Source organism: Lonchura striata, chromosome 8 (genome assembly GCF_046129695.1).
Source record: "Lonchura striata isolate bLonStr1 chromosome 8, bLonStr1.mat, whole genome shotgun sequence".
NCBI classification, from domain to species: Eukaryota; Metazoa; Chordata; class Aves; order Passeriformes; family Estrildidae; genus Lonchura; species Lonchura striata.
In genome coordinates, this window is record NC_134610.1 from 36,128,015 (window position 1) to 36,238,424 (window position 110,410).

The 110,410-nt window shown below is 49.0% G+C and overlaps 1 protein-coding gene, 2 long non-coding RNA genes and 1 pseudogene across 3 annotated transcripts; all 4 read left to right on the plus strand.

The window, feature by feature from the left end:
- Positions 1 to 14,755: 14,755 nt before the first annotated feature.
- LOC144246656 (transient receptor potential cation channel subfamily M member 8-like) lies at positions 14,756 to 44,083 on the plus strand (annotated as a pseudogene).
- Positions 44,084 to 54,667: 10,584 nt separating this feature from the next.
- On the plus strand, positions 54,668 to 55,314 carry LOC144246657 (uncharacterized). The gene is made up of 2 exons (XR_013340324.1): positions 54,668 to 54,720; positions 54,993 to 55,314. It is a non-coding gene; the product is annotated as an uncharacterized LOC144246657 (long non-coding RNA).
- Positions 55,315 to 58,839: 3,525 nt separating this feature from the next.
- LOC144246718 (transient receptor potential cation channel subfamily M member 8-like) lies at positions 58,840 to 85,359 on the plus strand. Its single transcript, XM_077785221.1, has 25 exons — positions 58,840 to 58,916; positions 59,725 to 59,906; positions 60,245 to 60,417; positions 61,048 to 61,222; positions 62,145 to 62,174; positions 62,875 to 62,927; positions 65,178 to 65,375; positions 66,162 to 66,264; positions 66,801 to 66,919; positions 67,553 to 67,843; positions 68,189 to 68,284; positions 68,859 to 68,909; positions 69,620 to 69,698; positions 70,705 to 70,850; positions 71,341 to 71,453; positions 72,048 to 72,264; positions 74,695 to 74,786; positions 75,504 to 75,642; positions 76,386 to 76,557; positions 76,730 to 76,907; positions 79,360 to 79,550; positions 81,263 to 81,362; positions 82,563 to 82,596; positions 83,853 to 83,939; positions 85,278 to 85,359. The coding sequence occupies exons 1-24, from the start codon at positions 58,840 to 58,842 to the stop codon at positions 83,901 to 83,903; spliced, it is 3,060 nt and encodes a 1,019-aa protein (XP_077641347.1). The 3' UTR covers positions 83,904 to 83,939; positions 85,278 to 85,359.
- Positions 85,360 to 94,552: 9,193 nt separating this feature from the next.
- On the plus strand, positions 94,553 to 95,199 carry LOC144246658 (uncharacterized). Its single transcript, XR_013340325.1, has 2 exons — positions 94,553 to 94,605; positions 94,878 to 95,199. It is a non-coding gene; the product is annotated as an uncharacterized LOC144246658 (long non-coding RNA).
- Positions 95,200 to 110,410: the final 15,211 nt, after the last annotated feature.

Genomic DNA, 110,410 nt, shown 5'->3' on the forward strand with positions numbered 1-110,410 from the left:
TGCTGGGGAAAGACCAGACCTCTGTGAGTCACTCCTGGGAGGGGTTTGTCCTTCCCACCTCACGGCCTTTTTCCCCCCTGCCAGGGAGTTGTGCCATGTCTTTGTCCCCTTCTGTTCCTGCATTGCATTCCGCCTGTTCCGGCCACACACCAGGGCAGAGCCGTGCTGGGATCTGCCCTTCCTGGCATTCCTGGTGGAGGTGAGCCTGTTGGCCAGCGCTGCCTGGCTCTGCTGCCTCCCAGCTCTCTGCCCTCTCGCAGCCGCAGCTGCCTGGGACGGTGCCCACGCCCTGTGCTGCTGCCTGGGCCCCGCCCTGTGCGGTTCTGGGCTCCTGCCAGCCGGGTCCCCTGTCACTGCCCTGTGCCTTTCAGGTCCTCGGGTGCCTGGACTTGAGTGAATGTGGTGACAGCCTTCTGGAGATGATGTCAAGGTACCTGCGGAGCGAGTGCAGGGAGCGGTGTCGCCTGGCGCTCCGAGGCCTCGTGGTGCTCACCAAGGATCCCTCGATGGTGAGAAGGAGGCAGCGGCTGAAGCTGCGCTGGGCAAAGCAGCCCCTTGGGCTGGCAGGGCTTCAGGAGCTGAGGCAGCTGCTCCCAGCTCTCCTGCCTCACCTGCCCCAGTGCTTTGGGACAGGCCTTTGGCCTGTGGGCCCTGCAGCAGCGGGGTGGGCTTGCAGTGCCAGGGCGGTGTTAGCCGTGCAGCCGGCCACGGCTTCCCAGCCCCGCCTTGTATTCCGCACAGGCCAGAAGAATGCACCCTCTGTCTCCAAGGCTTCTGGAGCTGCTGGGGGATGCAGATGCAGAGGTGGTCAGCATGAGCCTCTGTGTGTTCACAAATGTCCTCCAGCACAAAGACATCCTGGTATCCAGCACCACTGCCCCGAAGCTCGCTGAGGCACTCCTCCTGCTCTTTGACCATGTAAGGCTCTGTGTCCACAGCCATGGGCACAGACTGCCCGCATACCCTTTTCCCTTATGGATTTTCAGACTTTTTCTCTGGTGAGCCTGGAATGATTGGTCTTAATGGTCTTATCCTCTTCTTTTCTAAAGGACAGCAGCAATGTGCACTTGCTCTCTATTCAACTCTTTGACAAGATGATGGACTTGGTAGTGGATGAGGGAAAAAAGCCCTTGAAGAAGATTTTGTGTCAGAGCTTGCTCCCACTTTTCTTGTATTGCTATGAGGAGAACTGGCGTGTGGCGAAGGTGAGGTTTTGTGTGACGCTGCTGGATCTCTGGGAGGGGCCTGGGCTGCCTCCTGCCCTGGCGCCTGGCGGGCTGCAGCCTCCTCCAGGCCCTTGGCACAGGGACGCGGGTCCTGTGCCCTGGGCTGTGGAGCCATCTCTGGGTCACTGCTGTTCTCCAGGCTTCTCGGGAAACGCTGCTTGGTGTGGCTGTGTTTCTGAAGAAGAGGAATCTCGAGAAGCTGCTGAAGAAGGAGCAGCTGTCACAGTTTGCCGAATTCCTGGTAAGAAGGGCCGGGAGGCCGCAGCCCCAGCCTGGAGAAGCCCCCTGAGCGCGGTGCTCGGTGTGCGGGCTGGCAGCTGTGCCCCTGCCCGCTGCTGCAGCCCGAGGCCGCGCGGGCTCTGCTCCAGGCTCCTGCGGGCCCAGCCGGGTGCCGATGGATTCGCGGCCCGGCGGGGCTGCGGGGCGGCACCGCGGCTCCCCGGGCAGCAGCCGGCCCTCTGCCCCCTCCAGAGCCCGGCGCCAGCGGCTGCTGGCCGGGCCTCAGGGCAGTGCGGGCAGGGGAGGCCGGGGCTGGCGCGGGGAGCGCCCGGCCCAGGGGCTGAGCCCGCGCCAACCCTTCTCTGCTGCCGCTCTCTCCAGCTGGCAGAGGACAGCAGCAGCGCGGCCGAGCACCTGCGCCGGGCCCTGCCCTACCTGCAGAGCCCACAGGAGCCCCTGCGAGAGGCGGCCCTCAGGTTCCTGGGTGAGCCGCGAGCCCGGGCTCCCTCCCCGCCCCGCCGCAGCTCGGCCCCAGCCCCGCCTGCTGCCCCGGCAGCGCCACCCGGGCCCGGCGCCTCTGGCAGCCGTGCCCTGGGTTCGGCAGCGAGCGGCCAGGGCCCGGGCTGAGCCCTGCCGGACCGGGAGGCCGTGTGCGCACAGGGCTGGCAGCGCCGCTGGCAGGAGCTGTGCCGCTGGGCTGACAGGCTCTGTGTTCCCAGGGACGGCCGGGCGCTACCTGAAGGGACAGCCAGCCGAGCTTCATGTTCTCACTCAGGGTGAGTCAGGGCAGCGGGCTGTCAGCAGGGGCTGACCGGGAGAGCTGCAGTGACGGCCAGGGAGCTGCAATGCCTGTCCCGGCTGCAGCCAGCTTCGCTCCTTGTGTGGACGAGGCCTGCTGTGGGCAGGGCACAGAGAGATTTCAGGGACACCAGTGGGGGGATTCGTGACCAGCGCCTTGCGGCTGTTCCCCTTGGTTCCTCATCTCTGTTAGGCATGGCAAGAGCTGGGAGAGATGGCCTTAGCAGAAGAATCACCGGGTGGCCCTCTGGGCTCTGACTGTGCCAGTTTATCTGTCTTCCAGCCCTTGAAGCCATGAGCGAAGATGACAGCCCATCACCCACTAACCTGGAAATTCAGGCAATTTTTGGACAAAGATGTGCAGAATTAAGGTCAGCTGCTGGATTCAGAGAACCAGGGTCCCAAGCAGAGTACCAGGAGACAGTGAAGAGAGCACCAGGACTCAATGTCACTGGACGTCCAGGAACACCTGATGCTGGCTACAGCTGAGCCTGCTTCCAGATCATGAGCTGCTGCCTTCCCCCTCCCTGTTGACAGCTCCCTCCCTCCAGCCCTCAGACCCTACCCATCCCCTTTCTTTTGCCCCCATCTCATCCCTTCCCTTTCCCTTCCATTAATAAAGTTTGGTTTCTCCCCCTTACCTGCATCTCTGTGGAGCTGAATTGGAACAAATCCCGCGCGGTGGTGTGTTTTTCTTTCATTTGATATTTGTTCAATATCTGTTCACCCCCCCCCATCCCTAATCTCCTCCTCTCCCCAGTTGTCAATCTTCCCTAGCTCTCCCCTAACCCCCTCATCTCCAAGTTGTCAATCCTCCCTTTCCCTGCCCCTTTCCCTGGAACCTTCCCTGTCATTCATCCTAGCCCCCTCCTCTGCTTCCAGAGCATTCCCTGTCTATTTAGTGAGGCTCAACACCCTATTGATTACTTTGTGCTATTCCACTCCCTTGCTTCCCCTGATAGGTTTGTCATATGTTAGTCCTGCCCTAAACTCCTCCCCTGCTATTCCCTTATTGGTTGCTGTTCCTATACCCCTCCTCCTGAATTCTTGTATAAAACCTCTGCTCCCGCTCCCGAAGAGGTCTTGGGGCTCACTGAATAAAAGCATCCTGTTCATCCCCAAGTCCCGTGTCACCTTCGTCTGTTCCCGCGCCACCAACTGGGACAGCAGAGCTTCGCAGGGGGAGCGGCCGCCCATTCTCTTCCCTCTCGCAGCCCAGCACGGCACCGCTCGGGGCACCGCGGCGAGGGGCGTGCTTGTCGCGCCACGACAATCCCGGGCCCTGGGACACGCAGGCCCCTGCTGCTGTTCTCTTCCACGCCGTGTTCTGTGCACCCACACACAGAGGAACGAGGGCAGATCAGGCTGGAAAGGTGCCTGTGCTGAAGGTGCACTTCCACAACTCTGTGGAATTGCAGATCCTGCTGAGCAGTCTGGAGCCCCTGGAATTTGGAAGAGCCAACCTGAGTATGCTCGGAAGCCAGCTGTGAGGGATTCCATGGCAAGCTTCCAGGGAGGGCAAAGGAGCTTGGAATGCTGGAAGTTTTCAGGAATAGCTTCCTGAAAGCTCAGCAGTGCTCCATCCCTGCACAGGATCAGGGAGAGGGCAGAACCAGCGACCATCCGGGCTTAGCAGGGAGCTTTGGGTGTGCCTGAGGGCAAACGAAGCAGCAGAGCGGTGCCCGAGACTGGGACGCACAACCCTGCCAGTGCCCGGAGCGCTGTTAGGCAGTGCCGGGATCCCGGCTGTGGTTCTGGTCCCCACAAGTGAGGAATGGCCGCCCCAGGCTCGGAGCCAGTCAGCAAGCCAACCAAGTGAGAGCAGAGGGAGGGCACCCTTGCAGTCTCTCTTGGGCATGGCCGCAAAACAGCCCCTGCTGCTTCTTCCTCCGCCTGTGTTTGGGGCGTGCTGGTGGCAGAGGCAGCCAGGCTGTGCTCTGCCTTCCACAGCCTGTTGGGAGCGGGCATGAAAAGCGCTGCGTGCACAGCGGAGAGGTCTGGAAGGTGCAGGCAAGAACGTCCTGCGGGAGCAGGGCTCTGGGCTCTGGCTGGGAGCAGCCTGGTCTTGGTGCCGGGAGCGCAGGCAGGAGTTGAGGCAGGTGAAGAGGCAGTGAGCAGCTGGTGTTTGTAGAGGGCCTGGGGCTGCACGTCTGAGCCTCCACCTGGAAAGGCACTTGGGAGAATACCAGCTAGAGCTGGAGTGCCTGTCCTGAAAAGACATGAAGTCCTTCAGCCTTGCCAGCGTTTCTTGAGGGTGTGTTGGTGTTGAGCAGAAAAGCTGCACATTTGGGGTAATGCATTTGGACAGGGGCTTGCTTCTCAAGGAAAGTGCTTCCCAGGGAGCTCCCAGTGAGGCAGGTGCAAGTGTCCCCCTTTGGCTCTCTGTGCTCCTTTCGGTCCTTGAGGCCCGCTGGACTTGGCAGAGGGGCAGGGGAAGGGAGAAGCCTGTGAAGAGCAGGTTTGGCATCCACCTGGACCTGCAGAGACCAACCCAAGCACCTGCAGCAGCGTGTGTCATCCCCCTTTGGACAGAGGGGTGAGCAGAACCATGTCTATCCATCTGTGAGCCCCAAAGCTCTCTGTGGGAGCTGTGAATTAAAAGGCCTTTACACGCTCACTTTTCACATCTTCCCTGTCTGCTGTGTTGCATCTCTTGGCAAGATGCATTTGCCTCCTGCTTGCTGGGAGCTGCTGTGGCCCAGGGCCAGCACAGAGCTGGGCTGGGTGGGCCAGGCAGTGTGGTGGAGAGTCTTGGCTGATCTTGGTGTGTGCCTGGCCTCAGAAAAGGCTTGGAAGGTTTGCCTGCCAAGGTGTCCTGCTCCTTGGCTCTCCCTGTGCATCTTGGAGAGCACAAGGTAGGCATTTCTGGCAGCTGGGCATCAGCAGGCCTTCCAAGGGGGGCGTGTGGTGGAGCGAGCCCAGCTGAGATAGCCCGAGAGGAGCCCAGGGCTCCTTGCTCCTCTCTGCTGGCCCGTGAGCGTCTGTCTGCTCTCGGGATGGCCCTGGCTGTGTCAGGGCTGCTGCGTGGACACGAGACAGCCGGTCCTGTCCCGCTGGGTCCCAGCAGTGCCTGGCAGCCGTCCTGCATCCACGTCAGGATGCTGGCCAAGAGAGGCCCTGGAAGCTGAGGCAGCTGATTTGAAGCTTTTGCAGGTGCCCACAGGTCAAGGCCAACAGTGTTCCCTCAGGAAGCAGCATTCCTGAGGGGCTTCCCCTGAGCTGCCTGATGCCACCCACTCCTTGTGGCACCAGTTGCTTTCCCGTGGAATGTTCTACCTTCCCCAAGAGCACAGAGGGAGCTGGAGAAAGAGCTTGCCAGGCCGCTCTCCATCCTTTCCCAGCAGCCCTGGGTGAGCGGAGTAGTCCCAGCTGAGCGCAGGTGTGCCAATGGAAGAGCCGTGCCAATGGAAGGCTCGGTGGGAAGGATGACCCAGGATCCATAGGCCTGGCAGCCTGAGCTTGCTGCCTGGGAAGGCCTTGGAGCAGATCCTCCTGAGTGCCATCCCACGGCACGTGCAGGGAACCAGGGGGTCTGCTGGAGGGAGGGAAAGCTCAGTGGAGGGGACAGCTGGGGGTCCTGGCGGGCTGTTGAGGGCTTTGGTGCGGTGTTTGCAGGGTGTTGGTGTTGGAGATGGGTTGGGGATGGAGTTGCCTGGGAGGTGAGAGGTCTTTGCTGGAATTTGAGTCCATTTGAAGGCAGCATCTGTAGTTTGGCACAGCCTTGGTTATGGGGTGCAGAAAGAATATCTGTGACTGTGTTCATGGTCCTGATTGTGCTGCAGGGAACAAGAGGGGAGAGCTGTACTTTATTGGCCACTTAGATCTCTATACCGGGGCAGGGTTAACCATTTTGTCATCTGCTCATTGTTGCCCGCAGTTGCTCCAGGTTCTCTTGCCAACAGCCCCTGCAGGCAGGAGCACAGCCCCCAGTGCACGTGGGTGTGGCCCCCTCTGGCACAGAAGCCCCAGGGGCACAGGTCTCTGGGGCAGGAGACGGGCACCAGCCCTGCCAGGGCTCGGGGGCTGGCAGGTCTGCTTGGGTGGGGACTCCTCTGTAAGGAGGGCCGGGAGGCCGCAACCTCAGCCTGGAGAAGCCCCCTAAGCGCGGTGCTCGGTGTGCGGGCTGGCAGCTGTGCCCCTGCCCGCTGCCGCAGCCCGAGGCTGCGCGGGCTCTGCTCCAGGCTCCTGCGGGCCCAGCCGGGTGCCGATGGATTCGCGGCCTGGCGGGGCTGCGGGGCGGCACCGCGGCTCCCCGGGCAGCAGCCGGCCCTCTGCCCCCTCCAGAGCCCGGCGCCAGCGGCTGCTGGCCGGGCCTCAGGGCAGTGCGGGCAGGGGAGGCCGGGGCTGGCGCGGGGAGCGCCTGGCCCAGGGGCTGAGCCCGCGCCAACCCTTCTCTGCTGCCGCTCTCTCCAGCTGGCAGAGGACAGCAGCAGCGTGGCCGAGCTCCTGCGCCGGGCCCTGCCCTACCTGGAGAACCCACAGGAGCCCCTGCGAGAGGCGGCCCTCAGGTTCATGGGTGAGCCGCGAGCCCGGGCTCCCTCCCCGCCCCGCCGCAGCTCGGCCCCAGCCCCGCCTGCTGCCCCGGCAGCGCCACCCGGGCCCGGCGCCTCTGGCAGCCGTGCCCTGGGTTCGGCAGCGAGCGGCCAGGGCCCGGGCTGAGCCCTGCCGGACCGGGAGGCCGTGTGCGCACAGGGCTGGCAGCGCCGCTGGCAGGAGCTGTGCCGCTGGGCCTGACAGGCTCTGTGTTCCCAGGGACGGCCGGGCGCTACCTGAAGGGACAGCCAGCCGAGCTTCATGTTCTCACTCAGGGTGAGTCAGGGCAGCGGGCAGTCAGCAGGGGCTGACCGGGAGAGCTGCAGTGACGGCCAGGGAGGTGCAATGCCTGTCCCGGCTGCAGCCAGCTTCGCTCCTTGCGTGGACGAGGCCTGCTGTGGGCAGGGCACAGAGAGATTTCAGGGACACCAGTGGGGGGATTCGTGACCAGCGCCTTGCGGCTGTTCCCCTTGGTTCCTCATCTCTGTTAGGCATGGCAAGAGCTGGGAGAGATGGCCTTAGCAGAAGAATCACCGGGTGGCCCTCTGGGCTCTGACTGTGCCAGTTTATCTGTCTTCCAGCCCTTGAAGCCATGAGCGAAGATGACAGCCCATCACCCACTAACCTGGAAATTCAGGCAATTTTTGGACAAAGATGTGCAGAACTAAGGTCATCTGCTGGATTCAGAGAACCAGGGTCCCAAGCAGAGTACCAGGAGACAGTGAAGAGAGCACGAGGACTCAATGTCACTGGACGTCCAGGCACACCTGATGCTGGCTACAGCTGGGCCTGCTTCCAGATCATGAGCTGCTGCCTTCCCCCTCCCTGTTGACAGCTCCCTCCCTCCAGCCCTCAAACCCTGCCCATCCCCTTTCTTTTGCCCCCATCTCATCCCTTCCCTTTCCCTTCCATTAATAAAGTTTGGTTTCTCCCCCTTACCTGCATCTCTGTGGAGCTGAATTGGCACAAATCCCGGGCCCTGGGACATGCAGCCCCCTGCTGCTCTTCCACGCCGTGTTCTGTGCACCCACACACAGAGGAACGAGGGCAGATCAGGCTGGAAAGGTGCCTGTGCTGAAGGTGCACTTCCACAACTCTGTGGAATTGCAGATCCTGCTGAGCAGTCTGGAGCCCCTGGAATTTGGAAGAGCCAACCTGAGTATGCTCGGAAGCCAGCTGTGAGGGATTCCATGGCAAGCTTCCAGGGAGGGCAAAGGAGCTTGGAATGCTGGAAGTTTTCAGGAATAGCTTCCTGAAAGCTCAGCAGTGCTCCATCCCTGCACAGGATCAGGGAGAGGGCAGAACCAGCGACCATCCGGGCTTAGCAGGGAGCTTTGGGTGTGCCTGAGGGCAAACGAAGCAGCAGAGCGGTGCCCGAGACTGGGACGCACAACCCTGCCAGTGCCCGGAGTGCTGTTAGGCAGTGCCGGGATCCCAGCTGTGGTTCTGGTCCGCACAAGTGAGGAATGGCCGCCCCAGGCTCGGAGCCAGTCAGCAAGCCAACCAAGTGAGAGCAGAGGGAGGGCACCCTTGCAGTCTCTCTTGGGCATGGCCGCAAAACAGCCCCTGCTGCTTCTTCCTCCGCCTGTGTCTTGGTTTGACAAGACAGGAGTCTGTGATGGAGGGCAAAAGCCTCCTGTGCAATGGAGAAGGTAAACCCCCTCCCTCCGAATTACCAGCATTTTTAAATTAAAAAGCTCTCAGGCAAAGATATGGGAATGGGAATAACAATTCTTTACTAGGAGAAAACTAGATAACAATTTAAAAAGGCAAATGCAATTGGTACAAACAAAACTAGTGATAAAGTCCAGAACCTGAGGAGTCGGGGTGTTGGTAGCAGTCCGGTTGAAATGATAGCTGCTCCTCTTGCAGTGGCTGATGAATTGCAGCTGAAGTGGTGATCTTTAGAAGGGTATAGTTTTCTCTGAAGATCTGGTGGCACTTGGGCCGGTCTTCCTCTGCGCCGGGGCCGCCTCCGAGCTCTGCCGCCGCCACCTCACCGCGCTCCGGCTGCTTCTCTCGGGAGTCCTGCCGAAGGAGCTGCTTCTCTGGGAAATCCCGCAAAGAGAGATCTGCTCTGTCCCCCAAAAGGTACCACTTTATACAATAAAAAGAGTGCTTGGTTTCCCCCTCTGGGTGGAGCATCTCACAATGGGATGGTGTTATGCTACCAGCCCTGCAGTGAGTCAGTCAATGGCCCATTAACAAATCATTACCTCTTCGGAGCAAATCATTGTTCTTGGAAGAGATAACAAACCTGCCCAACCTCCAACAGATGGCAAATAGAATACAAACTTATCTTACAACCCAGGATATTATCCACTCCTTATTCTATTTCCATCTGCACACCATGAAATCTTACACCCAGTTCTAACTTAAGACCAAGTTTCCCTGTGGTACACAGCGGGTCTCCCCATCTTTCTGCATTACCCACCAAGTGTAACCAGGTCCTTGAGCAAAGACAATCCCACAAATGGGTTGGTCTTTGCCTGAGGTGGGATTAATCCAAACAGTTTTCCCTAAAATACCTTTCATATGTACTACAGGGACCTTATCTCCATCTACTGTGTGTAAGGGTTCTGACTGGGCAGGGCCAGCTCGATTGACAGACCCTCGGGTGTTGACCATCCAGGTTGCTTTTGCCAGGTTAATTTCCCAGTTTCTAAATGTTCCCCCACCAAGTGCCTTTAGGGTAGTCCTAAGGAGTCCGTTGCACCGTTCAATTTTGCCGGCAGCTGGAGCATGATAGGGAATATGATATATCCATTCGATACCATGTTCTCTGGCCCAGGTGTTGATAAGGCTGTTCTTGAAATGGGTGCCTTTGTCAGACTCAATTCTCTCAGGTGTACCGTGTCTCCACAGGACTTGCTTTTCCAAGCCTATGATGGTGTTCTGGGCAGTGGCATGAGGTACAGGGAAAGTCTCCAGCCATCCAGTGGTGGCTTCCACCATGGTCAGCACGTAGCGCTTGCCTTGGCGTGTCTGGGGCAGTGTGATGTAGTCAATCTGCCAGGCCTCCCCATACTTGTACTTGGACCACCGCCCACTATACCAGAGGGGCTTCACGCGCTTGCCTGTTTGATGGCAGCACACATCTCACAGTCATTGATAACCTGAGAAACACTGTCCATGGTTAGATCCACCCCTCGGTCTCGTGCCCACTTGTAGGTGGCATCTCTGCCCTGATGACCTGAGGCATCATGAGCCCATCGAGCCAGGAACAACTCCCCCTTATGGTGCCAGTCTAAGTCTATCTTTGACACCTCTATTTTTGCTGCCTGATCTCGTTGTTTCGGTGCTCCTCATTAGCCCGACTTTTGGGGACATGGGCATCTACATGACGGATTTTCACCGTTAGCTTTTCCACACGAGAGGCAATGTCTTTCCATATATCAGCAGCCCAGATTGGCTTTCCTCTACGTTGCCAGTTGGCCTTCCTCCACCTTCCCAGCCAGCCCCACAGAGCATTGGCTACCATCCATGAGTCAGTATAAAGGTAGAGCTTTGGCCACTTCTCCCTTTCAGCAATGTCCAGAGCCAGCTGAACGGCCTTGAGTTCAGCGAGTTGGCTTGATCCACCTTCTCCTTCGGTAGCTTGTGCAACTTGGCGTGTGGGGCTCCATACGGCTGCTTTCCACTTCCAGTTCATCCCTACAATGCGACAGGAACCGTCAGTGAAAAGAGCGTAGCAGGTCTCCTCTGCTGGTAGTTGGTTGTATGGTGGAGCTTCTTCAGCCCTTGCCACTTGTACCTGCTCCTCATCATCAGTGAGACCAAAGTTTTCACCTTCTGGCCAGTTCGTAATTATCTCCAAAATCCCAGGGCGATTCAGGTTTCCAATACGGGCGCGCTGAGTGATGAGGGCAATCCATTTGCTCCATGTGGCATCAGTGGCATGGTGAGTAGTAGGAACCTTTCCTTTAAACATCCACCCCAGCACCGGTAGTCGGGGTGCCAGGAGGAGTTGTGCTTCTGTGCCAATTAGCTCCGAAGCGGCTTGAACTCCTTCAAAGGCAGCCAAGATTTCCTTCTCTGTGGGAGTGTAGTTGGCTTCAGACCCTCTGTAACTTCGGCTCCAGAATCCCAGTGGTCGGCCTCGAGTCTCCCCAGGCACTTTCTGCCAAAGGCTCCAGGACAACCCATGGTTCCCGGCTGCAGAGTAGAGCACATTCTTGATCTCTGGTCCCGTCCTGACCGGGCCAAGGGCTACAACATGAGCGATTTCCTGCTTGATCTGGGTGAAGGCTTGTTGCTGCTCAGGGCCCCAGTGGAAATCATTCTTCTTTCGGGTAACCAGATAAAGAGGGCTCACAATCTAGCTATACTCAGGAATGTGCATTCTCCAGAAACCTATGGCACCTAGGAGAGCTTGTGTTTCCTTTTTGCTGGTTGGTGGGGACATAGCTGTTATCTTGTTGATGACCTCAGTGGGAATCTGGTGCCGTCCGTCTTGCCATTTCACTCCCAGGAACTGGATCTCTCGGGCAGGTCCCTTGACTTTGCTCTTCTTGATGGTGAAGCCAGCTTCTAGTAGTATCTGGATGATCCTCTCACCTTTCTCAAACACTTCTGCCGCTGTGCTCCCCCACACAATGATGTCATCAATGTATTGCAGGTGTTCTGGAGCCTCACCCTTTTCTAGTGCAGTCTGGATCAGTCCATGGCAGATGGTGGGGCTGTGTTTCCACCCCTGAGGCAGTCAGTTCCATGTGTACTGCACACCCCTCCAGGTGAAAGTGAACTGAGGCCTGCATTCTGCTGCCAGAGGAATGGAGAAAAACGCATTAGCAATATCAATGGTGGCATACCACCTTTGCTGCCTTGTACTCCAGCTCGTACTGGAGTTCCAGCATATCCGGTACAGCGGCACTCAGCGGTGGAGTCACTTCATTTAAGCCACGATAGTCCACAGTCAATCTCCATTCTTTGTCAGATTTGCGCACAGGCCAGATGGGGCTGTTGAAGGGTGAGTGGGTTTTGCTGACCACTCCTTGGCTCTCCAGCTCCCAAATAATTTTGTGGATGGGGATCACGGCATCTCGATCTGTCCGATACTGCCGGTGGTGCACTGTCGAGGTCGCAATTGGCACGCATTGTTCTTCCACCCTTAGGAGTCCTACTGCAGAGGGGTTTTCTGACAGTCCAGGCAAGGTGTTCAATTGCTTAATGTCTTCTGCCTCTACAGTGGCTATTCCAAAAGCCCACCTGAGTCCCTTTGGGTCTTTGTAATATCCGTTTCGGAGGAAGTCTATGCCTAGGATACACGGAGCATCTGGGCCAGTCACTATAGGATGTTTCTTCCACTCCTTCCCAGTCAGGCTCACCTCAGCTTCCACCAGAGTCAATTGTTGTGATCCCTCTGTCACACCAGCAATGGAAACAGGCTCTGCCTCCACATGTCCCGATGGTATCAGAGTACACTGTGCACCAGTATCAACTAAAGCATCATATTTTTGTGGCTCTGATGTGCCAGGCCATCGGATCCACACTGTCCAGAAGATCCGGTTTTCCCGTGCCTCTCCCTGGCTAGAGACAGGGCCCCTCTAACACTGGTTATCATTCCTTTCCTGGGCATACATACTAGAGGTCCCTTCAAGGGGGTCTGACAGATCGTACCCACAAGCTTGGTCACGGGAGGTTGAGGCTACCTTCACTTTGGTGGAACTCCCCCACTTAGAGTTTCCCTCCTTGAGTTGACGGACCCGTGCTTCCAGGACAGAAGTGGGTTTCCCATCCCACCTCCCCATGTCTTCCCCATGGTCACGCAGGAAGAACCACAGATTAGCCCTTGGGGTGTACCCCCTCTCTCTAGCTGGGGATTGTTGGGCGCTGATTCTGGGGCCTGTGACTCTCATGGGTGCTGCATTAACCTTCCTCATCTCCTCTCTCATCTCCTCTTTAAACTCCTTAATCACAGCTGAGATATGAGCCTGCATTGGGCCATTAATCATACTCTCATAATTCCTAAGTTTGTTGGCAACAGAGCCCACTGTCTCCCGGTGAGCGTCAGCATTGATTGTTGCAATGAAAGTGGTGTATTGAGATGGCCCAAGATTTGCTAGGCTCCACAGCATTTGTCCTGTACACCTGACCTTGTCGGGGTCATTATTGTGTCGTCCATCCCTCCCAAAGAGTACCTCCAATACTGCCACTTCCCTCAGCTGTTGGATCCCTTCCTCGAGGGTCTTCCAGCGCATTCTATGATGGTGCTCCTGCATTCTCTCCCTGTGGACAAACCTCTCCCTGACACTCATTAAGAGCTGGACGGGTGACAGCGGCGAGGAACCCCTGAGAGCAGCAAGTGGCGGTCGAAAGAGAAGCAACAGGCTTGCTCACATCACATTCCATCATTCTGTTTACAGAAGCTGCAGCTTCCCACTGCCTGTGCCATTCCTACTGTGTTGAATGCCCCAAGGAAATTTTCACACTTGCTGGTTCTTGGCTCTCAGGAGTTCTGTATTTACCGGATAATGCTTCAGTGTTGCTGTGCCTGGGAGGGGTGCTTTGTGTGCCATGCAGTGACAGTGGTACCAAGAGGCAAACCCAGAGCACACAGGCAGGGAAAAAGCAGGGGAGAAAATAGTGGTGGAATGCTGCCTCTCTTTTGACCGCCACTTGCTGCTTTTGGGGGTCACTCGCCGCTGTCCCCCATCCCTCCCCAGCCCCCCGGGACCCCGGCTAGCTGTCCCCTCCGGGGCCGGGGTTTTCCGCGGTCCTGCTGCCCTGGGCTTACCAGGCAGCGTCTGGGTTAGCACGGTCCGAGCTCCGGTGCTGCCTCAGTCGCCGCAAGGGATCGAGATAAAGAGACCCAGAGAGACCAATGGTATGCTTGTCCAGAGAGGTTCTATTGCCTGAACCGTAGCAGGGACCAAAGGCGCCGGGCTATTGCCCAGGTACAGTTTTACACAGCAAAATTAAGAGATAAGGTCTAAACAATAGAGACAGTGTCCAGCTAAGGCACATCAGAACCACCCCAGGGGCCAGGTCCAATGGGAACTGCTCAGGGGTGGGGAGAAGGGGGTTTACAGAGGAATGCTGAAGCGGGACTTTCCCGAAACAATGGAGCATACATAAATGTATCTTTTCCCTCAGTTTCTCATTCCCAAAGCCTTTCTAAAACAATGGGGCATACATGAATGTATCCTTTTCCCCAGTTTACCATTCCCAAGGCCTTTCTAAAACCTTCCTCCACACTACCATACCAGCATGATAGCAACAGTGGAAGTACAAGTAGGCTCTGACCTCTCCATGTTCACTGGCTGACAGCTTTTCTTTCAGGAAAAGGCCTTTTCCAATATTATTCACGGAGTAGGTGAAGGTAATTGAAATATTTGTATTAGCATAAGTATGACTTTGTTCTGTGCTTTGCTGCAAGTGTAGTGATGCTCCTTCAAAGATGGTGACTTAAACACAGGGATCTGCTTTGGAGGGCAATTAAAATGTGTTTGCTTCTACAGGTCGCTTCCTAAATTTTGGATCCAATATCCCTTAAAGCCACTTGCTCTTCTGTTTGCACATGTTGACTGTTCTTGTTCCAAGAGTGGGATCAATGGTGGGTGGTGCTGCTCCTCTAAGCTCCTGGGGTCCTGCTGCTTTAGCACTTTAGTTTTTCCTCAGTGCATGAAGTGTTTCTTCTTAATATCCTCTTTAATTTGCAAATACACTGGATTAAGGACTGTTCATATATGTAAGCCTGAGCTTGCTTATCAGAGACAAAAGAGTTAAAATATGGGAATGAACTGAATGGGATGGCACTTAAGGTATGTGCCTTTCTCAAAAGATGTTGGAGCTCTTTTGGAGAGAGGAAAGATAAATATGAAATAATAGAAAATATTTTTTCTGAATGTTTGTTTCACGCTTTAGGAATAATCTCCATCCTAATTCTTTATGCTGGATTCAAAGAACCTCTTCCTTGCCTTGCTAGGGTGCAAAGTGCCCTTGCTGTTGTCTAGTGTGCCTCCATCTCCCCCTGTACCATGCTTTTCCAGGTTTCCATGGGCAGCATGAGACACCGAAGAAATGGCAATTTTGAGAGTTCCAGACTCCTCTATTCCAGCATGTCTCGCAGCATAGATGTGGCTTGCAGAGATGCTGTGAGTACCTGGTACATGCTGGTGTCTCGGGAGGCAGCTACAGTGGTGGTGAATTCGGTCAGGTCAGGAGCAGGATGCTGATGGATTTGTCACTTTCCCCTTTATGGAGAAATTTTCCTGACCAGTGACCTTCAAGCAGCAGCTGACACAGTGAAACCCTAAGGGTGTATTGCCTTCCTTTTGAGCCCTGTAGCTCTTTATTGTGCTTTCTTCATCACTTCTGGTTTTAAACCTTTTCCTGCGTTGCAGCAAGAAACAAATTTGTCTGTGTAAAGAACCACCCCAAGCTCTTCTTGCAGCTTGATGGCCAAGGCAGACAACATATGGTTATGTTAAACATCCCTTCCTGCCTGAAAGATCTGCTGATTCCAGCAATTGTCTGGCAGATTCCCTGCTCCTGGTGGGTTTACAGAAGGCCTGAATGACCAATTCTTAGGACTTCAGCAAGTGCTTCCTCCTCCTTCTGTGTTTTTGGTCATGCACGTTTGTGACTTTTACCGGTTGAATGCGTTCCTTTCCATTTTCCTTGTTTTGGATATAATGCTTGTGATGTTTTATCTGCTTGGAATAACTTCTCCTACCTGCTGTTTAACCACAAGTGTTGTGTCAAACGGGCAAACTGAACTGTGGCCGCCCGTGTTCCCTTTGTGTCCCAGTGAAATCTCGCCCTGCAAATCTAAGCTGTACTTAAAAGCAAACCAAAAACCCCCAACTCTTCATCAGCAAGTGAGAATTTGTCTTTGCTTTCTTAGCTCGAAGAGGCAGATTAGGGATGAATTTGCATTCCCCGAGTGTCAAAGCTTCTCCAGGGAGTTTCAAGGTTAATAGCGGAATTAATGGTTAAACAACCTGGAGAGACTTCGCATTCCACTGAGCTCCCAGAAAGGAGGACTTGAAGTTGTTCTTGTCTCCTACTGGGGTCTTTGTGTGTTGAATTAAAACAGTCTCTACCTTAAAGAATGTTACAGTCTTCCCTATTTTATCTTTATTTTTTTTACCATTGGGAAGAATGTTAGCCATAGAGTTTTAAGCAGTATCTTTGTGTTCACACTGTCTGTGCTGTTACTGAGGTATCTTCTGTTCATAAGTTATCAGAAATAAGTTTCTAAAAATTATTTTCCTGGATCTGGCCAACTTCATCCAAGAAAACTTTAAGAAGAGAGAATGTGTCTTTTTTACAAAAGACACCAAGTCAATGTAAGGAGACACTTTTCTCTTTCAAGAACAGGGGGCTGGTACGTGAGGGTATTTCTGTCTGCAAAGGCAGGGAGAAAAGTTTTGGGGTTTTTTGTTCAGAGTCTGGATCAAGCAGTACAATCTCACCTCAGTCCCCTTGTTTGAGTTACTCCACAAGTAATTTGATGCAGAACTAGGGATCTCATCTTCTAGCAGCTCTGTCACAGGGTTTAATATCAAATTCCCTATTTGAAGCATAACTGGGACAATAAGATGCTTGAAGGATGCAGCACTGATATTGGTGTATGACAAGGTATGCATCAGAGGTTTGCATAATTTGAATTTTCCTTTTAAACCCAAATCATAAATTTAATGCACAAACCTTACACAGGCACTAGGTTTTGCTCAGGCTGATGTTCTCTTGAAACAGAATATTAAACTGGCCCCATTTTTAGGCACAGGTACCAGTGCAGTGCTAGTTTGAGGACCATAACATTGTTTTGTGGTTTGGGGGTGGTTTTTTTTGTCTCAGAAGAAAAATGATCAAACTAATATAGCTGCAGAAATCCTAGTATTGAGCTCTGAGGGCTGTGTGACACCACTCTGCTCTGAAGCTGGAAGGAAATTAGTCTCATTTCAGAAAGTCTTGCTCGGGGTTTTCCTCTGCCACCAAAAATGGGATGTCTGGCAAGGCACCAGTGGATTGAGGAGCTGGTTCTCATCAGCTTTTCTTCCTGCAAGCCCTCTGGGAGAGGATTGCAAAACTTGCTTGGGTTATTTTTGTCTAGATATTTTTAAGGTAAGCTGGTTTCATTTGCAAGGTACAGAAGAGTAAAATAAACTTTTCTAAAGGAGACAAGCAATTCCCCCTTCTCTGTGTCCTCTGAGGAAGCAGGAGTGTGGGCTATGGGAGAGGACCTTTAAAATCAAGTCAGCCCAGCACCACCACTAAACCACATCCTCAACTGCCACATCCACGTGATTTTGGAATACTTCTAGGGATGATGGCTCCACCACGACCCTGGACAGCCTGACCAATGCCTGACAGCCCATTCCATGCAATTGTTTCCCCCCGATACCCAATCTGAACCTCCCCTGGCACAACTTGAGGCCTTCTCCTCTTGTCCTGTCACTTATTGCCTGGGAGAGGAGATGCACAGCCTGGTTCCTGAGGTGTGTTCCACTTCCCAGTGCCGGGCAGAAGCAGGCTTTTGGGGAGGAAGCAGGATCAGCTTCTGCTCTGCTTTGTCAGGTGGTAAATCCCAGTAGAGTGCCACACACGACTGGTTCTGTAGCTCCACCTGCTGCTTTCCTTGCTGGCAGAGCTCCCTTTTCTGTGCTCAGCATCCCTCAGGGGTCTCGTGTCTATTCCCTCTTCTTTCAGGGGTAACTTATGTAAATGTGGATACCCTGAAAATCAGCACATAGAGGGCACCCAGGTTAACACCACCGAAAAATGGAACTACAAGAAGCACACCAAGGAGCTTCCTACTGATGCCTTTGGGGACATTCAGTTTGAAAACTTGGGGAAAATAGGAAAGGTAAGTGGAAATATTAAGGATATTCATGAGCTCCCCTGTTGGGAGCTCCTGAAAAGCAAGGAAGGTGAAATGGATTTTATTCTAATGGCAGGAGATAGGCTACAAGCGACAGAAGCAGGTTTTTCAAGCCCTGAAAATAGGTAACAAAGGATAATTCCTTCTGTGTTACTTGTTGGTTAGGCTGGTCATGGGAGTGAAAAGATACACTCTCTTTCCAGACATGGCAGGTGAATGAGGGTGATATTCAAGGATTATTTTATATACACAGACCAGCTTGCTCAGGCCTATAAGCAATTGACCATTTCCCAGGATGGAGAGTTCTGGAGGGGGATGTAAGATATCTGTGGAACTTCAGAAGTTTTATTCCATTTGTTTTTTTTTTTCCTTGTGTCTTTGCTCTGAGTGTGCATATAGGTCTCCTAGTCCATCCCATTGGAATGTTGGCTGGAATCACATCTTAATTCCCTTCTTATTCCCTACACAGCAAGGCACCTGCTGCTTCTGAAGATTGCCAAGTATTTTCTGTTGATGCACGGCAGGGAGGACTTCAAACTCGGGGTGACCTGAGAATTGCTGTCAATTATCAATGAGGGATGGAAAGTTTTATACCCTGCATTGTGACACATGAGTCCTAAAAAGTTCTGAGCAGAAATGAGATGTGAACAGACCCATAAAGAGGTTTGAGGACAGGCTGGGAGAGCTGGGGGTGCTTAAGCCTGGAGAAGAGAAGGCTTAGTGATTAGATTATGTCTAATCAAACAGATCCAGAGAGACCTCAGTGCCCCTCCCAGTGCCTAAAGGGCCTCCAGAGAAGCTGTAGAGGGGCTTGGGATAAGGGATGGAGGGACAGGACAAGGGAAAATGGCTTCCCACTGCCAGAGGGCAGGGTTAGATGGGATATTGGGAGGAAATTCCTCACTTTGATAATGATGAGGCCCTGGCACAGTTTGTCTTAGAGAGGCTGTGGCTGCCCCTGGATTCCTGGAAGTGTCCCGGGCCAGGTTGGATGGGGCTTGGAGCAGCCTGGGATAGTGGAAATTGCTCATGGCAGGGATGGGACTAAATGATCTTTAACTCCCTTCCAGGCCAAACCACTCTGGGATTCTGTAAAATATCACCCTCTGTAAGTCGTGCTTTTGAGCTCTTCGTTTCTGCTGTGCTGCTCAGACCCTGTAACATCCATGAGCATCTCAGTCGCTGCATTTAATGTTCTGGGAGCCCGAACCCCAGAAAGACTTCCTGAATCACAGCCCTGGTGTGGGAGCAGCATCCAGCAGTACCACGAGATGGCATCCTTGTACTTCAGAGGAGGGAGATGCTGAGCTGAGGAGTTCACCTGCTGCAGTGGAGCTGTCAGCTTTGCTGTGGGCAGGGCTGACCACGTTCTTTTCCTGGCAGCTCCCCCCTCTCCTATAGGGAAGCCTCTCCACAAAAACACCCAAAGCTTCATGTGACTGAAGCTTCTTGGGGCAGAAGCTGTGAGAGTCCCTTAGCTCTCCTGGGCATCCTCTGTGATGGCCTAAATGCTTTAACTCCTTCTGGGAACCTGTCTTGGAGCACATGAATATTTTTATTCAAGTTCATTGTCTCTTAGGTGGGGACATTTCTTTCTCAAAGCAATATTTCATTTTGCTCTCCTGCAAGTACTGGGCAATCAATATGAAATCCTCTATGATTCAGGTCCAAGCTGCTCTTTTTCATCTCCTAATTTGGCTTGTGCAGCCATAAATGTCTTCCAAAAGTGATGAAACTGTGAAGGGGCTTTTGAATAGCAAAGTAAGACAGGGTCAGAGGAGCTTTTACATAAATGGAGACATGTTTAGTCCACCTGAAGCCAGATAATCTTTCTTACTTTTTGGCATCTTTGTAGAGCATTCAAGCTTTACTACAGACTTGGGATATTTGTTTTGTCTTACACTTGAAGCACTGGAGTGGGTACGTGTTGTGATAGGGACACCACTCACATGGAGCCTCAAATTTATTTGGCTAGTGAATCAAAATACAACTGTCATTATTATTAGTTCACTTGCAATAATGCTGCCTCTCATTCATAATCTAAGCTTTAAATAGCACCCTTGGAGTTAGTGGCTGTAGTGGTGGTGTGTTCATCCTTGTAGAGTTCCTCTGAAGCCCAAGGTCACTGCTCTTGCCTTATCTAGAGCAAGCTGAGTTGGGTGCCTGGTTGTAGGGGAAGGATAAAAGTGCTTCAGAGGAAGAAATAAGGATTTCATCATCACCTGGCCTTTCATCTCCTGGCTGTTGAAGCTAAGCTGTGCAGCAGAGAATAAAATGCAATCTCTGGGTTGTTGCCAGCCACCTCGGTTTCTCTCCTGCTATATTTGTTCTCCTATTTTCTCTCCCCCAAGTACATACGCCTGTCATGTGACACAGACTCAGAGACACTCTATGATCTCATGACCCAGCACTGGCACCTAAAAACCCCAAACCTCGTCATCTCCGTCACCGGCGGCGCCAAGAACTTCGCGCTCAAGCCCCGCATGCGCAAGATATTCAGCAGGCTGATCTACATCGCCCAGTCCAAGGGTGAGCACCTCCTTCTGTGCCTCTGTTAACCTCACTGCTGCACAACAGGCGTGCAGAGGTAGCAGCTCAACGGGTCTGTGGGGGAGCAGAGCGTTCATTTTGCTTCTGCTTAGCTGCTGCACTTGGAACACATGTGACATGAATGGTTTTGAAGTAACACGAGTGGGATTTAGTCAGGGGTGCCTGTGATAGCATAAGGTGAGTTGTGTAGCATCTCTTCTGTGCTTAATTAAAGAGCCAACCCCCAAGGTAACGAAAGGGGTTTGGGTTAAGTCTTTAATGCCGTGGGAGGGTGGATGTTTGGCTGTGTTCCCCCAGGTGACTGAGTGTTGTTCCAGGAGCCTGGATTTTCACCGGGGGAATGCACTACGGGCTGATGAAGTACATTGGGGAGGTGGTCAGAGACAACACCATCAGCCGCAGCTCTGAGGAGAACGTGGTGGCCATTGGCATCGCGGCCTGGGGCATGATCTCCAACCGGGAAACCCTCATCCGCACGGCTGACAGTGATGTAAGGAGCACGGGCTCAAGGAGTCATTGATGAGCTTAGAGTTAAGGTTGGACAAACTGAGACTTCTTCTGAGATCATAGAGTCCAGCTGTCAGCCCAGTGCCACCACCACATTCACAATGTGAATTAAACCACGTCCTCAAGTGCTGCATGGATGGGTTGGTGGGAAAAGAAAGAGGAGGCTCGGCCTCAAAACGTTGGGTGCTCTTCTCAGAGCAGGAGCAAAGTAAAATGTTCTCATGCCTGAGTTAGTCCAAGGTCACATCAGGCCTGGTGAGGAGGATTTCAGCTGTGCCAGATTTTGGCATGTCTGTGTGGGAGTTCAGCTGCTGTAACTCCATGTCTGGCACTGCTTTAGGGAATAACTACTCCCATGGTTATTCTAGCTCTGAATTCCCTGTGCACTCTTCCACAGTAGGGGTTCCCATGAGCTAAGGCACACGGTACCTGCTGCTGCTGTTTAGGATTTTCATTGACACTGTCATCCTACCTGTCAGATGCACTGGGGTAGCCCCCTTTGTCTCTTGTCCACCAAACACGATAGAGCACATCTAAAAAATTGTCCCACCCCATAAATAGGGTGGGCGTGTCCTTGTCCTTGAATTCCTGGCTCAAATGCTGTGCATGCCCCTAGGGGAGCTACCTGGCCCACTACATCATGGATGACCTGAAGAGAGACCCCCTGTACTGCCTGGATAACAACCACACCCATCTCCTGCTGGTTGATAACGGCACCCACGGGCACCCCACCATAGAGGCCAAAGTGCGGACCCAGCTGGAGAAATACATTTCAGAGCGGGTTATCCCAGGTATCCTCCTCCTCCTCCTCCTGGCTCTGCATGCTTTGGGGCTGATCCACAATTATTTTCTTGGAATAAGAAAGTAGTGGCAGCATCCTGTGGCTGCTGAGCTGCAAGGCATCTGTGTGTGAACTGCAATGCATCTGGAGCTCTTTCAGGAGCAACACCTTCCCTCATCTTCCTTTCTGTGTGTCTTTTGTGCCACAGCAAATGCTTCACTTCAGCCACACAGCCCTTCCTTCCCTTCCTCTTTGAAGCTCTATATCTCTCCTACCTGTCACTGAATTCCAGGTAGCTGGAGCACAATTACACAGGCTTTTCCCAAAATACTTATTTATGAGGACGATTGAGCTGCCTGCAACCTGCTGCTAAATAATTTCTCTTTCGCCCCCTTCTTTACCAAAAAAAAAAAAAAAAAAAAAATCAAAGGCTTTAGCAGGCAGTTCTTTAAAAACTTTTTGGCATGTTGTTGTTTGGGTTTGATTGTTTTGGGGTTTTTTTTGGAATGTCTCTCAAGCACTAGCTCCTAGATTTACAGAATTCCTACCTTTCTTCTACGATTGGAAATGTGAACTCAGGTTCTTTGTCTTGAGCTTGTGATAAGAACCTTTCACTGAGACTCAAATAGTCAAAGGAGCAGATAAATGCAATAAAATTCCATTTTAAGGGCTTCAGAGATAGCAAAAATTTGGATTTCTAGAAGGAAAAGCTGTTGGAGAAGGGTGTCTGAAGTTAGCTATGCAGAATGTTATGCAAAACTGAGTTTCCATTAAAAATACCTGTTAGTAACTGGGAAAATCAGCAGCAAACTAGTATTTACATGAATTGCTTGGAAATTCTTTCATTGTACTCGAGAAAAGTAAGTTATTCAAACTGCATTAATTGATTTAATATTTTCTCTGCTTTTTTCTTTTGATGTATTTCACAGAATCTAATTACAATGGGAAGATCCCAATCTGTGAGAACCCCGGCCTTGCTCTGGGGTCTCATATGGTGGTGAAATTCCTCCTCCAACCCGTGCTTCCAAAGAAAAACTCTGCAAGCTTTAGCTGTTCGGTCTCAAGGCAGTTTATTGCTAGTTATCTAACAGATTATGTTCTTGGACTGCGGCTGTTTGATCAGCGGCCTGGGTAGAGGCACACACACACCCTGACATCCTCTCTATCTGCTGTCTTCTTCTTCGTCTCTCCCTCTGCCCAGGGCTGCTGCTATCTTTTATAAGATATATTACGTATAACATGTTTACAATTATTCCCCAATACCTACTACCTACGTTGCCAAGTGTTTTTCTACTCTAAACCAATCTGTGAGTGCCAACATCACCAAGAACATGGAGGTAAGGAAAAAGAAGGAGGAAGAACAGGATCAGCCCACTTTCCTCCATCTTAGAACTTCTGACCCCCATGTACAAAGTGAAAACCCCCCTGTACATGTGTTAAAACCCCCCTGTACAATACAAAAAAAATTTCCCCTCTACTTTGTAACTACTTATACTATACTATCTAACCTTTTGTGACTGCTTGTTCCACCTCCAAAGTTGGTAATTCATTCCATGGCTCAAACTCAAAATCACAGCTGTTTTTCAGCTGTCTGCCAGGGTCTAGAATGCCTCTGACCAAGGCCTGGAACCTCCAAAAATGTCTGAGAGACATTTTAAGTTCCCACACCAATCGTGTGTTTTGCCCTAGGTGGTGGGAAGGAGACTTTGAACGTAAGTTAATTTCTTTTATTTCTTTCCAGGAATCACAACAGGTCATTGCTCTAATATTGGAGACAAATTGCTCCAAAAGAAATTTGACTAAGTAGACAGTGCTGTTATTTACAGAAGCTTGCCTTACTTCCTGTTCTCACCAGAGCTGTGCTGTTACTGTTGAGGTTGATCAAACTACTTGGCTTGTCAGGAGGATAAACAATGTGATTTCAGAGCATGATCTCTGCTTCCTCTTCATTGCTGGTGTTAATCAATTGGTCTGAATCAGTGTGAAATTCCAGATTGTTATCCCAGCCTCCCTGTATGTTTCATGGAAGCTTGGTTCCATTCACATGATGAATTTTATCTTTGCCCAATTGTGATGAATGCAGATGCAGTGTTAATTGGAGGTCCTGAGATGAAATGAAGCATCCAGTCAGGATTTAGAGGAAGGCTGTGCTCAAAGGGTTGTGTTGGATATGTCCATTTCCTTTTAGCTCGAAATTGCTGATGTTTGAGAAAGGATCTGGCTACCACTGAAGGAGCTGACTGACTGCCAGGTGCTGTAGCTGTGCAGACTTATGATTTTGTATTCCAAAAAAAAAGATTTTTTTGAGACCTCAGACCCACTGTTAAGCAGTGATACACAACACAGACTTAGTAGCTGCCTAACCAGAATGAGTAAAAGCCTTGTTAAATCAAATGCATAATTCCTGGCAGGAGTTTCCTCTGGGAAGTACCTGGATGATTATTCAGTTCAGGGTCCATGCTGCTCTCTTGGCTATTTCATAGAATCAAGATAACATTGAAGTTGGAGAAGACTTCTAAGATCCTGAGGTCAATCTAGCACCATTACCATGTTCACCACCAAACTGTGTCCTCACGTGCTACATCCACACATTCTTTGGACACTGCAGGGATGGTGACTTCTTAACCAGCCTGTCCCAGTCCTTGACAACCCTTTCAGTGAAGAATATTTTGTGATATCCAACCTAAACCTCTCCTGGTGCAACTTGAGGCTGGTTTATGTCATGCTGAATTTTTATTTCTTGGTGTTGGAAGTGCACTGAGATATTCTGAGGTGAAGCCTTTTTTAAAGGAGTAAATTGAGTCTCTGACCAGCCCCAATGACTCGGCAGAGTCCATGCTCTGGATGTCTGTCCTTGCCATGCCTTGGTCCTAGCAGTGCTGGCCAGGAAAGGCTCCCTCTTTCTCAGCTTCTGTGACTGGTGCATGATGACTAGAATCAGCATTAGTGAGGGAGAAGTAAAACTGTTCCAAGCTTCTGTTTTAAATTTCCCTGTGATGTAAAACATGCACTTTAGCTGAACCTTTTTTTAGAAAACCACTTTCATCTAGCTGATAAGAAAAGCCTCCTTGCCTTTGTCAGAGACCTGCTCTGCAGTTGACAGGAGGAATGCACGCACGGTTTTGATGACTGAGTTGTTTTTTTTTTTGTTCTCAAAAAACTCTCTTAACTAATAGATATTCTGTCTTTCCAGTGTTTGATGATAACTTGCATCGAGTCCCTTTGTACAATTTGCTGGCAGCCAGCTTATGCTGTGACTGTTCTCAGTATAGTGATGCGAATGAAACCAGCATCTCCTATGGTCTTTGCACCAGGAAGGTTAATGGTCCTTCCAGCATTATTTCAGCAGGTTTTTGTCTTGCTATTAATCCATGTACTATATTGCTGTGTGTGAAATCATGTAAGTGGCTACTTGGAGACTTTCAGTAACATTAGATTGTGATGCTACAGAAATGATCTCTTTGTAAAACACTGCTGCTTCTGCCTCCAGCAAATAAATCCAGAGCCCTGGGTCCCAGCTGAGCAATGCTGTGCCATAAACCAGCAGTGATTGTAGCTGGGCAGCACTGTTGTGTGACCTGAATGCCATTTCCACTTGGCAGTTGTCCTGATCTGCTGATCCACTCTCAAGCTGAGCAGCCTGGCCTACTGGAAGTTGTCTCTGCCCATGGCTGGGGGTGGAGCAAGATGTGCTTTGAGGTCCCTCCCAACACAAATTGTTCTGTGATTCTATGAAAATTTGGCGGATGGCAATTTCTGACTCTCAGTCTCTCTGGGGCTCTTTACAGCCCTCTCTCATTAGATGGATGATGCTTTAAAGAGTTGTCACTGGTAATGCATCAGTGGCTAATAATAAAAATACTCCTGTGGACTGTGGGTTTCTGTTGTTCCCTAGGCTTCCTTACTCAATAGCAGGCTCTAGTAACAGTCATGCTTCAAGTGCTCTCCCTGTGTCTCCTTAGTCCATCAACGTGGCCATCAAGAGCAAGATTCCCTGTGTGGTGGTGGAAGGCTCTGGGCGTATTGCTGATGTCATTGCGAGCCTGGTGGAGGCTGAAGGCACTCTTGCTTCCTCCTGTGTCAAGGAGAGCTTGCTCAGGTTCCTGCCTCGCACCATTTCCAGGCTCTCAGAAGAGGAGACTGAGAGCTGGATCAAGTGGGTGAGTGTGGGATGCTGTGGGAGGAGAGTAGAGGGAGCAGCTGGTGGCTTCCAAGTCAGGGGTGTTGCTGTCTGGTGACATATGGGGTGTGCAGGGCTCCTTGCCATGTTACATCTGTGCAGATTTAAAAAAGGAAAATTCTGAATCTCCAGGGGTTGGAACGAAAGCCTTGGCAGGGGCTGCAATCAAGTCAGAAGATGTCTGCTCACAGGAAAGTTAAGAAGGTTCCAGAAGGATCTCTTCCCTGTGGAGTGTGGAGCTGCTGAAGGCAGTGTTCCCTGTCTGGCCACACTCCTCACAGCTTCTGCTGAGCTGCTTTAGAGTGTACTTCCTCCTGCATCAGAAATGGCCAAGATTATTTGTCTTTCATGTGCTAAAATGAAATTAACTCTACAAAGCTTCATTATGAGAAAAATTATCTGGTTTTGACAAAGCACAAGGAGGTAGAGACTGTTCGCTAACAAACTGCATGACATAAGTTGAAACTTGTGCTGTCACAATCTTTTCTACTTTCAAGAATCACTTCTAATTACTGAGATTATATCATCTTGTTCAAAATGATTTGCATAGGGGAATCACAGTTATTTGCTGTATGTTCAGGGGATAATTAACGTTGTCCTTTGGTGACTTTAAAATCAAGCTCATTATCTACTTCTGTTTGGATTTGTTAAAACCCAGGACTGATGAGAAGCAGCTTTTCTGTGATGTGGTGGCAAATTTCTTTTTAATAGGAGATCTGTTACTAAACAGCCTTGATAGCTTTGAAACACTTTTTTTTTCCTGTAGATCAAAGAAGTCCTTGAGAGCCCTCATTTACTGACTGTGATCAAAATAGAAGAAGCTGGAGATGAAATTGTGAGCAATGCCATTTCCTTTGCCCTGTACAAAGGCAACTAATTGTTTTTCTGAGTTTGTTTGGGGATTTAAAAATTGAAAAAGAAATGGCTATTTATTCTCTAGAACAGGTTTCCTTAGAGCAGTGCTATCTCTCTAGAGCTAAGCTACTGCCACAGTGTGGAGCCTGTCTTCTTCTGAAGGGGTGTGGGCAGGCTACAGCAGCAGTATGGGATCTCTCAGTGTGGGAAAGATCCAAACCAGGTAATGGGGAAGGCAGCTTGGAGAACCCTAGGGATGCTGGTAGGAATCCTGCAGAATCTCTGCTGTGTAGAGGCTGCAGGACTCTGAGGAGCCTGAAGGAAGCCTTGTGCTGACCTTGGTTATGAGGTGCTCCTGGCAGCTCCTTTGTGGCCTGTCTTGGACCATAAACACATCCCTGAGCCTCCAGCATCCTCCAGCCCCCCAGTCGGGAAGATGTGCATGGGTGTGGGGAAAGAGCCACTTGGAAGGAGTCTTGTCCTGGCAGTGTGAGAAGCAGAGATGATAAATATGCCTGGTCTTGACCCAGAGGTTGTTCCTGCTCTGCAGCGTTCAGCACCAACGAGCACGACAGGGATAACTGGAACGGGCAGCTGAAGCTGCTGCTGGAGTGGAACCAGCTGGAGCTGGCCAGCGATGAGATCTTCACCCAGGACTGAAACTGGGAGGTACAGCCCCCTTCTGAGTGAGTGCAGGGGGGACACATCCCAGCAGGAGCCACTGTCTCAGCACCTCAGCCTCTTGGTGTTTATTGCTCCTGCACTGACACATTCCGTTCAGCCTGGAGAAGAGGTCAGACCTCCTTGGGAGCTGCTGCTTCCTCACAAGGGGCAGCTCCCATCTCTGCTGTGACAGGGATAGGACCCTAGGGAGCAGCTGGAGCTGTGTCAGAGGAGGATCAGGCTAGATATTCTTCCTCTGGACGATGCTGGGCACTGCCCAGGCTCCCCAGGGAATGCCCAAGAAGCATTTGAACAATGCTCTCAAGGATGCACAGGATGGGATTGTTGAGGTGTCTGTGCAGGGCCAGGGGTGTCAGACTTGATCCTTGCAGGTCCTTTCCAACTTGGGATACTCCATGAAGCCATGATCCATCATTCCATGATGATCTATTGTATGATCAGTGGTTGCAAAGGTGATCTGCCCATGCCAGAAATGCTCTGGGCCATCCAGCCAGGGCAATCGTGTACAGAAAAAAAACTGATTCTGATGAAAACGTGACAGTGACCACATGTCAGGCCTTAGATAAGGTGTACACGTCTCATATGTTCCCTAATATTTACTTTTCCACTTCTTCCTAGTCTGCTGACCTGCAGGATGTGATGTTCACAGCCCTGGTGAAAGACAGGCCCAAATTTGTCCGGCTCTTCCTGGAGAACGGCTTGAATCTGCGGAAGTTCCTCACCACTGAGGTCCTGAGGGAGCTGTACACCAACAACTTCAGCAGCTTGGTGTTCAAGAACCTGCAGATTGCCAAGAACTCCTATAATGATGCCCTCCTCACCTTCGTGTGGAAGATGGTGGAAGATTTCCGGAGAGGTTTCAAAAGATACTACAAAAACAGCAAGGATGAGATGGAGATCCAGCTCTCAGTGAGTGATGGGCAGTTTGATCCTGCTGCAAGTGAGGTTTTATCTGGACTGCAGTGGTTAGAGCAGAAAGTGCCTTTTACACAAATATTCTTATTGCCAGCTTCAGGAAAAACAGGGAGGCTGATTCTTTCTTGTCAAATACTTTAAAGTCAAAGGTTTTACTAGAAATAGCAAATGTAACCTAGCTCACAGTAGTGTGTGACAACTGGCAGAGAACTGAGAGAAGGGATTGGTGAGGTGGCTGTGAAACAAAGAAAATACAAAAACAGGAGAGTCCAGACATGGATTTGTTCCTGCTGAAAACATTTGGTGAGCCTAGGTCTGAATTCTTGCTCTCTCTTTCAGGAGGAGTGTCCTGTCACAAGGCACCCAATGCAAGCTCTGTTTATTTGGTCAGTTCTTCAGAACAAGAAGGAGTTGTCCAAAGTCATTTGGGAGCAAGTAAGTCAAGTTCTCCTTTATTTCTCTTTGCAGGCAGCACAGTCGGGTTCTGTGCCTTTGGTTTATTGGCCTTTGAAGGCTCCACGTCCAGCTTCAAACACAACACCACAAGAGATAATTGCTAGATGACTCTCAGTAGGTTTTATATTGCCCATTTTGTCTGGATGTGGACTTTATCCTTTCATTTCCTAAGGTTGTGTGTGAGTCAGCAGTCTATATCCATTGTATGTTGTCATCTGTGCCTAAGCTGGGATGCCGAGTTCCCACACATTTCACAGCATGGATGGATTCTGATTCCAGCTGTTTGGTGGAAATCCAATTTCTAATTTGGATTAGACAGAAATTTAATGATTGTAAAATCCAATAGATCATTCTGGACTGGGAACTGAGCAAAATGGAGGATAATGTTTAAAGGATTCCACCTGGTATAGTGGAAGCTATCCCTGCCTGTGGCAAGGGGTTGGGATGAGATGCTCTTCAAGGTCCTTTCCAACCCAGATCACTGTGGTTTCAGGATTCTGTGATCATGTTCCATTCTCAGGGGGATTTGCATGACTTTAGTCTTTCTCCACAGACCAGAGGCTGCACTTTGGCAGCCCTGGGGACCAGTAAGCTCCTGAAAAGCATGGTGTCTTGGTTTGACAAGACAGGAGTCTGTGAACAAAAGCCTCCTGTGCAATGGAGAAGGTAAACCCCCTCCCTCCAAATTACCAGGATTTTTAAACTAAAAGGCTCTCAGGCAAAGATATGGGAATGGGAGTAACAATTGTTTACTAGGAGAAAACTAGATAACAATTTAAAAACGCAAATGCAATTGCTACAAACAAAACTAGTGATAAAGTCCAGAACCTGAGGATTCGGGGTGTTGGTAGCAGTCCGGTTGAATTGATAGCTGCTCCTCTTGCAGTGGCTGATGAATTGCAGCTGAAGTGGTGATCTTTAGAAGGGTATAGTTTTCTCTGAAAATCTGGTGGCAGTGCAGCCGGACTTCCTCTGCACCGGGGCCGCCTCCGAGCTCCACCGCCGCCGCCTCACCGCGCTCCGGCCGCTTCTCTGGGAATCCCACCGAAGGAGCTGCTTCTCTGGGAAATCCCGCAAAGAGAGAGCTGCTCTGTCCCCCAAAAGGTACCACTTTATACAATAAAAGAGTGCTTGGCTTCCCCCTCTGGGTGGAGCATCTCACAATGGGATGGTGTTACGCTACCAGCCCTGCAGTGAATCAGTCAATGGCCCATTAACAAACCATTGTTCTTGGAGTAGATAACAAACCTGCCCAACCTCCAACAGATGGCAAATAGAATACAAGCTTATCTTACAAACCAGGACACATGTCCAAGGTGAAGAATGGTATAAATGCTGCTGGTGAGTCCAAGGAGCTCACTAATGAGTATGAGACAAGAGCAGTAGGTAAGTGGCTGCTCTGTGACTCCTTTAGAAATTTAGTGGGAAGGGTCAGAGACCAGGGAATTAAAAACTAGATGTCCAACATTAAATATATTTTTCTTTTATGTCAACATGTGATTTTACTGCTTAGAAATTCCTTCCATACCATTTGTTCCCAGTAGAAATTTTGTGTCCTGTCTTAAGAATTTGGCTTCAAAGGGTGCATGTTGTGGAAGTTTTTTTTGGGCTGGAGAATTTCTTTCATGGGGAGGAAAAGCTCCTTAGCTCTACTGGCAGGGCTGAAGAAAGGTGCCCACAAACAGGAAGGAGAATATGGAAAAGGAGAAACTTTCCTAAGGAGTACTGGTAGTATTCAGGTTGGGAAAAAACACCCTTCAGGGAGTACTTCTGGGGAGTGAGAACAAGTAGCAGGTAAAAAGTAGATTGATGATTCTGTGACTTTATAAGGACCAGCTCAAGGCCATGCTGGAAATATCTTGCTTGTTTCCAGAGAGTATCTCTTATTCTACAAAGCAAAAACTGCTGAAATAGACTTTTTTTAAAGGTATCTACATCCCTGAGGCCAAATGATTTAGCAATACACTAAGGACTGAACAGTGCATTTCCCAGTGAAAAAGGATCAGATTCTTTTTCAACCCTGCTCTTAATTTTGGACTGCCTATAATTCATTAGAGCAATGCCAAACAGAATTTGAGAGGATGAAGCAAGTAGATTTACTGAGTCATTTAATGAGGAATTCACATTTTTACTCAATTTTTTAGTTCAGAACTAAGTGCTCTGTGTGATTTAATGTTACAGTTTTCCATCCAGACACAAATTCTGTATCAAAAGTTGAAGATGTGCAAGTGGGGTTGTAAAGGGATGCACAGTCATTCTGCTGTGCTGAAAATGTGGAAAGGGTTATTGTCTACATGCTTTGATATTACAAATATTACACTAAATATACTTGCACACAAATTGGTGGGAAATTGAAGTTAGAGCTCAATGTGGAGTTGCTTCTTTCTACCAGAGCTGTTCACTGAGTGCTACAGCAACGACGAAGAACTGGCTGAGCAGCTGCTGACCTATTCCTGTGAAGCCTGGGGAGGGAGCAACTGTCTGGAGCTATCAGTGGAAGCCAGAGACCAGCAGTTTATTGCCCAGCCAGGTGTGCAGGTAATGGCAGTGAAGGAAAGGTGTACAGGTCACTGTAGCTCTTGTGCTCTAACAGGGGGTCTTGGTTCCTCTACCCACAAATGTAAATCGGGAGGAAAAAATCTTGACTTGGGGCTATAAATCATCATGAACTGGATAATAAAGACTGCCTGAAGTGGTTTCTGCTTTGGGCTTGCACAGTGTGGATGTAATGACCAGCATGGATGAGCATTGCATATAATCCAATGGTTTGTAAGTGTTTTATCAATCGGGTCAAGTCCTGCTCGGCCTCACTTTTAACTCCTCATGACATAAATGGAGCATGGCTGCCCTAAGGAGCTGTTACTGATGCAGAAACCTTTCTGTTTTGTTGCAAAAGAAATCCCTAGTATTTTGATTGAAATCTCAAAGTTTGGGGTTTACTTTTACTAAATCAAATGTTCTAAAATAGCATTCCTAGGTTATTTTGTTGCTGTTGCAACAAATAATGGTGTTTCCTTCTTCCCTGCAGAATTTCCTTTCCAAGCAGTGGTATGGAGAGATTTCAAGAGACACTAAGAACTGGAAGATTATAATGTGCCTGTTCTTTTTCCCTTTAATAGGCTGTGGTTTCATCTCATTCAGGTAATCAATTGACTTTTCATTAGTGGGAAATTTTTTCAGAGGGAAAGCAAGTTAATTAATTGTAGAATCTTAGGGCAAGGCTGGCTGGAGATCATCCAGTCCAACCCTGTGCTCAAACAGGTTCAGCTGGAGCAGGTTGCCCCAGGACTGTGTCCAGTTTTGGATATCTCTAAGGGTGGAGACACCACAGCTATTCTGGGGAAGCTGTTCTAGTGTTCAGCCAGTCTTAGATAAAGGTATTAAAAAGCCAAATGAGCTTTTGACAGTTTGGGTTTCACTCTGATCTTGGATTGAAGACCGCAGAATCATAGGATGGTTTGGGTTGGAAGGGACTTTAAAACTTAACTTGTTCCAGCCTCTGCCATGAGCAGGGACACCTTCCACTATCCCAAGGTGTTTCCAAGCCCCATCCAAGCTGGAAGATTTACCAGTTTACTGGAGCGCCTCCAGGCAGGGGTTGCAGGATGTCTTTACCTCTGAAGTAACATCCTGAGCTGGACTTTGCGCCCTTTGCGCTTTCACTTTTAAGAACACAGATGTTTCTAGGCATTAAAAGCTATGCTTTGAGACCTTTTCCCTCTTTTAATTCCTCAGGAAAAAGCCCGTGGAGAAGAATAAGAAACTCTTCTTATATTATGTGTCTTTCTTCACTTCCCCCTTTGTGGTCTTCTCCTGGAACGTCATCTTCTACATTGCTTTCCTGTTGCTCTTCGCCTACGTGTTGCTTATGGATTTCCAGAAGGAACCCACGGCCCTGGAGATCATCCTTTACGTGCTGGTCTTCATTCTGCTTTGTGATGGAGTGAGACAAGTAGGCAGCGCTTGCAACCCCAGAAAGTTTAGTGTTAGACCCACAGCCTTGAGCTTTTCCCCCTCCAAGGCAGTGCAGGTGCTCAGAGCCACTTCCTAGCAGAGCTGCTCAGGCAGCTCAGGGCCCAGTGAGGGATTTTTTCCTCTGGTGTTTAATTCCTGCTTGTGCCCCTGCAGTGCAGTGTCTGTGCACCAAGAGGATAAGCCTGGTGCAGGCATTTCCCAGGAATGCTTGGCTTGCCAAGGTAGTTGGTAGTAAATGGCTAGATTTAGCACACTTGTCTTGGTGCAAAGCTTTAGATGAAGTCATTACTGCCTCTCTTCTCTACATTCCATCCCCTTTATTTTTTATGTTACTAGTAATCTACATACCTTTATGCATTTTTATTTTGCTTTTAATCATCTATACACTTTTTGCTGGTTCAATGTAGACTCAGGGACCAGCTCTGATGGGGGAACAGCATGTGGGACTGCCTTTATAGCCAGCCACTTAGCTGGTATCTTCTCACTTCACATGGAATCTGGTGGCTTTTGGGCAAGCTGGTCTCTGCCAGTCTGTGGTCAGAGCTGGGAGATGTGGGAGGATGCTGGGGGAGTCAAAAAGCAGCGGGTGTGTGGGTTTGGTGCTGCGTTCTGATTCTGCTGTAAGGCCTGAGTCGTGTCATGAGTGTTTGTGGGTGATCTGCTGGATCATCCCACCCTGCAATATCGTTTTCTACTTGAGCTCAGATGACATTTCTGATGCTGCTGTTACTGTGGTCTTTTCCCTTTTTAATAGTCAAGGTGGAACACTGTTTATGGCAACTTTACTTGCTAAGAAAATGGGGGAAAAGACTCTTTTGCCATGAAAACTCTAATGGAGTGTTTGTTTCTGATGATTAAGGTTCTGGTGTCTCTGGACCTGTCCTTGCACATCCTGTGTGTACCCAGCAAAAGTCCTGGGGAAAACCTTAGGGATAGAAACCTTATTTTCCTAACAATGTCCCTTTTTCTTACTACCCTGAGCAGGTAGAACTGCTGCAATTACTGTTAGTAACTGGTAGCCAGACTGTACCAATTTGGCAGTGGAGGCAGCTAGATTTGAAGACTTAAAGTTATCTGCAGCCAGTGTTCTGGCTGCAAAGCCATTTTCCTGAGGAGGAGAAATGGAGCAGAAAGCAGAGCAGTGTCCCAATCCTCTAAACTTCTTGGGGAAATTCCTCCCTGGCTTCCCCTGAGATAGACCATGGGTGCATTAGTCTAACTCTGCATCAGAGTTGTGTGTGTCCTTTATATTTAAAGGAAAACAGAGGGGTCTCTCAGATTTTGTTTTCACATCCCAGACAAAGTAAGAGCAGTTTGCCTGGGGTCCCTGTAGCTGCTGCAGTTGGATAACCAGTTCTGGGGAGAAATCAGCCCTTGGTCTGGAACAGTCTCTGACCTGTAAGCCACTGGCTCAGCCCTGCTTTCACTTCTGGTGGTCCCAGGGATTTGTAAGTAGCTGGAGCTGCTCCTAATCCTGTTTTGAGCCATGGGGAAATTGGAGAGGCCTTTTCCCTGCTGTTTCCTTAGCCACATGGAGGTAGCCTCCAGCCAGGTGAGTGGGTGGACTGGGGGGTGTGAAGGAAAGCCCTGTTTTCTCCAGTGGAGAAGGAATCTGGACAGAACCTCTGTGCATTTCACCTCTCAGCAGAAGAAACTGCTTGGAATTTGGAGAGCTGCACCTCAGTCCCAGATGTTTTATTTGATTTAAGGAGCTACTGGGCAGAGACAGCACTTGAGAGAAAACTCCCTTGGATTTCTGTTTGTTTCCCATAGAATTACTAAGGACAGAATTGCCTTCCTTGGATATGTCAGTTAGAGATTCATTGAGCAGTACTCTGCAAAACTTTGATTTCAATGGAAATTGAAATTGAAAAGAGTTATGATTTGGGATGCAGTTTATTTCTCCAGACCTGGCAGAGGTTTGTCCTGATGAAGCTTCTTGTCCTTATGAGTCACCTCTGAATTGATTCCAGAAGTTAGTTCTTGCACAGACTTGGGATCCAGGCTGCTGTACCACTCAGTCTGGGAATGAGCAGGGATTCTCACTAGACTTGCAATTCAGAAATAGAGAGCTCTGTAATTAAAAAAAAAAAAAAAAAATCTGGGTCTTGCATCCAAAGCATGTGTATATAGCTGGGGGCAGATTAGTGAATGAGCTCTGTGAAGGGAGAGAAGCCAGGATGCATCAGCTACCCTTAAACTGTTACCCCCTTCCCCCCTGCAGTGCTTCGTGGGTCACACCAAGACCCAAAAAAACAGGTTGCCAGTAACTTGTGGCATTGCTGGATACATGAAACCCCTCTTTCTGGGAAAACTGAAAGCCATCTGAACTCTGATGTTATTTACTGTGTGACAAAATGTTAATTGGACAAAGAAACTATGCTGTGTGGGGGTTATTTTCTGTTCTTTTTCCTTCCCAGTGGTACATGAATGGCAGCAAGTATTTCTCAGACCTGTGGAATGTTATGGATACCCTTGCAATCTTCTACTTCATAGCAGGAATTGTGTTCAGGTGATTAGTAGTGAGTAGTAGTGCCTTGTCCACGTTACAGCTTTGCTTCCCTTCCTTGGTGGGTTTTGCCTACAACCTGTAATTAAATTTTGGGGAGCAATGTGTTCATGGAATTCGCATTGTGAAGGTCCCAAATACTGACAAGTGTTGACTTAAAAAAAAAAAGACAGGGGATCTTTAGAATTTTTTGTGGCTTCTGTTACTGGCTGTTTAATATGACCACCTGGGCCTTGCGTTATTTTTAAGAGGACTGTGCAGCAGCCTAACAATGTCATTATCTCCTAGAAGCTGTTCTACACAATGGGGTGAGTTAAAAACCATGGCAAAGAAATGATGGAAACACATTTTCCAAAGTAATTGTTCAGTCAGCTGTAACTTAGTCCTTGTTGCCTCAGGGCAGTGCAGCAGATCTTGCACTGTGGTGGTTTCAGAGGGCTGTGGGAGTAGCTCCAGGTACAAATTTCCTTGCTGTTAATAGCTTTAAGGGTAAGAGAAAAAATGAGCAGGATGATGATGCATGTCAGGAAGAAAGGGTATAAACCGAGTGTGCATTAACCATCTCTGTCACCTGTCATTAGATGGGGTCCTGGATAGCTGTGCTCTGCTTTCTAATTTCTCACCTACCACTCTCCATTTCAATGTTTCAGTGTGTTTTTACCTGATTTCTGCATGATTCAACCAAGGCTTCTCTTTGTTTTCTTCTGCTATCTCCATCAGGCTTCACTCTGATGAAAGCTCTTGGTATTCCGGGACAGTAATTTTCTGTTTGGACTACATAGTTTTTACCCTGAGGCTCATCCATATTTCCACAGTTAGCAGGAATCTAGGACCCAAAATTATTATGCTGCAGAGGATGGTAAGATTCTGGCAGCTATTCAAAAGTCTAAATACATGATGTGACTTTTTTTTTTTCCCCCTTCCCTCTTAAGAGTGAAATTGCCATGTTCTGATAATGGCAGCAAGTTAAATCAGCTAAACAGGATTAATTAAGATTTAAGTGGGACCTAATTAAGAGTAGGGCATTTTTCTCTGTCCAGGGAAAGAGTAAGGATTAGACTGAAGACCAGAAGAGGAAACTTGCTTCCTGGTAGCTTTTGTTTTCCATACCTCAAACATTCCAGTGGTATTTCTGTTGCTCCCATCGTATTCCCCAAACAAGAGAGTGATGGTAGAGGGTACAGGAGGAGGACTTTGGTCCTCCACTGCATCCATCACACAAGTACCTGAGGAAGAGGGTGGTGAGGATCCTCTCATACAGTGCTAGAATATCATGCAACCATTGGCCAGAGTGTCTGGGCTGTAAATGCTGGTTGGAAGCCATCCAGAATGGCATTTTCAGAAGCTTTCATCTCACAGGGGTAAGGTGAGCCACAGTCCTTTTTACCTGGTTCTGGCTTTTGTGGAGCCTGTTCGATGCCAGGGGGATATCCTGTATTCCAAAACATGCCTTGCTTTTGTGGTTGCATAAATATTTTTGAAGTTCTCTGAATGGGAGTGGTCAGTTATTACCATGTGTGTTGTGAAATTAGGAGCCATCCCTGTGTGGCTTGCAACAGACCTGCAGGGGTGCACTGATTGATGCCTGTTGTCCCTTTTCAGATGATAGATGTCTTCTTCTTCCTCTTCCTCTTTGCTGTGTGGATGGTGGCCTTTGGTGTAGCCAGGCAAGGCATCCTGAGGAAGAACGAGCACTGCTGGGAGTGGATCTTCCGCTCGGTCATTTACGAGCCCTACCTGGCCATGTTTGGCCAGTACCCTGATGATATTGATGGTATTTATCTTCTGGGGGGTCCCTCCTCGGTGGGTCAAAGGTTCTGTCCTTCTAAAGGTTGGCCAGCCCTGTGCTGGCCCCCTGCCTCCAAGTCTAATGGGGAGCAGGAATGGAGGGATGAGGGCAGGACCAGCAGAACGAGGAGCTCACTGTTTGCTCTCCCCTCTCTGAGGTACCACCTACAACTTCGACCACTGCACTTTTTCTGGGAACGAGTCCAAGCCCTTGTGCGTGGAGCTGGATGCCAACAACCAGCCCCGCTTCCCAGAGTGGATCACCATTCCCCTTGTGTGCATTTACATGCTCTCCACCAACATCCTCCTGGTCAACCTGCTCGTGGCCATGTTCGGGTACGTAACGAAGGAGCCGTGGCTTCCTGGTCATCCCTGCACTGACATAGCTCTGGGGAAGAGACTGGAGTGCTGGAAAACAGCAGGAAGCCAAGCCTCGCCTCTGCATCTGTCACAGCAGCCTGGGGGAAACTGGTGCAGTGTCCTGGGGAGGGATTGCTGCCTGTCCTTTGCCTCCATCTCTAAGCATCCTCTGCACTGTGGGTGTGGTGCAAACCCCAGCAAACCCATCACAGGGGGTGATGCTGGGTCAGAGCCTTACCGAAATGTGAGTTGGTGCCCAAGTGACCTTGCTTGAGCAGCAGAGTGAGTAGATGAGTTATCATCACTCTTCAGGACACTGTGGTTTTATTAACCTGAGCTGCTGTGTGGTGAGGATAAGTCTGGTACTGATTTGATGGACCTGCCATTTATTGTTCTGACTTAGACCACAGGCAATGTGCCACATCCCCCTGGGACATGCAAAAGGACTTTGTCTTGAGAAGTGCCATCACCTCTAGACCAGCAAGGTCAGGGAATGTCTTCCTCAGCTTCTCCCAGAAATCTTTGTTGCATCCTCTGCAAGCTGTGGCACAGAGTTGATTTAATCATGGGAAGTTCCTCATATCAGATTTTGGGGGTGTGTTGCCTTCATGTCTCACTTGGGAATGCAGCTGGATTGGTGTTGTGCCTCTGTTCCCATTCCCAGCCCTTGTCCTTTTCTGCTTTACACTCATGACAAGAGTACTCAAAACCTCTGACCAGCCTTCTTGAGGACCACAAGTTTATTTTTGTGATTTGATGGTACCTTGGCAGGAAGTTGCTTTGGCAACAGGAGTATTGACAGGACTCCTGGTGCTGCTCAAGAGCATCTCTCAGCTGAATGACTCTGCCAGTGTTTCCTGGCCTGAGATGAGATGCTAGAGAGTGATAAGTTGAGAATGCCTCAGATTTAGGTTCTGCTCTGACCCCTCTTCCCCAGGCTGACCTAGAATCTAAAGAAAATCAGAAATACTATTTTTGGCAAGGCATCCAAATAGGTAAAGCATATCTGTGCCTGGGGAGAGACAAGCTTGCTCATACTCCCTAGGAAGGGTGCAAGTACCTCTCAACAATGAAGGAAAGTATACAGCAGTAAGCCAGCCCTACCCTAAAACCTTTAATATTTGCTAGAACACTTACTTTAACAGTACCTGATGGTAAATGCTCTGGTTTATGCTGTTATGCCAGTAAAAAAACCCTCTAGTTTTCACCAGTTGCATCTATCTTTTACACAAAAAGAGAATCTCCACCAGGTGAAGGTTTGCATTTATCTCACATAAAGGTGCATTAGGCTCTGAGCAGAGGCATTTTGGGAGCATCCATCTGCCACTTAATGTCACACTGAAAGGTCAGGCAGCCTGGGAGCTGCTTGCACCTGTGGTTGTTGCTTTGCAGGGTCCATACAGTGCCTTGTGCTGTGGGTTTGATCTGTGCCTGCAGTGTCCTTAATACGTCTACTATAAATCTCAGGAGCTTTTAAATTTCTTGTAAGTATTCTAGTTTTAGGTTTGGGCTTTTTCCTAAGAAAGCAGTTATCTGCTCAGTTAATAAGACACAATATCTTGTGAAGAAGCATCCTGTTCTCATGTGTCTAGGCTAGAAGAAGACTGGTTAGAGCTGAGGTAGTAGAAGTACATGGAGTATTTTCTTCCTAATCATATATTTTCCTGTTTATTTGTAACTTCAAAGTTTTTTGGTTTTTTTTGTTTTCTACTGTTTTAATTCCACCCATTTGCAAATTACTCTCTAAGGAGGAGAACAAACTAAATAACCTCCTAGTCAATAAAAATGACTACCTTCAGAATGACTAGGGCCCCTAACATCAGAAGGACATGGAGCTGCCGGAATGAGTCCAGAGGAGATTCTCAAAGGGAATGGAGCCAGGCTAGGAGAGCTGAGGGTGCTCACCTGGGGAGAAAAAGGCTCCAGGGAGAGCTCAGAGCCCCTTGCAGGGACTAAAGCGGCTCCAGGAGAGCTGGAGAGGAACTGGGGATAAGGCATGGAGGGACAGGACACAGGGAATGGCTTCCACTGCCAGAGAGCATGGATGGATGGGATACTGGGAAGGAATTGTCCCCTGTGAGGGTGGGCAGGCCCTGGCACAGGGTGCCCAGAGCAGCTGTGGCTGCCCCTGGATCCCTGGCAGTGTCCAAGGCCAGGTTAGATGGGGCTTGGAACAACCTGGGATGATAGAAGGTGTCCCTGCCCATGGCAGGGGATGGAATGGGGTGAGCTTTAAGGTCCTTCCCAAGCCAAACTACTCTGGGATTCTGTGACTATAAAACCATGCCCTGGTACAGTAGAGGAATGCTCTGTTGCTGGCTCTGATGCAGCTCTTTGGTGACCAACTCATCCTGGTTGTGTTCTCTCTTTCCCATCAGTTACACTGTTGGATCAGTGCAAGAGAACAATGACCAGGTGTGGAAGTTCCAACGCTTTTTCCTGGTGCAGGAATACTGCAGTCGCCTGACCATCCCCTTCCCCTTTGTCATCTTTGCCTACATATTCATGGTGCTGAGGAAATGCTTCAAGTGCTGCTGTAACAAAGAAAGCAAAGAGCCATCCATTTGTTGTGAGTTGGATTTTTCCTTGTTGCCCAAAAGTCATCTCTGCAGCAGGTGCATTGCAGTTCCTACGTGGCATCCTGTGCTTATTCCAGGCATTTTGTGCTGTGCTGGGAGATTTCCAAGGGCCATGTAGACCTCTGTCATGCAAATCCACTGTGCTGCTGGAAATCTCTTCAGTAAGATTCAAGTTTTCAAGTGATATTTATCCAGTGCTCTCTTATCTAAGCCATTTCCATGTAGAATTGCCTTGTGTGTGTAACTCATTAAGACTTCAGATTAATCCTAACTCTTTAGGGCTGCTTATGTTGTTTCTCAGCTTTGCAAGGTTGTGGGTTTGGCTTTTTTTGTAATTCATTCTTCTTGCTAGGGAGTGACTGAAAGAGAACAAACAGTTTCCATGTAGCCAAATGAGCAAACCACCTCAAAAATGTGACAAGTCAATGCTCAAGCTATTTATCCTTTTTCTGTTGGGGGACACAGATAGAAATTGTTTTAACAAGCTTTCCCCCTTGCCTCTCCAGCAAATATAGTGTTTTCTCAGCTGAGAGAGAATAAATTGAATTAATTGACAGGCTTTTTCCCATCCATCAGTAACCTGCCTGGTGGCCTGCAGCAGAAGCTGGATTTGTTACCAGTTTAGGAGGAAGGGCCTTCTTTGGCGTATAAAATTGTTTAGCACTAAATCATTTTGGCTGTCTAAATTGCTGCGTGGATTTCTTGCTGGGGAAGCTGTTGGGTGGCAGAAATTCCTGCTCAAATGATGCACAGTTGATGTTGCAGCTCTGAAAGAATGGGAGAGTTAATTAGAGCCAGAAAATGGTTGTGGTTTTGCTGATGATAGGAACTGAGAACTGCAGAGGAAGCACACTGATGTATTGACTGTGGTAAAATCCTGCCTTCCCCTTTAACTCTTATGGAAATGGTTGGGATGCTTGTTGGATTGTGGGGGAACAGCTGAGGGGTTTGTGAGGTCAGAGGAGCACTGGGTGGAAGAAAGGGACTTCATCCATTCACCAGCCTGGGGCTTCTTCTGTCTCAGTTTATTTTATTTTTTTATTTAAACCCCTGTGGTTTATTGTGTCCTTTTGGAACATGACAAAATGCTGAAGTATTACCCTGGAAGACTATGATGCCTCAAAGTGGGCTCCTCTGTATCAACTCCGGAATTTACAGCACCATCATAAAATGTTTCTTAGAGAAGACAATTCTTCATCATTCTGGAGTGTTTCAGTTCAATCAAAAATCATATATCATGGTCCTTAGAAGTGTTACTCCTAATGATCCAATATGGGGTAATGTAGAAACAAATGGAAAGCTCAAACCCAGACGGGATCTTGCTAGAATATCCTGTACCTGTTGAAGCAGAGGCACCTGTGTTAACCAAGACTCAAAAAAAGTACAGAAAGACTTCTGGAGCTTGTAAGGTTGTGGGTTGGTTTTGTGTTTGCTTATTTGTTGGGTTTTGGGTTTTATGTTTGCTCGTATTTTGTGTTTTTAAGTGACTCTGGTTGCCAGGAGCATTCAGTGAAAGGCGTTAGTGTCACATCTGTGAGAGCTGAGTCACAGGTGGGCAGTGGGGCTGTGAGTGCTCAGGATGTGGAGAAGGGAATCATTAACCTCTGAATGCACACACTGACCCAGCCGCTTTGCACCTTGGCTTTCGAACACAAATTAAGTATTTTTCTTTCAAATACATTTCCCAGGCTCAAGAAATGAGGACAATGAAATCCTGGCATGGGAAGCTGTCATGAAGGAAAATTACCTTGTCAAAATCAATACAAAAGCAAATGATTCATCAGAAGAGTAAGCCTGCCTATCTTTGTCTTCATTCTCTTAATTTTCTCTTGAACATTTCTAGTGAAGGCATATTTTCAGCCACTCTAGGTGTTTACAAACTAATGAGTAAGTAAATAAACTCAGCATAAATGTGCTTTTTATTTCTGAAGTGAAATGGTGCTTTTTTGTCTGCTGAAGAGAAGACAAAAAAAGTCTTCCCATGGTGTTTTGAGATCTCATCATGGGAAACAGTGCCACAGCTGACTCTTGCTGTAGCATTAGTTTAGGCTGGATATTAGGAAAAAGTTCTTTATGGAAAGGGTTGTCCAGCCCTGGAACAGACTGCCCAAGGCAGTGGTGGCACCCCCATCTCGGCGTGGGGATTTAAAAGCTGTGTGGATATGGCACTTGGGGACCTGAGTTAGTGGTGGAATTGGTTGGACTTGATCTTTTCCAACTCAAATAATTCTATGATTTTACATTTAGCAGAGAATGTTTACTGTTGGACCTGGAATCTCAGACATTCCCACAGCAGTAATCCAAATGGAGATGTGTAATTAGTAGCATGAGTTGTGGAGACCTCTGAGGAGGGGAAGATGGTCTTTAGAATCATGGTATTTGAAACTTTGGAGACTTACGCTTGGATATTTCTTTGACTGCCAGCTCGTGGAAACATTATCTTTGGGATCTGTCTCACTGTTTTCAGAGTAACAGTATAAGAGGAAAAAAAAAAAGCAACAAAAACTGAAAGAAAACAAGAAAACAGAGCACTGCTCAAGAACAAAACCTGCTCTGTATGATTGCTTAACTTTGCTAACTTCTGGCAGCTTGAATATTTCTCTTAATCAGAGAGAGCTGATAGGAATGGACAAGAAAAACCAGACCCTTCCATATCTGTGGGCATCAACATTGCCATCCACAAATAAGTGTTTAGGTTAAGACTACCCAGAGACAAACAGCATTGCGTAAGAAGCCAAACAAATACCAAAAACATTTCCTTGGTACTGGAAGCAAAAATGTCTTGAGAAGGAAAATGTAATAGCATCCTACTAATAGTAATTTGCATGTTAGTTAATGTACTTGTACTAAAAATGATGCCAGTCACGTGCAGCCCTGCCTCCCTGGGAGGATGGAGCACTGGGGGGAGTTGGGGTGTGGTAATTAGCCAAGTTTTCCTTGGTATCCAGACTGATCCCACTGCTTCATGTTCTCCTTCTGCTTCTAGGATAGTGCATCGATTCAGACAACTGGATGCAAAGGTACTTCTGTCCCAGATCTCTCCGGGAAATGTGATTCTCTCTGGTAAAGCAGGGGGTGTGCCATGGCAAGGAAAATGAGCCTCCCAGAGTTGTGTGCAGTCTTTGTCACTGTCACCAGGACCCCATTTTAATTGGGCTTTTTTACTGTGCTCTTTTGATTCCATAGATAGGAGTGTGTAGGGCGTGTAGTGATTAGGACAGAAGGGAATGGTTTTGAACTGAGAGCAGGATTAGATGGGATAATGGAAAGAAATTCTTGGCTGTGAGGGTGGGCCCACCCTGGAACAGGGTACCCAGAGAAGCTGTGGCTGCCCCTGGATCCCTGGAAGTATCCAAAGCCAGGCTGGATGGGGTTGGAGCAGCCAAAAATGAGCTGTGAGATCCCTTCCAAGCCACAAGAGCTTTCTAATGTGCAGGAAAATGAAACAAAGACACTTGCTTAGCACTGGAGGAGTGTTTCTCAATATTCCTTGTGGGATGGACTAAAGCAGAAGTAATTTCCATCTTAAACTGCAACATTCCGCTGTCTAACAGGTCCATGAAACGCCAGTGGGAAGAAGGGGTGTCACACACTTGACATGTCCCCGTCCCAAAGGTGTCTGTCAAGTTTAGCTTCTGGTGGTGTTGGCATGGTGTAATTAAGCAATATAAGGCTACCCATATACCAGAGAGCACATTATGAGTTTTGTCATACAAATAATTTTTTATGACTGTGATGTTGAAATGGGTATGTGTGTTCACAATGGTTATTTTCTGAGGCTTGACTGAATTATCTGTTTGGCCTCTGAAGTGGGGAGTGGCTTTGGTATGAAGCACAGACTTTTTGGGAAGCTCAGGTGAAAAGACCCACATATACTTCAGAGTATTTTTTTTTGGTTACTGTCAAATAATTTAGATTGCAAAATAATAGCTTGCTTCCAGACTGAAGGGGAAGTGGTGAGTGAGTATGATGCTGCTCTTGAAACTGAAAGGAGATCTGCTAACCTTAATTCTCTCCTGAAAATAAATACCCATCTCTTGCTTTTCTCGTCTGGTAACTGCTGGTTAACTCGCTGAAATAGAGGCATCAGGGCTTGCTGCATTAATTGCCCTGATGAACATTGTACTTGGTACTGTCCTCTCGAGCACTCTTGCATTGGGTGTAATACTTGCAGAGGCAATTACTTGTTACTTTCATTGCTCATTAGCATTGCATTCCTTCAGCTAGATGGACTTTACAAAAATAACCTCCTCTTTTTTTTTTTTTTTAAGCTCTCTGATTTGAAAGGCCTTCTGAAAGAGATTTCCAGTAAAATTAAATAAGTGGAGCTGAAATTCAAGAGCAGCTACTGGAGCAAGGTAAGCCCTCTTTAAATCCATTGTCTGCCTTGAAAAAATTACCAGCATTTGTGGTGTTAAATTGGTGTGTCTTTGAAAGAAGAGCTAGTATTAATTGTTGATGGTTGTATTCATATTGTCTGATACTAGGGAAGAAACGAGACCCAACTTCTCTTCCTCATTTGTGTTTTTCTTTATGAAAAATACAGTTTTCCATCTGGGGTTTCTATCAAATTTTGGCACTGTTTCAAATACCTTGTTTTGCTCGCTTGCCTCTGAATAACTGTGACTAACCCAAGGTTATTTTAGTTGTCTTTTTGTTGGAGGGCCTCTAGAAAATGAGGAGCTGCTGTGCTGGATCCTTTACCCTTGGTATCTTTTAACTCTGAAGAGCAGGCAATCCAAATAGAAAAGACAGAAGTGAGGGCAGGAGTAAGGTTTATTTTTCCACTATCAAAGTGGGGCATTAGGCTGGATTGCTGTAGCCTTCCTGTGTCCTGTACAATAAGCTGCAGTGTGAGGAGCTGACCCAAAGCCTCAGGTCCAGTTTGAGTGTCTGGTCATCAGCCTTGTGTCCTTTTGCCTCCAGTTTCAAGAAAGAATTGTTTTGGGTCCCACAGTGGGATGTGAAAAGCAGACAGAATATTGATGCAGAGAACACTGTCACCTTTAGAGACAGCAGGTTAAGAAGTGTAACTGTTGAATGGGATAATCTGGAACAACTTGATCAGCCCGGACATTACGGCCTGGCTCTTTCTTCCACAGAGTGGTTTCGTCCAAGAAACCTTAAACCTGTGCCAAACATTCCCCAGTCCGCTCACTCTTTTCCTGGGAGAACTGGATATTCACTTGAACTGAGTGCCTTTTAGTCATGAATGACTTGCAACCACCTAATAAAATCTACAAGGATCACCAGTTCCTGGGTGCTTCTGGGATGTGCTGGACTCCAAGTTGCCTAAAAAATAGGCTGTAAAATAGTGGAACTCTGGAGGCCATTTAGTCCAGTGCTGCTCAAACAGTGCCAGCGCTGATCAAAGGGAGCTGCAATGTGGCTGGAAAACAGGTTGTAATTAGATACAGGGGGGCAGCCTGGGACAAGGGACAGTAGTTTATGGTGGAGCTTGTGGAAAGGGACCTCTCATGATGGATAGCAGTGCCTTCAGAAGAATCCTAGAATCCCAGAGCGGTTTGGGTTGGAAGGGACCTTAAAGCTCATCCAGTTCCACCCTCTGCCATGGGCAGGGACACCCTCCCCTGGACAAGGCATCCAGTCACCCAAGCTGATGTCGAGAGGATGAAAGCAAAGCCTTGAGGTGGGCTGGGAGTTCTACTCACCAATTCTTTCTGTTGCTCACACAGGTACCAATTCATGAAGAATAATTGCTTGAAGCTGGCAGCACCCCCCAAGCAGATGGTAATGGAGGCACCAGAGTATCAATGTCTCAGCAGGAGTCAGCAGGATTTTCTTGCAATTTTTATTTTTGTTGATCAAACAGCCCTTTCTGCTTGTTGCAAGGTTGTGGTGAAACTGGAGATGGCTGCTTATCTCCTGACATGATTCCTGTGTTACCCAAACTCTTCTCATCTGCCCTAAGGTCCAGTGGCAGCAATTAGTCCTTGTTAAGCTGCTGTTGCAAATCACTCCTATTTCCAAGAGTTCTGCTGCTGTTGCCAAAATCCCTTTGCTTTTCCATTTCACTTGGAGGGACCTGTGCATGGGTTTCCTTCAAGCACTAATTGCATGTCTGAATGAATCAATCTCCCTTCCTGTTCTGCCCTGTAGTAGCTGGATCTTGCTTGTTCCTTGCACGGGCTGTCAGACCTGCTGGGGTCTGGAATGCTGGTGTGCCAGAATGTAGTGGATTTCAGCATCATCCCCCCAAGGAAAGCCTTTGGTCCAACCCTGCATCCCTATTTCAGACTGTAAAGGAACATTGTGGACTTGTTCCCCCTCTACCCGGAACCTTTCAGCAGTGCAGAAGTTCAGCTATTACAGCCCTGCATGGGAGAGACATTAATTTATCTAGGAACTGTTTCTAAGGCTTTGTGGGCAATCCTTCCTTGGTTTCAATCATGAAAATTTGTATTCTGGGAATGTTGGAATTCATTTGACTTTTCCAATGTGTGTTTGCTGATGTTTGCAGCTGGAAATGGAGAAGAGATTGTTGGAACCTTTAAACAGAGCAGTGCTTGATATGGTGAGGTGGCGCTTTCTGTCTAAAATAGCAGCTGAATTCTGTCACCTTTTTTTTTTTTTTTTTTTTTTTTTTTTTTTTTTTGGTATAGCTGAGAGCATAGCCAACTGAAGGCACTACAAATAGCATTTATTTACATGGCAAAGCATTGTATCAACCTTCCTTCCCAGTGTCTAGGAATCATGGAATCATAGACTCACCAGAGGAAAGGACCTGCAAGGATCATGGAGTCCAACCCCTGGTCCTGCACAGACATCCCAACAATCCTATCCTATGCATCCCTGAGAGCATTGTTCAAATGTTCCTTGGGCTCTGTCAGCCTGGGGCTGTGCCCATTCCCTGAGGGCGTCTGGTCAGTGTGCCAGCACCATCTGGGAAAACCTTTTCCTAAAATTCCACCTGACCCTGCCCTGACACAGCTCCAGCCACTCCCTCAGGTGCTGTCCCTGTCACAGAGAGTAGAGATTGGAGCTGTCCTTTGGGAGAGAGCTGCCAGTCATGCTGAGACCTCCTCCTCTCTCCAAGCTGAACAAGCCAATTGACCTCAGCTGTTCCTCATACAGCTTCCCCTCCTGGCCCCTCATCATCTTCATTCCCCTCTTTGGATACTCTCTGCAAGTTTTATATCCATATGATACATTCAGAGAGGTTGCTGCTCTTTTCTCTCTGCATTTTATCACCCAACTGTACTGTATGCTGTGCATGACATCATCCTGGGGGCTCCAGCACTAACAATAGCAGTGGTATTTGTTTTCATGTGGAAATATTTCCTGCTGAAAAATAAAGGAGCTGGGTTTTCACTGATTCACTTGGCAGTTAGCTGCATCATAAATTCTTGAGATAAGGTTCCTTTCTGGAAATTATTTTTCCCATATCATTTGTCTGCCTTGGATGTGAAAATTGTGCTTTTTGTTCACTCCCTTCCTATATAAAACCTGTGGAATGCTTTAAACCCTTCCGGGAAATCCCAAGGGCCTTGCCTTGGAAGAATATACAATAGACTCTCCACCTAGGCTTAAAGAGAAGACTTCTGCCATGGAGCCTTGCAACACCAGGATCCACCCCAGTTTCTTTCCCCGTGTCCCAAATTCTTGCATTTTTTCCTTTCCCTGTTTCCTCATTGGTTGTGGTATCCCTGGTGGCCGGCCCCATCTTCCCTGTAGGCCAATGCCCTTTGCTCTGCCCTTTGTGCTGCCCCTGTGCCCTCAGACCATTGGCCACTGACCCCTGCTTAACCTTGTGCAGAGCACATGGCCAGGTCTTTGTCCCTGATCCCTTCAGCCAGGTGGATGCAATAAACCTTTGCTGGAATACATCATAAATAGACCCTTCCTGTCTTTCCTCTGCTGGGCTATGTGTGTGTGTGGACTTGAAATGGCTGTTCTTGTGGCCTTACTCAGAGCAGCTTCTGAAGGTGACACTTTGAAGAAGGCTGCAGCATGTCTAGCACCCTGCCATGTGGCAACAAAAACCTGCTGTGTGATTGCCTGAAGCTGTAGAGATCTATTGTTGTGTGAATGTAACTGTGCAACCATGTTCTGTAAGGTCTGAATTCTGGAGTCAGTCCATGTGCAGTGCTGCAGCCAGGGGCACCAGCCCGTGCTGCACATGCTGCTCCCTTCCCAGAAGCCGCGCGGGCTCTGCTCCAGGCTCCTGCGGCCCAGCCGGGGCCGATGGAGCCGCGGCCCGGCGGGGCTGCGGGGCGGCACCGCGGCTCCCCGGGCAGCAGCCGGCCCTCTGCCCCTCCAGAGCCAGCGCCAGGATTTGGTGCCAGCACCTTCACGGTGGGCAGGGGAGCCCTGCAGGCGCTGTTTGTAGAGAGCGCTGCCGGCTCCAGGACGGTTTAGATGAATGGAGACGAGAGATCTCTGAAGGCTGCTCTTGGGGTATAAGGTTTATTAGGGATGGAGAAAGGTCCTGCTTTGAGCTGCCAGACGCAGCACGTGGCGAGGCTTGAGAGGGTGAGGGAAGTTCCATGAGGAGGGGAAGTTCCAAAACAGCGTCTGGCCCCTCAGAGCCCCCTTATCAGGGGGCTTCAAGGTGGGCTGGAACAAGGCTTGGGCCAATGGGGTTACATGCACTTGATGTTTCAGGGGAGGGTTACAGGTGCGGGGTGAACCATACATTTTGGGGGGTGAGATGGAACAGTCCACTTGACCCCAGGACCCATCCGTAGGCAGGGGCATTGTCCGGCTAGCAGAGAGGACTGTTCTCATCCTGGCTGTATTATTTATTAATAATTATATTTATCCATCCTTCCCTACAGCTGTTGTCTGGCTGCTGCCAATAAGGGGCAGGGGGCAGAGGCAGGGCTGGCTGCCAGCCCGGGCCCTCGCGGCTGCCCAGGCCAGGTGCTGTGACTGAGGCCCCCTGACAGAGAGCTCTGGGCCCGCAGAGCTGCGGCCACCATGGGGAGGGTGGCCACGTCTCCTGGAGCAGGGCTGTGGAGGCACTGCTGCCCTGGTGGCTCTGGACCCCACAGAAACAGCACTGGAACATGCACAAGAACAGCAGGTCTGCTTTCAGCACTTCCCTTGGCTGCTCCTTTAGGGTGCTTGCACCACACTCAGAGACACAGAACACCTTCTTTTCCTCTGAGAGTTATTCCTGGCCTCTTCATTTTTCCAATGCACCAGGTATTAGCTGCTGGCTTCAACTAGACACATAAACTGCTGCATTAAACTTTCAACTCAGCTGTTTTTTTAATCCAGAATGCTTTAAAAATGTGCAGAAAAGTCCAATGAGACGTGACTGTGTCTCTGTCTTGTGAATCTCACTAGCTATTGGAGCTTTTGTGTTGCTGCTAATCCCTTCTATGAAAAAAATTAATTCTAGGGAAGAGCAACATCATCTGACAGACACCAAGCATTGCCAGCAGTTCCTCCAGGTGTTCCTGCCAACAGCCCCTGCAGGAAGGAGCACAGTCCCCAGTGCACGTGGGTGTGGCCCCCTCTGGCACAGAAGCCCCCAGGGGCACAGGTCTCTGGGGCAGGAGACGGGCACCAGCCCTGCCAGGGCTCGGGGGCTGGCAGGTCTGCTTGGGCAGGGACTCTGCCACAGCTGCTGGTGTCAGCGTTCCCAGGCCCCAGGGCTCAGAGCAGCATTCGTGCCCTGGCCCACAGTTCCTTGTGCCACAGTTCCTTGTGTGTGCCACACCCATGGGTTTAGGATGACCATGGACCGTGGCAGCTTCCATGGAAGGTCCCGTGCCCTTCCCAGTGCGGCTTCGTCGGCAGCCCTGGGGGCTCCTTCTGCTGCCCTGAGCCCGCAGAGCAGGGCAGCGTTTGCTGATGGTCTGAGCCCTTCCTAAAGATCCTGTTGGGCTGTCTCAGACACTTGGGGCCAGGGATTCCTGCCAACCTGGGCCACTTTGAGTGGGCAGGGGGTGGCCCCAGGGCAGGTGCAGTGTATGCAAGGCCCTTTGTGACACATGCAGCATGGAATGGAGCTGGGTGTCCAAGGGCCCTTCGTGACACGGTGCAGCATGGAATGGAGCTGGGTGTCCAAGGGCCCTTCGTGACACGGTGCAGCATGGAACGGAGCCCGGTGTCCAAGGGCCCTTTGTGACACGTGCTGACATAGGAGCTGGAAGTGGCAAGAGCACGCCACTCTGCTCAGAGCAGGCGACCAGAGAGGACGGGACAGAGCGGTGCTGTGAGGAGCCCCCACACAGCGCGCTCATTCCTGTCCAACCCGGAGTGTTTCTGAGGCATAGTTCTTGCAGCTCACCTTGAGGCCAGACCACAGGACTCGGTGAGCTGTGGCCTTCCAAGGCTTCAATTCTGCAGGTGCCCTTGAGGGCAGACCGTGAGACTTGGTGCCCCAGATTTTTCCAAGGCATCTCTCCTGAGGGGTAGCCAGAAATCCGGTCAGAGACATGGGGCAGGGAGCCCTGAGAGTGCCCAAGCTGACCTGGGTAGAGGAGGAAGAAGGCGGCCCTGCAGCTGCCCCAGCACAGGAGACTGAAGAGGTGGTGCCATTCCATCCACCACAGGAGGGTAAGTGGCAGAGCCAGGCCGCAGGGCTGGTGCCTTCAGCCAGCTTGGCTCCATCACACCCCACCCCATCCCATCCCATCCCATCCCTTGGGGACGTGCCCATGGACAGGACGGAAGAGGGGCCCGGGCAGACACCCCACAGTGGCCGTGATCCATCCACCTGTGGCATCCTGGGGCTGTCCCTGCCTCGGCAGCGCAGGGCGGGCCTGTGTTCTCCAGCCCCTCCTGCAGCCCCTCAGCCCTGGCTGCGCTCGCTCTTTGCCAGATGCAGCCCTGGACCAGACACGAGAACAGAAACCCAACCATGGCCGCTTCCACAGAACAGCAAAGGTACCTGAAGCCATCCCCACCTGGGCTGGGCCTGCTGTCACTGCTCAGCCGAGCACCGAGCACCGTGTGTGGAGCACTCCATGTAACATCCATGGCTTTTTGCCCTTCTCCTTCAGCTCGTTTGCAAATTCATCAAGACAATTCGGCAGGAAGAGAACATTGCCAGGGGCGCTGGGCTCAGAGCATACTCGCCCATCTTCCAAACCAAGACCAGTGCTGCCCTGCTGGATTTGCTTGTACAGGAAGGTTTTTACAATCCAAAGCAAGTAAGCAGCCTGTGGCCAGGGTTTGGTCCTCCCAGGAATTGCTTGGCCTCCTAAGGAGGCCACTGGTGAGCCTTTGAGGCCATCGCAGTGTGGTGGGAAGGGAAGCACTTCTCTGGGGACACTGGGAACACTGCTCCCTCTGGCAGCTTTCCAAGTCTCCCCGTGCCTTCTCCAGGTCCCTGCCATGGTGAGATACATCCACCAGTGGCTCATGGCCAATGATTCTGCTGAGCACAGGCTGGACAACGCCCTGCTGTATCTCACAGAAGCGCAGCCAAAAGACACAGTAATGACACTCCTGCGTGTGGCCCCATCCTGTGACAGGTAAGGGGCCCACCTGCCTAGAGGTCTCACAGCTCACCACAACCCATCGCCCTGTACAGCCTGTGCCAGGTGTCTGACCAACAGAAGAGTTTCAGGGCCCTCTGGCTGCTCCCTTTCCCAGCCCTGGCGTGTCACCCCTGAGCCTGCTGTCATGCTCCCTTGTTGCCCCACAGGGGCCTGTCCCCACAGGGCTGGGCTGCCTGGCTGCTGCTGGAGAGGGCCAGTGGGCAAAGGCAGAGCCGGCAGTCAACCCGGGCCCCTAGAGATGCCCAGGCCACGGTGCTGTGTCTGAGATGCCCTGAGACAGAGCTCTAACCCTGCAGAGCTGCCATGGCCATGTGGAAGACCATCATGTGCACGCCCAGGACTGCAGAGCTGGCACAGCGGATACTCCTGGATGTGCTGGGGAGCTGGCCAGAGCACAGCACATGCACCTCCGATGGGGACAAAACGGGTGTCTTTGCCCTGGCTGTGAGTTTCTGCCAGTGGCCTTTGCTGGCCCCAAGGCTGCCTGTCCTACAGCTCTCCATCCTCCTTCCCCCACTGCATCTCCCTTCCTCAGGCACTGGCTTGAAAGCTGGCCTAGGGACAGCTGCAGGGCCACCAGGCCTGCTGCTCCCCCTGTGTCTCTCTGGGCCTCTCCCTGCCACGCTCGGGCCCTGTCACACGGACACCTCAGCACTGAGCGCTGTCTTGGGGGGCTTTGTCCTTTGCAGGGAACTGTGGTGATATGGAAGATCCTCCAGGAGCCCAGTGTCCCACGTAAAGTGATGGTGCATTTCCCGCAGTTATTTGTGCATCTGCTCTTCCAAGTGTTCTCCAGCACCAAAGAGATGCCAGAGGCGGTTGATACCTTCTGGAAGGGATGCCAGGAAGAACACGGCCTTGCTACCAGCCCCAACAGGTGCTCCATCCCAGTCCTTCTGTTCCTGCCACATGGACAGGGCAGGAGCCAGTGCTCCCAGTGTGACCCGGGCTTTGCTCTGCACTCAGGTTTGCAGTGAGAACCCTGAAGTCCCTGCTGTGCCGAAAGCAGTATGAGCATGTGGTGGTGTCAATGGAACGCAAGCGTGGCTGGGACACGCTGCTCTGTGCTGACACCCACCATTATGCTGTGGGTCTGCTGGCCAGGTGGGACCCCTTTCCCATTGCTCTCAGCATTTGTGCTCTGTGTCTGGGGTGTCCTTCACAGTCCCTTGGTCAGGGGCCAGAGACCCTTGTCACTGAGGGACAGCCAAGGAGACTGGAGAAGGTTGGGAGAGCAGGGTGCCCACAAAGAGTCACCTTCCTAATGGCCCATTTCTCCTTTCTGTGTGCTGGGGAATGACCAGACCACTGTGAGTTAGTTCTGGGGAGAGGTCTGTTCCCCTGGCTCATAGTCTTAATTAAGCGACTTTTACTCCTGACAGGGAGATGTCCTGCATCTCCATATCCTCATGTTCCCGCATCTTTCACTATCTGCTCCGGCTGCTCAGCTCACAGAAGCCACGCTGGGATCTGCCTGCCCTGGCCTTCATTGTGGAGGTGAGCCTGTTGGCCAGCGCTGCCTGGCTCTGCTGCCTCCCAGCTCTCTGCCCTCTCGCAGCCGCAGCTGCCTGGGACGGTGCCCACGCCCTGTGCTGCTGCCTGGGCCCCGCCCTGTGCGGTTCTGGGCTCCTGCCAGCCGGGTCCCCTGTCACTGCCCTGTGCCTTTCAGGTCCTTGAGCACCTGGAGTTGAGTGAACACAATGCTGACAGAGTCCAGCAAATCTTCTCAAGGCACCTGTGGAGCGAGTGCAGGGAGAAGCGTTGCCTGGCACTCAAGGCCCTTCTCAAGCTCACTGACGATCCCTCAAGGGTGAGAAGGGGGCAGCAGCTGAAGCCATGCAGGCAGCGTGGGGCTGGGGAACGCTGTTGCTTGGGCTGCGTAGGGCTTCGTCCGCTGGGACAGCCACTCCCAGCTCTCCTGCCTCCCGCTTCAGCTGCCCGAGTGCTTCGGGACAGGCCTTTGGCTTCTGGGCCCTGCGGCAGCAGAGTTGCCTTTCACAAACTTGTGTTCTACACAGACCAAAAAAATGTGGAACCTGACTGAACGTCTTGTGGAGCTCCTGCAGGATGCAGATGGAGAGATTGTTAAGATAACAGTCATGGTACTCAACTTTATAATCATGGACAAGGACATGTGGATCCCCAGCCCCACTGTCCTGCAGCTGGCTGAGTCCCTCCTGCCTCTCTTTGACCATGTAAGGCTCCGTACCCCCAGCCACAGCCACTGGCTGATGCCAGGACACTTGGTGCCCTGTGGATTTTCAGGCCTGTGCCCAGCTGAGCCCTTTGCAGCCCATGCTGAGGTCTTATTTTCATCTCTTCACACAGGACAATAGCCAGGTACAGCTGCTCTCCATATTGCTCTTGAGAACATTGCTGAATCTTCCACTGGAAAAGGGAAGAAAGGCCCTGAAGGCACAAGTGTGCCACAGTGTGCTCCCACTCTTCTTCCACTGCCATGATGAGAACTGGCAGGTGGCAAAGGTGAGGACGCAAGGGCTGCTGCTGTCCCCCTGGGAGGGGGCTCAGCTGCCTCCTGCCCTGGTGCCTGGAGGGCTGTAGCCTCCTCCAGGCCCTGGCACAGAGACGCTGATCCTGGGGGCCCTTGGCTGCAGGGCATTTCCATGTTTCTGCTCTTCTCCAGGCTTCTTGGAAAACGCTGCTTTGTGTGGCCAAATTCCTGAAGAGAAGGGATCTTGAAAAATCTGTAAAGAAGGAGAAGCTATGGAGGTTCATTGAGATCCTGGTAAGGAGGGCGGGGAAGCCGCAGCCGCAGCCTGGAGAAGCCCCCTGAGCGCGGTGCTCGGTGTGCGGGCTGGCAGCTGTGCCCCTGCCCGCTGCTGCAGCCCGAGGCCGCGCGGGCTCTGCTCCAGGCTCCTGCGGGCCCAGCCGGGTGCCGATGGATTCGCGGCCCGGCGGGGCTGCGGGGCGGCACCGCGGCTCCCCGGGCAGCAGCCGGCCCTCTGCCCCCTCCAGAGCCCGGCGCCAGCGGCTGCTGGCCGGGCCTCAGGGCAGTGCGGGCAGGGGAGGCCGGGGCTGGCGCGGGGAGCACCCGGCCCAGGGGCTGAGCCCGCGCCAACCCTTCTCTGCTGCCGCTCTCTCCAGCTGGCAGAGGACAGCAGCAGCGCGGCCGAGCTCCTGCGCCGGGCCCTGCCCTACCTGGAGAGCCCACAGGAACCCCTGCGAGAGGCGGCCGTCAGGTTCATGGGTGAGCCGCGAGCCCGGGCTCCCTCCCCGCCCCGCCGCAGCTCGGCCCCAGCCCCGCCTGCTGCCCCGGCAGCGCCACCCGGGCCCGGCGCCTCTGGCAGCCGTGCCCTGTGTTCGGCAGCGAGCGGCCAGGGCCCGGGCTGAGCCCTGCCGGGCCAGGAGGCCGTGTGGGCACAGGGCTGGCAGCGCCGCTGGCAGGAGCTGTGCCGCTGGGCTGACAGGCTCTGTGTTCCCAGGGATGGCCGGGCGGAGCTTGAGGGGACAGCAAGAAGAGCTCCAGCTGATCTGCAATGGTGAGAGAGGGCAGCGGGCTGACAGCGGGGGCTGTGGGGCGAGCTGCAAGCCCTGCCCCGACTGCGGAGAGCTCTGCTCTCCTAGGTAGAGCACACAGAGGGTTCAGGGACACGTGTGGGATTCGTGGCCAGCAGCTTCGGGCTGATCCCCTTGGTCCCTGATCCCTCCCGGCCATGGCAAGAGCTGGCTGGGATGGCCCTGGCACGGGAGACTCCCCTCGGCTCCCCGCAGAGTCGGGATCTGACCGTGGCTCTGTTCCTTTCTCTTGCAGCCCTTGAATGTCTGACAGAGGATGTCAGTACTGCCGTGTTAGAGCTGGCACTTCAAACACTGCATGTCCTCCAGGCAATACAGTGTGGGCGATACTCCATCTTCCAGAAGATGCAAGATCAGCTGCGCCGGAAATGGATGACATGGCCTTGTCTGTCAGGGCTCGGATGTCTGCACTGTTGGAGCTCGGAGGAGAGCTGATTCAGGAAGCTCTCTTTCTTGGGGCCACCTGAGCCAGTGGGATTTTCCTCTTCTCTAAGATATTTATTTTCTTCCCTTCCATTTTTTATCCTGAGTAAATAAAGAATGTGTTAGAATACGCAGATGCCCAAGAGCTATTCTTTGCTGCACAGGGTCTGCAGGGCAAGTGGGAGGAAAGGGTGAAAAGGGTGCTTGTGCTCAGTAGCACAGCAAGCAGAGGGGGCCTGAGGCCCTTAAGGGGGAAAAGTTTGCTTGTGCTCAGCAAGGTGCCCAGGCATGCAGGGTTGCAGGGAAAATGGCCAAAAGCCCCTTGGCCTTTGGTGGCTCTGCTGAAGCCTTTGTGCTGCCCACAGAGCGGGTGGGCAAGGCCAGAGCTGCAGGGATCCCTGCGAGAGCGGTGCCTGGAGATGGCCACAAGCCCTGTCCCAGGCAGGAAGCACCATCCGTGTCCTCCTGCCCGTGTGTTGCTGGCTGGATGGTTGAGGGCTCTGAGGTGCCTCTTGGTGGGGCTCCTCTGGAGCTCCTGTGGGGCTGCAGCACCGCTGCCGGGCAGGTTGGCCGGGCTGGGGGAGACCCGGAGGGACTGGGGCAGTGGGAAGCCCTGAGCAATTGGGTGTCAGAGGCCACAAGCAGCCCTCAGGCAGCCAATTTGTTCCTGCCAGAGCTGACTTATAAAACAGATCCTGGGCACTCTCTAACACCATCAGTGTTGGAAAACGAAATGCAAGGAATTCTCAGATCTTCGGGCCTGTAAGTGAAGGCTTAGAATCCTCAGATTTACAGGATTTGATGTGAGACCTTGGAAAAGGCTTCCAAACTTAGGTGCTTGAATTGAGAATGTGAATCTATCTTTTAAAGCAGACATGTTCAGCTAAGTGGAGCATAGTTTAGAGTTTTAGATTTTAAAGTACTGTCCTGGTTTGTAAGATAAGCTTGTATTCTATTTGCCATCTGTTGGAGGTTGGGCAGGTTTGTTATTTCTTCCAAGAACAATGGTTTGCTCCGAAGAGGTAATGGTTTGTTAATGGGCCATTGACTGACTCACTTGCAGGGCTGGTAAACCTAACATCATCCCATTGTGAGATGCTCCACCCAGAGGGGGAAGCCAAGCACTCTTTTATTGTATAAAGTGGTACCTTTTTGGAGACAAAGCAGCTCTCTCTCTCTTTGCGGGATTTCCCAGAGAAGCAGCTCCTTCGGCAAGATTCCCAGAGAAGCGGCTGGAGCGCGGTGAGGCGGCGGCGGCAGAGCTCGGAGGCGGCCCCGGTGCAGAGGAAGACCGGCTGCATTGCCACCAGATCTTCAGAGAAAACGATACCCTTCTAAAGATCACCACTTCAGCTGCAATTCATCAGCCACTGCAAGAGGAGCAGCTATCATTTCAACCGGACTACTACCAATACCTTGAATCCTCAGGTTGTGGACTTTATCACTAGTTTTGTTTGTACCAATTGCATTTGCCCCCTGCCTCCAAGTCTAACGGGGAGCAGGAATGGAGGGATGAGGGCAGGACCAGCAGAACGAGGAGCTCACTGTTTGCTCTCCCCTCTCTGAGGTACCACCTACAACTTCGACCACTGCACTTTTTCTGGGAACGAGTCCAAGCCCTTGTGCGTGGAGCTGGATGCCAACAACCAGCCCCGCTTCCCGGAGTGGATCACCATTCCCCTTGTGTGCATTTACATGCTCTCCACCAACATCCTCCTGGTCAACCTGCTCGTGGCCATGTTCGGGTACGTAACGAAGGAGCCGTGGCTTCCTGGTCATCCCTGCACTGACATAGCTCTGGGGAAGAGACTGGAGTGCTGGAAAACAGCAGGAAGCCAAGCCTCGCCTCTGCATCTGTCACAGCAGCCTGGGGGAAACTGGTGCAGTGTCCTGGGGAGGGATTGCTGCCTGTCCTTTGCCTCCATCTCTAAGCATCCTCTGCACTGTGGGTGTGGTGCAAACCCCAGCAAACCCATCACAGGGGGTGATGCTGGGTCAGGGCCTTACCGAAATGTGAGTTGCTGCCCAAGTGACCTTGCTTGAGCAGCAGAGTGAGTAAATGAGTTATCATCACTCTTCAGGACACTGTGGTTTTATTAACCTGAGCTGCTGTGTGGTGACGATAAGTCTGGTACTGATTTGATGGACCTGCCATTTATTGTTCTGACTTAGACCACAGGCAATGAGCCACATCCCCCTGGGACATGCAAAAGGACTTTGTCTTGAGAAGTGCCATCACCTCTAGACCAGCAAGGTCAGGGAATGTCTTCCTCAGCTTCTCCCAGAAATCTTTGTTGCATCCTCTGCAAGCTGTGGCACAGAGTTGATTTAATCATGGGAAGTTCCTCATATCAGATTTTGGGGGCGTGTTGCCTTCATGTCTCACTTGGGAATGCAGCTGGATTGGTGTTGTGCCTCTGTTCCCATTCCCAGCCCTTGTCCTTTTCTGCTTTACACTCATGACAAGAGTACTCAAAACCTCTGACCAGCCTTCTTGAGGACCACAAGTTTATTTTTGTGATTTGATGGTACCTTGGCAGGAAGTTGCTTTGGCAACAGGAGTATTGACAGGACTCCTGGTGCTGCTCAAGAGCATCTCTCAGCTGAATGACTCTGCCAGTGTTTCCTGGCCTGAGATGAGATGCTAGAGAGTGATAAGTTGAGAATGCCTCAGATTTAGGTTCTGCTCTGACCCCTCTTCCCCAGGCTGACCTAGAATCTAAAGAAAATCAGAAATACTATTTTTGGCAAGGCATCCAAGATAGGTAAAGCATATCTGTGCCTGGGGAGAGACAAGCATGCTCGTACTCCCTAGGAAGGGTGCAAGTACCTTTCAACAATGAAGGAAAGTATACAGCAGTAAGCCAGCTCTACCCTAAAACCTTTAATATTTGCTAGAACACTTACTTTAACAGTACCTGATGGTAAATGCTCTGGTTTATGCTGGCATGCCAGTAAAAAAACCCTCTAGTTTTCACCAGTTGCATCTATCTTTTACACAAAAAGAGAATCTCCACCAGGTGAAGGTTTGCATTTATCTCACATAAAGGTGCATTAGGCTCTGAGCAGAGGCATTTTGGGAGCATCCATCTGCCACTTAATGTCACACTGAAAGGTCAGGCAGCCTGGGAGCTGCTTGCACCTGTGGTTGTTGCTTTGCAGGGTCCATACAGTGCCTTGTGCTGTGGGTTTGATCTGTGCCTGCAGTGTCCTTAATACGTCTACTATAAATCTCAGGAGCTTTTAGATTTCTTGTAAGTATTCTAGTTTTAGGTTTGGGCTTTTTCCTAAGAAAGCAGTTATCTGCTCAGTTAATAAGACACAATATCTTGTGAAGAAGCATCCTGTTCTCATGTGTCTAGGCTAGAAGAAGACTGGTTAGAGCTGAGGTAGTAAAAGTACATGGAGTATTTTGTTCCTAATCATATATTTTCCTGTTTATTTGTAACTTCAAAGTTTTTTTGGTTTTTTGTTTTTTTTTTTTTTTTTTTTTTTGTTTTTTTTTTTTTTTGTTTTTTGTTTTCTACTGTTTTAATTCCACCCATTTGCAAATTACTCTCTAAGGAGGAGAACAAACTAAATAACCTCCTAGTCAATAAAAATGACTACCTTCAGAATGACTAGGGCCCCTAACATCAGAAGGACATGGAGCTGCCGGAATGAGTCCAGAGGAGATTCTCAAAGGGAATGGAGCCAGGCTAGGAGAGCTGAGGGTGCTCACCTGGGGAGAAAAAGGCTCCAGGGAGAGCTCAGAGCCCAAGTTCATTGTCTCTTAGGTGGGGACATTTCTTTCTCAAAGCAATATTTCATTTTGCTCTCCTGCAAGTACTGGGCAATCAATATGAAATCCTCTATGATTCAGGTCCAAGCTGCTCTTTTTCATCTCCTAATTTGGCTTGTGCAGCCATGAATGTCTTCCAAAAGTGATGAAACTGTGAAGGGGCTTTTGAATAGCAAAGTAAGACAGGGTCAGAGGAGCTTTTACATAAATGGAGACATGTTTAGTCCACCTGAAGCCAGATAATCTTTCTTACTTTTTGGCATCTTTGTAGAGCATTCAAGCTTTACTACAAACTTGGGATATTTGTTTTGTCTTACACTTGAAGCACTGGAGTGGGTACGTGTTGTGATAGGGACACCACTCACATGGAGCCTCAAATTTATTTGGCTAGTGAATCAAAATACAACTGTCATTATTATTAGTTCACTTGCAATAATGCTGCCTCTCATTCATAATCTAAGCTTTAAATAGCACCCTTGGAGTTAGTTGCTGTAGTGGTGGTGTGTTCATCCTTGTAGAGTTCCTCTGAAGCCCAAGGTCACTGCTCTTGCCTTATCTAGAGCAAGCTGAGTTGGGTGCCTGGTTGTAGGGGAAGGATAAAAGTGCTTCAGAGGAAGAAATAAGGATTTCATCATCACCTGGCCTTTCATCTCCTGGCTGTTGAAGCTAAGCTGTGCAGCAGAGAATAAAATGCAATCTCTGGGTTGTTGCCAGCCACCTCGGTTTCTCTCCTGCTATATTTGTTCTCCTATTTTCTCTCCCCCAAGTACATACGCCTGTCATGTGACACAGACTCAGAGACACTCTATGATCTCATGACCCAGCACTGGCACCTAAAAACCCCAAACCTCGTCATCTCCGTCACCGGCGGCGCCAAGAACTTCGCGCTCAAGCCCCGCATGCGCAAGATATTCAGCAGGCTGATCTACATCGCCCAGTCCAAGGGTGAGCACCTCCTTCTGTGCCTCTGTTAACCTCACTGCTGCACAACAGGCGTGCAGAGGTAGCAGCTCAACGGGTCTGTGGGGGAGCAGAGCGTTCATTTTGCTTCTGCTTAGCTGCTGCACTTGGAACACATGTGACATGAATGGTTTGGAAGTAACACGAGTGGGATTTAGTCAGGGGTGCCTGTGATAGCATAAGGTGAGTTGTGTAGCATCTCTTCTGTGCTTAATTAAAGAGCCAACCCCCAAGGTAACGAAAGGGGTTTGGGTTAAGTCTTTAATGCCGTGGGAGGGTGGATGTTTGGCTGTGTTCCCCCAGGTGACTGAGTGTTGTTCCAGGAGCCTGGATTTTCACCGGGGGAACGCACTACGGGCTGATGAAGTACATTGGGGAGGTGGTCAGAGACAACACCATCAGCCGCAGCTCTGAGGAGAACGTGGTGGCCATTGGCATCGTGGCCTGGGGCATGATCTCCAACCGGGAAACCCTCATCCGCACGGCTGACAGCAATGTAAGGAGCACGGGCTCAAGGAGTCATTGATGAGCTTAGAGTTAAGGTTGGACAAACTGAGACTTCTGAGATCATAGAGTCCAGCTGTCAGCCCAGTGCCACCACCACATTCACAATGTGAATTAAACCACGTCCTCAAGTGCTGCATGGATGGGTTGGTGGGAAAAAAAAGAGGAGGCTCGGCCTCAAAACGTTGGGTGCTCTTCTCAGAGCAGGAGCAAAGTAAAATGTTCTCATGCCTGAGTTAGTCCAAGGTCACATCAGGCCTGGTGAGGAGGATTTCAGCTGTGCCAGATTTTGGCATGTCTGTGTGGGAGTTCAGCTGCTGTAACTCCACGTCTGGCACTGCTTTAGGGACTAACTACTCCCATGGTTATTCTAGCTCTGAATTCCCTGTGCACTCTTCCACAGTAGGGGTTCCCATGAGCTAAGGCACACGGTACCTGCTGCTGCTGTTTAGGATTTTCATTGACACTGTCATCCTACCTGTCAGATGCACTGGGGTAGCCCCCTTTGTCTCTTGTCCACCAAACACGATAGAGCACATCTAAAAAATTGTCCCACCCCATAAATAGGGTGGGCGTGTCCTTGTCCTTGAATTCCTGGCTCAAATGCTGTGCATGCCCCTAGGGGAGCTACCTGGCCCACTACATCATGGATGACCTGAAGAGAGACCCCCTGTACTGCCTGGATAACAACCACACCCATCTCCTGCTGGTTGATAACGGCACCCACGGGCACCCCACCATAGAGGCCAAAGTGCGGACCCAGCTGGAGAAATACATTTCAGAGCGGGTTATCCCAGGTATCCTCCTCCTCCTCCTCCTCCTGGCTCTGCATGCTTTGGGGCTGATCCACAATTATTTTCTTGGAATAAGAAAGTAGTGGCAGCATCCTGTGGCTGCTGAGCTGCAAGGCATCTGTGTGTGAACTGCAATGCATCTGGAGCTCTTTCAGGAGCAACACCTTCCCTTATCTTCCTTTCTGTGTGTCTTTTGTGCCACAGCAAATGCTTCACTTCAGCCACACAGCCCTTCCTTCCCTTCCTCTTTGAAGCTCTATATCTCTCCTACCTGTCACTGAATTCCAGGTAGCTGGAGCACAATTACACAGGCTTTTCCCAAAATACTTATTTATGAGGATGATTGAGCTGCCTGCAACCTGCTGCTAAAAAATTTCTCTTTCGCCCCCTTCTTTACCAAAAAAAAAAAAAAAAAAAAAATCAAAGGCTTTAGCAGGAAGTTCTTTAAAAACTTTTTGGCATGTTGTTGTTTGGGTTTGATTGTTTTGGGGTTTTTTTTGGAATGTCTCTCAAGCACTAGCTCCTAGATTTACAGAATTCTTACCTTTCTTCTACGATTGGAAATGTGAACTCAGGTTCTTTGTCTTGAGCTTGTGATAAGAACCTTTCACTGAGACTCAAATAGTCAAAGGAGCAGATAAATGCAATAAAATTCCATTTTAAGGGCTTCAGAGATAGCAAAAATTTGGATTTCTAGAAGGAAAAGCTGTTGGAGAAGGGTGTCTGAAGTTAGCTATGCAGAATGTTATGCAAAACTGAGTTTCCATTAAAAATACCTGTTAGTAACTGGGAAAATCAGCAGCAAACTAGTATTTACATGAATTGCTTGGAAATTCTTTCATTGTACTCGAGAAAAGTAAGTTATTCAAACTGCATTAATTGATTTAATATTTTCTCTGCTTTTTTCTTTTGATGTATTTCACAGAATCTAATTACAATGGGAAGATCCCAATCTGTGAGAACCCCGGCCTTGCTCTGGGGTCTCATATGGTGGTGAAATTCCTCCTCCAACCCGTGCTTCCAAAGAAAAACTCTGCAAGCTTTAGCTGTTCGGTCTCAAGGCAGTTTATTGCTAGTTATCTAACAGATTATGTTCTTGGACTGCGGCTGTTTGATCAGCGGCCTGGGTAGAGGCACACACACACACTGACATCCTCTCTATCTGCTGTCTTCTTCTTCGTCTCTCCCTCTGCCCAGGGCTGCTGCTATCTTTTATAAGATATATTACGTATAACATGTTTACAATTATTCCCCAATACCTACTACCTACGTTGCCAAGTGTTTTTCTACTCTAAACCAATCTGTGAGTGCCAACATCACCAAGAACATGGAGGTAAGGAAAAAGAAGGAGGAAGAACAGGATCAGCCCACTTTCCTCCATCTTAGAACTTCTGACCCCCATGTACAAAGTGAAAACCCCCCTGTACATGTGTTAAAACCCCCCTGTACAATACAAAAAAAATTTCCCCTCTACTTTGTAACTACTTATACTATACTATCTAACCTTTTGTGACTGCTTGTTCCACCTCCAAAGTTGGTAATTCATTCCATGGCTCAAACTCAAAATCACAGTTGTTTTTCAGCTGTCTGCCAGGGTCTAGAATGCCTCTGACCAAGGCCTGGAACCTCTAAAAATGTCTGAGAGACATTTTAAGTTCCCACACCAATCGTGTGTTTTGCCCTAGGTGGTGGGAAGGAGACTTTGAACGTAAGTTAATTTCTTTTATTTCTTTCCAGGAATCACAACAGGTCATTGCTCTAATATTGGAGACAAATTGCTCCAAAAGAAATTTGACTAAGTAGACAGTGCTGTTATTTACAGAAGCTTGCCTTACTTCCTGTTCTCACCAGAGCTGTGCTGTTACTGTTGAGGTTGATCAAACTACTTGGCTTGTCAGGAGGATAAACAATGTGATTTCAGAGCATGATCTCTGCTTCCTCTTCATTGCTGGTGTTAATCAATTGGTCTGAATCAGTGTGAAATTCCAGATTGTTATCCCAGCCTCCCTGTATGTTTCATGGAAGCTTGGTTCCATTCACATGATGAATTTTATCTTTGCCCAATTGTGATGAATGCAGATGCAGTGTTAATTGGAGGTCCTGAGATGAAATGAAGCATCCAGTCAGGATTTAGAGGAAGGCTGTGCTCAAAGGGTTGTGTTGGATATGTCCATTTCCTTTTAGCTCGAAATTGCTGATGTTTGAGAAAGGATCTGGCTACCACTGAAGGAGCTGACTGACTGCCAGGTGCTGTAGCTGTGCAGACTTATGATTTTGTATTCCAAAAAAAAAGATTTTTTTGAGCCCTCAGACCCACTGTTAAGCAGTGATACACAACACAGACTTAGTAGCTGCCTAACCAGAATGAGTAAAAGCCTTGTTAAATCAAATGCATAATTCCTGGCAGGAGTTTCCTCTGGGAAGTACCTGGATGATTATTCAGTTCAGGGTCCATGCTGCTCTCTTGGCTATTTCATAGAATCAAGATAACATTGAAGTTGGAGAAGACTTCTAAGATCCTGAGGTCAATCTAGCACCATTACCATGTTCACCACCAAACCGTGTCCTCATGTGCTACATCCACACATTCTTTGGACACTGCAGGGATGGTGACTTCTTAACCAGCCTGTCCCAGTCCTTGACAACCCTTTCAGTGAAGAATATTTTGTGATATCCAACCTAAACCTCTCCTGGTGCAACTTGAGGCTGGTTTATGTCATGCTGAATTTTTATTTCTTGGTGTTGGAAGTGCACTGAGATATTCTGAGGTGAAGCCTTTTTTAAAGGAGTAAATTGAGTCTCTGACCAGCCCCAATGACTCGGCAGAGTCCATGCTCTGGATGTCTGTCCTTGCCATGCCTTGGTCCTAGCAGTGCTGGCCAGGAAAGGCTCCCTCTTTCTCAGCTTCTGTGACTGGTGCATGATGACTAGAATCAGCATTAGTGAGGGAGAAGTAAAACTGTTCCAAGCTTCTGTTTTAAATTTCCCTGTGATGTAAAACATGCACTTTAGCTGAACCTTTTTTTAGAAAACCACTTTCATCTAGCTGATAAGAAAAGCCTCCTTGCCTTTGTCAGAGACCTGCTCTGCAGTTGACAGGAGGAATGCACGCACGGTTTTGATGACTGAGTTGTTTTTTTTTTTGTTCTCAAAAAACTCTCTTAACTAATAGATATTCTGTCTTTCCAGTGTTTGATGATAACTTGCATCGAGTCCCTTTGTACAATTTGCTGGCAGCCAGCTTATGCTGTGACTGTTCTCAGTATAGTGATGCGAATGAAACCAGCATCTCCTATGGTCTTTGCACCAGGAAGGTTAATGGTCCTTCCAGCATTATTTCAGCAGGTTTTTGTCTTGCTATTAATCCATGTACTATATTGCTGTGTGTGAAATCATGTAAGTGGCTACTTGGAGACTTTCAGTAACATTAGATTGTGATGCTACAGAAATGATCTCTTTGTAAAACACTGCTGCTTCTGCCTCCAGCAAATAAATCCAGAGCCCTGGGTCCCAGCTGAGCAATGCTGTGCCATAAACCAGCAGTGATTGTAGCTGGGCAGCACTGTTGTGTGACCTGAATGCCATTTCCACTTGGCAGTTGTCCTGATCTGCTGATCCACTCTCAAGCTGAGCAGCCTGGCCTACTGGAAGTTGTCTCTGCCCATGGCTGGGGGTGGAGCAAGATGTGCTTTGAGGTCCCTCCCAACACAAATTGTTCTGTGATTCTATGAAAATTTGGCGGATGGCAATTTCTGACTCTCAGTCTCTCTGGGGCTCTTTACAGCCCTCTCTCATTAGATGGATGATGCTTTAAAGAGTTGTCACTGGTAATGCATCAGTGGCTAATAATAAAAATACTCCTGTGGACTGTGGGTTTCTGTTGTTCCCTAGGCTTCCTTACTCAATAGCAGGCTCTAGTAACAGTCATGCTTCAAGTGCTCTCCCTGTGTCTCCTTAGTCCATCAATGTGGCCATCAAGAGCAAGATTCCCTGTGTGGTGGTGGAAGGCTCTGGGCGTATTGCTGATGTCATTGCGAGCCTGGTGGAGGCTGAAGGCACTCTTGCTTCCTCCTGTGTCAAGGAGAGCTTGCTCAGGTTCCTGCCTCGCACCATTTCCAGGCTCTCAGAAGAGGAGACTGAGAGCTGGATCAAGTGGGTGAGTGTGGGATGCTGTGGGAGGAGAGTAGAGGGAGCAGCTGGTGGCTTCCAAGTCAGGGGTGTTGCTGTCTGGTGACATATGGGGTGTGCAGGGCTCCTTGCCATGTTACATCTGTGCAGATTTAAAAAAGGAAAATTCTGAATCTCCAGGGGTTGGAACGAAAGCCTTGGCAGGGGCTGCAATCAAGTCAGAAGATGTCTGCTCACAGGAAAGTTAAGAAGGTTCCAGAAGGATCTCTTCCCTGTGGAGTGTGGAGCTGCTGAAGGCAGTGTTCCCTGTCTGGCCACACTCCTCACAGCTTCTGCTGAGCTGCTTTAGAGTGTACTTCCTCCTGCATCAGAAATGGCCAAGATTATTTGTCTTTCATGTGCTAAAATGAAATTAACTCTACAAAGCTTCATTATGAGAAAAATTATCTGGTTTTGACAAAGCACAAGGAGGTAGAGACTGTTCGCTAACAAACTGCATGACATAAGTTGAAACTTGTGCTGTCACAATCTTTTCTACTTTCAAGAATCACTTCTAATTACTGAGATTATATCATCTTGTTCAAAATGATTTGCATAGGGGAATCACAGTTATTTGCTGTATGTTCAGGGGATAATTAACGTTGTCCTTTGGTGACTTTAAAATCAAGCTCATTATCTACTTCTGTTTGGATTTGTTAAAACCCAGGACTGATGAGAAGCAGCTTTTCTGTGATGTGGTGGCAAATTTCTTTTTAATAGGAGATCTGTTACTAAACAGCCTTGATAGCTTTGAAACACTTTTTTTTTCCTGTAGATCAAAGAAGTCCTTGAGAGCCCTCATTTACTGACTGTGATCAAAATAGAAGAAGCTGGAGATGAAATTGTGAGCAATGCCATTTCCTTTGCCCTGTACAAAGGCAACTAATTGTTTTTCTGAGTTTGTTTGGGGATTTAAAAATTGAAAAAGAAATGGCTATTTATTCTCTAGAACAGGTTTCCTTAGAGCAGTGCTATCTCTCTAGAGCTAAGCTACTGCCACAGTGTGGAGCCTGTCTTCTTCTGAAGGGGTGTGGGCAGGCTACAGCAGCAGTATGGGATCTCTCAGTGTGGGAAAGATCCAAACCAGGTAATGGGGAAGGCAGCTTGGAGAACCCTAGGGATGCTGGTAGGAATCCTGCAGAATCTCTGCTGTGTAGAGGCTGCAGGACTCTGAGGAGCCTGAAGGAAGCCTTGTGCTGACCTTGGTTATGAGGTGCTCCTGGCAGCTCCTTTGTGGCCTGTCTTGGACCATAAATACATCCCTGAGCCTCCAGCATCCTCCAGCCCCCCAGTCGGGAAGATGTGCATGGGTGTGGGGAAAGAGCCACTTGGAAGGAGTCTTGTCCTGGCAGTGTGAGAAGCAGAGATGATAAATATGCTTGGTCTTGACCCAGAGGTTGTTCCTGCTCTGCAGCGTTCAGCACCAACAAGCACGACAGGGATAACTGGAACGGGCATCTGAAGCTGCTGCTGGAGTGGAACCAGCTGGAGCTGGCCAGCGATGAGATCTTCACCCAGGACCGAAACTGGGAGGTACAGCCCCCTTCTGAGTGAGTGCAGGGGGGACACATCCCAGCAGGAGCCACTGTCTCAGCACCTCAGCCTCTTGGTGTTTATTGCTCCTGCACTGACACATTCCGTTCAGCCTGGAGAAGAGGTCAGACCTCCTTGGGAGCTGCTGCTTCCTCACAAGGGGCAGCTCCCATCTCTGCTGTGACAGGGATAGGACCCTAGGGAGCAGCTGGAGCTGTGTCAGAGGAGGATCAGGCTAGATATTCTTCCTCTGGACGATGCTGGGCACTGCCCAGGCTCCCCAGGGAATGCCCAAGAAGCATTTGAACAATGCTCTCAAGGATGCACAGGATGGGATTGTTGAGGTGTCTGTGCAGGGCCAGGGGTGTCAGACTTGATCCTTGCAGGTCCTTTCCAACTTGGGATACTCCATGAAGCCATGATCCATCATTCCATGATGATCTATTGTATGATCAGTGGTTGCAAAGGTGATCTGCCCATGCCAGAAATGCTCTGGGCCATCCAGCCAGGGCAACCGTGTACAGAAAAAAAACTGATTCTGATGAAAACGTGACAGTGACCACATGTCAGGCCTTAGATAAGGTGTACACGTCTCATATGTTCCCTAATATTTACTTTTCCACTTCTTCCTAGTCTGCTGACCTGCAGGATGTGATGTTCACAGCCCTGGTGAAAGACAGGCCCAAATTTGTCCGGCTCTTCTTGGAGAACGGCTTGGATCTGCGGAAGTTCCTCACCACTGAGGTCCTGAGGGAGCTGTACACCAACAACTTCAGCAGCTTGGTGTTCAAGAACCTGCAGATTGCCAAGAACTCCTATAATGATGCCCTCCTCACCTTCGTGTGGAAGATGGTGGAAGATTTCCAGAGAGGTTTCAAAAGATACTACAAAAACAGCAAGGATGAGATGGAGATCCAGCTCTCAGTGAGTGATGGGCAGTTTGATCCTGCTGCAAGTGAGGTTTTATCTGGACTGCAGTGGTTAGAGCAGAAAGTGCCTTTTACACAAATATTCTTATTGCCAGCTTCAGGAAAAACAGGGAGGCTGATTCTTTCTTGTCAAATACTTTAAAGTCAAAGGTTTTACTAGAAATAGCAAATGTAACCTAGCTCACAGTAGTGTGTGACAACTGGCAGAGAACTGAGAGAAGGGATTGGTGAGGTGGCTGTGAAACAAAGAAAATACAAAAACAGGAGAGTCCAGACATGGATTTGTTCCTGCTGAAAACATTTGGTGAGCCTAGGTCTGAGTTCTTGCTCTCTCTTTCAGGAGGAGTGTCCTGTCACAAGGCACCCAATGCAAGCTCTGTTTATTTGGTCAGTTCTTCAGAACAAGAAGGAGTTGTCCAAAGTCATTTGGGAGCAAGTAAGTCAAGTTCTCCTTTATTTCTCTTTGCAGGCAGCACAGTCGGGTTCTGTGCCTTTGGTTTATTGGCCTTTGAAGGCTCCACGTCCAGCTTCAAACACAACACCACAAGAGATAATTGCTAGATGACTCTCAGTAGGTTTTATATTGCCCATTTTGTCTGGATGTGGACTTTATCCTTTCATTTCCTAAGGTTGTGTGTGAGTCAGCAGTCTATATCCATTGTATGTTGTCATCTGTGCCTAAGCTGGGATGCCGAGTTCCCACACATTTCACAGCATGGATGGATTCTGATTCCAGCTGTTTGGTGGAAATCCAATTTCTAATTTGGATTAGACAGAAATTTAATGATTGTAAAATCCAATAGATCATTCTGGACTGGGAACTGAGCAAAATGGAGGATAATGTTTAAAGGATTCCACCTGGTATAGTGGAAGCTATCCCTGCCTGTGGCAAGGGGTTGGGATGAGATGCTCTTCAAGGTCCTTTCCAACCCAGATCACTGTGGTTTCAGGATTCTGTGATCATGTTCCATTCTCAGGGGGATTTGCATGACTTTAGTCTTTCTCCACAGACCAGAGGCTGCACTTTGGCAGCCCTGGGGACCAGTAAGCTCCTGAAAAGCATGGTGTCTTGGTTTGACAAGACAGGAGTCTGTGAAGGAGAACAAAAGCCTCCTGTGCAATGGAGAAGGTAAACCCCCTCCCTCCAAATTACCAGGATTTTTAAACTAAAAGGCTCTCAGGCAAAGATATGGGAATGGGAGTAACAATTGTTTACTAGGAGAAAACTAGATAACAATTTAAAAACGCAAATGCAATTGCTACAAACAAAACTAGTGATAAAGTCCAGAACCTGAGGATTCGGGGTGTTGGTAGCAGTCCGGTTGAATTGATAGCTGCTCCTCTTGCAGTGGCTGATGAATTGCAGCTGAAGTGGTGATCTTTAGAAGGGTATAGTTTTCTCTGAAAATCTGGTGGCAGTGCAGCCGGACTTCCTCTGCACCGGGGCCGCCTCCGAGCTCCACCGCCGCCGCCTCACCGCGCTCCGGCCGCTTCTCTGGGAATCCCACCGAAGGAGCTGCTTCTCTGGAAAATCCCGCAAAGAGAGAGCTGCTCTGTCCCCCAAAAGGTACCACTTTATACAATAAAAAGAGTGCTTGGCTTCCCCCTCTGGGTGGAGCATCTCACAATGGGATGGTGTTACGCTACCAGCCCTGCAGTGAATCAGTCAATGGCCCATTAACAAACCATTGTTCTTGGAGTAGATAACAAACCTGCCCAACCTCCAACAGATGGCAAATAGAATACAAGCTTATCTTACAAACCAGGACACATGTCCAAGGTGAAGAATGGTATAAATGCTGCTGGTGAGTCCAAGGAGCTCACTAATGAGTATGAGACAAGAGCAGTAGGTAAGTGGCTGCTCTGTGACTCCTTTAGAAATTTAGTGGGAAGGGTCAGAGACCAGGGAATTAAAAACTAGATGTCCAACATTAAATATATTTTTCTTTTATGTCAACATGTGATTTTACTGCTTAGAAATTCCTTCCATACCATTTGTTCCCAGTAGAAATTTTGTGTCCTGTCTTAAGAATTTGGCTTCAAAGGGTGCATGTTGTGGAAGTTTTTTTTGGGCTGGAGAATTTCTTTCATGGGGAGGAAAAGCTCCTTAGCTCTACTGGCAGGGCTGAAGAAAGGTGCCCACAAACAGGAAGGAGAATATAGAAAAGGAGAAACTTTCCTAAGGAGTACTGGTAGTATTCAGGTTGGGAAAAAACACCCTTCAGGGAGTACTTCTGGGGAGTGAGAACAAGTAGCAGGTAAAAAGTAGATTGATGATTCTGTGACTTTATAAGGACCAGCTCAAGGCCATGCTGGAAATATCTTGCTTGTTTCCAGAGAGTATCTCTTATTCTACAAAGCAAAAACTGCTGAAATAGACTTTTTTTAAAGGTATCTACATCCCTGAGGCTAAATGATTTAGCAATACACTAAGGACTGAACAGTGCATTTCCCAGTGAAAAAGGATCAGATTCTTTTTCAACCCTGCTCTTAATTTTGGACTGCCTATAATTCATTAGAGCAATGCCAAACAGAATTTGAGAGGATGAAGCAAGTAGATTTACTGAGTCATTTAAGGAGGAATTCACATTTTTACTCAATTTTTTAGTTCAGAACTAAGTGCTCTGTGTGATTTAATGTTACAGTTTTCCATCCAGACACAAATTCTGTATCAAAAGTTGAAGATGTGCAAGTGGGGTTGTAAAGGGATGCACAGTCATTCTGCTGTGCTGAAAATGTGGAAAGGGTTATTGTCTACATGCTTTGATATTACAAATATTACACTAAATATACTTGCACACAAATTGGTGGGAAATTGAAGTTAGAGCTCAATGTGGAGTTGCTTCTTTCTACCAGAGCTGTTCACTGAGTGCTACAGCAACGACGAAGAACTGGCTGAGCAGCTGCTGACCTATTCCTGTGAAGCCTGGGGAGGGAGCAACTGTCTGGAGCTATCAGTGGAAGCCAGAGACCAGCAGTTTATTGCCCAGCCAGGTGTGCAGGTAATGGCAGTGAAGGAAAGGTGTACAGGTCACTGTAGCTCTTGTGCTCTAACAGGGGGTCTTGGTTCCTCTACCCACAAATGTAAATCGGGAGGAAAAAATCTTGACTTGGGGCTATAAATCATCATGAACTGGATAATAAAGACTGCCTGAAGTGGTTTCTGCTTTGGGCTTGCACAGTGTGGATGTAATGACCAGCATGGATGAGCATTGCATATAATCCAATGGTTTGTAAGTGTTTTATCAATCGGGTCAAGTCCTGCTCGGCCTCACTTTTAACTCCTCATGCCATAAATGGAGCATGGCTGCCCTAAGGAGCTGTTACTGATGCAGAAACCTTTCTGTTTTGTTGCAAAAGAAATCCCTAGTATTTTGATTGAAATCTCAAAGTTTGGGGTTTACTTTTACTAAATCAAATGTTCTAAAATAGCATTCCTAGGTTATTTTGTTGCTGTTGCAACAAATAATGGTGTTTCCTTCTTCCCTGCAGAATTTCCTTTCCAAGCAGTGGTATGGAGAGATTTCAAGAGACACTAAGAACTGGAAGATTATAATGTGCCTGTTCTTTTTCCCTTTAATAGGCTGTGGTTTCATCTCATTCAGGTAATCAATTGACTTTTCATTAGTGGGAAATTTTTTCAGAGGGAAAGCAAGTTAATTAATTGTAGAATCTTAGGGCAAGGCTGGCTGGAGATCATCCAGTCCAACCCTGTGCTCAAACAGGTTCAGCTGGAGCAGGTTGCCCCAGGACTGTGTCCAGTTTTGGATATCTCTAAGGGTGGAGACACCACAGCTATTCTGGGGAAGCTGTTCTAGTGTTCAGCCAGTCTTAGATAAAGGTATTAAAAAGCCAAATGAGCTTTTGACAGTTTGGGTTTCACTCTGATCTTGGATTGAAGACCGCAGAATCATAGGATGGTTTGGGTTGGAAGGGACTTTAAAACTTAACTTGTTCCAGCCTCTGCCATGAGCAGGGACACCTTCCACTATCCCAAGGTGTCTCCAAGCCCCATCCAAGCTGGAAGATTTACCAGTTTACTGGAGCGCCTCCAGGCAGGGGTTGCAGGATGTCTTTACCTCTGAAGTAACATCCTGAGCTGGACTTTGCGCCCTTTGCGCTTTCACTTTTAAGAACACAGATGTTTCTAGGCATTAAAAGCTATGCTTTGAGACCTTTTCCCTCTTTTAATTCCTCAGGAAAAAGCCCGTGGAGAAGAATAAGAAACTCTTCTTATATTATGTGTCTTTCTTCACTTCCCCCTTTGTGGTCTTCTCCTGGAACGTCATCTTCTACATTGCTTTCCTGTTGCTCTTCGCCTACGTGTTGCTTATGGATTTCCAGAAGGAACCCACGGCCCTGGAGATCATCCTTTACGTGCTGGTCTTCATTCTGCTTTGTGATGGAGTGAGACAAGTAGGCAGCGCTTGCAACCCCAGAAAGTTTAGTGTTAGACCCACAGCCTTGAGCTTTTCCCCCTCCAAGGCAGTGCAGGTGCTCAGAGCCACTTCCTAGCAGAGCTGCTCAGGCAGCTCAGGGCCCAGTGAGGGATTTTTTCCTCTGGTGTTTAATTCCTGCTTGTGCCCCTGCAGTGCAGTGTCTGTGCACCAAGAGGATAAGCCTGGTGCAGGCATTTCCCAGGAATGCTTGGCTTGCCAAGGTAGTTGGTAGTAAATGGCTAGATTTAGCACACTTGTCTTGGTGCAAAGCTTTAGATGAAGTCATTACTGCCTCTCTTCTCTACATTCCATCCCCTTTATTTTTTATGTTACTAGTAATCTACATACCTTTATGCATTTTTATTTTGCTTTTAATCATCTATACACTTTTTGCTGGTTCAATGTAGACTCAGGGACCAGCTCTGATGTGGGACTGCCTTTATAGCCAGCCACTTAGCTGGTATCTTCTCACTTCACATGGAATCTGGTGGCTTTTGGGCAAGCTGGTCTCTGCCAGTCTGTGGTCAGAGCTGGGAGATGTGGGAGGATGCTGGGGGAGTCAAAAAGCAGCGGGTGTGTGGGTTTGGTGCTGCGTTCTGATTCTGCTGTAAGGCCTGAGTCGTGTCATGAGTGTTTGTGGGTGATCTGCTGGATCATCCCACCCTGCAATATCGTTTTCTACTTGAGCTCAGATGACATTTCTGATGCTGCTGTTACTGTGGTCTTTTCCCTTTTTAATAGTCAAGGTGGAACACTGTTTATGGCAACTTTACTTGCTAAGAAAATGGGGGAAAAGACTCTTTTGCCATGAAAACACTAATGGAGTGTTTGTTTCTGATGATTAAGGTTCTGGTGTCTCTGGACCTGTCCTTGCACATCCTGTGTGTACCCAGCAAAAGTCCTGGGGAAAACCTTAGGGATAGAAACCTTATTTTCCTAACAATGTCCCTTTTTCTTACTACCCTGAGCAGGTAGAACTGCTGCAATTACTGTTAGTAACTGGTAGCCAGACTGTACCAATTTGGCAGTGGAGGCAGCTAGATTTGAAGACTTAAAGTTATCTGCAGCCAGTGTTCTGGCTGCAAAGCCATTTTCCTGAGGAGGAGAAATGGAGCAGAAAGCAGAGCAGTGTCCCAATCCTCTAAACTTCTTGGGGAAATTCCTCCCTGGCTTCCCCTGAGATAGACCATGGGTGCATTAGTCTAACTCTGCATCAGAGTTGTGTGTGTCCTTTATATTTAAAGGAAAACAGAGGGGTCTCTCAGATTTTGTTTTCACATCCCAGACAAAGTAAGAGCAGTTTGCCTGGGGTCCCTGTAGCTGCTGCAGTTGGATAACCAGTTCTGGGGAGAAATCAGCCCTTGGTCTGGAACAGTCTCTGACCTGTAAGCCACTGGCTCAGCCCTGCTTTCACTTCTGGTGGTCCCAGGGATTTGTAAGTAGCTGGAGCTGCTCCTAATCCTGTTTTGAGCCATGGGGAAATTGGAGAGGCCTTTTCCCTGCTGTTTCCTTAGCCACATGGAGGTAGCCTCCAGCCAGGTGAGTGGGTGGACTGGGGGGTGTGAAGGAAAGCCCTGTTTTCTCCAGTGGAGAAGGAATCTGGACAGAACCTCTGTGCATTTCACCTCTCAGCAGAAGAAACTGCTTGGAATTTGGAGAGCTGCACCTCAGTCCCAGATGTTTTATTTGATTTAAGGAGCTACTGGGCAGAGACAGCACTTGGGAGAAAACTCCCTTGGATTTCTGTTTGTTTCCCATAGAATTACTAAGGACAGAATTGCCTTCCTTGGATATGTCAGTTAGAGATTCATTGAGCAGTACTCTGCAAAACTTTGATTTCAATGGAAATTGAAATTGAAAAGAGTTATGATTTGGGATGCAGTTTATTTCTCCAGACCTGGCAGAGGTTTGTCCTGATGAAGCTTCTTGTCCTTATGAGTCACCTCTGAATTGATTCCAGAAGTTAGTTCTTGCACAGACTTGGGATCCAGGCTGCTGTACCACTCAGTCTGGGAATGAGCAGGGATTCTCACTAGACTTGCAATTCAGAAATAGAGAGCTCTGTAATTAAAAAAAAAAAAATTAAATCTGGGTCTTGCATCCAAAGCATGTGTATATAGCTGGGGGCAGATTAGTGAATGAGCTCTGTGAAGGGAGAGAAGCCAGGATGCATCAGCTACCCTTAAACTGTTACCCCCTTCCCCCCTGCAGTGCTTCGTGGGTCACACCAAGACCCAAAAAAACAGGTTGCCAGTAACTTGTGGCATTGCTGGATACATGAAACCCCTCTTTCTGGGAAAACTGAAAGCCATCTGAACTCTGATGTTATTTACTGTGTGACAAAATGTTAATTGGACAAAGAAACTATGCTGTGTGGGGGTTATTTTCTGTTCTTTTTCCTTCCCAGTGGTACATGAATGGCAGCAAGTATTTCTCAGACCTGTGGAATGTTATGGATACCCTTGCAATCTTCTACTTCATAGCAGGAATTGTGTTCAGGTGAGTAGTAGTGAGTAGTAGTGCCTTGTCCACGTTACAGCTTTGCTTCCCTTCCTTGGTGGGTTTTGCCTACAACCTGTAATTAAATTTTGGGGAGCAATGTGTTCATGGAATTCGCATTGTGAAGGTCCCAAATACTGACAAGTGTTGACTTAAAAAAAAAAAGACAGGGGATCTTTAGAATTTTTTGTGGCTTCTGTTACTGGCTGTTTAATATGACCACCTGGGCCTTGCATTATTTTTAAGAGGACTGTGCAGCAGCCTAACAATGTCATTATCTCCTAGAAGCTGTTCTACACAATGGGGTGAGTTAAAAACCATGGCAAAGAAATTATGGAAACACATTTTCCAAAGTAATTGTTCAGTCAGCTGTAACTTAGTCCTTGTTGCCTCAGGGCACTGCAGCAGATCTTGCACTGTGGTGGTTTCAGAGGGCTGTGGGAGTAGCTCCAGGTACAAATTTCCTTGCTGTTAATAGCTTTAAGGGTAAGAGAAAAAATGAGCAGGATGATGATGCATGTCAGGAAGAAAGGGTATAAACCGAGTGTGCATTAACCATCTCTGTCACCTGTCATTAGATGGGGTCCTGGATAGCTGTGCTCTGCTTTCTAATTTCTCACCTACCACTCTCCATTTCAATGTTTCAGTGTGTTTTTACCTGATTTCTGCATGATTCAACCAAGGCTTCTCTTTGTTTTCTTCTGCTATCTCCATCAGGCTTCACTCTGATGAAAGCTCTTGGTATTCCGGGACAGTAATTTTCTGTTTGGACTACATAGTTTTTACCCTGAGGCTCATCCATATTTCCACAGTTAGCAGGAATCTAGGACCCAAAATTATTATGCTGCAGAGGATGGTAAGATTCTGGCAGCTATTCAAAAGTCTAAATACATGATGTGAATTTTTTTTTTTCCCCCTTCCCTCTTAAGAGTGAAATTGCCATGTTCTGATAATGGCAGCAAGTTAAATCAGCTAAACAGGATGAATTAAGATTTAAGTGGGACCTAATTAAGAGTAGGGCATTTTTCTCTGTCCAGGGAAAGAGTAAGGATTAGACTGAAGACCAGAAGAGGAAACTTGCTTCCTGGTAGCTTTTGTTTTCCATACCTCAAACATTCCAGTGGTATTTCTGTTGCTCCCATCGTATTCCCCAAACAAGAGAGTGATGGTAGAGGGTACAGGAGGAGGACTTTGGTCCTCCACTGCATCCATCACACAAGTACCTGAGGAAGAGGGTGGTGAGGATCCTCTCATACAGTGCTAGAATATCATGCAACCATTGGCCAGAGTGTCTGGGCTGTAAATGCTGGTTGGAAGCCATCCAGAATGGCATTTTCAGAAGCTTTCATCTCACAGGGGTAAGGTGAGCCACAGTCCTTTTTACCTGGTTCTGGCTTTTGTGGAGCCTGTCCGATGCCAGGGGGATATCCTGTATTCCAAAACATGCCTTGCTTTTGTGGTTGCATAAATATTTTTGAAGTTCTCTGAATGGGAGTGGTCAGTTATTACCATGTGTGTTGTGAAATTAGGAGCCATCCCTGTGTGGCTTGCAACAGACCTGCAGGGGTGCACTGATTGATGCCTGTTGTCCCTTTTCAGATGATAGATGTCTTCTTCTTCCTCTTCCTCTTTGCTGTGTGGATGGTGGCCTTTGGTGTAGCCAGGCAAGGCATCCTGAGGAAGAACGAGCACCGCTGGGAGTGGATCTTCCGCTCGGTCATTTACGAGCCCTACCTGGCCATGTTTGGCCAGTACCCTGATGATATTGATGGTATTTATCTTCTGGGGGGTCCCTCCTCGGTGGGTCAAAGGTTCTGTCCTTCTAAAGGTTGGCCAGCCCTGTGCTGGCCCCCTGCCTCCAAGTCTAATGGGGAGCAGGAATGGAGGGATGAGGGCAGGACCAGCAGAACGAGGAGCTCACTGTTTGCTCTCCCCTCTCTGAGGTACCACCTACAACTTCGACCACTGCACTTTTTCTGGGAACGAGTCCAAGCCCTTGTGCGTGGAGCTGGATGCCAACAACCAGCCCCGCTTCCCGGAGTGGATCACCATTCCCCTTGTGTGCATTTACATGCTCTCCACCAACATCCTCCTGGTCAACCTGCTCGTGGCCATGTTCGGGTACGTAACGAAGGAGCCGTGGCTTCCTGGTCATCCCTGCACTGACATAGCTCTGGGGAAGAGACTGGAGTGCTGGAAAACAGCAGGAAGCCAAGCCTCGCCTCTGCATCTGTCACAGCAGCCTGGGGGAAACTGGTGCAGTGTCCTGGGGAGGGATTGCTGCCTGTCCTTTGCCTCCATCTCTAAGCATCCTCTGCACTGTGGGTGTGGTGCAAACCCCAGCAAACCCATCACAGGGGGTGATGCTGGGTCAGGGCCTTACCGAAATGTGAGTTGCTGCCCAAGTGACCTTGCTTGAGCAGCAGAGTGAGTAAATGAGTTATCATCACTCTTCAGGACACTGTGGTTTTATTAACCTGAGCTGCTGTGTGGTGACGATAAGTCTGGTACTGATTTGATGGACCTGCCATTTATTGTTCTGACTTAGACCACAGGCAATGAGCCACATCCCCCTGGGACATGCAAAAGGACTTTGTCTTGAGAAGTGCCATCACCTCTAGACCAGCAAGGTCAGGGAATGTCTTCCTCAGCTTCTCCCAGAAATCTTTGTTGCATCCTCTGCAAGCTGTGGCACAGAGTTGATTTAATCATGGGAAGTTCCTCATATCAGATTTTGGGGGCGTGTTGCCTTCATGTCTCACTTGGGAATGCAGCTGGATTGGTGTTGTGCCTCTGTTCCCATTCCCAGCCCTTGTCCTTTTCTGCTTTACACTCATGACAAGAGTACTCAAAACCTCTGACCAGCCTTCTTGAGGACCACAAGTTTATTTTTGTGATTTGATGGTACCTTGGCAGGAAGTTGCTTTGGCAACAGGAGTATTGACAGGACTCCTGGTGCTGCTCAAGAGCATCTCTCAGCTGAATGACTCTGCCAGTGTTTCCTGGCCTGAGATGAGATGCTAGAGAGTGATAAGTTGAGAATGCCTCAGATTTAGGTTCTGCTCTGACCCCTCTTCCCCAGGCTGACCTAGAATCTAAAGAAAATCAGAAATACTATTTTTGGCAAGGCATCCAAGATAGGTAAAGCATATCTGTGCCTGGGGAGAGACAAGCATGCTCGTACTCCCTAGGAAGGGTGCAAGTACCTTTCAACAATGAAGGAAAGTATACAGCAGTAAGCCAGCTCTACCCTAAAACCTTTAATATTTGCTAGAACACTTACTTTAACAGTACCTGATGGTAAATGCTCTGGTTTATGCTGGCATGCCAGTAAAAAAACCCTCTAGTTTTCACCAGTTGCATCTATCTTTTACACAAAAAGAGAATCTCCACCAGGTGAAGGTTTGCATTTATCTCACATAAAGGTGCATTAGGCTCTGAGCAGAGGCATTTTGGGAGCATCCATCTGCCACTTAATGTCACACTGAAAGGTCAGGCAGCCTGGGAGCTGCTTGCACCTGTGGTTGTTGCTTTGCAGGGTCCATACAGTGCCTTGTGCTGTGGGTTTGATCTGTGCCTGCAGTGTCCTTAATACGTCTACTATAAATCTCAGGAGCTTTTAGATTTCTTGTAAGTATTCTAGTTTTAGGTTTGGGCTTTTTCCTAAGAAAGCAGTTATCTGCTCAGTTAATAAGACACAATATCTTGTGAAGAAGCATCCTGTTCTCATGTGTCTAGGCTAGAAGAAGACTGGTTAGAGCTGAGGTAGTAAAAGTACATGGAGTATTTTGTTCCTAATCATATATTTTCCTGTTTATTTGTAACTTCAAAGTTTTTTTGTTTTTTTTTTTGTTTTTTTTTTTTTTGTTTTTGTTTTTGTTTTTTTTTTTGTTTTTTGTTTTCTACTGTTTTAATTCCACCCATTTGCAAATTACTCTCTAAGGAGGAGAACAAACTAAATAACCTCCTAGTCAATAAAAATGACTACCTTCAGAATGACTAGGGCCCCTAACATCAGAAGGACATGGAGCTGCCGGAATGAGTCCAGAGGAGATTCTCAAAGGGAATGGAGCCAGGCTAGGAGAGCTGAGGGTGCTCACCTGGGGAGAAAAAGGCTCCAGGGAGAGCTCAGAGCCCCTTGCAGGGACTAAAGCGTCTCCAGGAGAGCTGGAGAGGAACTGGGGATAAGGCATGGAGGGACAGGACACAGGGAATGGCTTCCACTGCCAGAGGGCATGGATGGATGGGATACTGGGAAGGAATTGTCCCCTGTGAGGGTGGGCAGGCCCTGGCACAGGGTGCCCAGAGCAGCTGTGGCTGCCCCTGGATCCCTGGCAGTGTCCAAGGCCAGGTTAGATGGGGCTTGGAACAACCTGGGATGATAGAAGTTGTCCCTGCCCATGGCAGGGGATGGAATGGGGTGAGCTTTAAGGTCCTTCCCAAGCCAAACTACTCTGGGATTCTGTGACTATAAAACCATGCCCTGGTACAGTAGAGGAATGCTCTGTTGTTGGCTCTGATGCAGCTCTTTGGTGACCAACTCATCCTGGTTGTGTTCTCTCTTTCCCATCAGTTACACTGTTGGATCAGTGCAAGAGAACAATGACCAGGTGTGGAAGTTCCAACGCTTTTTCCTGGTGCAGGAATACTGCAGTCGCCTGACCATCCCCTTCCCCTTTGTCATCTTTGCCTACATATTCATGGTGCTGAGGAAATGCTTCAAGTGCTGCTGTAACAAAGAAAGCAAAGAGCCATCCATTTGTTGTGAGTTGGATTTTTCCTTGTTGCCCAAAAGTCATCTCTGCAGCAGGTGCATTGCAGTTCCTACGTGGCATCCTGTGCTTATTCCAGGCATTTTGTGCTGTGCTGGGAGATTTCCAAGGGCCATGTAGACCTCTGTCATGCAAATCCACTGTGCTGCTGGAAATCTCTTCAGTAAGATTCAAGTTTTCAAGTGATATTTATCCAGTGCTCTCTTATCTAAGCCATTTCCATGTAGAATTGCCTTGTGTGTGTAACTCATTAAGACTTCAGATTAATCCTAACTCTTTAGGGCTGCTTATGTTGTTTCTCAGCTTTGCAAGGTTGTGGGTTTGGCTTTTTTTGTAATTCATTCTTCTTGCTAGGGAGTGACTGAAAGAGAACAAACAGTTTCCATGTAGCCAAATGAGCAAACCACCTCAAAAATGTGACAAGTCAATGCTCAAGCTATTTATCCTTTTTCTGTTGGGGGACACAGATAGAAATTGTTTTAACAAGCTTTCCCCCTTGCCTCTCCAGCAAATATAGTGTTTTCTCAGCTGAGAGAGAATAAATTGAATTAATTGACAGGCTTTTTCCCATCCATCAGTAACCTGCCTGGTGGCCTGCAGCAGAAGCTGGATTTGTTACCAGTTTAGGAGGAAGGGCCTTCTTTGGCGTATAAAATTGTTTAGCACTAAATCATTTTGGCTGTCTAAATTGCTGCGTGGATTTCTTGCTGGGGAAGCTGTTGGGTGGCAGAAATTCCTGCTCAAATGATGCACAGTTGATGTTGCAGCTCTGAAAGAATGGGAGAGTTAATTAGAGCCAGAAAATGGTTGTGGTTTTGCTGATGATAGGAACTGAGAACTGCAGAGGAAGCACACTGATGTATTGACTGTGGTAAAATCCTGCCTTCCCCTTTAACTCTTATGGAAATGGTTGGGATTTGAGTGCTTAGATGCTTGTTGGATTGTGGGGGAACAGCTGAGGGGTTTGTGAGGTCAGAGGAGCACTGGGTGGAAGAAAGGGACTTCATCCATTCACCAGCCTGGGGCTTCTTCTGTCTCAGTTTATTTTATTTTTTTATTTAAACCCCTGTGGTTTATTGTGTCCTTTTGGAACTTGACAAAATGCTGAAGTATTACCCTGGAAGACTATGATGCCTCAAAGTGGGCTCCTCTGTATCAACTCCGGAATTTACAGCACCATCATAAAATGCTTCTTAGAGAAGACAATTCTTCATCATTCTGGAGTGTTTCAGTTCAATCAAAAATCATATATCATGGTCCTTAGAAGTGTTACTCCTAATGATCCAATATGGGGTAATGTAGAAACAAATGGAAAGCTCAAACCCAGACGGGATCTTGCTAGAATATCCTGTACCTGTTGAAGCAGAGGCACCTGTGTTAACCAAGACTCAAAAAAAGTACAGAAAGACTTCTGGAGCTTGTAAGGTTGTGGGTTGGTTTTTTGTTTGCTTATTTGTTGGGTTTTGGGTTTTATGTTTGCTCGTATTTTGTGTTTTTAAGTGACTCTGGTTGCCAGGAGCATTCAGTGAAAGGCATTAGTGTCACATCTGTGAGAGCTGAGTCACAGGTGGGCAGTGGGGCTGTGAGTGCTCAGGATGTGGAGAAGGGAATCATTAACCTCTGAATGCACGCACTGACCCAGCCGCTTTGCACCTTGGCTTTCGAACACAAATTAAGTATTTTTCTTTCAAATACATTTCCCAGGCTCAAGAAATGAGGACAATGAAATCCTGGCATGGGAAGCTGTCATGAAGGAAAATTACCTTGTCAAAATCAATACAAAAGCAAATGATTCATCAGAAGAGTAAGCCTGCCTATCTTTGTCTTCATTCTCTTAATTTTCTCTTGAACATTTCTAGTGAAGGCATATTTTCAGCCGCTCTAGGTGTTTACAAACTAATGAGTAAGTAAATAAACTCAGCATAAATGTGCTTTTTATTTCTGAAGTGAAATGGTGCTTTTTTGTCTGCTGAAGAGAAGACAAAAAAAGTCTTCCCATGGTGTTTTGAGATCTCATCATGGGAAACAGTGCCACAGCTGACTCTTGCTGTAGCATTAGTTTAGGCTGGATATTAGGAAAAAGTTCTTTATGGAAAGGGTTGTCCAGCCCTGGAACAGACTTCCCAAGGCAGTGGTGGCACCCCCATCTCGGCGTGGGGATTTAAAAGCTGTGTGGATATGGCACTTGGGGACCTGAGTTAGTGGTGGAATTGGTTGGACTTGATCTTTTCCAACTCAAATAATTCTATGATTTTACATTTAGCAGAGAATGTTTACTGTTGGACCTGGAATCTCAGACATTCCCACAGCAGTAATCCAAATGGAGATGTGTAATTAGTAGCATGAGTTGTGGAGACCTCTGAGGAGGGGAAGATGGTCTTTAGAATCATGGTATTTGAAACTTTGGAGACTTACGCTTGGATATTTCTTTGACTGCCAGCTCGTGGAAACATTATCTTTGGGATCTGTCTCACTGTTTTCAGAGTAACAGTATAAGAGGAAAAAAAAAAAAAACAACAAAAACTGAAAGAAAACAAGAAAACAGAGCACTGCTCAAGAACAAAACCTGCTCTGTATGATTGCTTAACTTTGCTAACTTCTGGCAGCTTGAATATTTCTCTTAATCAGAGAGAGCTGATAGGAATGGACAAGAAAAACCAGACCCTTCCATATCTGTGGGCATGAACATTGCCATCCACAAATAAGTGTTTAGGTTAAGACTACCCAGAGACAAACAGCATTGCGTAAGAAGCCAAACAAATACCAAAAACATTTCCTTGGTACTGGAAGCAAAAATGTCTTGAGAAGGAAAATGTAATAGCATCCTACTAATAGTAATTTGCATGTTAGTTAATTTACTTGTACTAAAAATGATGCCAGTCACGTGCAGCCCTGCCTCCCTGGGAGGATGGAGCACTGGGGGGAGTTGGGGTGTGGTAATTAGCCAAGTTTTCCTTGGTATCCAGACTGATCCCATTGCTTCATGTTCTCCTTCTGCTTCTAGGATAGTGCATCGATTCAGACAACTGGATGCAAAGGTACTTCTGTCCCAGATTGCTCCGGGAAATGTGATTCTCTCTGGTAAAGCAGGGGGTGTGCCACGGCAAGGAAAATGAGCCTCCCAGAGTTGTGTGCAGTCTTTGTCACTGTCACCAGGACCCCATTTTAATTGGGCTTTTTTACTGTGCTCTTTTGATTCCATAGATAGGAGTGTGTAGGGCGTGTAGTGATTAGGACAGAAGGGAATGGTTTTGAACTGAGAGGAGGATTAGATGGGATAATGGGAAGAAATTCTTGGCTGTGAGGGTGGGCCCACCCTGGAACAGGGTACCCAGAGAAGCTGTGGCTGCCCCTGGATCCCTGGAAGTATCCAAAGCCAGGCTGGATGGGGTTGGAGCAGCCAAAAATGAGCTGTGAGATCCCTTCCAAGCCACAAGAGCTTTCTAATGTGCAGGGGAATGAAACAAAGACACTTGCTTAGCACTGGAGGAGTGTTTCTCAATATTCCTTTTGAGATGGACTAAAGCAGAAGTAATTTCCATCTTAAACTGCAACATTCCGCTGTCTAACAGGTCCATGAAACGTCAGTGGGAAGAAGGGGTGTCACACACTTGACATGTCCCCGTCCCAAAGGTGTCTGTCAAGTTTAGCTTCTGGTGGTGTTGGCATGGTGTAATTAAGCAATATAAGGCTACCCATATACCAGAGAGCACATTATGAGTTTTGTCATACAAATAATTTTTTATGACTGTGATGTTGAAATGGGTATGTGTGTTCACAATGGTTATTTTCTGAGGCTTGACTGAATTATCTGTTTGGCCTCTGAAGTGGGGAGTGGCTTTGGTATGAAGCACAGACTTTTTGGGAAGCTCAGGTGAAAAGACCCACATATACTTCAGAGTATTTTTTTTGGTTACTGTCAAATAATTTAGATTGCAAAATAATAGCTTGCTTCCAGACTGAAGGGGAAGTGGTGAGTGAGTATGATGCTGCTCTTGAAACTGAAAGGAGATCTGCTAACCTTAATTCTCTCCTGAAAATAAATACCCATCTCTTGCTTTTCTCGTCTGGTAACTGCTGGTTAACTCGCTGAAATAGAGGCATCAGGGCTTGCTGCATTAATTGCCCTGATGAACATTGTACTTGGTACTGTCCTCTCGAGCACTCTTGCATTGGGTGTAATACTTGCAGAGGCAATTACTTGTTACTTTCATTGCTCATTAGCATTGCATTCCTTCAGCTAGATGGACTTTACAAAAATAACCTCCTCTTTTTTTTTTTTTTTTTTTTTAAGCTCTCTGATTTGAAAGGCCTTCTGAAAGAGATTTCCAGTAAAATTAAATAAGTGGAGCTGAAATTCAAGAGCAGCTACTGGAGCAGGGTAAGCCCTCTTTAAATCCATTGTCTGCCTTGAAAAAATTACCAGCATTTGTGGTGTTAAATTGGTGTGTCTTTGAAAGAAGAGCTAGTATTAATTGTTGATGGTTGTATTCATATTGTCTGATACTAGGGAAGAAACGAGACCCAACTTCTCTTCCTCATTTGTGTTTTTCTTTATGAAAAATACAGTTTTCCATCTGGGGTTTCTATCAAATTTTGGCACTGTTTCAAATACCTTGTTTTGCTCGCTTGCCTCTGAATAACTGTGACTAACCCAAGGTTATTTTAGTTGTCTTTTTGTTGGAGGGCCTCTAGAAAATGAGGAGCTGCTGTGCTGGATCCTTTACCCTTGGTATCTTTTAACTCTGAAGAGCAGGCAATCCAAATAGAAAAGACAGAAGTGAGGGCAGGAGTAAGGTTTATTTTTCCACTATCAAAGTGGGGCATTAGGCTGGATTGCTGTAGCCTTCCTGTGTCCTGTACAATAAGCTGCAGTGTGAGGAGCTGACCCAAAGCCTCAGGTCCAGTTTGAGTGTCTGGTCATCAGCCTTGTGTCCTTTTGCCTCCAGTTTCAAGAAAGAATTGTTTTGGGTCCCACAGTGGGATGTGAAAAGCAGACAGAATATTGATGCAGAGAACACTGTCACCTTTAGAGACAGCAGGTTAAGAAGTGTAACTGTTGAATGGGATAATCTGGAACAACTTGATCAGCCCGGACATTACGGCCTTGCTCTTTCTTCCACAGAGTGGTTTCGTCCAAGAGACCTTAAACCTGTGCCAAACATTCCCCAGTCCGCTCACTCTTTTCCTGGGAGAACTGGATATTCACTTGAACTGAGTGCCTTTTAGTCATGAATGACTTGCAACCACCTAATAAAATCTACAAGGATCACCAGTTCCTGGGTGCTTCTGGGATGTGCTGGACTCCAAGTTGCCTAAAAAATAGGCTGTAAAATAGTGGAACTCTGGAGGCCATTTAGTCCAGTGCTGCTCAAACAGTGCCAGCGCTGATCAAAGGGAGCTGCAATGTGGCTGGAAAACAGGTTGTAATTAGATACAGGGGGGCAGCCTGGGACAAGGGACAGTAGTTTATGGTGGAGCTTGTGGAAAGGGACCTCTCATGATGGATGGCAGTGCCTTCAGAAGAATCCTAGAATCCCAGAGCGGTTTGGGTTGGAAGGGACCTTAAAGCTCATCCAGTTCCACCCTCTGCCATGGGCAGGGACACCCTCCCCTGGACAAGGCATCCAGTCACCCAAGCTGATGTCGAGAGGATGAAAGCAAAGCCTTGAGGTGGGCTGGGAGTTCTACTCACCAATTCTTTCTGTTGCTCACACAGGTACCAATTCATGAAGAATAATTGCTTGAAGCTGGCAGCACCCCCCAAGCAGATGGTAATGGAGGCACCAGAGTATCAATGTCTCAGCAGGAGTCAGCAGGATTTTCTTGCAATTTTTATTTTTGTTGATCAAACAGCCCTTTCTGCTTGTTGCAAGGTTGTGGTGAAACTGGAGATGGCTGCTTATCTCCTGACATGATTCCTGTGTTACCCAAACTCTTCTCATCTGCCCTAAGGTCCAGTGGCAGCAATTAGTCCTTGTTAAGCTGCTGTTGCAAATCACTCCTATTTCCAAGAGTTCTGCTGCTGTTGCCAAAATCCCTTTGCTTTTCCATTTCACTTGGAGGGACCTGTGCATGGGTTTCCTTCAAGCACTAATTGCATGTCTGAATGAATCAATCTCCCTTCCTGTTCTGCCCTGTAGTAGCTGGATCTTGCTTGTTCCTTGCACGGGCTGTCAGACCTGCTGGGGTCTGGAATGCTGGTGTGCCAGAATGTAGTGGATTTCAGCATCATCCCCCCAAGGAAAGCCTTTGGTCCAACCCTGCATCCCTATTTCAGACTGTAAAGGAACATTGTGGACTTGTTCCCCTTCTACCCGGAACCTTTCAGCAGTGCAGAAGTTCAGCTATTACAGCCCTGCATGGGAGAGGCATTAATTTATCTAGGAACTGTTTCTAAGGCTTTGTGGGCAATCCTTCCTTGGTTTCAATCATGAAAATTTGTATTCTGGGAATGTTGGAATTCATTTGACTTTTCCAATGTGTGTTTGCTGATGTTTGCAGCTGGAAATGGAGAAGAGATTGTTGGAACCTTTAAACAGAGCAGTGCTTGATATGGTGAGGTGGCGCTTTCTGTCTAAAATAGCAGCTGAATTCTGTCACTTTTTTTTTTTTTTTTTTTTTTTTTTTTTTTTTTTTTTGGTATAGCTGAGAGCATAGCCAACTGAAGGCACTACAAATAGCATTTATTTACATGGCAAAGCATTGTATCAACCTTCCTTCCCAGTGTCTAGGAATCATGGAATCATAGACTCACCAGAGGAAAGGACCTGCAAGGATCATGGAGTCCAACCCCTGGTCCTGCACAGACATCCCAACAATCCTATCCTATGCATCCCTGAGAGCATTGTTCAAATGTTCCTTGGGCTCTGTCAGCCTGGGGCTGTGCCCATTCCCTGAGGGCGTCTGGTCAGTGTGCCAGCACCATCTGGGAAAACCTTTTCCTAAAATTCCACCTGACCCTGCCCTGACACAGCTCCAGCCACTCCCTCAGGTGCTGTCCCTGTCACAGAGAGCAGAGATTGGAGCTGTCCTTTGGGAGAAAGCTGCCAGTCATGCTGAGACCTCCTCCTCTCTCCAAGCTGAACAAGCCAATTGACCTCAGCTGTTCCTCATACAGCTTCCCCTCCTGGCCCCTCCTCATCTTCATTCCCCTCTTTGGATACTCTCTGCAAGTTTTATATCCATATGATACATTCAGAGAGGTTGCTGCTCTTTTCTCTCTGCATTTTATCACCCAACTGTACTGTATGCTGTGCATGACATCATCCTGGGGGCTCCAGCGCTAACAATAGCAGTGGTATTTGTTTTCATGTGGAAATATTTCCTGCTGAAAAATAAAGGAGCTGGGCTTTCACTGATTCACTTGGCAGTTAGCTGCATCATAAATTCTTGAGATAAGGTTCCTTTCTGGAAATTATTTTTCCCATATCATTTGTCTGCCTTGGATGTGAAAATTGTGCTTTTTGTTCACTCCCTTCCTATATAAAACCTGTGGAATGCTTTAAACCCTTCCGGGAAATCCCAAGGGCCTTGCCTTGGAAGAATATACAATAGACTCTCCACCTAGGCTTAAAGAGAAGACTTCTGCCATGGAGCCTTGCAACACCAGGATCCACCCCAGTTCCTTTCCCCGTGTCCCAAATTCTTGCATTTTTTCCTTTCCCTGTTTCCTCGTTGGTTGTGGTATCCCTGGTGGCCGGCCCCATCTTCCCTGTAGGCCAATGCCCTTTGCTCTGCCCTTTGTGCTGCCCCTGTGCCCTCAGACCATTGGCCACTGACCCCTGCTTAACCTTGTGCAGAGCACATGGCCAGGTCTTTGTCCCTGATCCCTTCAGCCAGGTGGATGCAATAAACCTTTGCTGGAATACATCATAAATAGACCCTTCCTGTCTTTCCTCTGCTGGGCTATGTGTGTGTGTGGACTTGAAATGGCTGTTCTTGTGGCCTTACTCAGAGCAGCTTCTGAAGGTGACACTTTGAAGAAGGCTGCAGCATGTCTAGCACCCTGCCAGGTGGCAACAAAAACCTGCTGTGTGATTGCCTGAAGCTGTAGAGATCTATTGTTGTGTGAATGTAACTGTGCAACCATGTTCTGTAAGGTCTGAATTCTGGAGTCAGTCCGTGTGCAGTGCTGCAGCCAGGGGCACCAGCCCGTGCTGCACATGCTGCTCCCTTCCCAGAAGCCGCGCGGGCTCTGCTCCAGGCTCCTGCGGCCCAGCCGGGGCCGATGGAGCCGCGGCCCGGCGGGGCTGCGGGGCGGCACCGCGGCTCCCCGGGCAGCAGCCGGCCCTCTGCCCCTCCAGGGCCAGCGCCAGGATTTGGTGCCAGCACCTTCACGGTGGGCAGGGGAGCCCTGCAGGCGCTGTTTGTAGAGAGCGCTGCCGGCTCCAGGACGGTTTAGATGAATGGAGACGAGAGATCTCTGAAGGCTGCTCTTGGGGTATAAGGTTTATTAGGGATGGAGAAAGGTCCTGCTTTGAGCTGCCAGACGCAGCACGTGGCGAGGCTTGAGAGGGTGAGGGAAGTTCCATGAGGAGGGGAAGTTCCAAAACAGCGTCTGGCCCCTCAGAGCCCCCTTATCAGGGGGCTTCAAGGTGGGCTGGAACAAGGCTTGGGCCAATGGGGTTACATGCACTTGATGTTTCAGGGGAGGGTTACAGGTGCGGGGTGAACCATACATTTTGGGGGGTGAGATGGAACAGTCCACTTGACCCCAGGACCCATCCGTAGGCAGGGGCATTGTCCGGCTAGCAGAGAGGACTGTTCTCATCCTGGCTGTATTATTTATTAATAATTATATTTATCCATCCTTCCCTACAGCTGTTGTCTGGCTGCTGCCAATAAGGGGCAGGGGGCAGAGGCAGGGCTGGCTGCCAGCCCGGGCCCTCGCGGCTGCCCAGGCCAGGTGCTGTGACTGAGGCCCCCTGACAGAGAGCTCTGGGCCCGCAGAGCTGCGGCCACCATGGGGAGGGTGGCCACGTCTCCTGGAGCAGGGCTGTGGAGGCACTGCTGCCCTGGTGGCTCTGGACCCCACAGAAACAGCAATGGAACATGCACAAGAACAGCAGGTCTGCTTTCAGCACTTCCCTTGGCTGCTCCTTTAGGGTGCTTGCACCACACTCAGAGACACAGAACACCTTCTTTTCCTCTGAGAGTTATTCCTGGCCTCTTCATTTTTCCAATGCACCAGGTATTAGCTGCTGGCTTCAACTAGACACATAAACTGCTGCATTAAACTTTCAACTCAGCTGTTTTTTTAATCCAGAATGCTTTAAAAATGTGCAGAAAAGTCCAATGAGACGTGACTGTGTCTCTGTCTTGTGAATCTCACTAGCTATTGGAGCTTTTGTGTTGCTGCTAATCCCTTCTATGAAAAAAATTAATTCTAGGGAAGAGCAACATCATCTGACAGACACCAAGCATTGCCAGCAGTTCCTCCAGGTGTTCCTGCCAACAGCCCCTGCAGGAAGGAGCACAGTCCCCAGTGCACGTGGGTGTGGCCCCCTCTGGCACAGAAGCCCCCAGGGGCACAGGTCTCTGGGGCAGGAGACGGGCACCAGCCCTGCCAGGGCTCGGGGGCTGGCAGGTCTGCTTGGGCAGGGACTCTGCCACAGCTGCTGGTGTCAGCGTTCCCAGGCCCCAGGGCTCAGAGCAGCATTCGTGCCCTGGCCCACAGTTCCTTGTGCCACAGTTCCTTGTGTGTGCCACACCCATGGGTTTAGGATGACCATGGACCGTGGCAGCTTCCATGGAAGGTCCCGTGCCCTTCCCAGTGCGGCTTCGTCGGCAGCCCTGGGGGCTCCTTCTGCTGCCCTGAGCCCGCAGAGCAGGGCAGCGTTTGCTGATGGTCTGAGCCCTTCCTAAAGATCCTGTTGGGCTGTCTCAGACACTTGGGGCCAGGGATTCCTGCCAACCTGGGCCACTTTGAGTGGGCAGGGGGTGGCCCCAGGGCAGGTGCAGTGTATGCAAGGCCCTTTGTGACACATGCAGCATGGAATGGAGCTGGGTGTCCAAGGGCCCTTCGTGACACGGTGCAGCATGGAATGGAGCCGGGTGTCCAAGGGCCCTTCGTGACACGGTGCAGCATGGAATGGAGCTGGGTGTCCAAGGGCCCTTCGTGACACGGTGCAGCATGGAACGGAGCCCGGTGTCCAAGGGCCCTTTGTGACACGTGCTGACATAGGAGCTGGAAGTGGCAAGAGCACGCCACTCTGCTCAGAGCAGGCGACCAGAGAGGACGGGACAGAGCGGTGCCGTGAGGAGCCCCCACACAGCGCGCTCATTCCTGTCCAACCCGGAGTGTTTCTGAGGCATAGTTCTTGCAGCTCACCTTGAGGCCAGACCACAGGACTCGGTGAGCTGTGGCCTTCCAAGGCTTCAATTCTGCAGGTGCCCTTGAGGGCAGACCGTGAGACTTGGTGCCCCAGATTTTTCCAAGGCATCTCTCCTGAGGGTAGCCAGAAATCCGGTCAGAGACATGGGGCAGGGAGCCCTGAGAGTGCCCAAGCTGACCTGGGTAGAGGAGGAAGAAGGCGGCCCTGCAGCTGCCCCAGCACAAGAGACTGAAGAGGTGGTGCCATTCCATCCACCACAGGAGGGTAAGTGGCAGAGCCAGGCCGCAGGGCTGGTGCCTTCAGCCAGCTTGGCTCCATCACACCCCACCCCATCCCATCCCATCCCATCCCTTGGGGACGTGCCCATGGACAGGACAGAAGAGGGGCCTGGGCAGACACCCCACAGTGGCCGTGATCCATCCATCTGTGGCATCCTGGGGCTGTCCCTGCCTCGGCAGCGCAGGGCGGGCCTGTGTTCTCCAGCCCCTCCTGCAGCCCCTCAGCCCTGGCTGCGCTCGCTCTTTGCCAGATTCAGCCCTGGACCAGACACGAGAACAGAAACCCAACCATGGCCGCTTCCACAGAACAGCAAAGGTACCTGAAGCCATCCCCACCTGGGCTGGGCCTGCTGTCACTGCTCAGCCGAGCACCGAGCACCGTGTGTGGAGCACTCCATGTAACATCCATGGCTTTTTGCCCTTCTCCTTCAGCTCGTTTGCAAATTCATCAAGACAATTCGGCAGGAAGAGAACATTGCCAGGGGCGCTGGGCTCAGAGCATACTCGCCCATCTTCCAAACCAAGACCAGCGCTGCCCTGCTGGATTTGCTTGTACAGGAAGGTTTTTACAATCCAAAGCAAGTAAGCAGCCTGTGGCCAGGGTTTGGTCCTCCCAGGAATTGCTTGGCCTCCTAAGGAGGCCACTGGTGAGCCTTTGAGGCCATCACAGTGCGGTGGGAAGGGAAGCACTTCTCTGGGGACACTGGGAACACTGCTCCCTCTGGCAGCTTTCCAAGTCTCCCCGTGCCTTCTCCAGGTCCCTGCCATGGTGAGATACATCCACCAGTGGCTCATGGCCAATGATTCTGCTGAGCACAGGCTGGACAACGCCCTGCTGTATCTCACAGAAGCGCAGCCAAAAGACACAGTAATGACACTCCTGCGTGTGGCCCCATCCTGTGACAGGTAAGGGGCCCACCTGCCTAGAGGTCTCACAGCTCACCACAACCCATCGCCCTGTACAGCCTGTGCCAGGTGTCTGACCGACAGAAGAGTTTCAGGGCCCTCTGGCTGCTCTCTTTCCCAGCCCTGGCGTGTCACCCCTGAGCCTGCTGTCATGCTCCCTTGTTGCCCCACAGGGCCCTGTCCCCACAGGGCTGGGCTGCCTGGCTGCTGCTGGAGAGGGGCAGTGGGCAAAGGCAGAGCCGGCAGTCAACCCGGGCCCCTAGAGATGCCCAGGCCACGGTGCTGTGTCTGAGATGCCCTGAGACAGAGCTCTAACCCTGCAGAGCTGCCATGGCCATGTGGAAGACCATCATGTGCACGCCCAGGACTGCAGAGCTGGCACAGCGGATACTCCTGGATGTGCTGGGGAGCTGGCCAGAGCACAGCACATGCACCTCCGATGGGGACAAAACGGGTGTCTTTGCCCTGGCTGTGAGTTTCTGCCAGTGGCCTTTGCTGGCCCCAAGGCTGCCTGTCCTACAGCTCTCCATCCTCCTTCCCCCACTGCATCTCCCTTCCTCAGGCACTGGCTTGAAAGCTGGCCTAGGGACAGCTGCAGGGCCACCAGGCCTGCTGCTCCCCCTGTGTCTCTCTGGGCCTCTCCCTGCCACGCTCGGTCCCAGTCACACAGACACCTCAGCACTGAGCGCTGTCTTGGGGGGCTTTGTCCTTTGCAGGGAACTGTGGTGATATGGAAGATCCTCCAGGAGCCCAGTGTCCCACGTAAAGTGATGGTGCATTTCCCGCAGTTATTTGTGCATCTGCTCTTCCAAGTGTTCTCCAGCACCAAAGAGATGCCAGAGGCGGTTGATACCTTCTGGAAGGGATGCCAGGAAGAACACAGCCTTGCTACCAGCCCCAACAGGTGCTCCATCCCAGTCCTTCTGTTCCTGCCACATGGACAGGGCAGGAGCCAGTGCTCCCAGTGTGACCCGGGCTTTGCTCTGCACTCAGGTTTGCAGTGAGAACCCTGAAGTCCCTGCTGTGCCGAAAGCAGTATGAGCATGTGGTGGTGTCAATGGAACGCAAGCGTGGCTGGGACACGCTGCTCTGTGCTGACACCCACCATTATGCTGTGGGTCTGCTGGCCAGGTGGGACCCCTTTCCCATTGCTCTTGGCATTTGTGCTCTGTGTCTGGGGTGTCCTTCACAGTCCCTTGGTCAGGGGCCAGAGGGCCTTGTCACTGAGGGACAGCCAAGGAGACTGGAGAAGGTTGGGAGAGCAGGGTGCCCACAAAGAGTCACCTTCCTAATGGCCCATTTCTCCTTTCTGTGTGCTGGGGAATGACCAGACCACTGTGAGTTAGTTCTGGGGAGAGGTCTGTTCCCCTGGCTCATAGTCTTAATTAAGCGACTTTTACTCCTGACAGGGAGATGTCCTGCATCTCCATATCCTCATGTTCCCGCATCTTTCACTATCTGCTCCGGCTGCTCAGCTCACAGAAGCCACGCTGGGATCTGCCTGCCCTGGCCTTCATTGTGGAGGTGAGCCTGTTGGCCAGCGCTGCCTGGCTCTGCTGCCTCCCAGCTCTCTGCCCTCTCGCAGCCGCAGCTGCCTGGGACGGTGCCCACGCCCTGTGCTGCTGCCTGGGCCCCGCCCTGTGCGGTTCTGGGCTCCTGCCGGCCGGGTCCCCTGTCACTGCCCTGTGCCTTTCAGGTCCTTGAGCACCTGGAGTTGAGTGAACACAATGCTGACAGAGTCCAGCAAATCTTCTCAAGGCACCTGTGGAGCGAGTGCAGGGAGAAGCGTTGCCTGGCACTCAAGGCCCTTCTCAAGCTCACTGACGATCCCTCAAGGGTGAGAAGGGGGCAGCAGCTGAAGCCATGCAGGCAGCGTGGGGCTGGGGAACGCTGTTGCTTGGGCTGCGTAGGGCTTCGTCCGCTGGGACAGCCACTCCCAGCTCTCCTGCCTCCCGCTTCAGCTGCCCGAGTGCTTCGGGACAGGCCTTTGGCTTCTGGGCCCTGCGGCAGCAGAGTTGCCTTTCACAAACTTGTGTTCTACACAGACCAAAAAAATGTGGAACCTGACTGAACGTCTTGTGGAGCTCCTGCAGGATGCAGATGGAGAGATTGTTAAGATAACAGTCATGGTACTCAACTTTATAATCATGGACAAGGACATGTGGATCCCCAGCCCCACTGTCCTGCAGCTGGCTGAGTCCCTCCTGCCTCTCTTTGACCATGTAAGGCTCCGTACCCCCAGCCACAGCCACTGGCTGATGCCAGGACACTTGGTGCCCTGTGGATTTTCAGGCCTGTGCCCAGCTGAGCCCTTTGCAGCCCATGCTGAGGTCTTATTTTCATCTCTTCACACAGGACAATAGCCAGGTACAGCTGCTCTCCATATTGCTCTTGAGAACATTGCTGAATCTTCCACTGGAAAAGGGAAGAAAGGCCCTGAAGGCACAAGTGTGCCACAGTGTGCTCCCACTCTTCTTCCACTGCCATGATGAGAACTGGCAGGTGGCAAAGGTGAGGACGCAAGGGCTGCTGCTGTCCCCCTGGGAGGGGGCTCAGCTGCCTCCTGCCCTGGTGCCTGGAGGGCTGTAGCCTCCTCCAGGCCCTGGCACAGAGACGCTGATCCTGGGGGCCCTTGGCTGCAGGGCATTTCCATGTTTCTGCTCTTCTCCAGGCTTCTTGGAAAACGCTGCTTTGTGTGGCCAAATTCCTGAAGAGGAGAGATCTGGAAAAATCTGTAAAGAAGGAGAAGCTATGGAGGTTCATTGACATCCTGGTAAGGAGGGCGGGGAGGCCGCAGCCCCAGCCTGGAGCAGCCCCTGAGCGCGGTGCTCGGTGTGCGGGCTGGCAGCTGTGCCCCTGCCCGCTGCTGCAGCCCGAGGCCGCGCGGGCTCTGCTCCAGGCTCCTGCGGGCCCAGCCGGGTGCCGATGGATTCGCGGCCCGGCGGGGCTGCGGGGCGGCACCGCGGCTCCCCGGGCAGCAGCCGGCCCTCTGCCCCCTCCAGAGCCCGGCGCCAGCGGCTGCTGGCCGGGCCTCAGGGCTGTGCGGGCAGGGGAGGCCGGGGCTGGCGCGGGGAGCGCCCGGCCCAGGGGCTGAGCCCGCGCCAACCCTTCTCTGCTGCCGCTCTCTCCAGCTAGCAGAGGACAGCAGCAGCGCGGCCGAGCTCCTGCGCCGGGCCCTGCCCTACCTGGAGAGCCCACAGGAACCCCTGCGAGAGGCGGCCGTCAGGTTCATGGGTGAGCCGCGAGCCCGGTCTCCCTCCCCGCCCCGCCGCAGCTCGGCCCCAGCCCCGCCTGCTGCCCCGGCAGCGCCACCCGGGCCCGGCGCCTCTGGCAGCCGTGCCCTGGGTTCGGCAGCGAGCGGCCAGGGCCCGGGCTGAGCCCTGCCGGGCCAGGAGGCCTTGTGGGCACAGGGCTGGAAGCGCCGCTGGCAGGAGCTGTGCCGCTGGGCTGACAGGCTCTGTGTTCCCAGGGATGGCCGGGCGGAGCTTGAGGGGACAGCAAGAAGAGCTCCAGCTGATCTGCAATGGTGAGAGAGGGCAGCGGGCTGACAGCGGGGGCTGTGGGGCGAGCTGCAAGCCCTGCCCCGACTGCGGAGAGCTCTGCTCTCCTAGGTAGAGCACACAGAGGGTTCAGGGACACGTGTGGGATTCGTGGCCAGCAGCTTCGGGCTGATCCCCTTGGTCCCTGATCCCTCCCGGCCATGGCAAGAGCTGGCTGGGATGGCCCTGGCACGGGAGACTCCCCTCGGCTCCCCGCAGAGTCGGGATCTGACCGTGGCTCTGTTCCTTTCTCTTGCAGCCCTTGAATGTCTGACAGAGGATGTCAGTACTGCCGTGTTAGAGCTGGCACTTCAAACACTGCATGTCCTCCAGGCAATACAGTGTGGGCGATACTCCATCTTCCAGAAGATGCAAGATCAGCTGCGCCGGAAATGGATGACATGGCCTTGTCTGTCAGGGCTCGGATGTCTGCACTGTTGGAGCTCGGAGGAGAGCTGATTCAGGAAGCTCTCTTTCTTGGGGCCACCTGAGCCAGTGGGATTTTCCTCTTCTCTAAGATATTTATTTTCTTCCCTTCCATTTTTTATCCTGAGTAAATAAAGAATGTGTTAGAATACGCAGATGCCCAAGAGCTATTCTTTGCTGCACAGGGTCTGCAGGGCAAGTGGGAGGAAAGGGTGAAAAGGGTGCTTGTGCTCAGTAGCACAGCAAGCAGAGGGGGCCTGAGGCCCTTAAGGGGGAAAAGTTTGCTTGTGCTCAGCAAGGTGCCCAGGCATGCAGGGTTGCAGGGAAAATGGCCACAAGCCCCTTGGCCTTTGGTGGCTCTGCTGAAGCCTTTGTGCTGCCCACAGAGCGGGTGGGCAAGGCCAGAGCTGCAGGAATCCCTGCGAGAGCGGTGCCTGGAGATGGCCACAAGCCCTGTCCCAGGCAGGAAGCACCATCCGTGTCCTCCTGCCCGTGTGTTGCTGGCTGGATGGTTGAGGGCTCTGAGGTGCCTCTTGGTGGGGCTCCTCTGGAGCTCCTGTGGGGCTGCAGCACCGCTGCCGGGCAGGTTGGCCGGGCTGGGGGAGACCCGGAGGGACTGGGGCAGTGGGAAGCCCTGAGCAATTGGGTGTCAGAGGCCACAAGCAGCCCTCAGGCAGCCAATTTGTTCCTGCCAGAGCTGACTTATAAAACAGATCCTGGGCACTCTCTAACACCATCAGTGTTGGAAAACGAAATGCAAGGAATTCTCAGATCTTCGGGCCTGTAAGTGAAGGCTTAGAATCCTTAGATTTACAGGTTTTGATGTGAGACCTTGGAAAAGGCTTCCAAACTTAGGTGCTTGAATTGAGAATGTGAATCTATCTTTTAAAGCAGACATGTTCAGCTAAGTGGAGCATAGTTTAGAGTTTTAGATTTTAAAGTACTGTCCTGGTTTGTAAGATAAGCTTGTATTCTATTTGCCATCTGTTGGAGGTTGGGCAGGTTTGTTATTTCTTCCAAGAACAATGGTTTGCTCCGAAGAGGTAATGGTTTGTTAATGGGCCATTGACTGACTCACTTGCAGGGCTGGTAAACGTAACATCATCCCATTGTGAGATGCTCCACCCAGAGGGGGAAGCCAAGCACTCTTTTATTGTATAAAGTGGTACCTTTTTGGAGACAAAGCAGCTCTCTCTCTCTTTACGGGATTCCCAGAGAAGCAGCTCTCTCTCTTTGCGGGATTTCCCAGAGAAGCAGCTCCTTCGGCAAGATTCCCAGAGAAGCGGCTGGAGCGCGGTGAGGCGGCGGCGGCGGAGCTCGGAGGCGGCCCCGGCGCAGAGGAAGACCGGCTGCACTGCCACCAGATCTTCAGAGAAAACTATACCCTTCTAAAGATCACCACTTCAGCTGCAATTCATCAGCCACTGCAAGAGGAGCAGCTATCATTTCAACCGGACTACTACCAATACCTCGAATCCTCAGGTTGTGGACTTTATCACTAGTTTTGTTTGTACCAATTGCATTTGCCTTTTAAAATTGTTAGGGCTAATCTGTGGTTCTTCCTGCGTGACCATGGGAAAGACATGGGGAGGTGGGATGGGAAACCCACTTCTGTCCTGGCAGCACGGGTCCGTCAACTCAAGGAGGGAAACTCTAACCGGGGGATTTCCACCAAAGTGAAGGTAGCCTCAACCTCCCGTGACCAAGCTTGTGGGTACGATCTGTCAGACCCCCTTGAAGGGACCTCTAGTATGTATGCCCAGGAAAGGAATGATAACCAGTGTTAGAGGGGCCCTGTCTCTAGCCAGGGAGAGGCACGGGAAAACCGGATCTTCTGGACAGTGTGGATCCGATGGCCTGGCACATCAGAGCCACAAAAATATGATGCTTTAGTTGATACTGGTGCACAGTGTACTCTGATACCATCGGGACATGTGGAGGCAGAGCCTGTTTCCATTGCTGGTGTGACAGGGGGATCACAACAATTGACTCTAGTGGAAGCTGAGGTGAGCCTGACTGGGAAGGAGTGGAAGAAACATCCTATAGTGACTGGCCCAGATGCTCCGTGTATCCTAGGCATAGACTTCCTCCGGAACGGATATTACAAAGACCCAAAGGTTCTCAGGTGGGCTTTTGGAATAGCCGCTGTAGAGGCAGAAGACATTAAGCAATTGAACACCTTGCCTGGACTGTCAGAAAACCCCTCTGCAGTAGGACTCCTAAGGGTGGAAGAACAACGCGTGCCAATTGCAACCTCGACAGTGCACCGCCGGCAGTATCGGACGGATCGAGACGCCGTGATCCCCATCCACAAAATGATTCGGGAGCTGGAGAGCCAAGGGGTGGTCAGCAAAACCCACTCACCCTTCAACAGCCCCATCTGGCCTGTGCGCAAATCTGACAAAGAATGGAGATTGACTGTGGACTATCGTGGCTTAAATGAAGTGACTCCACCGCTGAGTGCCGCTGTACCGGATATGCTGGAACTCTAGTACGAGCTGGAGTCCAAGGCAGCAAAGTGGTATGCCACCATTGATATTGCTAATGTGTTTTTCTCCATTCCTCTGGCAGCAGAATGCAGGCCTCAGTTCGCTTTCACCTGGAGGGGTGTGCAGTACACCTGGAACCGACTGCCCCAGGGGTGGAAACACAGCTCCACCATCTGCCATGGACTGATCCAGACTGCACTAGAAAAGGGTGAGGCTCCAGAACACCTGCAATACATTGATGACATCATTGTGTGGGGGAGCACAGCGGCAAAAGTGTTTGAGAAAGGTGAGAGGATCATCCAGATACTACTAGAAGCTGGCTTTGCCATCAAGAAGAGCAAAGTCAAGGGACCTTCCCGAGAGATCCAGTTCCTGGGAGTGAAATGGCAAGACGGACAGCGCCAGATTCCCACTGAGGTCATCAACAAGATCACAGCTATGTCCCCACCAACCAGCAAAAAGGAAACACAAGCTCTCCTAGGTGCCATAGGTTTCTGGAGAATGCACATTCCCGAGTATAGCCAGATTGTGAGCCCTCTTTATCTGGTTACCCAAAAGAAGAATGATTTCCACTGGGGCCCTGAGCAGCAACAAGCCTTCACCCAGATCAAGCAGGAGACTGCTCATGCTGTAGCCCTTGGCCCGGTCAGGACGGGACCAGAGGTCAAGAATGTGCTCTACTCTGCAGCCAGGAACCATGGGTTGTCCTGGAGCCTTTGGGAGAAAGTGCCTGGGGAGACTCGAGGCTGACCACTGGGATTCTGGAGCCGAAGTTACAGAGGGTCTGAAGCCAACTACACTCCCACAGAGAAGGAAATCTTGGCTGCCTTTGAAGGAGTTCAAGCCGCCTCAGAGGTAACTGGCACTGAAGCACAACTCCTCCTGGCACCCCGACTACCGGTGCTGGGGTGGATGTTTAAAGGAAAGGTTCCTACTACCCACCATGCCACTGACACCACATGGAGCAAATGGATTGCCCTCATCACTCAGCGTGCCTGTATTGGAAACCTGAATCACCCTGGGATTTTGGAGATAATTACGAACTGGCCAGAAGGTGAAAACTTTGGTCTCACTGATGATGAGGAGCAGGTACAAGTGACAAGGGCTGAAGAGGCTCCACCATACAACCAACTACCAGCAGAGGAGACCTGCTACACTCTTTTCACTGACGGTTCCTGTCACATTGTAGGGATGAACCGGAAGTGGAAAGCAGCTGTATGGAGCCCCACACGCCAAGTTGCACAAGCTACCGAAGGAGAAGGTGGATCAAGCCAACTCGCTGAACTCAAGGCCGTTCAGCTGGCTCTGGACATTGCTGAAAGGGAGAAGTGGCCAAAGCTCTACCTTTATACTGATTCATGGATGGTAGCCAATGCTCTGTGGGGCTGGCTGGGAAGGTGGAGGAAGGCCAACTGGCAACGTAGAGGAAAGCCAATCTGGGCTGCTGATATATGGAAAGACATTGCCTCTCGTGTGGAAAAGCTAACGGTGAAAGTCCGTCATGTAGATGCCCATGTCTCCAAAAGTCGGGCTAATGAGGAGCACCGAAACAATGAGCAGGTAGATCAGGCAGCAAAAATAGAGGTGTCAAAGATAGACTGGCACCATAAGGGGGAGTTGTTCCTGGCTCGATGGGCTCATGATGCCTCAGGTCATCAGGGCAGAGATGCCACCTACAAGTGGGCACGAGACCGAGGGGTGGATCTAACCATGGACAGTGTTTCCCAGGTTATCCATGACTGTGAGACGTGTGCTGCCATCAAACAGGCCAAGAGAGTGAAGCCCCTATGGTATGGTGGGCGGTGGTCCAAGTACAAGTATGGGGAGGCCTGGCAGATTGACTACATCACACTGCCCCAGACACGCCAAGGCAAGCGCTACGTGCTGACCATGGTAGAAGCCAACACTGGATGGCTGGAGACTTTCCCTGTACCTCATGCCACTGCCCAGAACACCATCATAGGCTTGGAAAAGCAAGTCCTGTGGAGACACGGCACACCTGAGAGAATTGAGTCTGACAACGGCACCCATTTCAAGAACAGCCTTATCAACACCTGGGCCAGAGAACATGGTATCGAATGGATATATCATATTCCCTATCATGCTCCAGCTGCCGGCAAGTTGAACGGTGCAACGGACTCCTTAGGACTACCCTAAAGGCACTTGGTGGGGGAACATTTAGAAACTGGGAAATTAACCTGGCAAAAGCAACCTGGATGGTCAACACCCGAGGGTCTGTCAATCGAGCTGGCCCTGCCCAGTCAGAACCCTTACACACAGTAGATGGAGATAAGGTCCCTGTAGTACATATGAAAGGTATTTTAGGGAAAACTGTTTGGATTAATCCCACCTCAGGCAAAGACCAACCCATTCGTGGGATTGTCTTTGCTCAAGGACCTAGTTACACTTGGTGGGTAATGCAGAAAGATGGGGAGACCCGCTGTGTACCACAGGGAAACTTAGTCTTAAGTGAGAACTGGGTGTAAGATTTCATGTTGTGCAGATGGAAATAGAATAAGGGGTGGATAATGTCCTGGGTTGTAAGATAAGCTTGTATTCTATTTGCCATCTGTTGGAGGTTGGGCAGGTTTGTTATGTCTTCCAAGAACAATGGTTTGCTCCGAAGAGGTAATGGTTTGTTAATGGGCCATTGACTGACTCACTTGCAGGGCTGGTAGCGTAACACCATCCCATTGTGAGATGCTCCACCCAGAGGGGGAAGCCAAGCACTCTTTTATTGTATAAAGTGGTACCTTTTTGGAGACAAAGCAGCTCTCTCTCTCTTTACGGGATTCCCAGAGAAGCAGCTCCTTCGGCAAGATTCCCAGAGAAGCGGCTGGAGCGTGGTGAGGCGGCGGCGGCGGAGCTTGGAGGCGGCCCCGGTGCAGAGGAAGACCGGCTGCACTGCCACCAGATCTTCAGAGAAAACTATACCCTTCTAAAGATCACCACTTCAGCTGCAATTCATCAGCCACTGCAAGAGGAGCAGCTATCATTTCAACCGGACTGCTACCAACACCCCGACTCCTCAGGTTCTGGACTTTATCACTAGTTTTGTTTGTACCGATTGCATTTGCCTTTTAAAATTGTTATCTAGTTTTCTCCTAGTAAAGAATTGTTACTCCCATTCCCATATCTTTGCCTGAGAGCCTTTTAATTTAAAAATCCTAGTAATTCGGAGGGAGGGGGTTTACCTTCTCCATTGCACAGGAGGCTTTTGCCCTCCTTCACAGACTCCTGTCTTGTCAAACCAAGACAGTGACAAGCAAAACCAAGCAAGGTAGTGCACCTGAATCAGTACTATACGAGAGAAAGGAGAGTGATTTAGAAAGATGCATCACCGATTGCCTAAATTGTTGATCATCTTGCAGATCTGCAGTTGCTGGGGAGTCGCGTTCTGCACCAGGGACCCAGAGAACCATTCCCAGCAATTGGGAAAATCCTAGCACCTGGACTCCATGTTAATCCAACATGAAGTAGGGGCTTTGGATCATGTCAGAGGGTTACAGAGAGCTGACAAAGATTTTCCCTGGGACCACTGACCCAATTCATGACCAACTGCCTAATTCAAGAGAACTGCGCACATGTGAAGGACTAAACCTCATTTTAATACAAAGTGGGGATAGGAGGTACTGGGGTTATGCATATGTACTATTTTGGGAAATAAATAGAAGGCAAAAATCCTTGTGCAGCGCAGTCACTCATTTCGCAGACAATCCCCACGGTGCTGCCTGATGGCATAATGAACATACGACTTTCTAACTTTGACTAGTTAAACAGTCTTCGTCCATGATTTTTGGTTTTAATGATTCAATTGGCATGCCAGCCAGTAGGAGACTCTGCTCTGCTGTGAGGCCAGCTTGAGATGTAGACCCCCTCGGGTCGACCCCAGGGTATCCCTGAAAGAGTGTGGTCCACCACTTGGACTGTTCATCCAGCAGCAGACAAGGACCCCTCACTGCTAAAACACTGAACAAAATGGTATTTTTAAAAATTAAAACAGTTTTAAATAGTGATCTGTATGGCATAGAAATGGTCAAGAAAGGCCGTTTGATAAGTTGTGGGAGATGTTCCATGCTCAACTTGTGTCTCTGTAGTGTGCTCGCAAGCTGAAGATGCAGTTGAAATCTGGTTTATCTGTTTGCCAGCAGAAAGAGTTGTTTAACTGTTGTAGCGAGCTCTGGCTTTTGTTGCTGGCAGAAGGTGATTTTGCCATTTGTTTCACTATAGAGGGCTCAATTTGGCAGCAATTGGGGCTACCAGTCATAAGGACAAATCCTGGTCTAAGGTTGTTATAACTGAATTCATGTGTGTGGAAAGAAATACCTCTTTCCCAGTGAATTTGTATATGTGGAAAAAGATACCCCTTTCTCAGGTAGTTTATGCATGTGGGAAAAATACCCCTTTCCCAGTGAATTTGTATGTGGAAAGAGATACCCCTTTTCCCAGTGAGATTATGTGTGTGGAAAGAAATGCCCCTTTCCCAGTGAGTTTGTGTGTGTAAACTTTCTAGTTGCAGGGAACAATATTCCCTATGGCACTTAGTATTTGACTATAACCAGTCTTTCATAACGCTTTTTGTTTGGGTATTAACCAATCCTTTGCCTGTGGGACCTGGGAGGCAAGGCTTGAATGCTGTAACATGGCACCTTTGTGGTCCCTCTCCTTGTGCAATTTGTAAAGCTACAGCTTTAGATTCATCTGGTGTGGTGTAAGATTTTGCTGGTTAATGTGTAAAAATTATAACAAACTGGCAATTTTTGTTTTGTGTTAGCTGTGTTGTTAACTGTACATTAAGCTTGTGTACATTAAACAACTGTGTTGTTAAGCTGTACATTAAACTTGAGCCTGAGTTGAAAGGGTTAAGCAACTCTTTTAGAAGGGTTTTAACTTGATCCCTTTTCAGAGTAGCCAGAAGCTTTCCCTGCTACAACTACCAAAATGCAGCAGATAACCAAAGCATTGTTATGATCCAGGACATGATGTACAGCCTGGGGATTATGTATGTTAAGGTTTTTGCAGAGAAGACTCTGGAATTGATATAGGAGGGACCATTCTAAGTGCTCCTCACCACCTTTGCTGCAATCAAAATTAAGGAACAAAGCCCCTGGATCCATCATTCCCAAGTGAAGAAGGCTCCTGAGGTACTTTGGAAAGTTATACTGAATGACAATGAAATTAAATTAAAACTTTTTCAATAAAATAAATAAAGTGCAAGTGAAATTATAAGCATAGTGTAGTAATCCCTCAAAGAAAATAAAAGCTTGTAGCTGTAATAAATAATTAAGTAACTTGGAGAGTTGTTGCATTTATGATTATTGCTATAACCATAGCTAATACAGCACCACTTACATATAATGTAACTAGGATATAAGTGTGAAAGGGAAGCCTATGATTTTGACTCCCATAAATCTCTGGGTCAAATGCTAAAAATTACAAATGCAACTGTGTGAGAAGGAAGAAATGTTTAGAGATGTGAATATGTGTTTGTCCAAGATAGATTTAATGAATCTCATTAAAAATCCTAAATACTGTGATAAATGCTTAACTAACTACTCTAAGTTTAGTCTCTGGATACAGAGCAAAGTATTTATCGCTTTGAAAAGCATCTCATTAACCAGACAAGCTTGCTTGTGTACACAAGACAAGGTTGTATCTGCCTCAGAACAGCATGACCCACTATAATGGTAGATGAGATCACTGTGAATAAAACTCAATTTAACTTGTGCATTTGTAACTTTGCCAAAATCAAAGGATGTGATTTTTCCTATCAGGCATCTGTCATATCATACCAAAATATAAAGGCAAATTTGATTGCTGTCCAAAAAATATTGTCTGTGTCTATAGGGATGAACTTAACTTTAGTTACTCAATTGTTAAAACATCGTAAATTAAAGAAAATTCTCAAAGAAGTTAAAGGAAAAAGAACTTAAAATTCTCTATGACACAGAGACTGTATGGAAAGTATTAAAAAAAATAGAAAAAGACCCATCCCATCATTGGTGGGATGTGTTTTTTGAGTGGTCTCCAAGGGCAATGACAGAAGCCAAAAAGTCCCACCTAAGCAATTCACTAGAAAAAGAAGAAAACAAAAGAAGCAATTGCTTTTGTGAAGTGTTTTAGCAGGAACAAGAACCTCTTGCCCTGACTTGGTTTTTCTCTGTAAAGAGCTTTTTTATTTTGCCTTTTATTAAAACTTATTGTTTCCAACACTGTCACAAGAGCCATCCTGCTACTTTTATGCATGTAGCTGAGCTATCAAGGGTATAATGGCCTCTGAGAGCTTATAAGACCAGGCTCGAATAGACAAAACATTAGAGCTGAGCCTTTTCCCCAGCCCCAGCGGCTTTCTGCCTGCTGCTGGCCCCTGGCCAGCGTGAGCTGCTCTACTGGGGCTGAGTCACTGAAGGGGTGGGTGGGTGGCTGCTGCCCCTTGACTCGCTGACAGGCCATAAGAGTCGCTCAGTGAAAGGTGGGTGTCCCAAGCATTGCTGAGGAGACCTGGGTCACTGAGGGATATGAGGTTCACTGAGGGGACATTCACCAGTGTCTTGGTTTGACAAGACAGGAGTCTGTGAAGGAGGTCAAGCTGAATAGGATCCTGCTGGATCTGACTGAGTGTCCTAGTTTAGGGCAAATGTGGGAGACTGGATCTGATTGAGTGTCCTGGTTTAGGGCAAAACAGGGCCCCCCCTGCAGAAAGCCAATCCACATGGCCCCTCCCTCCAAATGGTTAATGAAAAAAATCTCTTCTGAGAGAAGTAGAAAAATACCTGTTTATTTAAATAGGTAAAGCACTCTCAGCACAAAAAGTGAACAATACCAGATGACAAAACTCATTCACCGCTCTGATGAGATGACAAATTCAGAAAATCTCTCCGGTGGGTGGTTGCTCTGTTATCAGCTCCTCTGGCACTGGGAAAGGCTGATGCCACAAAGTGTGAGCTCTCGGTGTTTCCTCAGGTTCCAGTCCAGAGCAGGTCGGAACAGTTAAGCAGCGTTCACCACAATGGCTTTCTCTTGACTTGCCAGCCTCACAGCGGCGCTTGGCAGCTGCAGCTGCAGCCTGTGCTCCTGGCTGACTTCCACAGCCACGCTTGAGGGCAGACTTGCCTTCCACAGGCGGGCGTCCCAAGGCAGCAACATTGGTGCTATGGTGAGAAAGAGACTCTGATAGGGCACGAGCCCTGTGCTGCAGCTGCCCTCCCTCTCCTCCATGCAGGCACCTTAAAGACACGTTTGTCAGCTCTGAAACTGAATCCTGGACTTGCTTGCAACAAAGAACAAAGGAGGCGCCGGAGAAGAGCTGGGCCTTCTACCACCCTGCCACGGCCACAGCTGCTGTGCAAGCACAGCTGTCACTAGGATTGGAATAATACTTTTCCATGTTTACCTTTTCCTCACCTGGATTTCAAGCTAACATGAAAAAAATCAGTCAGTTACAGCTGAATTTTGTAGCTCACAGGACTTGGAATAGGAGTCTCCAGTGGGCCATGGTATGTCCATTCGGCCTTTGTTAGATCATTCTGATAGAGCTCAGCCCTGTGCAGCCCAGGCACAGGCACCAGGCTGATCCATTTTAGCATCCCAAAGTCTTTGTGGCTTCCTGTGGACCCTGAGGCTCCAGAATCTGCTATTGAATTCCCAGTTAGTGCTATGCAGGACATGAGAACACAGGAATCGCCTGCTTGGCTCATTCTTGGGTTTGCTGCTCCTGCCTAAAGGAATAATCAGGAGTATATGCTGATGTAAAGCTATAGCTAAACACCAGGGACTTTTTCTGTAGTGTCTAAACCTAAACCCTTGTGTGGCTGTTCATAGACTCTAAAATGCAGGGTGAAAATAACAGCTTTGTTATTTAAGAATCCCAGAAATTTTGACATGTGGTTTTTCTGGTCAAGGATTTCAGTGCTAATGCAGAAATTACAAAAATGTTAAAAGTTGTTTTCATTGGCATTGATGCCTTTAAATGGCATCAGCACACTTACAGGATACAAGGTATGACACTGGTGACAGTACCTGGCACTTAATGGCTTCAGATCTAGGAGATAAATGTTTTGTCTGGCTTCACCCAGGAGTTCAAGTTTTCCCAGTGCTTTGATTGACTGGTCACTGCAGGTAACTTCCACTAAATGCAAAAGGATGTAACAGCAGAACTTCTGGAAAATGTGCCCTGTGGACCTACAGAGAGGGAGAAAACCTTGAAAATGATCAGCAGGCTCTGGAAAACTTAAAAAAAAAAAAATCAAAAAGAGATTCAGCCCTGTGACTTTTCAGGCATGACTCTTTGGGTTTGGAGGAAATATTTGCCTTTTATCAGGTACAATGTTGTGGCAATGACCCTATAAGGTCTTTTCTTTCTGACAGTCACAGGAAGGCCTCTGGAACTTCAAATATTTGAAGTTTCAAAGGCTAAAAGTAATGAAGTGAGGCTTCTGAGATTGTGCTGCAGGCTGTGATGTTTCAGAATGCCCATCTGGGCTGTGTTAATGTGGTTTTGTTTGCTTTAACCTGTGTTTTTTGCTGCTTCGCTCTGAAAGTCTGTCTCCTGCAACACCAGTAGAAGTTGCGGAGGGTGAGGTTGTGACCATCAGACCTGCAGTGCCCAAAGGATCAGACACAGCATAGAATGACAGAATCATTTTAGTTCTTCTTGGGAAAGGTCTCCAAGACCTTTGCATCCAAGCTGTGTCTTATGCCCACCTTGTCACCAGCCCTGAGCTCTGAGTGCCACACCCAAGTTTTCCTTGGACACCTCCAGGGTTGGTGACTCCACACCACCCTGGGCTGCTCATTCCAAGGCCTAAGCACCCTTTCCGTGGAGAAATTCCTGCTGATGTCCAACCTGAGCTTCCCATGGCCCAGCCTGAGGCGGTTTCCTCTCTTCCTGTCCCTGTTCCCTGGGAGCAGAGCCCGACTCCCCCCAGCTGCTCCCTCCTCTCAAGGAGTTGTAGAAGTGAGAGAAGTTCCTTTGAGCCTCCTTTTCTCCAGGCTGAGCTCTTCCAGCTCCCTCAGCGTCTCCTCAATGACTTAAATGTGTGGCAGAGAGTACTTGCTTAGGACAGTGTGTGAGCAGTTAGAGAAATTGGAATCTCAAAGATTTCTTCTCCCTCCCAGGAGGTCAAGGGCTGGAGAATATTCAGCATCCCACAGGCAGTGCCTGCATGGGCTGTATGATTTTCTGCCAATACCTCAAGGGACACACAGATGACTTAGGAAGAGAATCAAGGCTGAGACTGTTGTGTCTGTGAATTATGAATCAGGTCTCAAATCCTCTGGTAGTTTGACCAAAATTTAGAAGCCTTTCTCCTACCTCTAGCAGCTCATGTCAATGCACAACTTCTGCAGCTATAGTGAAGTTACTCAGAGAATCATAAAACACTTTAGTTTGAAAGGGATCTGAAGGCCCATCTCATTCTGATTCCTCCCTGACATGATCAGAGAAACCTTCTACTCTCCCAGGTTGCTCCAAGCCCCATCCAACCTGCCCTGGAACACTTCCCAGGATTGAGCAGCCACAGCTTCTCTGGGCAACCTGTGCCAAGGCCTCACCCCCTCACAGCGACAAATTTCTTTCCAATATCCTGTCTAATCCTGCTCCCTAGCAATGGGAAGCCATCCCCCCCTTGTTCTGTTGTGCCATGCCTATGGTGAAGAACTTCTCAGGGACCTTTTGGTTTTGCTAATGGCACACCACAAAAAGCTATGGAAAAACAGAGGAATGTACTGCTGTGAATTTACTTGGTTTTTCTCTTATCAGAAAGGACACCATTAACTTTCTTCTGTCATCTGAATGTCCAGGAAACAAGAGATTGGGAATAGCTCCTCAGTGTCTGGGATGCTGTTTAGACTGTTTTCAGCATACAGGTATGTGATGATGCTGGATGATTTACACTTTAAAGGAAAATACATCTTGTAATTACCAAAATTTCACTCACAAAGAGAAATTGCTGTTCTAGTTGTCTGGGAACAGAACTGACTTGATTTCCGGGAGTGAAAGGAGTCTGAAAATAGTCATCTAAGAGAGGCGCTTTAATTTCCTCATTTCTTAACTAGCGCCTGTTTGGTGTGTAGATTAAATCGGATACAACTCCCTCCCTCTGCTCCAATCTGCCTCGTCATCTAGAGTCCAAGTCCTTAGTCCTGAGACTGCCAATTCTCCATCTCACCTTTCATCATTTCTTTGTGTGCCATGGCACCACTCTCCACCTGGTGCTTCCTAGCAGAGTCCTTTTCAGCCAGTGCTGGAAGCCGAGCACAAAGAGAATGTGGAGAAAATCTCAGACCTTCCCAGAAACCCAGAACTTGAGTCTGAAAATGTAAAATTGGTTCCACTGCTTAAATATACTGAAATCAGAGATTCAGGGAGCTGGAATAGCAAACATCTCTGTTGTCCAGATGCTGTAAAGCCAGGGCTCTTCAGAGGAACTCTGATTTCATTAAACAATTTCCAAGTTTCACTCAGCATTACTACAATCCTGCTGGCAGCATTTCTAAAGATCTGCTCTAAGAGGACAATCTTTAAACTCTGCAGTTGGCTCAATATTTAAAATTACTCTTGCACTGGCTACAACACTGTGCCTCAATGGTTGGGAAGGAATTTTACATATTCAGCTTCTAGTGGAGTATTAACTGATCCCAGCATACAAAAGGCAAATGGTTGCCTTTCTAGGGATGAAGTTGAAAGCTAAATGCTATCCAGACTACTGCAGCAAGGTGAAGAACAACAAGGATCTTGGGACTCTGAATGCCAAGGCCTTTCCGTTTGAATGGTTTGAGTGGTCTCATTCCACTGGGCAGACTCACCTTCCTCAGTTTCTGAAACAGTAGTGCACAAAGGAGTGCAAACATCCATCCCAGAACTAAGATGGGAGGCAGAATAAATAATCCTACTACCACCCAGGCACCTCTTTGGCAAGGAATGTGGGGAGAAAGGAAAACACTGTTCTCCCTCATCTGCTACAATCTCAGCACACACTTATTTTTGACAAAAGGTGCATTGAGTCTGGAGCTCTTTGTCTCTAATTCCCAACATTTCATAAGAAAAGAATTTGAAATATTGCTTTAAATGAGAAGGATGAGTTTTAAAAATCAAAACACATTTCTTTGATTAACATTCAGGAATCAAAATACTTTAATCAACTCTATGGCCCATCTTCATTTGCAAAACAAAACCACTCCTTCTTCCAAATGACATTTGAGCCACAGAAAACATTGCAAGACAGAAAAATAATATAAAAATATTAGAACATTGGACCAGCTCAAATACAGACACTGGTGAATGAAAATTATTACCATGTATCAACATTTCTGTATCCTTTATGGCAGTATGTACTTTATTCAACATTGCCTCTGAATGTTTGTAGAGAAACCACAGCAGAAGTGGGTCAAAGAAATTGCCTGAAGGTTTTCCCTTGATTTGAGGCAGCTTGGTCTTGGCTCTGGCAGCAGGAAAGCTAGGTACTGCACAAAAGGCTGTTCCTGAGAGTCTCCAGATCACTTTAAATCCTTTGCATTGTGGTGCTCTGGCATGGTCACCACAGCCACAGCAGAACTTTCCTGGCTACAGGTGAGGGTGTCCAATGTTGGACAATTCCCTTTTCTGACCCAGAGATGGGATAACTGAGAGGTGTTTTAAAAACTTTTATTCCATTTTCAGTCTCATGAGAAGGATGAGACAATACAGATGTTACAATTCACCCCATCACAATCAGAAACTGTTTTCTAATTACCATATAAGTAATAATAATAATAAATAATAAACACACTGTAAGCATTTCTTGGCCTATCAGCTTTAGCCGCACCATGCTGTAAATGTGTTAAAGCAAATAATCTAAAATTACCCCTTGTGGGTCCCACTACAATGCATCTTTCATAGTTCTATTTCTCCAAAATATGTAGTCTTATTTGCGAGGCCATCCTTTGAAACTTTTTTCTAGCTCAATTTCTCTCTCAACAATATCTGACCTATTCCATGGCATTTAAAAGTCAGCATTTCTTATCTCAAAGTTTGCATATGGATGCACACTGTGTGAGCTTTCCGTCAGGCCCTGAGAACTCTACAAATCCATTTCCCGCAGTCCAAGAGTTAGGAGAGAACATCTTCAGTTGCACAGAATAAGGAGAATGGATGTAGAGAGAGGCTCCAACTTTTCGCTGGGAAAAGTTTCAATCAGTGTATTTGACCCCCCAATGCTGAAATCCAAGCTGCTTGGTAAAAAGTGCCCAGCCCTTTTCCTTTTTGCTTACAAGCAGGAGGAACTTTATGCTTTCTCTTATCAAATCTGAGCCTCCTGCAAGTTCTTCTGTTTGGGAAGTTCTTAAAATAAACGTGTGCCACAGAATTCAAGAACTGCAATTTGAAGGTTAATGGAGGAATTTCACTCATATGGAAGAATATTTTAATATTTCCACTATTTTCACTATTTTATAAATATATTTTAAAATGTATGTATATTTAAAAATTATTTATATTTAAAATTTTTCAAATTTAAAATTTATTTAAATTTATATTTCTATTTTGATCAATTTTTAATAAAAATATTTTATATTTTCACTCCTTTTCACTTCAGAATGGACATGGTTACACCCACCCCTGCCTTGTGAACAGGCAGCAACAGATGAGTTTGCTTGAAGGCAACAGTTTCCAACATAATTTTACAAAAATCCCATTAACTTTTGGGGCTGTAACTTTGTGCCCCAGTGATGTGCCATGTGCCTGGTGTCTAGGAGGCTACTCATGGGTTCTTTGGTCTGCAGGGTGATGGTGGCAGTTCCTCATGGGTGAATTCCCCTCTGGTGCTGGGGAATCCTCAGGGAATGCCAGCTTGGAAGTGGTTCCAGGAGCTGCCAAAACATGAAGGTCCAGTGCTAAGAA

What these genes read in the sequence shown, in the direction of transcription:
- LOC144246718 (XM_077785221.1), top strand. Translation starts at nt 58,840, where the DNA reads ATGAGTCCAGAGGAGATTCTCAAAGGGAATGGAGCCAGGCTAGGAGAG. An exon ending in AGATGGAGATCCAGCTCTCA is followed by an intron (nt 67,844 to 68,188) that starts GTGAGTGATGGG and finishes TCTCTCTTTCAG; the next exon opens with GAGGAGTGTCCTGTCACAAG. An exon ending in GCAAATGATTCATCAGAAGA is followed by an intron (nt 81,363 to 82,562) that starts GTAAGCCTGCCT and finishes TTCTGCTTCTAG; the next exon opens with GATAGTGCATCGATTCAGAC.